The sequence below is a fragment of the Lissotriton vulgaris genome, chromosome 7 (genome assembly GCF_964263255.1).
Source record: "Lissotriton vulgaris chromosome 7, aLisVul1.2, whole genome shotgun sequence".
NCBI classification, from domain to species: Eukaryota; Metazoa; Chordata; class Amphibia; order Caudata; family Salamandridae; genus Lissotriton; species Lissotriton vulgaris.
Window position 1 is genome coordinate 902,956,468 of NC_141695.1, and position 144,179 is coordinate 903,100,646.

General features: G+C 44.5%; 1 protein-coding gene across 1 annotated transcript; it reads right to left on the reverse strand.

Annotated features, from left to right (window-relative positions):
• Window positions 1–29,294: 29,294 nt before the first annotated feature.
• On the reverse strand, window positions 29,295–89,601 carry LTC4S (leukotriene C4 synthase). The gene is made up of 6 exons (XM_086931340.1): window positions 89,312–89,601; window positions 88,262–88,477; window positions 52,897–52,996; window positions 32,889–32,959; window positions 30,902–30,983; window positions 29,295–30,193 (listed from the first exon to the last, which is right to left on the reverse strand). Exons 2-6 carry the CDS (start codon window positions 88,317–88,319, stop codon window positions 30,073–30,075), a joined length of 432 nt encoding a protein of 143 aa, XP_086787466.1. The 5' UTR covers window positions 88,320–88,477; window positions 89,312–89,601; the 3' UTR covers window positions 29,295–30,072.
• Between the last annotated feature and the right edge of the window lie 54,578 nt (window positions 89,602–144,179).

A 144,179-nucleotide genomic window follows, 5' to 3' on the forward strand; every position in this document is an offset into this window, starting at 1 on the left:
AGATATTTACCAAGCCACGCAAGGCCGCCTTGTGTGTCCCAGTGTGGCTTGGTAAATCTGTAGTAACACAAGGTAGCGCAAGTTGCTGCCTTGTGTTACTCTATGTGGTGGGGGCGTTACATGGGTGGAGCGCGGGTGTTCCCACACATCCACTCATATTCTGAAGCATTCCCAGATTTGCCAGCATTGGCAGGCCTAGGAATGCTTCAGAATTGTACATCTTCCCAACAGAGGTGCAACGATGAAAAATATATTTTTTTCTCCTTGTTTCCTTTCGAACTGCCCTCTGAGCTTTGCAGGTGCCAATAACATATACCCTGAAGGATTCCAGTACAATTGTTGTATTGTCCACCAACTCAAGGGTACGTTTAAAAACTCAACAACTGCAATCACAGATGATATTTTCTAACACTATAGGGGCTCTTCAAAGAATAGATAAGTATATGCAGATACCACGCTTGCAGCACTGTGGTATAATCCCAAAACTAGGATTGAGACACCTAACTTTTCCCCCGGCATCATAGGCATCCACGGGCATTTTACAAATCAAAGATCTTTTGTATGATAACAATTGTCCCTTACCTTTCGAAAGTTTAGCTCATACTTACAATCTTTCGGCACTAGACTTCTACAGCTTTTCAAAGTTAAAAGTCAAACCCTCCAAATTTAGCAAACCAAACCTTACTAGGCCGCCTATTAAGTTAACTTAGGTCTGGTCACATTGCTTCTAAAATATGTAGGATACTATCTAGTCCTCCCCTGTCCCAACAGTCTTCCCTTACTAGTAAATGGGCCAATAATTTTGACGAAGAAACAATTGGACATATCTCGGATGAAGGATGGCAGAACATTAACAAAATGGCCTTGAGGGACAAAATTGCTCCATCTATTTTCCAGACGAAATTCTTTGCTATGTACCTTCTACACTGGACACCTTCTAGGCTACATAAACTGAAGCTTCGTGAGGATGGAAAATGTTGGCACTGTGTTGACGGGACTGGTTCCCACCAACATATGATTTTTTACTGCCAACTTCTCAAATCCTACTCGGACCAACTCCAGTCCCAATTGTCGACAATTGTTCATTTCTCGATAGTTTTAGATTACGGTTACCCTACAGTAATATTAGGACCCGGGGCATCCAAATCTTAACTTCCCTTAAGCGGTAATGATATGGCTCTTCTAGACCTACTCCTCTCGGTTGCTGTGATGGTTAATTTATCGGAATGGAAATCTTTCATCCACATTTCGTTTTATACTTGGTGGGCGTGGGTCTTAGTTTTAAGAATCGCCCATAATTCACACTCAAAAAAGTCCTTTACTCCGATATTCTGCACTATCTTGCGATCCTTAGACGAATTTGCTTCATTATATGGATAATGTAAACATTATAGTCTATTCATTTGTCGTTCTCCTTAATCTATTTATTGGACTTAGTTGTGCACTCCGCCCCCCCCCCCCCTCCCTTTCTCTCCTTCCCCTTTTGCCCTTTCTACATACATTGTTTGCGTGACAACGTCGGGTGCTACACCTTGCTACATTCCTTGCCATCTTTAGATCTGCTCTCAGATTCTCCCTTGTCTTACTTCAATTTGCTCTAGTATAAGAAATTATTAAAGACACACAACCCTATACCTTATTGTTTTACAAGATGTCTTTATTTATCCATTTTGTCATTTTTTCTGCGATTACGACTTCCATTCTCACCTAAGGCTGTATCTGGAAATATGTTTTTTTCAGAACTTATGCTGCCCCCCTTAACCCCACTCCTCCTCAGGGGAACTGAAGAAATATGCTTTGCCTTTGAGCACCGTATGTAGCTTTTAATTGAGTTTATTCGATCTTCTTTCTGTTCTCTGAGCACCCCATTGACACCAAGTCATTAAATGGGCATTTCGCACTTCAGAACTGCAGTGTGGTATGCCCCGATCTTTGCACCTGATAAGTGGAGTACTCTGGTACTTTCGCCACCTGAAGCACTGAGGCATCGCTGGCATATTTAAGCAGTTAAGATGTGTTTTAGCCGTTGACCTGGCTGCCACTTGCTTGCAGAATGTTTGGTCCCCAATAAAATGCTTGTGAGATTGTTCATTATGGCTCCAATGCCTCCCATACAGCTTTCATTTAATAAACATCGATTTATTTCAGCATTCGAATTATTAACTCTCTATTTTGATGCTCGACCCTATCCAGACAATTATCACAAGACACCGATTTAAAGGAATTTACGATAATCGAGGCAACCCACGTTGTTGTGTTTTCCATTCTGATGGCACTAGCTCGTTCAGCAGCTAAGAAGAATTCAGGGCACCACACCAACTGATATGTGTGTTTGAAGCCAACTATGTAAAGGCACACATAACTGGGGAGTCCATATTTGATTAGTTCTGCCAAATATGCCACTAGTTTTTCAAATCCAAAGTGGTCAGAGATCTTCCATACAGCAACTCACGCGTGCATTCAATATTTCCCAGCAGATGGCGCTGTGATTACAGCTTTGCGGAGCACAAACATGAGAAATTGAAACCACAAACCTGCCCATGAGGCTGTCAGCACATTGGTTTAAATGATGACCAAAGATGTTCTTCCCAGAGGACTACCATCGCCACCATCTGCATCCGATTTCACCTCATCACATGGCACTAAAAAAACATTCTCAGATGTGGGTCCATACGGGACAGTTTTGCAGCATGGGAATTCAGGCAGACTATTAAGCAAAGGAAGCCCTGGACCCTACACAGGGGACTCAGCCTATTGATTTATTTATGCATTTTTAGATAGCCCTAGCATTACCCAAAGGTGTTAAAGCGCTGTATAATAAAACAGGTTTCCTTACAAGAGATACATTTTAACAAACACTTGCTAGTTCAGTCGTTACAAAAGGCACAAAGTGGCAGGTAGACACATAGAAATGGTTGCTTGTTTCGATCTTTAAAAAGGAACAGACTTACAATTGTTAGAGGATGTAGATGATATAAGTAGTAGCAGCAAGGTTAGGTCGAATGGGACAGGAGTAGTGCGGTTAGTTTCACTACAAACAGGCCAGCTGGCCAGGCTAACATAAAAGTGGTACGTAGGGCACCGACAACATGGCGCGGCAGGGAACAGTCAAAAACTAAGAAAGTGTGGACCACCCCACATGAACCGTATGACATAAACTGCCCTTCACCCAAACCCGAAGTAAGGGTGGTAAGTGTGGAAAAACACTCCACAGCAGCCAAGAAAGAACTACACAGCTCTACAACCAATCACCTAGTACATTTGAACAGCAATCACTGGTGATAAAAACACTCACACAACAAATACCTGGCTCACTCTCTGCCCTTCACCTTAACCCCATAGGCTTGGTGGAAAAACACTAAAATCCCATGTACTGTGGCTTCATACTGCCACACAACACTAAGAAAATTTGGCATCTACACTGCCCTTCACCCTTACCCGTAGTAAGGGTGGTAAGTGTGGAAAAACACTCCACACCAATCATGAAACCACAACACAGCAAAAGTCTGGCTTAACAACTGCATCAAACCCAAATAAGCAAGAAACGAACACACTGGACAGGCCATATCGCTCATTGAAGGTCATAAAACAGACAAGAGAAAAGAGATAGAAGCCTTAGAACAGGAGGTGTTCCCCAAGCTCTTCCAAGGTCTCGGAAAGATAAAAAACTGCCAAATTAGACTGCACATCAACGAGAAAATCACACCAGTGGCACAACACCATAGAAAAATCCCATTTCATCTGAAGCTCTGGAGAAAGAGCTCCAAGACTTACTCGAGGCTGACATCATAGAGAGGACTGATGTGCCAACACCATGGGTCTCTCCGGTTGTAGTGGTTCCAAAGAAAGGAGAGACAAACCGAGTCCGTCTATGTGTGGACATGAGAGCACCTAACACAGCGATAGAGAGGGAGAGGCACCCAGGCCCTCACACCAGTGACATGATCACGTCACTCAACAGAGCCAAAATATTTTCAAAATTGGACCTTAACAAAGGCTATCACCAATTAGAGTTGCATGAGCGGTCCCGATATATCACGACATTCTCAACACATCTAGGGCTATTCAGGTACAAAAGACTAAGTTTTGGGGTGTCCTCAGCAGCAGAAATCTTTCAAGAAGCAATCAGGAGAACAATTCATCATGTTTCCCATGTACTGAACTATAGCGATGACATCCTGGTCTATGGAGCAACCACTCAAGATCATGACAGTGTGAGTGGTAAATGCAATCCCTTTCCTTCTCTCCACAGCGGTCGCAGCTTCCTTTGGGGGCTGGGGCAATATACCGTGTGACACGCTGGGTACACCTAAAAAGTGGGGTTCTGTATAGCCCATGAGGTCCTAATCACCAAGATCCCACCACATAACACAAGTATTTTAAAATCCTCCCCAGAACCAGGAAAGGCGCCCCATCTTCTCTGAGAGATGTTAAGCGTAAGAGGTACAAAGGATAAATATCCTCATCCTGTTCACTGACCCCTGAACATTTTAATGCAGCAGCTCATGACATAGAAATTCCTGAAAATGTGCAGCCCACTCTTACTGCACGTTTAGCTGTGAATAGATTCCCATTCATGGGTGGAGACATTACATGCATTACTGGGGTAGACCCTGTTTTTAAGAGTGAGGTCTGATTTCTGGATCCACCTAGAAGTCCGTTCAGTAACTCTTTACCAAATGTACTCAATGGAATTTCCAGCTTAGTGTGATCCTTATAGACATATTGTCAAGCCCTTAACAGAAAATGGGCACACAACTTTTTTCTAAGATAGGCTACCGTTGCTCCACAATGCATGTTACAGTTTTCTTCGAGACATTTTCCACTTGTTAAATTTTAACTGAAATTTCACAGGCGGTGCATACTTTATATACATCACACACCACTTACAATTGTGATCCGTGCACAGCCGTTTACTCAGGGATTGCAATTTAATGGACCACATGTAACCAGGCTCATGTCTGTCTTTCTGTTCGGATGGCACCTAATCCTCCGCAACGCCAGCCCTGGAGAGACAATATGGAACCGTATTTGTAGCCAAACACAGTATTTCTTCATTAGCGAAGTTCTTAAGCAGAATTAAACAATATAGTACCCCTCTGACAATAGGTTGAGCATGGAATTCATTTACACTAATGAGACTGTAGTAAAAAAAATTCTTTTTAATGTAAGACGCCACACAACTGTTTGCCCATATGCCAAAGATAGGCATCTACGCTGCAAGATCAGGAAGAAGTGGAATTATAATTTTCCAAATATATGCTTTGATAGATATATATAATCTGGGAACAAGGACGCAGAAACCCAAGTTAAAATTTAAACAAGAAAAAAAGTAATGTGAAATAAGAACAAGCATTGGCATAGCCAATAGGTTTCGCTTCTAGGACCTTATACGTTTTCTGGGTTGCTACTTTCTAACTTTTGCAAGTCTGCACCCGCTGACTGCAATGAAAAACTACTTACTTTCGATTTTTAATCAAACAATTGGAAATACACTTTAACATGTAGATCTCAATGCGTTTTGAGCCTTGTAAGGTTGCAGGGATTCTGAACACAATATGGGTTGCGGAAATAACCCGGTACAACAGTAAAGTGTAGCGTTTACGCTCAGGTGAGAGCAGCAGCCAGTGCATGGGTAGTTTACATTTTACATTCACCGTTTTCCTTCTAAACATGGTTTGCTTCAGAGCCAGAATACACCACCACGAGGGAAGGAAACCACCAATAAACGAGAGCAGACCTTTGGCCTGTGCACTGGCAGACAAAGTCGTCCTTCAGCACGATGCAAGTCCTACCATAGAGCCAATGGTTGGACGCAGGCCGGCTGACAATTACGTCACAGTGCGTGCTCATGAACAATGACGTTCACTTGCAGAAATAACCTGAAACGGGAAAGACACTGATTCTTTTTTTTTTTACATGTTCAAGCAGTTTGATACTTCGCAACAAAAAAAACCTTAAGGGCCATATGTATCAAGCCAATTTTCATTCGCAAACGCTGCGAATCGCAAAAAACAGAGTTTGCTAATGAAAATTCTCTATTTCGAATGTATGAAGCAAAAGTGCCTCGCAAAATAAGAAATCGCAAAAAATGCGATTCCCTATTTTGCGAGCATCAAAAGTCTGCGAAATTCCTAGCGATTTCTCATTTTGCGATTTCTTCGTGTGCAAAATTCATAAACGTGAAATCGCAAATTAAGAAATCGCAATGGAATGTATGAAAAAATCGCAAATTGCGATTTCTGGAAATTCGCAATTTACAGAATCGCAATTACAACCAAGTAGGAGCAGGTGGTAACCAGGTGCAAACTATTTAAGGAGTACCAGAATGCAACAGACTTTTTTCCACAATGGCTGGGCTGTACGTGATAGCCAGGAGGATGCGACTCAGAGCTGCTGCACAAAGGAGGCGACGTCAGGAGAGGATATTCGGTGCACGCATTACCCTCTTCCAGCGCACTGAGGAGGACATCTACACACACTACAGACTGGATGAAGAGAGTATCCTTGGTTTAATTGAGGAACTCAAACCCTTCCTTGGTCACCCCACACGCAGGACACATTCCATCCCCACTCACATCCAGGTCCTGTGTTCACTACACCTCTTGGCATCAGGTAGTTTCCAGGGGGTGATAGACTCAGCAGGAGGGGTGTCACAAAGTGCACTTTCACGCTTTTTCCACGCGTTCCTTGATGCCATGGTACAGAGGATGCAACACCACATTTACTTCCCAAGCACCCCACAGGCACTAGACCAGACCAAGCAGAACTTCTACCAAATAGCCCAATTCCCCCACGTCATAGGATGCATAGATGGGACACATATTGCAATATCCCCTCCCTCCCAGAATGAGTACGTGTTCAGGAACCGCAAATGCTACCATTCACTGAACATACAGGTGGTGTGTGATGCTAAACACATCATCACAGACATTGTCGCAAAATACCAAGGCAGCACTCATGACGCTTTCTTCTTCCGTCGTAGTGGGATATACCGTAGACTCACAAGTGGGGAGTTTGGCGAGGGGTATCTACTAGGTAAATGCATTTCAACAGAGGCCATATTTGTTCAGACTAGCATGTGCAGTACAGTGACTAACCATATCCATCCCACCCCACAGGTGACAGTGCTGTCCGGAATTTCATACTGACGCCCTACCTGAATCCTGCCAACGCTGGGGAGCGGCGATACAACAGAGCACACATAGCAACCAGAAGCACCATTGAGCACACATTTGGGATACTGAGAGCAGATTCAGATGCCTCCACAAGAGCGGAGGTGCACTACAATACAGCCCCCAGACATGTTGCAAGATAGTGGTAGCACATGCCTTGCTGCACAACATCGCCTCCAGGAACGGCACACCAGTGGAGGTCAGTGAATCAGATACCTCAGACATGGTGGGGCCTGGCCCAGGATGTATGCCAGCTGGTGTAGCTGGTGCAGCAGCTGGGCGCCAGAGGCGAGATGAGATTACACGCAACTATTTCTAGGTAAGAAAGTATGACACAATGCCAGATCTCATGTGTGCGACTGTGTTTAATTCCTTAACTGCAGGATCAATTTTGTCACGCAGCCTGAATGTCACCCAATCACACTCCATATTTCCTGCACATGTTAAAGTCACAGTGCAAGTCTGTAAACAGGAGGTAGTGTACAAGTCAAGTGGCTAGCTGCCCCCTTCCAGTGGTCACAAACTTTGCACCTCACATGCGGCGCTGGCGAGATGAAGCCCCTGTTGGTGGTTGTACAGTGTACTCCTCATTAGGCAAGGTAGGCCACTACGGCGCCTCTCCATGATGGGTGGGGAGTGGTGCTACTCCGCCCTGACAGTGCGTCCTCTTCAGTGTGAGTTAGGACTCCTGGCCCAGTAATACGCACTGCTCGCAGCTCGTCTACAGCAGCTGTAACCTGCGCCAATGCCCTAGCTACATCCTGGATACCGTGTGCCAACTCGCGCTGCATGTGTATGCTGCGCCTGGAGAGGACATTGGTGGCAGAAGCCAGGCGGTTCATGGCCCGTGTGTAGAGGTCCATGCACTGCAATTCTCAGTGCCTTGCAGCATGGTCTGCTCTTAGTTCTTCACAGAGTGCCTGCAGGGCACCCGTCAGTTCACCTGTCATGCCCCTGATGCCTGTCCTCGCTTCTTCTATAAAGATTTTATGTTTTTTGCTTGCAGGCGCTGCACCTGCAACATATGCAGCTCCAGGCCGGCAAAGACTGTTCCCTTCCCCGGATTTTCAGCACTGCTGGGTGTGCTAGGCCTGCGCCTGGTTGTGCCTTGTGGGAGTTGGTCAGCACGTGCACAGACTTGTTGCTGTGGCTGTGTTGGCTCTGGGTGCACATTGACATCGCTGTCCTCGGCCTCGCCCTCGAATGGGGGTAGTGGACTGACTATATGTTTCCTGCGTTGCTTCGGAGGGATAACGGGGCTGTCCTCCCCATCTGTGTTCTCTTCATGCCCTGCGTCTCCTAAGTTTGGACTTTCGGCCAGTGTCCCACTGCCTGTAGGCTGTGTTCCAGATGGTGCTGTGGACATAAATGCACACATTTATTAACAATTCTCACTTGCACTTGGCAATTATTACATTTCACTGTTTGGGGTTACATGTGTCATGTACTTTCCTTTCCTGACGTGCACATGCAATTGGGGACTGGCTGGGTGACATGGCACCACTTCACTGTTCATGTTACTACATCTCCCATAATGCTTTGTTGTGTGTGCCTGTATACCTACTCTGGACTACAAATTTACTCCTGCCCCTAAGTTGCTGATTGGGCTGATTGGGGGTGTTTGGGGGGTGTCAGGGGTGGGATGGCATGCTTCTTACCTGGTCCTGGTACTTGTTGCTCGGAGCTGTCGAGATCAGCCACGCCCATGACACTTTCTGGTTGCAGGGTCCCCACTACCAGTTCCTCCAGAGGTGTAGAGTCAGAGACTGTTGAGGTCCCTCCACCGGTGTTCCTGGACTGCTCCAGCCTGACAGCCAACTTCTCCTTTGAGCGCTGGCACAGATCATACCATCGCTTTCTCAGTTCATCGACACTCCTGTGTGTCACCCCCACTGCATTGACTTTCTGCTGGATTTCAGCCCAAATGCGCATCTTGCGAGTCTCCGGCACCCTCAATGATTTTTTTCCAAATAGTAGCTCATGGCTGAGCACCATTTCCTGAATTAATACCTCCAACTCTGCTTCTGAAAATTTCTGCTTTCTCTTGCTTGCACCTTTACTCTGCTGCTGCTGCTGCTGAGTTTCCTGGCTGGCCATGTCTCCAGTTTCAGCCATACTGTAGAAAATTGCAGAGTTCCCTCTTCACCACTCCTTCTCCCTGACTGTGACTTAGCAACTCAGGTGCAGCATGGGTAGTCACACTTCCTGGTTGTGATGTCATCAAGCTGCACCTGAGTTTCCGATTAGCAGATTTGCGAAATTCGCAAAATTGTGATTTTTTCAGTTAAGAAATCGCAATATTGCGATTTCTTGTGGTTAAGGAATCGCTATTGGGAATCTCGCAATTAAATAGCGATTTTTACCGAATCGCTATTTAATTGTGATTTATTACATACATACCAATTTGTGATTCTGAGTTTGCGATTCACTAAAAATCACTAATTCAGAATTGCAAATGGGTACCTTCATACATATGGCCCTTTAAGATTAAACGAGGATCTTGTAAATCGCACATCAGAAAGAGAAGGTAACTAGCATACTACAACATTGACATAATTAAATAACACAATTACTAAGAACTGAGTGGACCTCAGTGAGTGTCAATGTCCATCAAGATTACAGGAAGAGAGCTACAGTGCGTTGTTAAAGGCAAAGTCACATACGAGACCGCAGAGGAAAACAATATGGGAGGAAACGAGTGAGCACGGCAGCGCGGCGAATGCGAATGTGCTATTTAAACACAGATGGTGACATGAACCCGAACAGATGGCGCCACTGCGCATAACCGCAAGCCATAGGCCATGGGCGGATACAATTCCTGGGAAAGGTGGGACATGCACCCGCCTTTGCCCAATTGCGTGCTGTCTTTTTAGAAAGCTGCACGCAAAACCCAATCGAAAAAATGTTAAATAAAAAAACACACACGCACGAGCCTGTGAAAAGTCCATAGTGATTCGAACAGGGCGTTTTCCTAGAGCAGTGCATGCTAGGCTTGGCTCGACCTAAAAAGCAGCACCAACAGAGGTCTCTGCAGGATCGTGTATGTAAAAGGAAAATGGTCCTAGACACAGATTTCAAAACACGGCTAGTGATGTGAGTATTACTTTTTCACAATACACAGCTAGTCAGACTGAATCTGAACATACAAACACATGGAGATGTATTGTTAGCTTAATTCAGCTCAAAGAAGGCAACAAAAGCAGAGAACCCAACACAGCAGTCATTATAGCAAATTCTTACTGCAATTTATTTACAAATTCATAAAAAAAATTTGAGCAAAAGAAGAGAAGAAAGGAAAGTATGGTGCTCGAGTAGAGAAAAGTGTAAGTATAGATTTGCAGTGATTCAGTGCAAAAGGGGATTATTTGTACATTGCACATATGGAGCCTACCCATTTACAATTTATATACAATATTATACATGGGGGACAAAGGGGGGCAAGTGTAGGCTTAAAAAAACAACGGGGGGATCGTCGACGTTTCGACCCTGGCGCAAAACGGGAAAGTCACGACCTCTGCTGCGGGTCTTCTTCAGGACGGAGGTGGGGACAAGGGGCGGGGAAGCACCAATTGAGAGTGATAAGGTGTCGCAAATCCAGATCAGTTGGGCGATGCACCTCTCGTTGAGAAATTTGGCACTAAATAAAGGTTCAGTCAAGTGCCAATATATACACGAAAGTCATTCAGTTCGATCAGGCCTAGTCCGGTGGCATGGAGGACTTATTACCGGCAATGAGGGAACTGGGTTAAGTTCAATTAATTCCTTACTTGCAATGAGATATCCACAATGATCACAAGACGTGGGGCGGCCAGACCGTAATTCACAAGTTCAATCGAGGTGTAGCCTTCGTCTAACGCAACCAGCTAGTACCAGCTAGCTGGTCGCGTTAGACGGAGGCTACACCTCGATTGAACTTGTGAATTACGGTCTGGCCGCCCCACGTCTTGTGATCATTGTGGATATCTCATTGCAAGTAAGGAATTAATTGAACTTAACCCAGTTCCCTCATTGCCGGTAATAAGTCCTCCATGCCACCGGACTAGGCCTGATCGAACTGAATGACTTTCGTGTATATATTGGCACTTGACTGAACCTTTATTTAGTGCCAAATTTCTCAACGAGAGGTGCATCGCCCAACTGATCTGGATTTGCGACACCTTATCACTCTCAATTGGTGCTTCCCCGCCCCTTGTCCCCACCTCCGTCCTGAAGAAGACCCGCAGCAGAGGTCGTGACTTTCCCGTTTTGCGCCAGGGTCGAAACGTCGACGATCCCCCCGTTGTTTTTTTAAGCCTACACTTGCCCCCCTTTGTCCCCCATGTATAATATTGTATATAAATTGTAAATGGGTAGGCTCCATATGTGCAATGTACAAATAATCCCCTTTTGCACTGAATCACTGTAAATCTATACTTACACTTTTCTCTACTCGAGCACCATACTTTCCTTTCTTCTCTTCTTTTGCTCAAATTTTTTTTATGAATTTGTAAATAAATTGCAGTAAGAATTTGCTATAATGACTGCTGTGTTGGGTTCTCTGCTTTTGTTGCCTTCTTTGAGCTGAATTAAGCTAACAATACATCTCCATGTGTTTGTATGTTCAGATTCAGTCTGACTAGCTGTGTATTGTGAAAAAGTAATACTCACATCACTAGCCGTGTTTTGAAATCTGTGTCTAGGACCATTTTCCTTTTACATATACAGTTACCCAGGTCCTATTGATTTCTTGGGTTCACCCCATTGTTTTCAATGATCTGCAGGATCGTGGGCATAGGAGGTCCAGTTAATTCAAAAGTGCCCAACTATACCAGGATGCGACCGTGGATGGAAAATAATCAGGACAAAAGCAGCACTTCACAAATAAAACTGTTGCCACTCATAAGGTAGGATGGGTTCTCCTACTGACTTTGATATGATCAGCTGTCATTCTAGACCAGTGATACTCAAAGTACGTCCTGGGGGCCGCCTGCACCCTCCTGACCTTCACATGCCCCCGAGTTTATAACAGCAAAGGGCTGCTGTTTACCTCATTTGGCACTAACATTCAGCGAGATGTTAAATAAATGGGGGAGCTTTTATTTACAATCTAATTGAACTTAAGTAAAATATTCTAATGAAGTATCCTGCATCCTTTAACCACCAACAAAGCCCCACTCCCATCCTGCTACCATCAATACGGTCCTCAGACTCACCACAGACCACACTTTTCTGCCATCGGAAAACGTTTGGGGATATCTATGTCCCAGACAATGCGGCGGAAATCACAATAGTGAACCTAATTCGGAGGCTCACTTGAAAATAAAGGAGATTAAGGACTGCATTCAAGCTGACACTCCAGATGGGCATTCAAGTGAGCCTAACTTAATTTTAATAAAATATGTTTTAAATTGAAAGGGACATTAAGCAGACAATTTTGATGATACTTTAGGCTAAAGTAACAGACTCTTATGAAATACTAGCTGTGAAACTGCCCTGCCCCCACACCTTGTAAATGATGCGCCTATCAGGGAAGAAGTTAGAGTGGGTGCCTTCTCCTCCCTAGTGCCTTAGTCTTAAAAGGACCACTACACCAAACAAACATTGGAAGCACCAATATGTTTCGTCTACGCAAGAGCTATTGGCTTTGCCAATGTCTTTTAGCCATATTGTGCAGCGTTGCGGAGCAGATTAGTGTGGAGTGGAATAGCATGGCATGGCACAGAGTGTTATGAAGTGGCGTTGAATTGGATGGAGTAGAGTGGCTTGTAGTGTCATAGATTGGCATAGAGAGAAGTGGTGTGAAGTAGACTAGTGTAGAGTGGCATAGATTAGAGTGGTGTAGAACAAAGTGGTGTAGAGTGGATTGGCATAGAGTAGAGTTGAGTGAGGTTGTGTAGACTAGAATGGCATAGAGTGCTGCGGCATGGCTTAGATTGGTGTGGAATGGGGTGGAGTAAAGTGATGTGGAGTAGAGTGGTTTGGAGTGGCATTGAGTAGAGGGGTATAGTGGCGTAGAGTAGAGTTGCATGGAGTGGGGTAGAGTAGCTTAGAGTGGCACTGTGTAGAGTGGCGTGGTATAGAGTAGTGTGCCATGGAGTCGCTTAGAGTAGAGAAGAGTATAATGGACTAGCATAGAGAGCAGTGGCATAGACTGCAGTGATAGAGTGGTTCAGAGTAGAGTGCAGTTCCATACAGTGGTGCAGAACAGAGTGTCTTAGAGTGGCGCAGACAGTAGTTGTGTGCAGTGATACAGGGTAGTGTGAGGCGGGGCAGAGTAGAGTGCAGTGATCAAGAGTGTGGTGGCCTAGAGTAAAGTGGTGCAGAATAGAGTGCAGTGGCATAGAATAGAGTGATGCCGAGTAGAGGGTCATAGAGTGCAGTGACAAGGTGCAATGACGTGGTGTGGTGCAGAGTAGAGTGGCGTAGAGTGCAGTGACCTACAGTAGAGTGATGCAGAGTAGAGTGCAGTGGTGTAGAGTGGTGCAGATGCAGAGTAGAGCATCATAGAATGCAGTAATAAGATGGCAGCAGTGTAAAGTGCAGTGGTGTTGGGTTCAGTGGTAGAGTGCAGTGGCCTAGAGTAGAGTGGTGCAGCATAGAGTTTAGTGGCGCAAAGTGGTGCATAGTAGAGTGTTTTAGAGTGCAGTGGCATAAAGCGCAGTGGCATAGAGTGGTGTAGTGGCGTATAGTGTAGTGGCATAGAGTAGCATAGCATTGACTGCAGTGACATAGAATGGTGTAGAGTAGAGTGGTGTAGAGTGGTATTTAGCGCAGTAGCAGACAGTGCAGTGGCGGAGAGTTGTGCAGAATAGAGTACAGTGCCATAGAGTATAGTGCAGTTGCGTAGAATACAGGGTAGAGGAGGGAAAAAGAGCAACATGGAAGGGACACTGGTGGGAGGAGATAGTAGCTACATTGACGGAGACATGGGAGTTGGACTGAAAACACAAGCACTCATATGGAGTGCTTGACCACAAAGAAAGTAGTAACTCAAAAAACGGGAGCAGTGGATGGAGCCAAATACTTGGTCCATGCTCCAGGAGAGGGCCAAAGAGAAGAAAATAACACGATGCATGCATGTCATGACAAATGGGGAGGAAGGAAATGAGACCGATGCTGAAGCCAACAAATGGCAAGCTGGGGGTGGGCTGTAAACCCACAATATGTAAACATACGCTGTCTGGGCAAATTCTAAAAAATAGGAATTAGTTGGATGTAGCTCTTTTCAGAAATCAGGGAAGCAAATCTTCTCATAATTCCTTTATGTAATGAACCACAAATCCAACAACAGTACCTTATAAAGCCAGAGGCCAAGAGGTTTGAAAAACGTTCTTTATGAGCTCCAACATCAGGGAATAGTTGCCCTAAGCACCCTTCGGGTCCTGGAGATTAGTTTTGGACTATTGGACCCTGACCCAACACTTTGGGTTGTATGCAGTTGAACATTCATACATCATAGTTTCAAAAAGTAAAAAAGTATAATTGACATTGTTAATGGCTTCTTCACTCAAAGTATACGAACTAAGTCACAGTACTGGACAGCATTCATATTTGGAGGGAGACAATATGGGTTAACTCTTTTACCTCAAGGATATAAGATCTAGGATTGTCTCAGATTGTTTCATTGATTTGCTGCAATAAAAGATGATTGTAGTGGTGTATGTGGATACTACCCTCATGAGTGGACAACTGATTATCATTTTGATAAGCACCAACACCATGTAAACAGAATAAACACAATACTTTCAGGTGCAGGGCGCAAAATATATTTCAGAAAATACAATATATTTGTTTAAATTTGATTTTCCTGGACTATGAATTGTCCAGCGAGGTCAAGATATAGCCCCAGAGCTACTAGTGAAGTGTACTACACTTGAACCTCCAAACACTCTTTGCTTTTAAATATAATTTACACCATGCCGAAGGAGTTATGCCATTATACCCAATAAACAATTCAGCACTGGTTGGAACTTGGTGAGTTGGGCTTGTCCAACCTCCAATCGATGATGTATGGGTCACCTGTCCCGTCTCGTTTGCCCGAAATGACTCTCTCAGCGTTCCTGGCATGGCGGGCTGCGCTCTGCCACACCAAATGGACCCTCACTCTGACCCAATGCACACTCTTGTGGCAGGGGAACTGGTTCAGGGAAGTCAACGTGCTACAGGGCTTCCGGTCATGGGACCTGATAGGTATCTCACAGCTACGCGCTCCTTTCAAGACCTCCAGGCAAGATATTCCCTAAATCCCTCACAGTTGTACAGATATTTACAGCTGCGTCACGCCCTTCCGATGCACCTCACGACTGGCACTCGTCTCCCGGACCACAGCCCGCCTGAGGCACAAATCATGCTGGGGGACCTGGGAAGGGGGGGGGCATCTCCCGCATCTATCGGACACTCATTAACAACACCCCCACCTCACTTGAGCGGCTGCAGACCCAATGGGAGGAATAGGTCGGCTCCCTGGAAGAGGAAGACTGGCGCGACGCCCTTAAGGCGCCCAGGACAGTCACAACCTCAGCCAGACTGCGAATGATACAGCTCTACTTCTTGCATGCTGCCTATTTGACACCAGCACGTCTGCACCGCGCGGGGTTCCAGCTGTCCCCCGCCTGCACGAGGTCGGCCACGAGCCAGCTGACTTTCTCTAAATGGTGTGGTCGTGTCCGCGCTTGCTGCAATTCTGGGAAGACATTGAGGGGGAGCTCACCGAGGTGCTGGGGCGGGAGATTTCTCACGATCCGAAGCATGCGATCCTGGGCATCACAGATGGGTTGGACGGGTCAAGACATGAAAAATTGTTTTACACTACAGCAATGGCGTGGCGAAGAGGGATATAGCCTCTGTTTGGAAAAGTCCTGACCCTCCCACTGTGGGGAAGTGGCAGACCGGGGTCGACTGGTGCGCTGCACAAGAGAAAACAATGTATGCAGCGTGTGGTTGCCCCAATAAGTATTGCAGCGTTTGGAGGAAGTGGTTGGGGGCTTTGTTTAGCTTTCTAGGGTATTCTCCAGATGCGATCCTTTTGATTTGTATGTACTTGACCTTTGGATCGTCCAGACCATTGTATACATTCTTTTGTTAACATGGAATCTTGATGATTGGCTGGTATTTTTTGTTAAAATCAATAAAAAATGTGCTTATCAAAAAAAACAATTCAGCACTGACCAGGAAGTACTGGAACACACTAACAATCTAAACACAAAGTTACAAAAGAATGATTTCCCTTGCTTATTTGCAGATATGCGAGAAGTGTAATGTAGCGCTCATAGTAGTGGCAAGCCAGTCCGGCTTCACAGACATAGTAAACAATAAAGACAGAATAGTTGTCAATAAAAGTTAGAAGACACCTGTAGATAACAAATCACATTTTTGCTCAGCAGCCAACGAGAATGTTGCACTACAATGTAAACTGCTATAATTAAGGAGACTTACAGCACAGGGTAAACAATCATATAATAGTATCACCCATACCAACAGTGGAAGCAGCTACAGAGGTTAGTATACCAAACTCTATGGTTTTGCATGATGGTTGTTTGCAATGAATTGCAACTCAGGGAAGTTCAGACATACAGTTTGCATATGAAACCATTCTAAAAACAAAAGTGTTGCCTCAACATCAGGTGATTCCACACACCACATGTCACACCTCCACATGAGTATCACACAGGTTTCAAAACAGGCAGCTTGGTGTGTGCAACACCATGCAGATGTTGAAAGTGATTGTTTTATAGGTTTTGCACCTGAAATAAACATATTTATTCATAAGAAAAGTCCTGGGATTTTCTCAGCATGCATCACTGAATTGCTCTACTGAGACATGAGCTTAATGCTTCCATTATTTACTGATAATGGCATTACTCCTAGTCCTTCTCCCTCGCCTTCCTTCTTAACGTACGAGTCTTCCTTACCTCCAATTAGACCCCTCCCTTTTCCGAATAAAAGTGCCTCCTACCCCCTCCACTTCCTGTTCTTGTTTGTCTCCATTGAGACTTACCTTTTTCTTTCCCTCATGTCAGAGCACAAGGGAACATATGTAGACATATACCGTCCGCCAGCTGATCTTCCCCTCAGGCACCTCCTATTAAGAAACTGAGATTGACTGATAATGATACTGGTGGGCACACTGATGATGATGACAGCAGTGACCAAGTAGACGTTCAAACCATAACTAGGAGTTATATCTTTGTGCCAGTGAAGTTGCATGAAGACTGGTTCAATAGGACATTGACATTTGTGTGCTGCCACCTCCTTAGATTGCATAGCCACTCTAGTTCCCCTTAGGAGAAAACTAAAGACCTTTTTGATTACACAGGCTTTTGGACAAGCTAAGCTCTGACCGAATAGGCACTAGGATGGGTAACACATGGTTTTGTTCTATATTCCCTCACAAGCGCTCAGAGACTGTTGGTGATTTTGGGCTATACAAATGACAGTTAACATAACATAGAATTTTAAAAAATGGTCTCAAGAACTACAGAAAGGACATATATCATGAGAAAAGCTAACGCTAAAATAGTCCTGTTGAGCTATAATCAACAACCTTGACATTCTTGGACAATTTCAATCAATATGCCTTCCATCTACAAATGAGACACATCACCATTAGGTCTTCAGTGATCTGTGCCCTATAACTCCAGCGGACCCAGCTATTGAGGCTGTTCTTCTTAGTTTCTCACAAAACAACTTCTGGAAGAAGTCAAGAGGCTTCTCTTCTTGGTTACTGAGATTTGGCTAGGAGAAACATTTGCAGTAATTCTGTTTCCAGATTCCCATTCAATAACCAGGACGAATATGTGATCAGAATTTGGTGGAGGGATTGTGGTATTTTTTAGTATACAATAAAATATCTTTAGATGCAGTAGGCCTTCCATGCTGGCTTCTGAACATCTCACATTAAAGATCTTCCCATTCACCATGGAACCATAATAATGGTTCTAATTTACTCTTATCCCAGGAACTACGCCACTTTGGAGAGCAACATGCTTGACGTGTCCCTGCAGCTAATGTAGACGAATATTAAAAGTGCACTCTTGGAAGTTTCAACTTATGGTTCCCAGATTGACATTGTTCCCACAGAGAGAAGCTTAGAGGGAAATAAAGGAGATAAGGGGTGCCCTCCACTCATGGAACCACCAACAACAACTAACGACCCTCGTAACACAGTAGGTGGATGCTACTGCACTGCACGGGACCACTGGCACAGCAAGTGGTCATTAAATTGTAACTTCCATCAGCAAATCAAAACAGTTGTCCATCGGTAGGCAACCACCCTGTGAATATTTGGCGCCATGAACCAATGGATGAATTTGGGGTCCTCTTGCACTGATGCCACACATTTTTCCTTGGCATTGAAACATGTTGGCCATCTTTAACATAGTGGTTTAAGCATGAAACTTTAGTTTTAATCATTACATCGAAGGTCTGCATAATTAAAACATGAAGGCCGTGCCTTGGATACATTTTTAGTTTGGTTGTCATCTGACCTGTGAGTGGAAAGTAACACTCCGATAAAGAGGACCTTATACAACATGTTGTAGGAATAGATGTAGATGCATATTGGTTTTCCTGTCACATGACTGTTGGACGTGGTAAGTGTGCCTGCACTCATAGGAGTACGCTAATGTTGAAAAGCCCTGCCTATAGGAACTGAGAGTCAATGGGCATTGAATGGTTGCTTACGTGAGGTGTCTCCTACTTTGATAGTCTCCATTGCTGGATTATATAGTAGGATTTACACCCCAGAAGAACCTTCATGTACACAGGTTGACTTCCCCTACACTGGAATAAGTTAAGGGCTAAAGTGGTGGGGAATGCTGGCCGGTGTGGGAGTTAGGGGCTTATTGTTGTTGTTGGTTTTAAGATTTGAAAAACAAGGTAGCACTGGGCCTACCGGCTACATTGGTGGAGGTTTGGTTCAAACAGTTAGTCTGATCCTACAATTCATAAAGGAAATCTTTAGGCAGTTCTTGAGCTTGCTGGTTGGCATCAGTAAATGTAGACTGGCCTGTTCATCATCTGCTAATGATTCATCTTCATGTCATTCATCAAAAAGAGAAATGCTGAAAACCTACATTTATACTTAACAAAATCTGAAAACTCTTAATGTCATGTAGGTCAGTACCACACTGGCAAAGGAATGGACTAGCTGGCTGTTGAAAAGTGAAACCCAGCATAGGATAATGTAGCACTGCTCTACCATTAAGACATTTGTGGAGGGAAATGCTCCTCCAAAACTACCTCCAGAAACAAGATAAAGAAATCTCATTGCTGGTTCACTCAGGATCTCAAATCTGTTACAGGGTAAACTGAAGTGAACTGAAAGGCTCCTAAATAAGCTAATCTAGCAACTTTGAGGGGAAGTTAGGCAGACGTTTAAACAGTAAATTGTTGAAGCCAAGAGAGGTGGCATCTCAGTTTCAGTCCAAAAGAGAAATAACTACTCAAGAATCCTTTTTCTATTTTAAAGTAAATTGTACAATCTAAGATTCAAGTTACTGTTGTCGAATTGCACCAGATTAGTACATCTATTCCTAATGAAACTGGTGATGTGATTGGTTCAGAAATACCAGCTAACAAGTTGCCTCCTATTGCAGTTTCTTTTTTAGAGAAATTACACTGGAGGAGCCCATAGGCTTCGTCTAGACCATTAGTTCCACTTAGGCTTTGATTAAAATCACTCTTTTCTGTGGGATCAAAAATATCAATTGACTGGACTTTATTGCATCAGGCAAATACTGGGCATGATTTCACCAGTTACATGTTGGCAATATGCAATGGTAAAATGTCCAAAGAATGCTTGGAGATGTGGGTTTTGTTCATGAAAGTACCAAAACTTGAATGTTAGGCCTCGTTTTGAAAGATTTAACTTGGTGACCAGGCGTTCAGCTTTTCCTTTATCTTTTTTAGGGTGATTGTCTCATTGTGGTCTAGGGTATCCCTGAGATCCTTTCCTAAATGGAGTCCAAGTTATTTAAGGAGCTTTTTTTGCCAGACCAGCCCCGAATCGCCCAGGACTGCACTTGTAGTATGGACGTTCATAGGTTTGCATTCCGACTTCTCTCTGTTGAGTCGGTATCCCGAGACTTTTGCGTATGTCTCAATGGTGTCCACCAGTGCATTTATCGATTCGGTGGGGTTCTTGGTTATAATCAAAATATCATCGGCATATGCTGCTAGCTTCACCGCCTTGCCGTGTATATCTACTCGAGCAATCTCAGTGTTGTTCCTGATCATGGAGAGTAGTGGTTCGATTGCTAGTAGGAATAGGGCCGGTGAGAGCGGGCATCCCTGCCTCGTCCCCCTCTCTAATGTCAGCTGCTCTGATGTTCCACCATTGACTACTACTCTAGTTTTAGGCTCATTGTATAGGGCCATAACCATTCCTCTGTAGTTTGCTCCCAACCCAAACTTCTGCATGCAAAGTTCCAAGTATGGTCAGGACACCCTATCAAAGGCCTTTTCGGCGTCTAATGCTATCATGACCGCTGGATCTGCACTCACCCCTAATCAACTACATCCTAGGAATGCTACCACTACCGCTCACAACAGACTTCTACAGACAGCTAAACACCATTATCAATAAATGTATATGGAAAGATAAAAAACCCAGGATAAGCCTGCACAAACTTAGGTTGAGCAAAAACTTAGGTGGACTGAACATCACCAACTTTAAAACATTCCAAACTGCGTGCTTAGCCAGACAGGGGGGCCACTGGCTAGCCCCTGATAAGGAGTACACACCGGTGTGGCTGGAGCTGGAGAGAGCTATGCTGGGAGGCCTAGACCCCATAGCCATGCTTACAGCAAACAAACACCCAGAGACCGACAACATAATCATCAAAAACACTAAAGTAGCGATCCTGAAGGTGGACACAAAGATGGAACGGAGCATCAGGAACACCAAATGGGAGTCCATATGGTTCAACCCCAAAGTCCAAAATAAAGAGAAGATGCTAGCCAACACCACCTGGTACGGGAAGGATATATCCACTCCACAACAACTAGAAAAGAACAACACACCACTAACTTTTGACGCCCTGAAAGACCTTCATGCCGTAACCACAGTCGATTTCTATGGGTTCCTCAAAATAAAAGCAGCCATCACGAAAGCCAACCTGAACACAAAAACACCCTCCATCATACAATACATGGGCAACCTGAACAAGGTAGGCCACCACACCTCCCATTTATACAAACTACTAAGTTCAACAAAGTTAAAACTCAACACTAAAACACTGGGGTTCTGGGAAGAGCTTCTAGGCAGACAACTGAGTGAGAAAGAAAAAAGCCACCTGTGGATATCTGCCTCCCAGAACAAAATTTCCCCTTTAGTGGCACAGACAATATACTGGCTGCTGCACAGAGCTTGCTGGACCCCCGCCCGGCTTGCTGGGGTAGGGGTCAGGGAAAACGACACCTGCTGGAACTGCAAAAAAGAGAGAGGAGACCTTGCACAGCTAATCTTTCACTGCACTCGAGTCAAGACCTTTTGGGCCAAAATCAAGGACTTCATCTCAAAGATAGTGGGGAGAGACATACAGCCAGGCTTTGTAGGACTAGTAACGGCCTTCAAGGCCCCAGAGCTAAAATCCAAAGAGGACGGGGACCTCACAGACCTCCTCCTCACGGCAGCAGTCAAGACAATACTGGCAAACTGGAAAAATACAGGGAAAGCAACTTTCAAGGGCTGGGTCAACTGGATTACTTTTCTAAGAGGGGCGGACAACATAGCGGCAACTCACGCTCCCAACCACACAGCGAGAGGTGAAATGTGGGCATCGCTAGACAAACACCTGGGCACGTATGAACCCCCTTGAACAAGGCTCAATACGGGTCACCAACGCACCACTGGCCACTAGTGCTCGACACTGCACAACCACATGCTAACTACTCTCTATCTCCCTCTCTTTTCCTTTCACCCTCTTCTCTTTATCTCTCACTCACCTTTTTCTTGAACGAGGGTGCAACAAGTTTCAACAAAGAGCCTTTACTATCGGATATGTGTTATTTTTCTTCGCCATGAAGCTCGCCAAGCCTGTTGTAACCCTAAGGGCGTCCGCGAGGCACTATCAACGCTATCACTGTACTATGTATGCCTTAAAATTTTGCTAATAAAACATGTTGAAATCAAAAAAAAAAGAAAGGTTTACCTTGGAATGTGCATTCATTATCATACCAGATAAAATCTTAACCCCAGGGTATCCGATTTTAAGGGTGGGATATATATTGCATTCCCCCACCGGGTACTTGTAATCAGAGCCATACTGTCAGGGGATCAGTGCAGACTGAAATTAATTAAGGTGAGTAGTACAGATATAACTCCTTTCATTAAGGGTATCGTTAACTACTCTTTCAGGGAGTATCAGCATTCCGGAAAGACACCGATGTGTCTTTCCGGGATGCCTCTTTTAAAGAAACCCTCCCTACATCCACTAAATCATAAGGTTATCATTCACTTTCTAATATTTCTCTTCCTCTCAAATTGATTGAGAAGGCAACCACCTTCATCTTCAAGATTAAATTCAAATCTGGGTGATGATCATGGCATGAAGTTTTCATTGGTCGACATTTAAACCACCATCTTTATCATCTTAGATTCTGGTGATCCTGCACTACTGATGTCAGTTGACCGGTTGAATGCATTTGCCACCTTTGGTCACCCTTTACTCTCGGACTGAGTAAAGAAGGTAGGAGTGAGGTGGCAAATCCAGCACAGCATTGACTCCGCTCCTTCCATGGTAACAAGAACGCAGATGTGGTGATCGAACAGAATTGTTGGGACACCACTGCTATATAATATAGGATATCACCCGCTTTCCGTCTGTCCTGCCTCTTCTTCAATATCTGTATTCAACCACTTTATCAGTTGTTGCTTGAACTGGGAGTGGCTTGTGAAAATTACACCAAAGGCAGTGTCTCTTGGATAACCCTATGACCAAGTGTCGGAGAACTATGCATAGGGTCGAAGGGCTTGCACATCAAGAACGTAAGACCAGGTTAAGATCCCATTAACTGGTAATAAAAGGCACTGGAGGGAATGTGTATGTAATCCTCCTTTAAACATCGCATCATAACCGGTTACTTGAATAACGAAGACTGTCAGGCAAACTTAGAAAGGCTGAAATGGACAAAACTAACTGTTAACATTGCCCACTGCAAATTTCCATGTTCCAGAGATAAAATAAAACAAACATTAAAACATCAGACAGTTTTGCCTGGAGAGAGTCAATGTAATGGTCTCCACCCCAAGCCATGAACATCAGTCAACGACTGGAACAAATAGATTTGGTAGATGGGCACCCTGTAGCAGAATAACAACCACTACTTTTGCAGACATATAAAACCTGTTCAGTGCCCTTGCATGGAGGTGTAGGTTTGGAAGATTTGGGTTGAGGCACCCTGCCCTGTAGCTGAGACAGGAGAATCAGAGGGCTGATGCTCAGGAGATCGAATCACCACACTCTTCTGGCTCAATTCTGGGCAATCAGAATGATCGTCCCTGTCTATCCTGATGTTTTTTAGAACTCGGACTAGGAAAGCGTGCAGGAGACCAGAATCTGACTTCAGGTAGTGTGCCTCTTGGCAGAAGTTCCAATGCACAGTGTGAGAAGATCTAATTAAGGTGTGCCCCCTCAGGCGAAGACACCATGAACCATCCGTTTAGAAACTTTGAATTTAGATTGGAAGTCACATACCAAGAAAGAAAGATTGGTAGATATTCTAAGTGCAATAACATTTCAACAAATCACAACTTACTGTAGAGTCCCACAAACCTTTATTTAGGAGTTTGGTTGAATGGGTTGTATTTCAATCATAACATTGATTTAGTTAATAACATTTATCTATGTAATAAGATAAATGTTTTATGGGCTTCTTTTACTACCTGTCTACCCGGATTGAAAATCAATTAAACACCCTTTTATCTGAAATGGGACGGGGGTGCTATACCTCCTCCTAATTATGTTTATGATTTCTATTATATATTATAATTTTTTAACCGTTTTATTTTCTCCAGACACTCTCTCCATATTTTTTAAACAAATATTCATATTGTCTTTATGTCAGAATGATAGTGCCATTTTACCATTTAGTCCCCTTCTCTGTATTTTTTTCTTTCTAAGACAAAAATTATTAAAATATGGTTGATTTAAAAAATATTTCTTGTTTTTCATAATTTCTGTCTGTATCTTGTTCTTGTTTCACTTGTATCTTATGCTTATAACTTGAAAATCTATTCTGTTTGATTATAGTTTATACATTGAATATTTTATCTTGTATGAATTTATTTTTTGTTATTGAACAACGTGGACTGTTTGCCATTAATCATTTTAATAATGTTACTAACGAAAAGGAAATGGCACATCCAACAGAGGAGGTTGATAGGCAGTAAATGGGACATGTAATTTAGATAAAGTACATTTCAATTAAGATCTTCGAAAGTTCCTTCTTTCTATTTTGTTTTTTAATTTTGTTGTGCCAACAAATCAAGCGCATACCATGGCTCAAAAAAAGTGTTATTATCTATAGAATTACAGATATCTCAAAGTGTATTCCTAAGAAGATTTTCTTTAAATGCATTGAATTGCAATGAACTAATCTCCTCACAGTACATTCAAAATGTTGAAATAATGTCTATTTTTTGGAACTGAAAAAGAATATAAAACCATTCTTTTGAATTTGAAAATAATATATATCTCACCAAAGTATTGGAAAAGATCATTTACATAGTGTAAACATTAATTGAAATCAGTTGAGGTGCATTAATTGCACTCTACTTGCTTTACCGAGGGTGCATTCTTTCCTTCGGGTAGATGAAGAGCAGGGAATTTGGCAGAGGCCATTTTGGGATGGGATGGTGGACAGGATAACCCTAAACAATTGTCTGCACTCTCCCATTTCAATGGGGTGCCTTCTTGTTTCACCAAAAATGTTTCAACATGTTTTGTGTATTAATCCTTTGAAAGTAATCCCACACACTTGTTATTTTTTTTCTGTAAATGAGTGGAATACTTGAGCCCTGTCTCTGTCCAGGTTGCTGTATCATGGCGAGACCTACTGCATTTAGATGGAAGGCTTGGCTGTTTAACCAAAGCTGGTCGTTTTGCAATTTTATGATAATTTTAAAATTACATTTGCACACTGCCCTTTTAAGTAACCTACGTCCATTTTGCACATTCATGCCATACTAATGTGTTTTATTTCTGTCATCTCCGATGGGGCTGGCCTCAATCATTTAGGGTAGCTGAGTTTCTGAGACCTGTTGTTTCTTTCATCAAAGACATTATTCGGTTTTCTAATTTTCTTCCTTCTGTTGTACACAAGGGTTGCCATTCCTCTGTTACCTGCTAAATTCATAACATCTGGAAAGGGATCTAGAATACCCTGACTCTTCACTCACCTCCCTGGGGGCACTTTGCCATTTGAAAATGGACTTTATTAAGCAGTTTTGCTCGATTTTTTATTTTCTCCAAATTGTATGCATGTTTTCTGGGTGTGTTGAAGTTCTCCGGTGTGCACATGCTGATGCCATTACTGTAAAAGTACTTCATTCCCTGGCCTGGGGTGCCAGTCTGCTTTTCCAGTGATCATGGCATCCACTTTGTCTTCTCTGTAGTTCAAGGAGTGTACAATGCCCGAGGAGTTAAACAGCCTTCCACTGTGGACATCTCCCAGAATCCACTGGTAGGGTAGAAAGGTGCAATCTGAAATAGCTTGATGCTCTACACTTCGCACTTTGGCCAATCCAAGCTCATTGTAACAAATTAAATTCCTTTAGATATTGTCCTGTCTGCCAAGAGTGGTGTATGTGCCAAAGAGGTCTCTGAATATTTTACATTTACCTCCAATATATTGATCAGAATCCATTAACAGACAGGTAATTTTATGGAACTAAATATTGTCCACCATAGGTTTGGCCTTGATGTAAGTAACATTTAGTCCTAGTTTAAAGTTATTTTGGGGGCATGAGAAATTAAGATTTTTTTAAATAATTCTTGCAGTATTTATTCTATTGGAAATCATTTATATTTTCAAACAGTTATGGGTTTGCACTATTTGTTGTCTCACAATCATTAAAAGCACTGCCTGGTCATTTCCATTCAACATTGCTGAAGATGGTGAAAGCAGTCATGATGGACTTGTAAGCGAAAAGTTCAATGAAACTGACATTGAAAAATGAATAAATAGATTAATGGCAATAGACCTGCTATAGGTGTTTACCTAAAAGGTGCAAAAGTGAGGAGATTGTGAAATTGTTTTGTCATTTTATAGTAGTAGAATACTTTATTTTGGTTACCATGGACCATAAAAGTGTACATACAATAATACAGTAAAATGCATCTAAAATAATAATAATAATAATAATAATAATAATAATAATAATAATAACAATAATAATAAGTTGGTAATAAGATAGCTCATACTCTAGTCAGTGTAAGGTTTTCCCACTATCTGTGTAACTTTACAAACTCAAAAAATATGCATTAAATTCCTCCAAATAATCAACTGATACAATGTTAACTGAACGATTGGGTACAAGTAATTAATTGTCAGGGGATTAAAACCTCAATCAGATCTAAAAACATTGTAAATATACAAATATATGTAATCAGAAAGAAAGTGGAATTATAAAGAATTAATGTACAGCTTAATTCAACATACTTTCTCCTTAAAAATTTTACTCCACCTATGCCAAACAGCTTGCAATAATGTGCTAACAGCAAAAACAATAGCTGGGGTCCGGTCATTTTTTAAAATTCTAAGATATCTCAACAAGCCAACCAGCTTATTGGACGAATCCATTTACGACGAGACCCTTGATGTGCTGGACAAAAAAAACAATATATGTTGCCCAGTCTCTGCATCCAAAGCACAAGCAGGACAGAGGCTTGTGAACAGGTCATTGTTCCATTTATCACTGAAGGATCTCAATGGAAGAATGCTAAGGCGGAAATGAACATACAATCTTTTTGCTAGTGGAGGAGATATAAAATCTAAATATAGTTCAAAACAAGAGTCCAATTTACAATAAAGATGCATGTTGGTCAGTGATCCATTTGAACCATTTCTTATATAACCTTCATGTACATGTGCCCAGTAGCATATTTTCAGATTGGCAATATCAGCTTGAGATATGACATTTGGCGCATCACAAAGATTGTTAAGACCCAGGCTCTGAAACCATTATGAAATAAATGTATAATTTAATTACGTATTTGCAATCAGCCATGTTGAGTAACCAACATCTATTTTGCATGCCCATGTTTTACGAATGTGCTTGAGTTCTCTCATATTTGCAGTACTGCAGCCTTGCTTTTATGTCTGGCAGTGCAAAGCAAGGATTCTCAATTATGCTAGCTTAGTGTCCGAGATCTCCACTGTTGTATCCTTCCTGAAGGTTCTTTTAGTTTTTCTCATGAGCAGTGCCGGACTCGAAGCCAAAAGCAGCCCTGGCAAAAATGTTCAAAGCAGACCCCCCTCAGTCCTTCTCCACTCTCTCTCTTTCCAGCCACCCATTTTCTTTCTCTCTTTCCCTGCTCTATTCTCCCTCTCTCTATGAACTCTCCCAGTTCCCAATCCTCTCTGTTTATCCCCCTCTCTCTGCATATGCCTCCCACTGTGCCTGCTGCAGTATAGTGAATGAGGGAGGAATGACTGATGAGATAAAAGGCCAGTCCGGCCCTGCTCATGAGAAACCCAGGCACTTGTTGATACTGTCATCTAAAGATTGTTTGTCATGTTTATGCTGCTTCAACTGTCTATGTGAAGAAAATGCATAAATGCTGGGGACATTTTGGGGAGGACCTAACATTTGATGCTCAGATGTTGGTTGAGGGGAATCTCTGTCTCACCGAGCAGTGATATTGCTATATTTTAACTTGTTTTCATCCACTAAACATGTTTCAGACAAGTGCGCTCGTAGCAATATTTTTCTTTCACACACCCACATTTCATAAAGTGAAGCCTTCAAGGAGACTTTTAAGGGCACCTCCTTCTGAAATACCATGCTAGTCGGGCTCCAATTAAGAGATATTGAACATCCTAAATAAAGATGTACAAATCTTTCTGCTCAATTGATTTTTGGAAATATTATTGGTTCTCTTTAGTTTTTTTCTCTGGGATTTTTTTCAATGCAGATTGGTATATATTGTTTATATAAGTATTACTTTTGCTTTGAAAAAAAACATTATAAGGGGGTCATTACGATCGCGGACGGACTTGAGTCCGTCCGCGACCCCAGAGCATGAGGGAACGTCCGCATGGGCTGCAGCGTTCCCTCTGTGCAGATTAGGATGTGACCGCCTGGGTGGCGGTCACATCCTCTATTTTAACATTGCGGCGGGTGGAGCTTCAAGCTGCACCCGCAGCAATGTTAAAAAAGCATGCACAGCATTTGCGTGCACAAAGCGGCAGGCACCGCGCGGTGCCTGCTGCATTGTGCACGCAAATGCAGAGGGGTACCATAGGTACCCCCCATGTGCACCCCCCACGCCCCACTACACCTAGGGGGCCCGCAACGGGCCCCCGCAGTGCAGTTACACATGCTTTTCCACGGCGGGAAAGCCGCCGCGGAAAAGCATGTTCAAAAGCCCATCCTAATCTGGCTGACGGTGTCTGAGAGACACCGTCACCATTTTAGTGCTTTTCCGCCGCGGTTGTAAGCCAGCCGCTGCGGAAAAGCTGCGGACCTAAACCATGACCCACCAGCCATCCTGATGTGGCGGTGGGTCCTGGTGGGTCCGCAGAGGATTTTCCGCATCCTCCGGGCCGGCGGTGGCTTCCGCCGGCCCGGAGGATGCGGAAAATCCTCCATCGTAATGACCCCAAAATGTTGTTTGTTCATACCTGAACTGCTTTTTAGACATATCTATGTACAGTATTAAGCTTTCAAAATAATGAGTGCAATTAAAATGTCTCTAGCAACTTTAAACTAGTGATATACAAAGCTTACATTTTAGCAAAGGGTAAGTCTGCTCGAACAACAATGTACGCTGATGGTTCTTTAGGCTGAAGCGGGTTTTGATGTTTTATGGAGGATAATGTTTATCTCGTATCTCATTCTCTCCTATCGATTTCGTTCTAATCAGGCAGTTATTTCACAGTTCATTTTCCCTGAGTTTGTTTTCGAAGTTTAAATATTTTCCTTCATTTTTTCCACCAGTACTTTATTATAGCTTGAAGGATCCAGTGTTTTAATTGGTTATGGTTGTTGGTCACTTACAGTGAATCCTGGAGAATAGCGCATTTAGGACGTCTTGCCGCACTCATGCAGTCAGAGCGGAAGTTGTTTCAACAATTAAAGGTAAGTTTTGTTTATGTCATATGAAAACCGCTTCACCAGGTACTACACCTTGTGCTCTCTCTAAGCTCTACACATTGTATCTTAGCTTCAGGTCCGACGTCCTCTGTGGTCAGACCATGGTCCTGTATGTTCTCTCGGCTGAACATTAGGATGTACTTCCTACATGGAGATCTTCCCTGCAGTCTCTCCGGCCTGACCATTTTACAGTTCCACTTGTATTTGTCAGAAAGAAGAACTAAGTAGAGAGGAGGTGACAATGAGACAGGAATGGTAGAATTATGCATCACTGCCCACACTTTATGCTTTGAAGCTTCTCTTATAAGCTTTCGCTGTGCTATGTGTCTAAAGGCAGACAACTCAAGCTTGTGACTGACGACGACTTAAGTTAACATGAGCTACTACAGCAAGTAACTTCATATGTTTTCCCTATTGACAACAAAAAGCAAATGTGGGTGCTGCTATTTAGCGTGACCAGTTATTTTAAATTAACACTTCTTCACAACTTTACTCTCTCTCATTGTTAACTTGCAAAGTCCTTCTCATGCACACAGAGCACATGATGTATTATGTATCGTGTAAGTCCTCATGACTGGGAACTACATTCCGTTGTTCTAATCACCAGTCAGAACGCTGCGTCACGACACCCACCGCACCAGCCCAGTAGGCCAAGATGCCCACCACCGACAGCGCAATCAGAATCCAGAGGACTGTAGCACTGAAGTACATGGGAGCCAACCTGCAAGGAAGGAAACAGATAGTAATTTAAGATTTTTGCACAACAACTTTTTGATTTAGAGTCCAGATATGTAGGGTCCCCTTAAATAAAGAGTGGTAGATGTCTGCCCCATTCCTGGTGATAACAAACGATGACCAACGCAAACAATGAAATGTCCTTCTCATTTTAATTTGACTGAATCCTTGTTTTTGGCACCCCTCTTAACTTGATGCCTTCTTAGGCGACTACCTGGATCCCCTATATTTGCCTGGCACTCCTCTGTGTTTTTCTTTCCAAATTTCAAATGCAATGTTCTTTCATGCTGATGAACTACTTTCTCTAACTCGAGAGTTGCTCGTGTTGTTTTAGTGTATTTCATGAAACCCTTGCTTAGTCCGGTAAAGTACTAATTCAGATAACAAAGTTAGAGGGAAGGACACACTCAGATGCTGGATGTTCCATCTCCATTGAAATGTAGGTCGACTCTTTCAGCGAACAGAATGCTCTTTGCTATCCTCAATCAAAATTCAGATTTTTCATTATCTGGATTTTGTCTAGCATTAATGTTTTTATTCACCATTTCAAATCGTCATAAATATTGACCCAAGCCAGCTTTACCACAGGGATGACTATATAATGCCCAAATCCTGTATACCGCAGAGATGTTCTCCAGGGATATACATTCGGTTCCAGCAGATAAAATGACTATGTTGGGTTAAGTACACTTACCGTCCTTGAGCTGAGACTGAATAACGGTGGAAATACAGGTAGCGTCCGTAGAGATACAGCAAGCCGCAGGAGGCAGCCACACCTGCGGAACAAAATACAGCAATCCTTAAAATGAGTCCCATGCTCGATTGGCACAAGATGCATGTTATTTTTATGTATTTATCGGTAACTATATGATGTGCAATATATATAAAGTTAAATTTTATATTGCTGTTGTAGCTTCGCTCTTTCAAACATTTGCGCTTTGTACTTGGGCACTAGTGCCCCCCTACCTTTAACAACGACAAAGCATCTCAATCCGGTGTTTAACAATAGAGCAGTGATGGAAAAAAGACACCTAGGTCCACTCCACAGGTTGTGGCTAGTTATATAGTTTAAGTTAGTCTTTCTGGCCTCAATAACCAGGAAGATGTCTCATCCAACCTTCTGTAAAATGAGTACCTGCCTCGATAGGAGGCCCTCCTATTACCCGTTCACTGTGTCACTTTGTTATTTTTTACTTACCGGTTTATCAATGGCTTGGACATTATCCCAGACAATGTTGTAGCACTTTAAAGAGTTTTAGATAGAATCGAACACATTCTACATTTCTTTTTTACATTTAAAGAAACCATAGTTTCTTACATACCAAACTTTCTTGCACTACAGTAATAAATATATAAAAACAAAGTATGTTTAAAATGATTCATATTTATAGCTTTTGGCGGTGAAATATTCAGAAAGGGAAAGATTGATGATAATGTGTAGTATAATGTTGAGGTCTTTACGGAGTGGACTGTCTTAGGCGGCTCTTGATAGATGTGAAAGATGAGTCCTTTCTCATCTTATCTCAAAGGATAGATTGTTCTATATTTTGGAGCAAACACCGAGAGCGTGATATTGCATGCAGATTGTTTGTACTGAGGTGTTGTTTCATCCTGGTTGATGTGAGTCTTGGGTGGTGGGGTGTGTTACATTTTAGAGCTTTGAAGATGACAGACTGATCTTAAAATGGTTCAGGTTTGTAACGGAAGCACATTTGAACTCGCTTGTTAGATGTGTAATGTGCTCAAATTTGTTTGTGTCAGTGGTCATTCTCACCTCTGCATGAAGGGTCGGCTTCTACAGAAGCTGTCACAACAGCAGTGAGTATTGTGCCTAGAAATATCCCACATTCGACCCAAGTTGAGGCCATGGTTTGAGCAATTTGTTTGAAGATCCTCGGTTTGTAATGCTCCTTATTGGTTTTAGATGATTTAGCTGTAGATGTGCAGCTTTTGCTATTCCGATGATGTGGAAGTCAAGGTTTAATTTGACATATAGCAGGAAACCTGGCGTTTTGCCAGGGTTGACAGTTTTAGAGCAGAGCCTTGGTTCTTGTAAATGTGTCTCCCATGACTTTGTGGTGGTGCTCTTTGGGTCATGATTTATAATAATGAATTATGTTTTGTTTTGCTTCAGCAATTAATGGCTTTTTCATCCATTGCTACATATAAGATGGTATTCAACCCACAAGGAAGGATATAGAGCAGGTCTGTCATCATTGGCTTCCTTAATAATTGGTTGCTGGTGGCTAGACAATTTTTGGAAGAGGCTGGCTAATACATTTTTAATTGATGAAATGGATTACCATTGGAATTGTGACACAAATCTTAGATGCCCGAGTCACCACTTGTTACTGCCTTTTTTTTTGTTGCTGTAAATTATAATATAAACCGCAAATAACTGCAATAGGATGTCTGGTAAATTATTGGAATATCATTGGCTAGCTGTAGTTTTTTTCTTAATCTGGCAAAGGATGACCATATAGTTGGAATGAGTGATCACTAAGCTGTCAAGCATCAAAAGCCACTGGAGTGGGCAGTGCACTATGTCAAAAAGTGTAACATGGAAAGTGTATGTAGGAGAGGTAAATGGACCAGTTATATGTGTTTCCTAACAAGGGCACATCATGTCCCAAGTACTCGATGGTGCCCTGAAACTAAGAGTAAGATAGCATGAGCCTTACCTTGATGACAAAATATTCCAGACACCCAGAGAACTGCGAGGAAGATAGGGAAATATTCAGAGCAGTTTGCCCTAAAAAAGAGAAAGAGCTCCATGAAATGCGATAAACTCAACACCCACCAGCGATGACAATATAACGTGCACAGCCAGATATTATATGAAAGACCATAGACCCTTATTTTATTTGTCCCACTAAATAATGACACAGGTAACTAGTATACTGACTGGACTGTTCTCATTTGATAAGGTTATCCTTTTAGTTACTCAATAGTTTTTCAGAGAAATCCTGTTCTGGAACACTGTGGCAAAACATGTTCCAGAAACAAAGTCAGAAACCATTATGAAAAGAATTGAAATTCTTGAAAAAATGCAGTTAGTCTCCTGTTTGTGTTGCGTCTTGCTGTGTTTTAGTGGTTAGTCCCTTGTTGCCACTTCCAACTCTTTATCCGGCTTCCTGACGATGTACCAGTTCTCCTCTGCCCCTGTCATAGCGGTTGATCTCCTGTCTGCCCTCTAGCCATGTCTGATGTGCAGGTTTGTAGTGTCCCTTCCCTTTTATGGTGCTCTTCCTCTTTTACCTCCAATAAATCCGTTGTCCCTGTCTTCTCTCCCTCAGCCCTGTCAAGTGGTAGTTGCAATGTTGTCTCAATATGTATCCACTTACATCCCCTCCAAGATGTTTAGTACCCTATAACATACTTACCACATGCCTGTATCCAGTTTTTTCTCTACCACAATCATAATAACTGGTCCGCCACCCCCTTTTCACCCTGTGCTTGTATGTATACCACATACCTCGCTTCCAACATCGTAACCGTCACTAATGCACCTGGTGAGATGGAAATGTCCCAGGCATGGTAAACTGGCGTGTACCTCTGCCCTGAGTACCCGACTACATGTTAAACTGGTATCCTTACTTTTATTTTGACCCTGAAATCACACTAATCTATTGTGCAAGCAGAGGCCTAGGAATGTCCCTGGTAACGTGAGGGCCAAAACGTATTCGAACTTGGACCAAGTTTGCCCCTATAGAGTGCAATGGACTACTGTCCATGCCCTGAGTGCATCAAATAAGGCAGAAGGTCTACATGTTATGTAAACCCATTTGCTGTGTGCATGTAAATTGAGAGTATGTGTAGATAGTGTATAGCACATGTATGGTAGTAAGACCCTGTGATGAGTAAGTCTGCGTACTTAGGCCAGTGAGACCCACTTTGGCTGGTTTAGCATGACAGAAGACTGTTGCCTGTATTCTTGTGACTGGCAAGGGAGATCGAGACACTGAAGGGAGGGAGTATAGAGGCAGGGCTACCTCTAGAAACTAAAGCCCCCATTAGGATGGCGGGCGGACTTTGCTCGCCCGCCATCCCCGTGCAAAACGGGACCGCCCGCCATAGGAGCCGCGATCCCGCCTTGGCAATTCGATGCGCCCGCCACACTGGCGGGCGCATCCTGTATTTTTACCATTGCGGCGGGCGGTGCTGAAAGCGGCGCCCGCCACAATGGTAAAAATGCACGTTGTGCATTTCAAAGCAGAACATGACAGGCACCTCGCGGTGCCTGCAATGTTGCACTTTGAAATGCTGGGGGGTACCATAGGTACCCCCCATGTGCACCCCCCACCCCCGGAGTCCCAGGGGGCCTGCAACGGCCCCCGCAGGGAGTCTCCGCATGCCTTTCCGTGGCGGCATTGCTGCCACGGAAAGGCATGTCTGAAAGTTCATCATAATATGGTGGTGGTGTCTAATAGACACCGCCACCATATTAAACATTTTCCGCCCTGGCCGCAACTAGGATTAACTAGGATGGGCAAAAGTAAAAGCAGACAAAATAAGCAACTATCAGATGTTTTAAAGTACTTTGTTGCAATTGCAGGAAGTAAACGGGAAGGAATTTAGACAGTCTGTTTCTGTTACAGTTTAATTAAATTGTTCTTTAATAATGTCTTAATGAGGTTACAGTTCCTACTTTTAACATTAAAAGCTACAAAAAGCGCTCTGTACACATTTTACTGACATTGCATCGAGATAGTGTATACAACAACAAGAGAAACAAATAACCGTATGCCTGGAATGGCATTTCTAATGATAAAATATAATTGAAAACAGCATGTAGAAGTTGTGGGTAAACGGCCAGAGTGGCCCTCATTGGAACCGGGGAACCATGTTTGAGTTCCGGCCTCGGTCAACAACCTGTGATCTTTGACGGATCACTTAATCTCACTGTGCTAAAATAATACTGTGTTTTGTAATTTGGTGGTCGTGTCAATGAGTCTGGAGCTCGTGTAATGCGCTCCAATGCCCTTGGGCCAAATTCACACTATATAAAGAACTGCAAAAGTTGGAGCTCCTTTTATTCAATTGTCCTATCCTGAGTGCTCCCAGTCTGAGCGGACCCTCTGTCGGTTTGTCAGTGTCCTTGCCAGTTTCACACGGAGCTCTTCGCCAGAGGCCCCGCCTGCAAGCCTTAAACGTCATTGCACTATCAACTCGATTGTGCAACGTCAAAAAGTTTCATCGAATGTTTATTTGCATGCTTCCTGGACTAGCAGTACCCGTCTCTTATGCATAAATCTGATTAATTCTTTCCCTGTCTATGTATTTATTAGGAGAGTAAGCATATGCAAATCACGATAAATGCAAGTTTCTGAATTAAATGTCTTGTGAAAAATCCATGTTAGTGATTGCATGGACAAACAAAAAGCAGAACTGCAGGTTTAAAATAAACATTAATTGTACTCCTTAATGGTGTCTAATCGAGAGGCTGCTATAAAAGCATGGCATACGTTATTAAGTGACAATGGCCACACTACCACCCCCCTCCCCCCGGCCCAGCGTCTTCAGTACATTGCACTGTGCCACCTGAAATAGGAATGGCAGCAGTGACACAAAATGATGAACCCAGGAGTAACTAGAAGTACACAGTAAGCACCTTTCAGCTTTCTGGCAGTGTCTCGCATTTCATTGTCGCGGCGACATGAAATGCGAGACACTGACCCACAAGACAAGGAGATTGTTTGGGAAGATGTGCCCATGTGAGCAAAAAAAAATAGCTTACACTGAAGGCAGACAGAGTCTGTAGTAGACAGAACCATTGATTCATGGTGTGTACATTGGTGGGCTGAAGCAAAGTGTGACTTACACTACAACAAGGCAGTAGGTGAGGAGGGCTCACTGAATTATATATACATATTTAAAATTTTTATAAGAACATCCGTTTAGAAAAACAAAAGGCCTTGTCTTACGCCGCACAGACTAAAAAACACACAAAATTGTCTCCTGTTTTCTGTTAGACATAACATTGTTCAGGAACGACATTTTGACGCCTACATATATGCAGCGAAACTGAATTAACGTGATATTTGTATTTCTTGAACAGAGTGTCCTAATTTAGGACAAAAATGATTGAACACATAGAATTGTCCTTTGGCGGTCAAGGGACATAGGAGATATTCTTTCAGTGGCTGAAGAGCACAAATCCCAGATCCCCTTTCTTGTCCAAATCGAGTCACCTCATTTTATGGCCACATCAAATCTGAGGCCACCGTGAAGAAATTCATTCAGAATATACTCTATATGAAAACCTAATGTATGTTTTAATGGATAGTAAAGTTGCTGAACATACAGCAACTATCTTGGCCTTATATGCAGAACATGATAAACTCACATCTCCTGGTTCCCCCATGGCGCTGTTGTCAGGGCATTGGAGTTTGGGAAAAGTTCATTTTTAAAAACACTTACTTTTAATGCATGTAAAAAAAAGTGATATTATCCAATATACTGACATGAATCAGTCCTTCAAGAAAAAAAACCTAGGCTCAATCTTAAAGAGTCTTGATCGTATTTTATATGATGTTTGCTTTATCTCTCATCTCTTTTGATGGCTCGCCTCAAGCTTGACATCCTGAAGCCAAGCCAGGCCCCTGGCAAGGCTATACCTGTTCATTTCCTAACTTGTCACAACTTTACTATTCTTGTTGTGTGTGCCAGAGAAGCATCCATTGCTTCTGCCCATAATGTACCTACGATATGCCTTAGTCAGGCTTGAGAAAACCTCGCTGCACGAATGCCATAACCTCCAGCTTTGTCAGTATTCCAGAAAGAGCCGCTCTGGCCCGTGCTTTCAAGGACAAGCTTACGTTTTATGTTCCAAAAATAGTGTAGAACTTTACTCTGCTTTTCCTATGGTCTCTACTAAACCATATTTCTACTAGCATAGAGAACAAGTCTAGGGTTCAAACATCACTCCCGACAAGGAGAGCAAGAAGTAGTAGTAATAAAATGGCTTTACTTTAATCCAGAGTAAAGGTTTGATTAATATTTCCCCTGTATATAACCACAGATCTACATTAGGTACCAGCCGTAGGAATTGCTAGACTTTGGAGTTTTCTACTAGAGGCCCCCCTGTGTGTCTAAGAGTGGATCCACAGGCATGGCAAATGCAACGTCGAGAGCATAGGCCCTAGAGGGTCTCTTGAGTGTCTATCTTTGTCTCAACCTCATGGACACTTGCCTTCTTGGATGATATTGCAATGCTTCAAACGGCCGGGTTCAAATGAAGAAAACACAAGTAGATGATGGACGGAGCGCTGAAACTTTTCAGACACTCACCCCCAGTCACTATTAGATCTGGGTTGAATCCATCACCATTCTTTAGGTCACTTCGCCACCCCAGTTCAGACCCAGCCATATGCAAATCAGTCTTGATCCTCTTCCTCATGGGAACAGTCCAGCCCGAACTTCCAATCCAGGTCTTCCCTGGACCGGAAAGAAGCATCTTAGGAACCAATCTCAGCGTAACAGACCTCATTAGCCGGGCTAGCTTGTATCAGTGGCAAAGTGAGCAAGGGACCCACGTCTGGGCATACCCTGCCAACTTATGGCAAACAAAGCAAACACAAGGAGATGATGGACAGAGTGCTGAAACTTTTCAGACACTCACCCCCAGTCACAGATATGGGTTGAATCCATCATTGTTCTCTAGCTCAGCTTAATGGAGGCCGAGATGGAGCTCCAGCCCTGAACGGTCTTCCATGGGCCACCCTAGCAGAAGATACCCAATTCTGATCAGCAGTATTGGCCACGCTATACAAGGAGGTTCAGCCGACTGCACTATACCTGAGAGTTGCCTTGATTCAATTATAAACGCTGTATTCAATGGAGGTGATGAGACCAACCGGCCAAGTATAGGCTGATAGCCCTACTGGATACAGAAGCCAAGTATTCACGTTTCAAGCATTCCTTTGCCCTTGTTCACAGGTTCTCGCAAAGGGAAAGTGCAGCAGAATAGTGAAAAACCTGCACCTATTTTAATGTCCCGCCCCAAAATAGGTGCAGGTAAATGTATTTTAAAAATAAAAGGTCTGGACTTAAGTGTATGTGCTGGTTTGCCGCAAACAGGCAAAGGCCATGCGTGGCTGGGTGCATATGGAGGAGTTGGCTGCCCGCATGGGGTTGGATGCAGAGGGCTGGCCACAGCCCAGGCCATACGGCCAAAGGCTATGCAAGGGTGGGCTTTGGCTCTTTGTTGGGATTTGAGCACACGGCCAGGCCGAAGGCCATGTGCAGTGGCTGGTTGGCCTATAGGTATGGTAATAAAATATTATTTCACGTTACAAAAACCCTAGAAATTCACAGAAAAAAACATAGAATAAAGTGACATTACAGTTGGGTAAGGTAATATTATCTAAATACGGATGCTTTTAAACTAAGAAATTCCACAGAATGTGTTCAAGCCCCAAACATGGATTGGGATGAAGGCCTTTGGTTTGAGTGTAAGCAACTAAGTAAGTTTAACTAACTTCCCCATATGTACCCATATGTATGTATTTAACATATGCATGCATGTATGTATGTGTGTGGTTCTAGTAGAGCACAAACCTAATCAAAAGGCAGCACTAGGTTATCCTTGCAGTGTTGCTACTACTTAATTGTGAATGATGCACTTAAAATAATATATAGCTTTCATTGTTGGGGGGGAAACAAGACACAGAGAGGCTGTTGCAATTCATGTGGGTCGCAACAGGTCTGCATGTCCTCCTCCGAATGTGAAGCACAATTCCCTGATTTATCATATAAACTGCAAAACATATATCCAACAATTAAGGACTATGGTCCTCTAGTACCATCTCTGAACTCTGGTTACATTTTTAAACGTATTGCCCTTCAGTCTCATGGTTTCCCATATTACCAGAAACCCATATTGGCATAGTAGAACCATAATACTTGGTACCCATACTTTTATATCAGGTGTTAATATAGTTCCTGCTCAAGAGAGATTTTAAATAAAATATAAATACATATCATATTTACAGTTGAATAAAGAGGATGTGTGGAGTGATATAACAACGTCTGAGACTAATGATACTTAAAATGCAGTGTAAATAAGTGAATTGCGAGGCTTCCTCTCATCACAAATGCAAATTGTTTTTTTTTTTTAGGTATTCGATGCAAAATCATTAGGACAGAAAGGAACAGCTCAAGGGATTCAGAGAGATGATGAGAACGTGAGATTGGAAACTGAAAAGAAGAATATGTGGTGAACAATGTGAGAAGTTGGCCTGGTATATGCTGTCCACTAATTAAAGAGGGCACCTTGCACCAGTCCAAACGACCCTAATGATGTATGAGGTCAAAGATAACCTTTAGAAATCTATCCTACTGGTAGCTGTGGAGAGCACCCTTCAGGCTTAATCTTGAAGGAATATAAAGCAGCTTGTTTTACCAGAATATCACCTCCTGAGTTAACTAAATGAAGGAGAACCAAACAGTAATTATATTAAAATTTGTATTTATTAACATAACACTCTCTACTGGGGCGAGGAATTGGGCTAACAGCTAGGGCGGTCGACCTCGAATCTGGGGAACCGGGTTCGAGTCTCAGCAATGACACTGAACATCCTGTGATTCTGGGCAAATCACGTGATCCCCCCGTGCCTAACAAAAATGAATGTGTCCTCATATAACGCAACTGGTGATATGTAAAGCACTGTGATTCCCAATACCTTCGGGTCAAGTTCACGCTATATAAAAATCAGTTAAAAAAAAACTTTTTATTAAAAAAAAATCTGACAGGCAGGAGTCGAACAAACAGAGATATCAAACTTTGAGAAAAGAATTGTGTTCTTGTGGCTACAACAAACGAGAACCTCCGAGGGGCTGAGCCACATGGACTTGACCAAGATGGCCCTTTACTAGAGCTCAGGGTCACCTCCACTACTTGCATCTTCCTACCCCTGGCTGGGGGTGTGGGGCCACCAAGAAACAATGATCAAGGGAGAACCAGCGGAGACCTCCATGGTATCACACCTAAAATCTTGACTTCAATTAAATGTTTGACTTACATCCCCCCTCACCCCCCTCTCACCTGCTGAGAAATGTGGAGCAAAGATGACTACAGGAATGTGTGTTAGCTTGGATATATGTGCTTGGACTTGTGATGCTGACTGGCTATGTTCGTAGGGAGAGTTTGTTGATTTTCACAATTAGGAGCCATGATTTGTCAGAGACCATTAGTTTTGGTGCCAGGTTAAAGAGCTATGGCACAAGCAGGCTAGGGTGGGGATTGGTGGCCAATGGCTTAGGAGATAACCTCCAGCGATGGCATTGGAGCAGCACAGGACACAAAGAATAAAAGTCTGTGATCATCTGGGTAGTGAAAATAAAAGAACCCACAAGTGTCCTCTCTCAAGCTCCAGTAGAAATATTGCGGCAGAAGCACTTGACTGCAAAGGGAACCAACTGAGACCATGTACAATATCACTTGTCCTGAACACTCCCTGGTGTTACCAATGAAAATAACCATTGTACAACACTTTGCAGGCCCGCTTGGAAAATTGAAATCGGTTCTCGGGGCAATATCAGAAGAGAATTGGTCACTGCAAAGGGAAGCTAGCTTAACTTCGTGATAGAGTGAATTCTGGAATTCCTAGCAAGCAGAGTAGTTAAGGCAAACACGCAGACGGAAAAAATGCTGAATTTCAACATTACAGTTTAAAAGTTCCTCCTGTTATTGATTGTGCAAAATTCATTCACTACAACACCCATATTCATGCTAACTCATTTTTCTCAAATCCACCACCGCACCAAAGGACAACTCACGGGCAATGTGTTGCTCTCAACTGAACACGCTCCACCCCCTGATGATGGCGGACGGCTGCTGCGGGTTTGCCAGCGTATAGAGAGGCCTGCTTCTGCTTCGCTAGTAGAGAGGAAGAAAATCAGTTCGACGTTTCTTTTTCGAGTGTGGAGATGCTTAGACACTGGTACCGATTTCGAAGCTGAATCCGCATTTGGGGCTTGTCTTTTGAATCGGAATTGCCGGGACCTTAGCAGGTGAGAGCAGACGCTGAGGCTGAGTGGGAGTCCGCATCTGTGGCTCCCTGGGTAATCTTGATTGGCAGTGCTGGTTACTGGGGGGCATTGCAGGCAAAACTTGGATTGCCTGCTTGTTAACTATTTCGCTGCTGGCTTCTGGTTATTACTGCTGGTTACTGGTTGAGGGCTGGAGGCTTCACTCTTTGTTTCCCCGGGCTCCGTTTGGAAAGCTATCTGAAAACGATGGACTGCCATACCTGTAATTAATCTTGGATGCTGGGAGCAGGAACAAACCTTGACTCGGGACGCCACCAGGCAAAGCCGTGAGGGGAACGGCAGTGTATCCGGGCACAAAGGGAGCGGCGGGAGACTCCCTCTCTCTCCTACAGCACCCAGCAGCCTCGGGGGCGGCGTGCCGGTGACGCGTGCTGAGCGCTCGGAGGCGCTATTAAACAGACTGCGGCCTCTCGCCCCGCGAGTCACGCGTGGGAGCGCCCGGGGCTAAGCCCGGGTAAAGGGCGGGCCCTCTGTGGCCCTCAGAGGCCTGAAGAGGCTGGACTGGGCCAGATATCCTGGTCCTATTGAACTGACCCCGACTTGTTTAATTATCAAGTGAGACTTTCTATCTTTGTAATTATTGTGTTCACATTGCCATATATCTTGACTTACGTTTTGCCCTATTCATGACACAGGATGTCTAAATCCAACAAGCATTTACAATGCAATGGTTTTGCCTTTGTTAAAGTTAGAGCTATTGTCATTGCTCTTGACATTATTATTTATTTATTTTTTTAACATAAATAAATGGCATTGTCATTTACAATGCCACTAGCTTTATCTCTCGCAAATGACACCCACAAACACCCACAGAGAGCCCCCCCTAAACACACACAGAGCCCTTCCACACACACACCCACACAGAGCGCCCCACACACACAGCCACACAGAGCCCCCCCACACACACAGCCACACAGAGCCCCCCACACACACAGCCACACAAAGCCCCCACACACACAGCCACACAAAGCCCCCCACACACACAGCCACACAAAGCACCCCACACACACCCACACAGAGCACTCTACACACATTTACACAGCACAAGCAGGCAACAGGGGCACACGGAGGCATAAGCAGGCAACAGGGGCACACAGAGTCACAAGCAGGCAACATTCCAGACGTCACAACTTAAATAGGCGGCTCAGTGAACTGTCTCCCGGGATACATTTCACGACCATTCAGCGCAATGAGTTGTGCAACACCCCGTTGTTTCTAATTCACGATCACAACACTTGTATGAAGTAATAAAAATGCGTGAATGATTTTTCAAGAGTGTTTAGTAGTCCTGTCCAAAAAGAAAAGACTCTACGAACGGTATCAAACGTGTGTTTATGCAAACATGGAAATGTATGCAAAGAGCATCTTAGGATCGTCTATCTGGACAACATCCGAAATGTGAAAACATGTTTAGCATTTTGTGTGGAAATAAAATATAAGAGTATTGTGTTTTAACCAAGAAGGGATGCGAGGCATGCTAAGGTGCCCATGCTCATAACATGGGGGCTCAAATGAAAGGATAGCAAAAATCGCAGCATTCGTAATAATTCCACAAGGTGGCAATACCAGCACGCTTAAACTGTAAACCTCACCTCTGCTGACGGGAAAACAATGACAGCGCTGGCGTTTCATAACGAGGGAGGCTCCAGCACTCCCAAAATGAGTGTTCTAGTTAAAAATCACACAGGAAAGGGTTCCCAAGCTGCAAAGCCACAGAGCAAAAACCGTACCTTGCTTCACCCGTTACCAGGGTTGGATTGGGATTAAATCGGCCCGGGCACGCAAAAAAAAAGTGGCCCACAATTGCATATTGCCTTTCCACAAAACAAAAAAAGGGTAGTAAAAAAAATGCATGGATTAGTTTACACTGGTGAAACACACCTGAAAACAAGTGAGGCCACTTCTGCTCAGGCCCCCTGCCCCCGCTCAATATGCATATATAAATGGGCCGGCCGAGCGAGAGAGGGAGTGACACCTCTGCCCGTTGATAAAAGGGAGGTAATGGACGCCCATCTACCTCCAAAAAGGCCACTCAGGCACTCACTGGGCCGCTGGTGGCATCCAATCAACACAGACAGCGCCCAAATCACCCCCAGGGTGCCAAAAAAAGCAGCCCCCAGCTGGAACTTTGATACCGGCCCCTCAACCATTTCCCAAGTGCCCGCTTTACCAATCCGGCCCTGCCCGTTACGTCTTGTTCCTCCAGGTGTGTCAACTGGCAAATACACTGCGGGCCCCTCCTTCAGCACGCCCTCTGCAACAAAAGCATACCAACATATGGGTTGGGGAGGCGCTCACATGTTTGCGGACACCTAATCAGCCCTGCCTTCTTTGTCTCTGGCGTTGCGTGGTTCCCGTCCAAGGTCGCAGGCATTAACGCCCAGAATCAAGCAAATACAATAGCACTGAAAAATGCGGCGCCCACCACCCTGACGACACAACACTGCTTTGTGCCTCCAGGGCAAGTATTCTCTCACCCGGCAGCCAGCACATGCGCAGCTGTGTTCATTTATCCAGCTGGTAAAAAAAAAAAATAATTCAGGCTCCGAGTCTGTACTGCCTGAAACAAAGCACTATATGAAGCCTTTCATTAGGAACTCTTCAACTCTGTGTTTTTTTATTTGTTAGGGGGGCAACACCCACTTCGCCCCTTAAGACCAGCTGCCCCTGGAGTGTGTGGGTGTTTTTGTCTGTGTGTAAACATTCCAGGTGAAATCTCACAGACACCGTGCCACACCCGACTGAAAGCATCTGTACAGGGTCGGACTGGCCTTAGCGGGCATCAGGTGTTTTCCTGGGTGAATGGAAGGGTGGGTGCCGGTTTGGCAACAGTGGGGGTCAATTTATTTTTTGTTACTGTGTCCGGGTTTGTAGCGGTGCTGCAATATTGACCCACAATACCAAAAGCAGCAGTGCTTCACACTTGCACCGCCCAACCCTGGTCCTACAAGATTGCCAGGGCTGCTTTGGGTTCCCAGTCCAGCCCTGCACCTGTACCCAACTATTTATCACAAAATATACTTATTAGGGGGGGTGTAACACCCCAAACACCACCACCCCCATAGCTGCCCCTCTGTAGGTTAGTACCAGGGGCATCCATAGAAGGGTGATACGTGTTTTACAGCAAGTTTTGCCACTGGTTGCAATCCCCAGCAGAGAGGCCACGGATAGAATGTGCACTCGGAGAGCTTTGTGTACTCTATCCTGGGTAACTTTGTTGTTCGTTTTATATGCCAGTGCTCTCGGCAGCTATACCATACTTTTAACGTGACAGGACTGGTCATGTCAACAGAACGTTTATAACTCTGAAAGTGTATCAGTTCCACTTATTGACACTCTCAGTTGAGAAGCGATTGATTGAATGGGCATGACATTTGAACTCTCCGCTTTCTCCGCTTACCCTCCTGAGCAAGCTCCATGCACGCTAGTACATTGGGAGCAATCTGATGAGCTCTCCAGCAGTCCTACCCTGGCCTCTCCGAGAGGCCCTCTATGTTACAGCTTAAGGCTGTTTTTTTGCTTATTCCCACTATTAATATGCAAGCCTCCTACTGTGATGCATAGGCAATTCTGGGCAGATTTTAGTATCACACACTTGTGCACCTAAAACACAGAAGTGTTGATCTGGGCCTTTCACCTTCTTACTTTTCCACTAGAGAGCCTGTCCTCCCTTCACTTAGCTATAGATCGCACTGTTTCCCTCGAAATGCAATATTTAACAATTTATTACTGAAATGTAGACAAAGTTCTGTTGTATGATTGAATTCATTCTTTTTATTTGTTTATTTTAAATTCATCACATGATTGTTCTCATGGTATTTAAGCAAGTGGCCCATTAGCCCAATGCATTTCGGGCTTTGCCCTTCCTCAGGGGCCGTGTAATACTCCGATGGTAGTTATCTCAGGGTGTTCCGCCTTGGGTCTCCCTTCACTTAGCACACTTCTGTTTCAGCAAAGATCCTGCTTCACAGCTGATGACATTTGGAGGAAGCATTTGCCCATACACAGGTAACACCATGGCGGATATTATTTATATGAAAAACAGCAGTGCTGTGTTTGGTAGACACCCCACTAAAGTCGTACTCTGTCTGCTCTGTTGCATTAAGTCTAGCATCAGAGTGCTAAAGCTTTGTTTAGCCAGACTTAAAACAAAGAATAGATTTCCACATACGCGGTGAATAATCATGGAAGACAGAGACGTGAAACCTGTCCTAACAACCTATCTTTTCGCCTTGATTTTTTAACGCGCCCTATGACCTTTTCATTCAAATAACTGATTTCATAAGGTAGCATTGTACGCGGTCGCCATTATGTGCCCTCCCCCTGTGGTCCATAGGACTCTTGTCTTCCTTCTCTATCATCTCTGTTATTTTGTCCGCCATCTACTATTTACTCTGTTCATTTCACCTTTTCTCTTACTGAACCTTATTGTGACCTTCAACCTCTCCTTAGTTTTATTTTTCTACTTGCTCACTCACTCCTTCGCCATCTTGCCTCACGCTTTCACTCACTTTCCAGTTTGTTATTTGTTCTCTTTGCTTCACTCTCTCACCGGACTGAGCATGCTGTTCCAGGGCAGTGACCAAGGACGTCATTTAGAGGTGCCCAGGCTTACCCCTCGGTACTCCAGGCCCTGTCCTTGCTGATCTGAGGGGTCCTGAAAGTAGCAGCAAGGTCAGAAAGTAGGCAGTGACAGGTAGAATCTGTTCCTTCCTTTAGTTTCCTGTCGTTGCACTGCACTTAATCTCTCAGCAGCACATAGAACGGACTCTGACGTCAGGGGCGAGAGGGTCAAAGGGTGGGTAATGCCCAGGGCTGGACTTGGGAACCAAACCAGCCCTGGAAAAAATGCTCAACTTGGCCCCACACTTTTTTTGTAGTTTTATTTAGCGCCAACTTGACCTGAAGCTTTTGGAGCGCTTTACACACGCATCACTTACATTGCCTGACAGGCCCTTTATTCCACTGTGCATTTACCCCGTGGGTCGGTGCCCTTGGGGGTGGTTTTGAAAGCCCCGGGCCGCTCCGGTGTCCCTGTCACTTTCCGCAGGCCGCAGCTCCCCCATTTTAACTGCAGCAAAGAGAGGCTTCGAGAGAGATATATAGATGGGAGGGTGGGCATAGGTAGAGAGAAAGCGATTAGCGATGGAGAAGAGAGAGAGAGAGGCGAGAGTGGATGGGCTCAGGGAGGTATTGCGCAAAGAGTCGAAGGGGGGGGGGGGGTAGAAAATGTGGTGTTAGGGGCCAGAGCTGTATCTTTGAAATTGGGACACCCAGGTACAAGTTTTGGCGTCTTCTCAAAATCCTGCACTTCTGGACAAATTACTGAATCTCCCCGTGCCTAAAAATACCACAAAAAAATTAATGAGACATTGTGTAGTTGGTGCTGTAGCATGTTGGTGAAACTGCGCCCATGAAAGTGACGTGGTTTCTATGGCTGTACGTCAGACGATCACATATAGAAATATTCTCTGACATGCACATTGTCTGGTTGGGTGTAGATTTTTAAAATTATTAACCACATGGGGCCCTATTTTTCAGAAGGGTATTTGGACGCTATATTTTGTCAGCGTTTGAGTGGTGCGCTATACTTTACAGATGACTCTGCAGCTGAAACTGTTTGCAGCTGTACTGCAGTCGGGCCGTGGCAGCCCTCGGAGACCAGCCTCTTCACACGTCCCCCCTGTGCTGTGATCGTGTGAACGAGCAGTCCAGAGACGTGTCCGGCTGACGACCTGGCGGTGGCGCTCCCAGAGGTGTCTGCGCCTCGAAGAGGTTCGGTCAGCCGTGAAACAACACCCCCCCCCTTAACTCTGTCACACCGCGTTTGTAAAGATGTGAGGGCCTGGACTCCATCACTAGCGCTGCTGGCCTGGCATGGCTGCTCCTGTTTCGCAGCGCTAGCTGCGTCACACGTTCCCTGCCCGCTGCCCATGTGGCGGTGCACTTTGTTCAGGGTGGAGAGCGGGCAAAGGTTGCACGTGGCTCGGAAGATATCAGGCGCAGGCAAGGCAGAAAAGGCGCCTTCTGCCTCAGCGGTGAGAAGCGAGAGATGTACGTGAACCCCAGCAGGGATACCTCCTCTGATGATTGTGTCAGATCACTCACGCAAGCAGGAAGGCGGGTGCCGGCTCAATGCCGGACCAGATTCGGGGGCGTTCCCGAGGGCTTTTGGCTGACATAGCGTGACGTAGCCAAAAGCCAAAAAATCTCGGGAACGCCCCCGAATCTGGTCCGGCATTGACGGACAGGCCCGTCTTCCAATGGCTAGCCTCCATTTATGGAGCTAGCCAATGAAAGACGGGGGCGTTCCTGTCTCCCGTACCATTCTCATCAGGTTTTCGCCTGCGCGAAAAAGATGCGCAGAGCGCATCTTTTCGCCAGGCAAAACCTAAAAATGACAAACCTGCCACTGGCCTTAGTACCATCGATAATTATATGGTCAGAAAGGTTTCCCAGATCAATAGTGAACGACGGGCATCGCTGGGGAAGGGGAGTACTGCAATTTGTTTGGTTGAGCCGCCGCAGGTAGTGGGGGACGTTGTGATGGAAGCTAACTGCGATGGTTTAGTTGGTGAAGAGCCCCCAACACCCATTGTGGTTAGGGTGGAGGTATATTCAGATCATCATGATGTATCTAGTGAAGAGCGGGAGGAAGTTCCATCTAGCACAAGGCCGGTAAGGACCTGCAGGAAAGCATTGACAAAAAGGGGGGGGAAGCAGAACAAGAAAGGAGGTGTCGTAGAACCCAAAACTAATATTGGCCCAGGGATTAATCCCTTTGAATTCACGGGGAATAAGGAAGGTAGCTCTAATTTAAACATAAATATTGAACAGTTTACCACTCTTATTAAAAACTTGGAGTCCAAACTGGAGGCAAAATTAGAGGAGGCACTCAGACCATTGGTTTCCAAGATAGACACCCTGGTCACGGAGGTGGCTAGGCTTGGTGGCCTGGTCTCCCCCCAACAATGGGCAACGACATGTATAAGGGCCAAACCGGGGGAAGGAAGGCAGGTAGCGGTAGCGCAAGGTAAAAACCAGCAGAATACCAGCAATGCTGTGGTAGTGGCCAGCACCGCGAGTAGTAGGCCTTTAATAACACCAATTCCCCCAGTTCAACCGGAAACTTCAAACCTGCAGTTGCAACCCAATCCAACTGTATGTAAGAGAGCGGATCCTAGACTCCAAAGAAGTAACCGCTATCTTAATCTACCACCGAACTGTGCGCCATTTGTGGTGGTTTTGACCAATGTTCCACCTGTTGGTACCCATCCTGCTTCACCTCATGGCGAGTCGCACACCTCACTCAAAAACAAAACAGTGTCCTGGTTAAATAAAAACTGTGGTTTTCCGATTGGGTATTTAGACCAGGTAATGGCAGTAAGTAGGGTGAACTGGGTGGGACTGTCTAAAAAAGTAGGCAGTGGAAATGGTATTGTGGTGAACTTCAAACATCCCCAACATGTGGCCACGGTACTTCTAAGAGCATCTTCTTTAATATATAATGAGGGTAGTATATGTGTACGCCCGCTAGGGTATTTCTACGCACATTTGTGCAATAACCCCCCCCCCCCAACAAAGGCTTGCGACACCCTTGTGCGATATTCAGACCCCGGTCAATGACACTCGTTTTATGTATAACATTGTTAATTCGTGTGGACCTGGAAATGTTGTTAATACACACAATAGATCTAACTTCACTGATCATTATCAGCAGGGATTTAATGTCAACACACAGAACAGGTATGAGCTTCTATCAGGCCTGGAGATGTGTGATTGACATGAGATACCTGTGGGTCAGGGTACGATAATCTTAGATGGTCTAGTACCCACTATGAACTCACAGAATAAAAGTGGACCTAGGAATGTTGTTTCATGGAATGTTGCGGGGTTGGCTGCAAAAATGGCAGATGTAAACTGGCTCACCTATATCAAACAATTCAAGGTTATTTGTCTCCAAGAAACATGGTTGGTAGAGTGTGATTTGTTCTTAGAAGGGTACAAGGCTTTCTATGTACCTGCTACACCATCAATTAGAGGCAGGCCAAAGGGTGGCTTGGTGACTTTTGTTTCTATTCTGGTCACCTCGAAAATTCACAGAATTGATGTATATCAACCAGGCATGCAGGGTGTAGTCCTAAATGGTAAAAATAGTAGGGTTGGTCTGGTGAATTTTTATAATGCTATTAATGATACTACAGCATCTAATCAACTACTTGTACTTCATGCTTTTATTACTACTTCTATGAAGGACTTTAGTCATAACCTAATGAATATGGGAGATTTTAATGTGCATTTGTGTGGCGATCCGACTTAATGGTTTACATTTGGAACACACAGTGGATGGGGAACTGTGTAATGCTCTATTAGACAATTTGGATCTCTCATTGGCTATGACACTCAGGGATCCCCTAAGAAGTTTTGAAACTCCTACATTTAATGGTCACGGCAGGGGCACATTCATTGACCATATGTTACTATCACAGACTATGTTGCCCTTCTTGGAATCTTTCAATATTGAGAAAAGCGAATTTAGTGATCACAACCCTTTTGTAATTTATTGGAAGGGATTGGGGATCACCAATGAAAAGCAGATACGTAGTGCAGGGAGGTTGAATACTACAGATGGGAGGCGGCGACTTAAATGGTCAATGGTTACCCCGGATCTTCTGTATAAAAACATTGAGGAAAATTTTACAGAGGATATTGTTAACTGTACTCGGAAGGGGGCAGAGCCACGGGAGGTTTTAATTGCCTACCAAGACCTGTCGGGGAAGGTGTCAGACCTGCTCATGGTCCCAGCTAAAAAGAGTATGGAGAAAGGTGGGCCAAGGTGGTTTAACCATGATTGCTCCAAAGCTGCCCGCAATCTTAGGTTAGCCTTGTCAGTTTCCCCGAGAATCCAGGAGAATATTAGAGCATGTCGTAAAGAATATAAGTCTGTTCTTAAAACCCATAAGGAGTTTTTGAGAGAAGAGGCATGGTGTGAGATACTGGACACATCCACTCTAAATTGCAGTTCCAGATTCTGGGCACTAGTTAAAAAACCGTTCCTGGTTGAAGAGCCAGGTGACGGCCTGGACTGCTGCATAACTAAGGAGGAGTGGGAGCAGCACTTTAAAAAACTGTACTGTTCAGAGGACACTGTAAGAGTGGAGTCAGTCACTGGCGGTAGAGGAGGAACTATTGAGTTTGACAGTAGGGAGGTGTTGGAGGCCATAGAAGGATTGACAGCAAGAAAGGCCCCAGGACCTGATGGGATTCCCCCAGACTTGTTTAAGTCTAAACCGAATTTTTGGGCACCTATTTTGGTGGCAGTTTTTAATGCTGCTGCCAAAGCAGGTTGTCCGCTGGCTTGGGGACTATCGGCTATTGTGCCAGTATTTAAAAAAGGAGATAAGGGCAGTCCCCACTGTTACCGGCCAATTTCATTAATTGACTCGATGGTCAAAATCATGGGGAGAATTCTGTTACAGAGATTAACATGCTGGGCGACCGACAATAACATCATGTCGACCTCCCAGTATGGTTTCTGTGGGGGGCGTTCCACCACAACCCAGTGTCTTAATCTGTTTCTCGTACTGAGTAAATATACGGTGGCACAGAAGGGAACTGTCCATCTCGCCTTCATGGACCTGTCATCAGCCTTCGACTGTGTCAACAGGGGAAGGCTGTGGCAGTACATGAGGGAGAGGGGAGTAGATACAGGGATTGTCGACTTCCTGGTGGACATGCACAGTTATACCAGTGCTAATGTTAGATACTCTGCAAATGGTGACACTACTGGCAAGTTTGATATTAAGAAGGGAGTGCGCCAGGGATGTATTCTTGCGCCATTTCTTTTTAATTTTTATATAAATGAATTAGATGCTGTTTTACAGAAGGTACAGGCAGACTGTCCTAGAGTGGGCAGGCGGGGTATTCCAGTTCTTTTATACGCAGATGATGCGGTTTTAATTTCAAGAACGGAGAAGGGACTCCAGATGCTTTTAAATGCTTTTAATGCTTTTATGACCGACAGGGACTTACTGGTCAATAACTCCAAATCATACATTATGCATGTTGGCCGGCAACCAAAAAAGAATTTTGTGTTTAAACTTGATGATGATGTGCCAATCCCGGTCACAGAAACGTTTTCTTATCTTGGCGTTTTATTTGATACCAAACTTAGCTGGGGCCCTCACTTGGCCAAGAAAAAGGGGGAATTGGCGAGGGTCAACGCATCCATTTTCAATTTTGCCACGAAACTGGGGAAGAAACCAGTTAGTGCAATGGTCAAATTATATAACGCCAAATCAGTTGCTACAGCAGTGTATGGCAGCAAACTATGGGGCTATGTAACAGGAGAACAGTTACAGGTCACTGAAAATAATTTCCTAAAACGTCTTCTATGTGTGCCCGCCAGTACTCCTAATCTGGCAGTCCATGAAGAATTGGGGACACAGTACCTATGTGATAACTTTGCTCTAAGGCCGTTGACCTGTTGGGTTAACCTGTGGTTAAATCAGGATATACCTCTCACTCACCAGATTGTAAGAGATCTCGTATCTCAGGATAATTCTATGTGCATCCCCTGGCTAAAATATTTGAAATCCTGCTTTGAAAGGCTGGGGCGTCCAGATTTGTTTGACCACCCTAGCGGGATTGTAAAGGGTGATGTAGCAGCAATTAAACATGCATTCTGTAATGACATGCTCGCCCAAAGAGAAAGTGAGGAACTGTTGAAGCCAAGTGTTAGGAAATATGTTATGTTAAAGACCTGTGACAGCATGGAACCTTATTTAACAGGATCGTTTACTTCACATGAAAAATTTCTCTTGTCAAGGTTCAGATTTAATATTTTCCATTATCTTTTAATCAGACCCAAGTCGGACATTTTTAGCAAGTCTGCAGCTCCCTGTGGCTGCGACGGGAAGTCCCCACAGGATGTGCTGCATTTTATGTTTTAATGTAGGTTTTATGAATATCCCCGCCGACGTAATCTTGTTGCCCTCCTAAGAATACTTAATTTTAACCAAATCAGACCAGCTCTTATTTATCTACAGCTCTTGCACAGTGACAGTGTTCTCCAAATTATAGCGTTTTTAAAACTAGCTGTTAGACTGAGACTCTGTCTGGACCAATGACCGTTTTATTTTGTTTGACTAATTGGCCAGTTTCTGGATTATATAACAGTCTTCTGCACTTTACTTTGCACTGTTTGCACTTTTTAGCCATCTCGTCTACTTATCGTTACTGAGATATGTGTAATATGACTTTGTACTGTGGCTATAATCTGTGGCAATAATGTGAATAATGTGTTTTTTAATTGTATTGTTTATATGTGTACTTTTATGGTTTGAAATATAACCGAAATAAAGTCTCTTTTGATTTGATTTGAACACTCATCTTACCACCTCCCCCGCTATCAACTCTGCATGAAGGGTTCGTGGGAAGTATAAAGTACATAAAGATATGTAAAAGTAAAAATATAAATGCAACGGGAAGTAAATAGGATGATTTTCGACTAAATATGTTCCTTGACCTGAGTTTTATTATAAATAACCTAGATGGCACTGTATCCTCCTTTGATTGATTTGCAAGACCAAAAAAAGTGATTAACAAAGAATGAGTACTGTCTTTGGAATCACTTACTGAGCTCTGTAGATCCTTTCAAAGTCTTCGCACCCTGATGTGTTGGGAGGCGTCACCTTGTACTTGCGCCGAGCATAGATCACCTGCATGCTGAAGTAAGCTGTAATAGAAGGCAAGTGGAAGAAAGAGACCGGCGTAAGTGAGAGTTAGTTGACAGTGCCTAGATTCCATGTCCACAGCAGCACTATGCAGCTCTCCCCATTATGCTTGTGAGTGACCATCGAAGGAGCATGAGGTGAGCGCAACATCTGCATGGCGAAAGAGCCCTGTTATTGTTGTACTCAGTTTTCAACTTTATCGGCAATTGTGACTCAGTTACACCGCATGCTGAGGCATGTAAAAGGAGTACCATTGAGCTGGGTCCCAATGACAAGTACTATTTCAGCATTGAACAGACTATATTTTGGAGTATATGCCATACAAATAACCTTTATCAGCAAATCACAAATGCCTTTTAAGATGAGGAAGATCCAGTAGGGATTTTAAGTTACGCCCCATATTTACCACTGCACCCCACTCAAAAATTCCTGCTAAAATCTTTGCAAATTTGGAATATTTCTTTCTGAAAGTGAATGTGTTTGCATTAGCACATCTGTAACCTGATGGAGCCTGGCATGTAACACATTGGTAAGGTTTTCTGACAGCGCTCGTAACCTCTGAAAGGGAAGTGAGGCTAAGGGAATAGTCCTCATTAGGGCAGCCCTGACGATCTACAAGTGGAACAATTTTATTGTTTGTTTTCATGTACCATTTTATCACTAAGAACGTTCTTCATACAAAGGGTGGTAAAGGCATTGAGCCCTGTTGCCAATCAGGTAATGGGGAAGGATAAGGAATCGAATTCAAAAAGGTTTGAAGCGGGCATAGGAAGCAATCAAAGGGAAAGTGCAAAGGTGGGTCGGCGGTCTTACACTAGGCTTGGAAGCATATGACAAAAGGAGTCCTGTAGTGTGGCTCTGACATCAATAATGTTGCATGTGCTTAGTGTATGGAATTATAAGGAACACACTCAGACAACCTAACTCTTCCCGAACCCCTGGCTTCTATGATTTCTGTGTCCTAATGTAGACAGAGAAAAGGAATTTAATATTGTCATCTCTAATGTTTGTGATATTGATATGTATGACTCTTCGACGGTACAAATATTGAGAACAGAAATCAGATTGCATTCTTCGTTTACTTAGTGACACATAAATGATGCAAAATGAAAGAAGAGTCCTGGTTAATCTCATTTGTTAGATTGCGTGTATTTTCAGTCAACCTGGCAACGTTTTCAGCAATTAGAGTTTGAGCATTTTGGTTTCCTGTTTTGGCTGCGCTGCTTCTCTTTGGGCTGAACTTCACTCTTTTCATCATCTCTGATAAGAAGAATTCACATCGTGTCAGGATGGTATTTCCTGGTGGGCATGGATCCAAATACAACTGTACTTTACCTGCATTGGTAAATAAATGCCGATGTCATTTCCGGCTTGACTTAGATAGTATTTCAGTAATGATGTGCTTTGGCGGAATACAGGCATGTGAGCTGGCAAGACTCAGTGCCGCTCGTAGATCCATGCTTTTCTCACAAACAGCCTCTCTCGTTCTGTTTTGCAAGTGTGTGTTTCTTTTTGTCTAGTGCCAACCTCTATTTGTACATGATTCAGGAATACATATGTTCAATTATGTGCAACACTCCTCGCAACACATTCTCGGAATTTGATTTCCCACCCTTAGGCTGTCTGACGAACCATGTAAAGATGACGTTTGCAACATCATTCACTTCCTGTTTGTAAAGCTTCCTCTGCAGTATCTCAGGCCCCGCCTACTCTACACTAACTATCTGCTCTTCCCCGCAGGTAATTAAGAGCCAGAAATCAGGAATGAAAAACTATATCAGTTTGTGCGTTCATGTGCTAAATTGATTTTATTTAAGGGATAAGGATATGTGTAATGTCATGTATAGCGAACAAAAAGGGTCAGTCAACCATCTGAAGGACAATTTGAAGATCCGCTTTCAACTGTTTTCTAGGCTAGGGTCAGTTGTTTGTCCTAAAATGTCCTACTGAAATCCAGACCAAAGTTAGACAAATCCTCGTCGTCTGAAGACCTATTTGGTGGCCTCAGCAGACACTTACTAGGACGTTGATGCTCATACAACCTTTCCAGTTTGTCCCGGTCAACAGAGCAATGAGGATCAGGACCAGATCTGCTGTTGGTGCACTCGGAGAAGTGGCTTGTCAGCAAAGTTAAAAGGGTTGACTTGCCTGCAGGATCCTTGAGGTAAAAAATGTAGGGGGGGGGAAGGGGATTTTTGATGGCAAAACCGCCTTTGAGAAGATCACATCACACCACATTTCTGGGACTTCCCAATACACAAACATGATCATTTCAAACTCCTGACACACACATTCAAAATACAATACAACCTAGGCTTCCCCTACTTGAATAGTCACCTCTCCTTCCACCAACCACCCAGACACCTCCTATTCGCATACATCACACGCATGCACAGAACCAGATCAGGAGGATGGGCATTTTCTTACATCACTCCTAAAGCATGGAACTGCCTACCACTCCACATCAGAGACTCCTCCACTCTTCTTGAATTATGCAAGAAGCTGAAGACCCAGCTTTTCGATTAACCACCTGCCATAGGCAGAGCTAGGCACACACACGTGCTCAGCACTAGGATACCCTCGCTGGTCATAATATGCTTAACAAGTACACGTTATAACAATCCGTTTTGAGAAGATTGGTCTTTTAAGAATATCTGGTGTCATGGCTGGCCCAATGTACATAGGAACAATTGTCTTTTTGTTTTGGAGCTTGTGCTGGCTTTACCTGCATGCATCTGAAAATACGAGCACTTGAGCTGGTCACTTATGTCTTGGCAGAGATGGAAGAAATAATCCTACTTAAGACGGCATGACCTGTAGTAACTGTCAATATAACTTCTGGCACTAATGCATCTGTATGTCAGGCCTTTATATTTAAAATCAGCACAAACAGAAACTGCTTGTTTATAGAGGTACACTGTTCACATGCCCTTTGCGGTGCATATAACTTTCAAAAAATTATTTAAACAATAATATTTTTTGCCAATTGTTCCAAAGCTGCGCTCACATACATGTGACAACAATTCTTATTGCATACATTTTCCCCACAAATTGTTACCAAACATAACAACAACAAAACAAAAACAAAACACAGGAACAATATTAATCACAAATAATATATTCTTATTTAATTTCTTCTCATTTTTCAACGTTCTTTGACATTCAAACGAAGTATCCACTTATTCCCAAAAATGTTTTCATTTCCCAATGCATTTCGGTAGAAAACCCTTCATCATTGGAATACTGTAAAATAACAATGTAATCTCCTTTAACATGAGGTATATTTTTGACATATTCACTCTCAAAAAATTATAAACATGGGAGTGTCAGAAAAAACTTAAGATCCCAACACAAGATGTGTTCCAATTCTTGTATTCCTGTAGTCCTGCTGTTGGTTTGGCTGGAGATCACTCAAACGATGCAGAGCTATGTAGCACTGACTTCTTCAATAATGTCTAGACCAGTAAACAACGTTTACCCCAGAATTTTCCCCGCAGGGATTCACAACGTGGTTGTTACAACGACTACGTTGTGATTTCGCATACCATTACTTCGCGAATCAGAACAACGACTTGCGGAGGGAGGGGAGGTGTTAGATTTAAAATCCAACACCTTCCCTAGCGTCTGCACAGACTGGAGTTGGAATAGTAAATTATACTATTTCAACATTCAGCACCCCCCTTTCTGCAAGTCGTTGTTCCGACTTGCGGAGTAATGGTATGCAGAATCACATTGCGGTCGTTGTAACGACCACATTGTGATTCCCTGCTGGGAAAAAGGCTGCGGAATTTCAACACATATTCGTCTAGACCCTCTGAATTATGAAGTATGCTGGGCTGCACCTCAGAGAGCTACCTTCAGGGTACTGTTGGGCTACCAGTAGCTCCTGAGCTTCCCATTGGAGACCCCTGTAATCTAGAGGTTACATAACAATAAGAGGGTGGGACCAAATTGCCTTACATCCCAGCACTCAGTTCCCTTACAGTGCATCTTGGTAGATGCAGTGCACAATAACACCTACTGCAGTGATAGTCTTTAGTTTTTCACCCTTGTTGGTGCAGACAGTGCTGTGTATTTCCGGACACATGTTTCAGGATAGTTGCCCTTCTTCAGAAGAGAGCAATACATTGTTTCGGGGGTTCTTGAAATGCTGCTCAAAGTCTTCTCATGTCTCTGTACCACTCACTGGGCGCAGGTGCATCAGCCAGACCTTGTCAGCTGGTTATCTCAAGGAAGCCTTTTCAAGCAAAAATAGAGTGGGAGCACACTGCCTCGCATCCCAGCACTCAGCTTGCCGCAGTGCATCATGGTAAATGCCAGCACCCCCAAATTTCAAGTGTTACTCTCTACTAAAGAAGTACTATTCTGAAACACGTGTCTAGAGATAAACGGCATTGGCTGTGGCAAAAATGGGGAATACTAAACACTTTCAACTGAAGTGAATGTTATCATGCACTGCATTTACCACAATGCATCTGGACTAGTCAGTGTGCTCCCTTCTCCTTCTGTTATTGGCTCTCTGCTGGGTTATTGGGCTGATGAGCACTGCAATGCACCTGTGTTCTGGAAGTGGTACTAAACCTGAGAAGACTGTGAGGAGCATTGCCAGACCCCAAAATTTCACTTGATACTCTCTACTAAAGAAGGATAAAAAGCACATGCCTAGAGAAGCACAATACTGGCTGAACCAACTATGCTGAAAACTAAAGACTTTCAACTATAGTAAGTGTTATGTGCACTGCGTTTACCACAGTGCATCTTGGCTAATTGCGTGCTGGTAGGTTCCCTCCTCCTTTTCTGGTTCTGTAGTAATATTTGATAACAACTGGTAATTTGTTAATCATCTCTAACTATATGTGCAATGTAACAACGCATTTCTACTTTAAAGCGCTCTGGCACTTCCAGGTAATGTTTATGCTGTATAAAAGAGCAAATTAAAAGAAAACCAGCATGGCTGCCAGATATCCTTTAAGTAGGACAAGATCACTACTGAGTAAAACTGTCAACCACTTCTATACTTCGCAGCAAGGATGTAATACTGGCATACATTTAGGGCCTCATTTATGAGGAAGTGATGCAGCGCAGCAGGCCACTTTGATGCATTGCATGACAGGAAAAGGGCAGGAATGCACAGTGTAAGGCAATATGGTGCATTCCTGTCCTTTCTCTTTCGCTGGCACCCTTTTTGCAGCCTAGCGCCAATGCAGGCACCCTAGCACCATGGCGCAAGGGTTCCTGTGTGGCATGCAGGAAGGGGAATCTTCCTGCATAACAACAATCCTTGGAGGCATATTTCTCTTTCTATGTGTGCTGCCGAATGCAGCACACATAGAAATGGAAGTAACAAGGAGAAATAGAGATATTTATCCTCATTAGTCCTCCCCTGGGAAGTTGCACATTTTTGGGGAATGCAGCACACATAGAAAGAGGAAGAAATGAGGAGAAATAGAGATATTTCTCCTTGTTACGCCTCCCCTGGGAAAGTTATCAGCTTTGGGCCTATCCCCAGGTTTACAAGTTCTTGTAAATCTGGGGATGCATCAAAATCCATGGTAGTTGTTTGGGAACACTCATGCAATGCCCTTGGAGTGCCTACCTAGACAGTTGAAATGTTTCGGCACAGGTGTAAAGCAAGAAGTGTCAAATTGGGAAAGAGGGCATTTGGCCGGTGCAGAGGCTCATTGGCTGTGATCAGATTTGGGCAGTTTTTTATACATACTTTTAAAGATGTTAGAGACTGTTAGCTGGCCCATTGTCACATAAAGAATGACAATGGACCAGTCGGAGCAGTCACAACATGTGGGGTGCCTCTTACCACCTCGCCTGAGGGCACAACAAGGAGGTCTTGCCAAAGGATTTCTTGCCTATGACCAGCAGAGATACCACTGCCCTCGGAGGGGGGCAAAATGGAGGGGATGCCAGGCTTCAGAAAAGTGATTTCAGTTCAGGGCGACAGAACAAGGGTATTTCTCTCCACACCATAGTTGCAGTCACCATTTTCTTTAAAATGACAAAGATCCTCTTATACTTATCTTTTTGTTTATTACATGCACTCTTTCATATTCATCAGAGATGTGCAATACCTAAGCCATATTGCCACTTGGGCTGATTCTGTCAACGTGCTAACTTTGTCTTCCTTTTATTTTAGCCCAGCTGTTGGAATGCTTTACTAATAAATATGAACAGGGAAATGAGGATGTTTCTCTTATATGAGGCAGAATGGTTGCTGCAAATACAGCATCTTTTGGGGTTTACTTGTGGGGAGGAAGTGACTTTATAAATGCAAATGCTATTGTTGTCTTTGCGGATGTTGTGATGAGCTGGTACAACGGGGAATCACCTTGCTGCTTCTGTCTTTGTTGGATTGCCAACAGACATGCTTCTCATGCAGGGGCGTAGGTACAGATAGTACAGCAGGTGCAGTAGCACCGGGTGCTGGAGGGTAAGGAGTCAATTGCACCTAGGTATGTCCCCTTATGCTCAAGGTAAACATACTGCTGACTTAAAAGAGGTCCTTTTTGCAGTTTTTGTGCAGTGCCCTGGGATTACAGGTAACTCCAATAAGAACTTTTGAGGCAAACAGGAAGTTGGGGGAAAGGGGTAATACAACTGGGTGACACATGGCCACATCCATCACCAATAAATAGTTTAATGTATGCACACATTCTTCCCTTCCTCGCTTTATTACAGGCACAGTGGCCAGGAGGAACACCCCCAATAGCCAACCAACCTTTCTTTCTGCTTAAAACAACGGAAAAGACATACTCAAAACCTGCTGTGTAATGTGTTTCATTCAATTTTAAATGTATCTAGCCAATATCCACCACAATTGTAACAGTCTTTAGAGGATCAAAGTCTGAGTTGCCCTTGCCAGAGTCCACACTGTGCCCCGAACTGTGCACAGAAGCTTCTGCAGCAGGCCTTTAAATAATTCAGTGATTTTAAAGGCTTGTAAAATACTGTAATCCATTTGTTCTGTTCACCTGGCTTACTCACAGGCAAGAATATTGCAGTCTAATATGTCTGATCGTGTGTAGTGGGTTTTGTGCAACTTTCTAAGTGCACTAAGATACTTGCTTCTCGTCTTCATATGGAAGGATGACCACTCTCAACAGATCCATTGACCTGAATAGGAGTCTTGGGAGGTTTCCTACTGCACAGTGGTGGCTGCTGTGACATTAAAGTGGCGGGGCAGTGTGTAGGAGACAGCGTAGGGGCAGCGCATGTGAGAGAATTCATTTAAAATTAGAGTTTCATTGATCTACCCTGCTTGTATCTTACTTATTTGATGCTTGTTTTTATTAAAACCCAAGCCCACTGTCTGACTTTGTAAGATTTATTACATGAGCATTCTTTTACAAACCAAATGAAATCATATTTTTTGAACTCCTCAAAGTTTACAGTGACACTCTTTCGAGATGATGAAACCGTTAAAACTAGGCATTGTTCCATTTCATGGCTGAAATCAGAAACATTTCCAGTGCTACTTGCTTGGGAGTATTTGATTTGATTTAGTGTGGGTGCTGCTGGCCTATTTTTTGCATGCTAAGTGGCTGTGCACTGCCTTCCTGTTATGTTTTATGCCATGCATGCAAAAAGAGCAATTGATGGACAGAATGCTGAGAAATGTCAAACATTCACCCCAGTACAAAAATCTAGGCTTAAATCCATTATTCTTTTGCCCACCATGCCATTCCAGACTAAACCCAGCCACATGCAAATCAGTCTTGACCCAGCTTCCCATGGAAACAGTCCAGCCCAAACTGCCAGGCCAGGGCTCCCTGGACCACAAACAAGCCTCCCAGGAACGGTTTTGGGGTGTCACCTGTCATAAGCCATGCTAGCTTGATTCCAGCGACATGGTGAGCACAGGCCCACGTGTGGGCATACCCATCCTACTCGGTGTGACAAATGCAAAATGAACAATTGATGGGCGGAATGCTGAACCATATCAAACATTCACCCCCCAGCACAGAGGTCTGGGCCTAAATCCATAATTGTTTTGCCCACCATGCCATTCCTGTTTAAACCCAGCCATATGCAGATCAGTCTTGACCATGTTCCCCATGGGAACAGTGTAGCCCGAACTGCCAGGGCAGGTCCTCCCTGGACCTGAAACAAGCATCCTGGGACCGTTTTCGGGGTATCACCCATCATCAGCCAGGCTTGCTTGAATTGAGTGGCATGGTGAGCACAGGAACCCCTTCTGGGCATACCTGTCCCACTCAGGGTGAAAAATGCAGAACAATGGATGGATGGAATGCTGAACAATGTGACACATTCACCCCCCAATACTGAGATCTGGGCCTAATGCCATAATTATTTTGCCCACCATGCCATTCCTCTCTCAGTGGCTCCATTAACTTGAATAAGAGTCTTGGGAAGCATTATCAACATAAAAACCCAAAGCATTAGTGTATGTTTTTAATGCTGCCGCAACCCAAGCAGTACTCTGCATCAACAGCACGTTGCTTCCTGCACCCGCTCATCTTCAGTGGTTTAATCTTTAAGGAGGTGGCAGGGGGAGAAGAAGGTGGAGATACATTTAAAAAAAAAAAAAGATTTGAACGCGACCTAGTACAAAAAGTACCTGCCTCACAGCACACGTAGCAGATGGCCAGCGTAGGGGCACTAATCAAAGGATCAAACCGTGTAGAGGAGCCCTTGAGAAGCAATGGGCAATTAAAGCAGCGTGGGCTCTCCATGGGCTACCGTAGGCGAGGCCATACTGCTCAGTAATTGCACCCCAGGTATGTTTTTTTTCTGCCCTCTACCCTCAGTAAAGATCACTTAATTATCTACCTCTGGCGATAAGCGCATTCATTTAAAGTGTAAAAACACTATGCGTTTCGAAGGCCAATCCTCCACAAGCTGCGCGCCTCCTAACCAAACATGAGCTGAGAGGAAAAACAGAAATAGTGTGCCGCAACCAGCTTAGAGAGGCAGGAGAGAAAGAGTCCATGTACAAGGGCCAGTCACCATGAGAGGGAACCAAGCACACAAAGGAGGGGTACATTTAACCAATGAAAAGCCAGCATTTCATAACGTCCCACAAAATAACGAATGGAAAGCATGTATGTGCCAAAAGCCCACAGAGGATTACAGCATACCTCGCACGGCTGCGCATGTGCGCTGCCTCTAAGCTCAACCTAAAAAACTAGTCTCCTGTCAGCTTCTGCAAACAGTCAATTAAAGCCACCTCATATGGCACAGAACAAGGAAAAAGAGTTCAAATGAGCATTAATCACCACCAAAAGCGCATCAATTCATTTCGAAGCTCTGTGCACATCCTACACAGAGGGGCGCATGTATTAGTCTGAGCTATTTGTGGCTAACCTCAGGCTGGAGAGCAGAGTCAGTACTTTGCACTATTTTTCCTGGAACTGAAAATGCAATAAAAGCAGTTTTTTGTGAATATTGGGACAATCAACTTCCTTGAGGATCCTGGCAATTTTTTGAAATCTATTTAAACAACAACCTTCTGGGGATCCTTCGGGAAATGGAGGGGGGGCAGTTGAGAGCAGTAATCGCCAGGTTGGGCAGCAAGCAGGGAGGGAGCTGAAGGGGTGGGAGATCAACAGAAGATTGAGAGAGAACATATGGTTTAAACAAAGATAAGACCTGGCAGGGAGGGGTGTGAAATGCAATGGTGCAATAAGTAATTTTTTGAAGAAACCGAACACCAGGCACATAAGCCTCAGTCTGTTCCCAAGTGCCTTGTGAGCCACTTTACAGTACGTTTGTGGAAACAATGTGTGCATGCTTTCATATCAAATGGAATTATTATAAAAGTATGCCATCTACAGCATGTTAAAAAACAAAAATAACTAAAGGCAAACATGGTTCCTCCTCGCAGATACCTACCGGGAGCAAACTTCAAAGGTAGATGTGAATCCAGTGACCAGGAGCGTAAGCCAGGCCCCTACGGCACAGGCCCTCCTCCCCCCAACAGCCGTTTGTCCCAATCAGACCAAGCCAAATGCATTTCTGTGATATATGGGAGATTCAGGAGCCCATCATCACACTATGCAGGTGTGCCCATCATTTTGTGATACACCACTGCCTGGGGCTGTCTTCATGCGTCTAGGGAGGGGCTGTGGGTTGTGCGGCGACTGCAGACCCAGGCAGGACACTCTGGATATGGTACTCGTCTTACCATAAAAGACCCTTCCCAGAGGTCGGCCAGTCCTTTTTAGGTCTCGCCTGTCGATGCGCATGCGCATCGAGCAAGCGAGACTATGGGGGCTTATCCACTCTTTATCCACTGCAAGGAATCGTGGCGATTCCTTGCAGTGCCCGTGACTTTTAAGCTCAATGCGCATGCGCATTGAGCTTAAAAGCGCGTGCACGTCCGTCTTGTTTTACCCGCTCCGCCCCCTCCCCTTCCCGCCGTGTCGCATTTCTCCTCCCCCCTCCCCTCTCTTCCCTCCGTCTTGTTTGTTATTTTACCCGCTCCGCCCCCTCCCCTTCCCGCCGTGTCGCATTTCTCCTCCCCCTCCCCTATCTTCTCCCCGTCTTATTTGTTTATTTTACCCGCTCCGCCCCCTCCCCTGCCCGCCGTGTCGCATTTTTTTTTAAAACCCCCACTATTTGTTTTTGTCCATGTTGTTGTTAATCTCTCATCAAAGACACAATTTTGAATGTGTATCTGTGCCAAAGAGGATAAAATGCAAGGCGAACAAAACAGGCAGTTCTGGAATCAATTCAACTCTAAGGGGTTTTCGTAATATTTATCATTGTGTGATGTTAAAATTGCACGAGCCATTTAATGTACAGTTTTGGAGCCACGCTGCCGAAAAAGCTTTTATCTTCCCACACGGAGCGGCTCACTCGGTGAGGGTTTCCCGGTCGGCTCGAGCACCAGCAGCCTCGCAGCAAGTCTGAAGCCCTAACGTTACTGGGACTCAGTTGATCTGGGCTCCGACAGCCGTGAAAACCAAGTGGATAGCAGCCGAGAAGCAGAGAGCCTGACAGCAAAAATTCCACAAATCAGCGTCCGCGTCCTTCGATCACGTGACACATGTTTTGCTTCCGTCCCAGGCGATTACAAAAGAAAACTTACTTCCTCATCCTCACGTACAGCATTTGGAACAACCAGATTTGGCTGTTCTTGTTCCAGCTTCAAAGAGCTTTACAATTTAGCGACTAAAATGGCCAATACATTATCGACTTCATTCCTATTGGATTAGAGTGTCGTATGTATATTATACCGAAAGATTTGATTTGGAGTTGGTAAACACGCACGCCACACTTCCTGGCTGTTTGCAAATCGACTGCAAGTTTTCCTTGCTCTTTCTCTGGGTTATCTAAAGGCAGGCATTGCTAATCGAGGAAGGGAAAGGAACCAACCTCCGCTCACTCTCACTCATCCTCACTCACCCTCAACCCCTCACCCTCACTCACCCTCACTCACCCTCAACCCCTCACCCTCACTCACCCTCACCCTCACTCACCCTCAACCCCTCACCCTCAACCCCTCACTCATCCGCACTCTCACTCATCCTCACTCACCCTCAACCCCTCACCCTCACTCACCCTCACCCTCACTCACCCTCAACCCCTCACCCTCACTCACTCACCCTCAACCCCTCACCCTCAACCCCTCACTCACCCTCACTCTCACTCATCCTCACTCAACCACCCTCAACCTCACTCACCCTCAACCCCTCACCCTCACTCACCCTCAACCCCTCACCCTCACTCACTCACCCTCAACCCCTCACCCTCACTCACCCACCCTCAACCCCTCACCCTCACTCACCCTCAACCCCTCACCCTCACTCACTCACCCTCAACCCCTCCCCCTCGACCCCTCCCCCTCAACCCCTCACCCTAACCCTCACTCACCCTCCCTCACCCTCAACCCCTCACCCTCAAACCCTCACTCACCCTCAACCCCTCACCCTCAACCCCTCACTCACCCTCAACCCCTCACCCTCACTCACCCTCACCCTCAACCCCTCACCCTCAACCCCTCACCCTCAACCCCTCACCCTCAACCCCTCACTCACCCTCACTCTCACTCACCCTCACTCAGCCTCAACTACTCCCCCTCACCCTCACTCACCCAAAACACCTCACTCTCACTCACCCTCACCCTCACTCACCCTCAACACCTCACTCACCCTCACCCTCACCCTCACTCACCCTCAACACCTCACCCTCAACCTCAACCCCTCACCCTCACTCACCCTCACTCACCCTCACTCACCCTCACTCACCCTCACTCACCCTCAACCCCTCACCCTCACTCACCCTCACTCACCCTCACCCTCACTCACCCTCACCCTCACTCACCCTCACTCACCCTCACCCTCACTCACCATCACCCTCACACAGTGCAATAGTTCTCAGACCATTTCAGTTAGAGCTTTTAGAAATGTTTATGGCTTTTTTAATTTGTAATACTTTAGCATTGGCTACAGGAAACAAAAATGCTAAACATTTACAAAATAAACCCATAAACAATTCTAAAAGCACTAACTCTAATGGTGCGAGACCTATTGCATTTCCAATGCTTGTTTTAATTTATTCTCACACGTTACATGGACACACCAATACCAGTAGCAGTTAACACGCGGAGCAGGTGAAATAATGGGCTACCTCTTGTTTCCACACTGGCGCAATGCCACAGGTACTCAAGTATGCCAGGTCACAACTTATCCTTCCTGCAGTGTGTGTATGCGTTTGTGTGTATAAATGCGCACACACACAATTGGCACAACCTAGTGGCTGAAGGAATATGCAGACTTAATAGCTCTGCACAAGTAAACAAGCAGACAATGACTGAAGGGATGATTTGCAGGGTCAGTGCAAGTAATGAAAAAAACATGGATGCACATTTTATTGAGTAATTTATCCTTGTAAATATGTCTACAATCTGTGTGTTTACTCGTGCATGTAGACATACAGAGCTTGAAGCTAGCGCTGGATTCATATATAAGCTTTGTGCTTATGCCTAGGTACGTGATTGCTAGTCACAGTCACTCAATAGCAGTGAATGTTTAAGGCATTAGATGAACCTTTCTTTGAAGAACAATAACGACCACGTGTACACGAGTCATGAGCAATAAAACACCAATTAAGGAACGAAGAGATGACTCCGGAAGGTAGACACACTTTTCTTTCAAACACACTAACTTGAAGTGATCATGGATAAAAACATGGGTGACTTGATATGCAACATCTGTTCGGGTTATGCTTTTATTAGCCCTCTAAGCTGCCTCTTGCCTCAAAGTTGAATCGAACCAATCAGTAAAATATATAGAGATAATTTTCACCTATTGCACATTTAGAGGCAGATTGCGATGTCGGACGGAAAGCCTCTTCCTGACACTGACTTGGAATAGGAACCAACCGACTTGCAATCAGCGGTTCCTACCGCCGGATTACGTTATGACTGAACACTGTTCAGTCGGATTCCCATTGTTTCCTATGGGAGCTCGCATGACTCCCGACAATCAGCCGTAACACAGGCTCCTATAGGGAAATGGGGTGTGTTTAAAAAACCCTGCACCCTGTCACAGGCACCCCATGGGGCCTGCCACACAGTGCTGGATTTTGCAGGGGGGGTCCCTTAGGTACCCCTCTGCCAACACCCGAAGGCCGCAGAGGCTAGGGGGCCCAGCCAGAGGCCCCCAAAGTCAATTTCCAACAGCCTTTCCGTGTTGGACAGGCAAACGCGAAAAAGGCTGTTGGAAATCGACATTGTAATCCCGACCGCGGAAACGTTGTCCATAGGGGTGTACGATCCGGTTCCGACCGACACAAATACTCTGCGAGCCGGTCGGAACCGAATCAGAATGTCCGTGCGGTTAACATTTCGACCACAAACATCGTAATCGGGCAGTCAGAATCGGTCGGAAGGGCTCCGACGCGGTTGAGGAGATTCCGACTGTTGGTAGGAGGTTTTCTGTCTGACACCATGATCGGCCCCTAAATGTATCTTGCGTGGAATATTGGGCTTAGAAATTACTTAAAGTGAAAATTATTTGAAAGAAATGGGAAGCTACCTTGTTTAGCACATTTAAAATGTTCATTTTCATCATCTGCATAAACATGGCCATTTCATTCATTTATAAAGAGGTAATGTTAATGCTTAAGTAAGAATGAGGATGACCGGGCCACATCCATAGGTGCTCCTCAATAGCAGCCTGTGTCCAAGCTGGTTACCCCATTTATCTCCTTCACATTTTATTGCAGGATGAACCCCCTGACTTTAGTTCCTGCAGTATGCACTGAAAGGGTTGCTGGGGACAATGAGTTTTGCTAACCCCTATCCCCACTAATCCTGCTAAATACCTAAGCCTGCTATGCTGAAGGGTCACTTCTACCCTGCATACTCTTGGCAGTGCCCTGTAAAGCGCATCTACGTAGGTTAGAGTGTCATGTGGGAGGGAATTTTGGGCAATTCCTCAGCATTTTCACAGGCGCCATCTGGGGGAAGTGGGTTGGCATTCCAGCTGCTCGCCACTTCCGGGGGATCCATTCAAAGCCAGTGCACGGCCGGACACGCAGCGGTCAAGAGCTGAGTAAGGCGCTGGTCCGTATTTAGGATTGCACACGATACGGCAAACATATTTTCATGCTGATAATACTGCTACTTTGTACAGACCTGTTTTAATCAGATTTTAACATCTTTTAAAAGGAGCTATAATTTTTCTACGCTGCTATCACTGCTAATTGCCTACCTGTCACTCTCTGGTCCGCCGTGGGGGCTCCCATTCGTGTGGAGGGAGTGTTGGGCAATTTCTCTACATTATCACAGGCGCCATCTTGGGGGAATAGGGTTGGCGCTCCAGCTGCTCACCACTTCTGGGGGAGCCTTTCAAAGCCAATGCACTTCCAGACACGCAGTGTGCGCACATCTGGCACCAGTGGCAAGCCAGTCTGCGCACGTCCGTGCCCAACCGGGACCAGGGGCCAGAAACTCTGCACAATGTTCCCAAATTGCAAACACTAGAGAGGAACTGCATTGTTTCAACATACACAGTGGAAATAACTGTGAGAAGGGATAGGATTTCATGAGCGTCAACTCAAGAGAGAAGGACTGCCGGCATTGCAAACTACGTTGGAATCCACCTTAAAAGACAGAGATAAAAAATAAAATAACAAATGGACCAAAGAATTCACAAGAATGGAAATTAGGGAAGAGTAATAGTAGATCACTACCCAAACATACAACGGATACTGGTAGAGGACTCTATATCAGATGTCCTGTTCATAACAGAAAGTTGGCTCAAAGAGTATTCCTCCCCGGACATAGTTATGGCACTACCACCAGACTATGAGATACACAGGCTGGACAGGATAGGGCGGACAGGGAGGGGGACTAGCCATTATCATAAAGAAGGAGTACAAATGCATAACTGAGTCACTGGCCCTGAAAGGGTGTGCATGACTTTTATAGTCAATTCTGCTAACTCCCATCTTCACTCTATCAGGACTCTTAATCTATCGACCCCCAGCCCCCTATGGAAAATTCCTAGAAGAGCTGCCTGAAGTACTAGCTAGTCTCTTACTAAAGAAATCTATCATCACAATATTGGGAGATCTAAATCTGCACATGGAAGACAAGAGTCACCCGAGTGTTAAAATACTACTATTAGATTTAGAAAGCCTTCAATTGGCCCAACTGGTACCATTGGCCACACATGTAAGGGACATACTCTGGATGTGGTAATTTCCAAAGATCTCTATATTAAGGTGCCCGCACCAGTACAGGTAGAGTGGTCAGATCATCACTTCATCCCTTTAAATGTATGGAAGATTAGAAGAGAGTAAAAGGAAGTCAACACAAAGGCTATGATAGGTTAAAGATGCTGGGCCAAGATTAACTCTGGAGCAGGGAGGACTTTCTAACTGACACAGCAATATCGATTACTGAGAATCCAGGGTCAGTAGAAGGATACTCAAGATAGGAATCCTGGATTACTCAATCCTTGTATCTAGTAGCCCCTCAGGTCTCCCACAAACCTATACCCAGAACTAGAGCAGAAGGATGGTTTCATTCGCAGTCGCTGGTACTAAAAAAGAATTGTTAAAAAATCAGAAGGGAGTGAAGAAAAAATTACTATCCTCAACTCAAAATGGTGTATAAAGTAGGCTTTAGAAACTACCATAATAATATCAAAATGATCCAAGCTAAGTTATTTGAGGAAAAAATTAACAGAGCACAGATTTCCTCAAGGGAAATGTTCACAGTAATCAAGACCCTGACTAATCCACCCACTGACACCAGTTCATCAGAAACGTCAGAAGAGAGGTGCAATGACTTGGCTGCCTACTTCCTCTCAATGAGACCTAACCCCAGGGTGTGAAGAAGAACAGGAAATACTTTCCCCACAACAGGCTATCTCCAATTTCCCAGTCTTGGAACAGAAGGTTGTAGAAGCCCTGATGGAGAATGTGAAGTCTGGCTCGCCGCTGGACGTAGCCCCCGCAAATTCTCTGAATAGTAACACATGTGATTCTACCGACTCTAATGACGGTCATGAATCAGACCCTAGAAACAGGCATAGTCCCAGTTGCCTGGAAGCACGCCGTCATAAAGCCTCTGCTGAGGAAAGCTAATATAGATAGATTGCAACTGTGTAACTTTCGCCTATTTCCTTGCTACCGTTTGTGGGCAAGCTGCTAGAAGGAGTGTGGCTTAATGGTTAGAGCGGCAGACCCTGATGCAGAGTTCTGGCCCGGGACCAGGGTTCAATTCCCGCCTCGGCGCGTCTTGGGCTCAATTTCCTCGGACCTGACAATTCTCGCCTCGGTGCCTATTCTAATCATGGGCTCCACGCTGCAACTCTGGGCAATAGCTTGCTTAACCTCCACACCGGCCCCAACAGCGCTAGGATGCCTGGCTTCACCCTGGGGGTGCCCAGGAGTTGACAAATCACAGGGAAAGCCAGGAAGGGTTCCACAGCGGTATGAGTAATAGCGCCAGGAAACCGCTTGGTGGCAGTGCGCTCTACAAATACCTTGACATTTGACATTTAGAAAACCATGTCAATAGAACACTTTCAGAATACCTAGAGATTAACCAGCGCCTACACTCCTCTCAGATGGGCTTCAGGGCATAACACAGCACAGAATCAGCTCTGTTGGTAGCAGTGGAGGATCTAAGACAATCTTTAGACCAGAGAAAACCAGCCGCCTTACTCCTATTGGATTTGAGCGCTGCCTTCGATACGGTAGACCATCATATATTACGAAGAAGGCTCTCAGATATTGGGATACAGGGCATGGTGCTTAAATGGCTATCATCGTTCTTGAAAGATATAACATTTCAAGTACAGGAGAATACTACTCGCTCTAAAACCATGTCACTGATGTGTGGAATACCACAGGGTTCCTCATTGAGTCCAACACTTTTTAATGTGTACCTGAAACCACTGGCTAAGATTGTGCTGGAATTCGATATATCCATGACTTCCTATGCCAACGAAAGTCAGTTGGTTATCTATTTGGACCCAAAAACCAGCTGGGATGGTGAGAGACTTTCCTCCTGCGTGCTAAAAGTCAAAGAGTAGATGACAACAAGTTGTCTTAAATTAAATGGAGACAAAACCGAGTTACTACTTCTCGGAAGTAAAGCAATACCCAGGCCCATCATAGACTTGCCTGCTTGTCTAGGCAACCCACTTACCCCCAAAGAGACAATAAAAACCTAGGATTCTGGTTAGAAACGGATCTCTCCATGATGACACATGCTAAGAAGGTCGCAGTGACCTGCTTTGGACTTCTTAGAAGACTTTGGAATATTCTAGACAGTATTCCTTTACAGCTTAGAAAACAGTGGTCCATTATCTAGACACCTAACGTTTAGATTATGGGAACTTATTGTTCCTGGGGGCACCTAAGTCTGTTACCCATAGATTGCAGGTAGTTCAGAATACAGCTGCAAGACAGCTGTGCAATGTTCCTGCACTGGAGTCAGTGAAAAAGTACCTATTTGAACTCCACTGACTACCAGTAGAAGCAAGAATAAAATTCAAAATACTGGTCATCACCCACAGAGCCTAACAGAGGCCCCAAAAAAATCAGGAGGTTAGTATCTCCCTACAAAAAATCGGGAGGTTAGTATCTCCCTATATCCCAAATAGGCGGCTACGTTCAAGCACGGAGGAACGCCTAAAACCAACAAATGTCAGGGGGGAGAGATGGGGTGGGAAGATCTTTCTCTCACCTCGCTCCCAATCTTTGGAACTCGTTGCCACTGGAATACAGGTCGATGGACAAAGAATTACAGTTCCGCAAAGCGATTAAAACCTGGCTGTTTAGGTAATACCTCTAAGGCTCGGTTAGCCCCTATTCATTATTGACCGATTAGCGTTGGGAAGCCATAGGGCAGCCACGCGCTTTATAAATAATAATGTCTGCGGTGACAAACAGGTGGAAAAAAGAGAGACGTGTTTTTTTTGTGAGAAGGGTGCCCTAATCTGAAACCAGGAGCATGGGAAGGAGTTTGGCCTCAGCTTTGATAGCAGCACTTTGAAAATAGGCAGTTATGATTCCTTTCAGCTAGGTTTGGGCTACACAAATACCCCTTATATGTCTAAAGTACCCAAACTGTGCCTAATCAGATATTGCAAGGCACCAAGAAACTCCACAACCAACCAAGGTACAAGGCGGGAGGCCGAGGGCACAGAGGCCATGTGTCTGCATGCCATATGTCTATGACATAAGGCCATGGATCTCCGACGCTACTTACAAAATCCTCATTATGTACAGCTGAGGGTATTTTAATTCATGTAATAAACGATCTCTAAAATTCTGTAGGAAATGCAAAAGGAAAATATCAAAAATACAATATCCAACTCTCTACATGGATGCAGTACCATGTGCATTTAAAAATAAATGCACCCCTTTCCCTGAAAATGATACAGAGCAGCTACCGAGGTTTATTGGTAAGAATTTCTGCAGAGCTATTTTGAGATTTAAAAGCAGGAAGTCTTTTTGCTGGTGGTAAAATGCAGTTCTTCTTTGTCCATCCTGAAAACATTTGGCACAAGAGGGACATTTTCAGGCTGAGCCAGCTTTGCAACTGCAGTGAAATATGGAAATAAATTGCTTTAGGGAACTAACGGGTGGCAGCTCGGTCATGCTTCCGTTCGATTTTATAGCAGAGGTGCTGCATAATACTGTCAGTTATGGTTCAGGCATATTTTACAATGTTTTTGCAAATGTAATTCAGCGGAAGCAATGGTGAGAGCGTAAGGAAAATAAAGTAGAGGAGTGGTCGACAGATGGGCGCTGCCATCTTGTGTTAGAAGGAGCTGTGTGTCACCAGTATCATGGCATGGAGGGGCATTTTGAGGTCATTAGGCAAAGTAACAATTTAGTACTGGCGGATAGTGTTGTTTTTCTTGCTTCAAGCGAGTTCTGATGTCAGCACTTGTAATAAGAAAATGTGTGACAGGTCTTTTGTGGATATTACACCAATATCCACGCCCCTACGTCTAAAGAAATTCTTTCTTTGACTTAAATTAGAAAAGCATCTCTGTGTTGTTGACCCTGCTAAGATAAAAGAACTCATACTGATTATCTTGAAATGACTCAAAATTTGGGGATGTGTTTACAGTGTTTAATTCTTGTCAGTATCCTGATGATACATAAATACTAGACCAGCTTTGCTAAATTGTATGATCCTGAACAAACGATTCTATCACCCTGTCCCTCCGAACTACTAAGTGCCAAAATTGTGAATGCTCCTTTTTTTGTATTTTCGGCAATCATACCTTTTATGCAAATACAAAAACTAAAGGTTTGAAGTTATAAAATATAAAATTAAATCCAATTGAAACTGAAATAATTTTAGCTCAGCTCCACTTCTGCTTGCAAACCCAGTCAGATACCCCAATCCTCCAGGCCACTGTGCGCCTCTGCTGTTCTCTGTTATTATTATTATTATGTTTCTTATATAGCGCCTGAATCGACCCCCAAAGGGGTATCTCTGCGCTTGCCTTGGGAACCCGTCCTGGCTTTTCCCTGTGAGATAGCCCATACAGGGCATCCCCAAGGTGAAATCCAGGCATCCCGCCGCGGGAGGGGGGGGGGCGTTGTGGAGATTAAGCAAGCTTAATGCCCAGAGTTGCAGAGTGTGAACCCATGATTAGGTCAGGCACCGAAGCGAGAATTATCGAGTCCATGGACATTTGAGCTCAAGACCCTGCCGCGTCGGGAATTGAACCCTGGTCCCGGGTCTGACCTCTGCTTCAGGGTCTGCCTGCTCTAACCAGTGAGCCACACTTCTCCACCTTCTCTGTTAGGTTCCTCCCTGTTTTTTGAAGCCTTTTGTTCGGCAGGGCTGATGATGTGGATGGGATGTAATCGCAAAACCTCTGATGGTGGGGGAGATGTGGCAAGCGATTAGGCGGTGGGTGCCACTACACTGCAGGAGTCTTTACAGGATGTTGGAGGACTTGCATCAGTTTCACGCCGAGCTGCACCTATGATTCTGAGTTTTTGTGATGCCCGTTTCTTTTGCTTTTAGGTTGCACTATATGATGGCTGGTGTGCACATGCCCATGATTTTCTTTCCTGGCGGTTAGGCCGTTTATTTATTCCAGTTCCTGCTTTCATGAAGACTCTTATGAACTTCAACAAGTCTTCTGTCGTTGTGACGTGTATATTATTTCCAGAATCTTGTTACATTTTTGGACAGTGCTCCGGTCAATGATGAACCATTTGCAATGGATGTTCAGGAGCTCCCAACTTCTTGATTTTTTGAACTATCTATTTCTGCTAATTTGTATCCTAGTTGCTCTCCGGGTATCAACAATGAGAAGTGAGCCTTGACCGCTGTCTCATTCTGCTGGAGCCAATATGGTTCTGTTGTTTTATGGTCATGATTCCCAGGTCAGCTTCCAGAAATATTGATTGGTATGAGTTGGGGAGGTGCAGAATTATTTTTCCACTGAGCATCTTTTGACTGACCTCGAGGTGATGGCCTCTGTAGGCTGGAATGTCTGTCACCTTAATTTGGAAAATATTAGTTATGTTTGAGTGCAAGTGATTTTTCAGCGTTTGGAGAAAGTGTTATTTCTCCTGCCCTGCCTGACTTCTGGGTGCATCTTAGGACCAGTTCTTAGTCAGAACTAATCCAAAACAAGACAATACATTAGCCCTTTTCACCTTCAGTTCATTGAGATGAACATCTTCATTTGTCCTTTGGGTGTTCTTTTGGCCCTATTGTATGATTTAGACCTTTTCGATGGTTAGCTTCTGCGTGTTCTCTATATGGTAATAACCAGTTATTTCTGCACTGCTTTAGCCATTTTCACACAGAGTGTGAAGCCTTTAGCATGTGTTCTACTCCATATGGACACTTGGATATCGTGACATGTCACCTGGTACAGATTTTACTGCAATACTATAATTCTCATTAGCATGTACTTTTAATGTATTTTTGTTGAGGGTGCAGCCACTTGATTTCATTAGTATTTTTCTGCGATTTCAACTTCAGACTGAAGAGGATTTGAATGGAGGATGTTGCATTGCTCATTAACTCGAATGGACGCACCAACTAGCAACTTTCTTTCACGGGAAAATTGGGACCATTCAAGAATCCTTCACCATGGCTCCCCCCACGATCTTGTTCATGAGGCTTTGCAAGATGCTAGTCCAGAACCTACACCTGGAGCTCCTGAAGTTTCCCCGGCTGCAACCTGAAGTTTCCCTGGCTATTATCAAGGATCTCAAGTCTGGCTCCACTACGGGCCTTGTCCCGCAAAACTGTTGGCAACTGTGGCCACAGCAGTAAATCTGATAGTTAATAACATTCCTAATTCTTCACTAGCCACTGGCCATATGCCTTCTATACAGAAGCAGGCCAAAGTCTTGCCACTGCTTAAGAAGCCTTTGGCTGACCCCAAAGTACCAGCGAATTACAGGCCCATCTGCCTGCTGCCTCCAAGGTCCTGGAAAAATATGTGAACAAGGTTATTAAGGACTATGCAGAAATGAATAACCTCCTACATATCATCCACTCCGGCTTCAGAGCCTGCATTATTAGAGTCTCCAAACACATCAAAGAGAGCCTTGATGGGGGAAGGAAAGCCATCCTGATTTTATTAGATCTGTCAGCGGCTTTTGATACCGTCCCCCATAATAGGCTCCTGGACAGGATGCAGGCACTCTGTATTGGCCGCTCGGCTTTAAAAATGGCTTGCTTCCTTCCTGAAAGATAGAGGTCAGGAGGTATGGACACCTCCCTATGCGGCTGCAATCCCCAGTCTTAATGTTGGGGTCCAACAGGGCTCCATTCTTTACCCCACACTATTTAATTTGTATATGCCCCTACTAGCATCACTAGCTAAAATGATCTCTTATGCCGCGACAAGCAGCTCCTGTTTACCTGTGCCAAGGGAAAGGACTATGAGGGTGAGAAGATCAGAAACTGCCTCTCTAATGTGTTTGCATGGTTAGGGACCAACCAATTGAAATGTAAACCGGAGAAGTCCAAAATGATTTGTTTTGGTACCTCTCCTCTGGATAAATGGAGACACTGGTGGCCAGAAGATATGCCCCCTCCGCTCTCCGCCCAACATAGGTAAAAAACCTGGGACTTATGATAGACGACTCTTTATCTATGAGAGCCCAAGTCCAATCTGTAGTGGGAACCTCCTTTGGCCTCTTGCAGATGCTGAGGAAATCTCTCCCACTTTTGCCTTTGGACTGTACAAAGACCCTGGTCCAGGCATTGGTTACGTCTAGATTACACTATGCCAATGTTCTGTATCTGGGCCTTCCTGAATACCTGCTTAGGCGCCTACAGGTGGCCCAAAATGCAGCCGCCAGAGCAGTTGTTATGCTGAAACCGAAGACACATATTTCCCCTCATCTCAAAGTTCTGCACTGGCTCCAAGTAAAAAAGAGGATCAGGTTTAAGGTTCTGGTGTAATTCTTCTAGGCTTTTCATGGGAGTGGCGCAGGCTACCACAGCAGGAGAGTAGCCCAATATGCGCCACCCAGAACCCTAAGATCCTCCTCCCTGAGCCTTGCTTCTGTGCCCGGAATATTCCTCGCTCGATCTGGAGGCATCTCCTTCAGGTTCTTGGAAGAACAGGCTTGGAACTCACTCCCGATGTCATTAGGATCTGTGACGGATTAAGCAACGTTCAGGAAATCGCTTAAAACCTGGTTATTCCGCCAATAAATGCCCTTCTTTTAGCAGATTTTTACAGCATTAGCTACAGGGTGTCTGTTGGGTTGTCAGGAAGGCTTGTTGGAGTGCCAGGACACTCTAGTTGAGTAGTTGTGCGCTGAAGAAGTGTCTTCCTTCATTCATTCATTCATTCATTCATTCATTCATTCATTCATTCATTCATTATTAGCGTTTCCAACAGGCATTTGTCTGTTACCATCTTTTCTAGTTTCTTCTAAAGCCCTGAGCTCTAGAAAGGCAACATATGTCAGTTGCTCCTGCCTCGTGCAGTGCTTGTCAATATTGTGGAGAAAGTCAAGGACTTGTTGACTCATTTGGAGTAAATTAAGCTTTACTCTGTTCCACCAAGTCAATGGAGGGCTATATTCCACTGCTGTCGTGGAGTATGTCCATAAATGTCATATTTAGAGATCTTCACCAAGCAAGTGAAGGTCTATTCTCTGTGCCAGCAGCAGAGAAGCTACATTGAAGGCTCTGAAATGTTGGTGAGTAGCCACCATGTTTAATGCAGCCACTCAGCAATGTTATTTGCTCTTCAAACACAAAGTACCAAAGCAGGAGTTTGTTCTTGAAACACAAGAAATAAATGTCTCAAAGTCTTCCTATAATGTATGGGAGTTATTTATTCGTCTTTTTGTGGGGTCTACCAAGCAAAAAAACAGGTATTCAGGTGGACGGTTCGAGGAAATTTGATTGGTGGCCTAAAATCTAACAGACCGTCGGTCAAAGGTTTCCTTTGAGCATGGGCTCTGTAATCGGAAACATTATTGTTCCCTATGATTCTAGATCAGGGGTCTCTAACCTTCCCACTAGTGAGAGCTACTTGTGCTAATTGAAAAGCGTTGTGAGCCTCTGCCTAATAAGGGATTTCATGAATGGGCACGGAGGCCACATAACTTGCCAAGCAGAGCACACAGCATTAATGAGACATGATCTCTATTACAAAAGGTTTACATTTGGGTTCTCTATGGATTCGCTTTATCCTTTTGCTCTTCAGAAAGTGAAAGGGGGAAAGAGCGAGAGATGGAGGGAAAGAAACACAGAGACTATGGGAGGAAAACAGGAGAGGAGGATAGAAGAGGAAGCAAAAACAATAGAGAAAGGAAAGAATGAGAGAGAAATGGCAAGAGAGACAGGAAAATAAGAAAGAAAGAAGAGAAAGAAAAAGAACAAAAGAAATAAGAGAATGAATGAAGAAAAAAGAGAAAGGATAAAGATGTAGGATGAAAGAAATTATGAAGAAAATGGAAGATTAAAAAGAAATGGTGAAACTAATGAATGAAAGGAGAGAAATAAAGAATGAGAAGACAGAAGCAAAATGAGGAGCAAAACAGAAAAAGAAAGCAAGCAACAGAAAACAACGAGAAAACGATAGATCGGAAGGAAGGAAAAGAAAATAAAGAGTAGAAGAAAAAAAGAAAATAAGAAACAGGAAGAAGGAGAGACATGGAGAAAAGTCTAGTAGTGGAGAAAGAAAGAAGAAAAAGTACAATAGGTAAGTGCAACTAGAAAGACAATGAAAAGAATAATGGATGAGGAAAGAGGAAGGCTGAACAAAGATATTGAAAAAAGCAGGGATAGTAGAAAAAAGCAGAGAAAGAAAACAGTAGCAATAGAAAGAGATGGGACAAATGAAAGGGGGAGGCAAAACAAAAAAGAGGTAAGAAAAGAAAAATAAATGGAGAGAGAAAAGAAAGGAGAGGAAAAAAGAATAAAAGAACAAAGGAAAGAACTGTTGAGAGAAAGGAGAAGTAGAATGAATGAGTGAAGAAAAAAGAAGCAGAGGAAAAAAGAGAATGAAAGGGGAGAAGTAAGCAAAAGGAGAGAACAAAGGGAAAATGGAAGAAAAGGAGAAACGTCGGGATAGAAATGAGAAAAACATAAAAATGTAGGGAAAAAGAGCAAGGGTAGATTAAAGACCCGAAGAAAAATGAAAGAGAAAGAAGCTGAAAAAGAATGTACAATGATGAAGGGGGAAAGAATGAATGTAAAAAGATAGGAAGAAAGAAAGAAAAAGAGGAAAAAGAAGAAAAATGTGAAAGAAATGAAAGCAAGGAAAAAAGAGAGAAGGAAGAAGAGGCAAGAAAAAGGAGGAAATGAAGTAAAAAAATATTTTTCAGAAACGGGTAGGCCGCATTCTTCTGCATTGTCACTTTCGAGCCCTCCCAGAAACTGGTCCAGTAACGGGTACAGCAATTTAAATAGCTGCCTTTTCAGGTGAGCAGCTGAAAGGCAGTTACCATGTGCAAGCTAGTCCGCAACAACCTGCGAGGTACTAGTGTTTCGTGATCGACCTTTTTGTAGACCCCTGCTCTATGTCAAGGTTAACAAGGCACTTTCAACCAGAACTCTGCACACATTCGACTAGAACTAGCTATGTTGTGTGGAAATTTTTTCAGGCACCTAAAGATATGATCTCTTGAAAGGCCCCAGGACTGGATGGGTTCTCAGTGTGCTTCTATAGACTATTCTTCATGCACACAGGAACAAAAATGATTAATTGGTTCAATACATTTAAGAAGGGCAACGGATTGACAAGTTTGATGCAGGAAGTGTTGCAGCCTTAGTCCACAAACAGGGCTTGGCCCCTTAGGACACTGCATCATATAGGTCCATCTCTCTATTGAATTCTGATGGTAAAATTTATAGGAAAATATATGCCAGTAGGATGGAGAACCTAATGCCCTTTTTGTTCAAATAGGAACAGTCAGATTAGGGATAACATTAGGTGTGTGACGCATCTTGCAGAGAAGACAACGAAAAAGGAATATCTTGTTATGTTCTTAATGGTGTTAGATACTGAGAAAACGTTTGACCTCGTGGGTTAGACCTTTCTCAATGCTGTGATCAAGGAAATAGGATTGGGATCGAAAACACTGAAGTGTATGCTGGCCAGCTGCAAAGCTCTAAATGACAAGTGAGAGTGAATGGGGTGCTGTTGTGCAGCTTAGCCTTCTATGGGGCACATAGCAGGATTATCCACTTTCCCCTGCTTTTTAGGTTTCGCCTGACGAAAGCAGCGCATGCGCTGCTCTCTCCAGAGAGGACCTTTTGGAATCAATTCTCCCCGTGAGCTCATGCATGCGTCTGCATGGACAAAGATGGCTGCTTTCGCCATCTGTCCAAAGCAGACAGCATGCACGTGTCCGTGGGACAGTGGACAGTCCCACGCCATTTTGTTGTCATAGCTCCCGCGTGCTTTAAAATAGCGTGACCGCCCTTGCTCTCCCGGAGGCCAGCAGTGAACCGGAAGTAAATGCCGTGATGCAGCGGGTGCATCCGTGACGCAGTTGCCGATCATCTTTACCTGCATTGTTGAAGAGCAGAAGCCTCTCCTGCCTCTGGGGCAGCTCTCGCATGGCTTCCCCGCACTTCGCATGCCCTCGTCGGTGCCCAGGTCGGCTGCCTCCCATCTCACCTCCAGCTCGAGGAGGAGGGCCCGCAGCTCCCCAGCTAGCCCAGCCAGGGCATCCTCTGAGCGGGCAAGCAGCAGGAGGCATGATCCAGGGCCCCGCACAGGGGGCGAGTGCCAGGGCCAGGCTGCAGCCCAGACCACGCGAGGCGCCCGTAAGCACACAGGCCACGGTGTCCAGGAAGCAGGCGTCGTCCGGGGGCGACGCCACAGCATTGATGCTCTCTTCCATCTCTGCCTCTCCCTGCCCTGTGCGAGATCTGTGTGCAGTGAGGGCTAGATGGGAGTGGAGAGAGGTGTAGACCCGCCCCGCCTCCTTCCAGCCAGAGGCAGCCGCCAATTATTATCGGTGGGGACAATGCTGAAACAGGATTTTGCAATATGTCTTTTTAGAGAAGCAAAGTTGATAGGTCAATAAACGGTGGTTGGTGTTCTTTGTACACTCACTTCTCTCATCAGTACTTCCCTTGTTTTTTTCCATGTACTGGAGGCTCGGGCCAAATCACGTTTCTGATAGTTGCTGTGCGTCTCCTGGGCTGCATGGTCTGACCTTTTCTCAGGTCATGGGCTCTGTTATTGCCAGTTAACTTCAAATTGAAGTCTGAATGACTCCTCGTTTTAGGGTGACTTTATCTTTAGAATCAAAAGCCAGGGTGGGCCCAAACATAGAAGTTGTATTAACTGTTGGTACCCATAGCTGCCAAGTTTTCAGTTCAGACTGCTTGTGCGTGACATGTCCATGGTTTCAGTTTACTTGTGAGTGACATTCGCAGACCAAAAGGTATGACACGTAGAGTGACCCTTTCTCGTGAGTGAAAGCAAGCAATGAAATGCATGCAAAGAAATATCAGAGGTGAAGGAGTTAAACTGATAGAAGTTCTGGCGTATTTTGAGGACTTGCCTCTTCTATTCTGTCTCTGGTTAAATAATCCGTTTCCACTATTTTTCTGTCTCCGGTATCTCCTGCATCAGCATTTAGCTATCGTCTTTCTCCCTTAATGGCTATACACCTAAGACCATTCTTGACACACATTAAGAGTGCCAGAGGCCAAACCACTCCTCTTTTGTACACTCAGCGCTGAAAGGTTTTACCATTGTTTTGCAACATGTAGCTTTTATGGATTGTTTGCATATTAAAGGTCACATGGTACACAGAAGTTGCCCGGCAAGGCTGGTTTAAATCCCCAACCCACTGAACTGAGTTCATTGTGAGTTTTTTATGTTGGCTCTGAAGAATAAAGGACCACAGTGTATTTCTACACAGCACATCACACTCACAGCCATAGCACTTGCTGCTAAAATGTAGCTCCTTGTTAGTGCAGCTTATGGGGTGGTTAGGGTGGCAGTATGTGACTAATGCATTTTAGTGTGGTGATGCACACACCGCATTTAACATGCGTTAGTCTAACCCTGGCTGCATGGTACTTGGCAGGGATAGGTACCAACCAAGAACACTGCATGATTTAAATCTAGCATCCACCAGTGTAGGACTACACTGCCACAGACAACAAACCTATAAAAAAAAAAAAAACAGCATGCCAGGGGCTGTGAACTTGTTTCCATTTCAAAAAGTTTTGACTTGCCAAAAAGAGAGAACTGAAACTTTAGGTTTTACATCATCATGCTTGAGCAACACATGCACTTCAATTTCCCTTTGCATTCTAGTACTTGTAGTCCCATATTTATAATGATAAAACAATACTACAATCTGCTAGAAAGGAAATGAACAACCATTTTTAATGCAATAGGTCTCGCATTTCTGAGTGTTTGACCTATTGGCATTGTAAATGCCAAGGCCTTTTATTTATGCATTTTAAAAGCCAGCAAGCGCTTGTAAATATGCACTTTGTACTTATAGTCCTTACTTGTGAAATGCACAGCTGACAGTAAAAGAGGCTCAGTTACTAACAGTCTTGCTTCTCCTAAGCAAATACTACTAAAAGTACAAAATGTGTGTTTATTCACTCATTGCAGGGTTTCAAAACACGTAAATAAAAAGCTTTGTCATTTACAATGCTAATAGCTCAAACTCTTGCAAATGCAAGACCTATTGCATTGCAAATGCTTGTTTTGTTCTTAATGTGGAACCTCTGGCGATAGCAGTCAGGGATCCTTGGTATTAGAGGCAGGGGCTGTTTCTCCATTTGGGTTCAGGGGCTGTGCCCCTCTGAAATTCCTACACATTTACATAAAAACATATCAAATAGATCGGTAGAATCGTATCTCTAAATAAATCGATATAATTAAGTCTGGGCTGTATGCTTCAGGCTGCCTGTCCCGCCTCGCTCTGAAGCAGGACACGGAAGCCAGGCAGAATCAACTTTCTTAACTGTGATGCATGACACAGTGCTTTATGTTTTAAAGCCCTTCATTGCCATTGTGGTCTAGGGTTGTATACACTCTGTAGGCCAGTGACGCAATAAGCGTCGCGACTACAGACGTCCATCATTCAGTGGCTTATATCCCATCCTTTCTTCATAAGTGGGAGTGGATGTAAGCACGTCTGATTTGGGGCCTTGTTGTCAGTAATGGTAAGTGTTTGCATGCTATTGTTGTGTTATATATATTGTGTTGAGACCCCTCATCACACAACCTCCCCCACTGTTACACTCCACGCCCTTGCTGCAGATCGCTCGCTCCTTTAGAGGTGGAGCTGCTACATTTGTTCCCCCATGAAATGGATCCAAATAAGGAGCAGGGAGGGTTCTTGTTCCCTTGTGAAGTTGATCCTAATATCCGAGTCAAGACCGAAGCGAGAGATAGGTGCTTACTGTGGAACATGTGCTTACAGTTGACAGTTCTATGATGTATGACATTAAAACTGGCCATCTTCATGCCCCTAAATTAACCCTGATGAAAAAAACATGGATTGACATGCAAACAGTAAGTGTTAAAAAACTTTAAGGGAATGCATTTCATTGATTTAGTTCCTCTTTTATTTCACATGCTTTACTTAATCATGCATTCCCCAAGAGTTAGCTATTATATAATGTTTTGTGTGCATACTTTGAGGCTTGAGCCATGCCAGGTGTTTATGAGGGGCAATGATTGCGCGTGCAGGGTGCGTGTTAGTGGGTTGACCTCTCTGCAGAGCACACAGAACAATGTTTATGTATTCCATTTGCAGCTGAAATTCTGTGGATATGTGTGTGAAGGGGGTACACAGATGTCAAAATATTTGAAAAGCAAAAGTAAGACAAATTAAAGTGCTTAAATTTGAGGGAGTGCAGTGCATGTTGGAGGCGGTGAAGTATCAAAAAATCAATGGGGGAAGTTATTTCCCATTGATTTTTTGATACTAAGACTAAGGAAGCTGAATGGATCACGGACTCTTCCTTCTCCCCTTTTTGATATAACGGAGGCGGTGAAGTGACAGAGATGTGAGGAAATGCAATTGGGGAAGAGTGAAAAGAGGATGCCGTAGAACAAAGAGAGGGGTTTGAAGATGTGCAGATGGACACGATTTGCAGTGAAAAAGAAGATACATATCTAACACAGAGAACACATTACTGAAAACCAAAACTCCTTCCACAAGCCTCAATGCTATTTAATTCACAGACTCACTATTTCAGAATTTAAACATTTCCAGCGTTAATTATTTATAAGAAATCATTGTTCTTACTCATTTATCTTAAACAGCTAACACCCAGTTAAAAAGCCAATCATACTAATAGGCTTTAGGTGTATGTCAGTTGTTGTGTCATTTATCTGGATAAAATTACATCTCAGAGAGAAACCTAAATACCAGTCAGGTGGCACACTATGGGAATCACAGAAATGTATTTGACTTGTTCCTTTATAGAGAGCCCCTGCTTTTTTCATCTTATTTAAATACCTGTCTGCACATATTTCGATATGACTGGTGAAAGCCAGCATCTGTGGGTGCGTCTCGAAGTCTGAGTTAGAGCATATTTTTCCAAAGTTAATGCTGCATGCAGTGCAAGCATACATTTTAAAGGGCTAAAGTTGTCATGCTGTACAATTTACACATTACAGTAACTGTAAAACATATTACTACAGGAAGATATGGGAGAGGTGTTAATGTGTTTAATATTTGAAGACTATATTTTCCCCTGCTTAATAATCCTTGCTTTATCGCTACATTCATTTGCTTTAAAATGCATCATTTGCCAATTTCTTTTTCATTTCTTTCTCGGGAGAGGGACTCACCCTGGACTCTAGGTTTGTCCATTGAAATTGTTCACATCGCTCGCTATATAAACGTCATGCCCAACGTTTATGCCTCACCACTTTCAAATGTCACCACCTGCCACTGATTAGAGGGATCGACTTCAAAATAAGCCTCTTTGCGGCTGACGTCCTGTTGACGCTAATAGAGCCAGATCAAACGATTCCTTCAGTAACGTAACTGCTGGACCTCTTTGAAATTGTATTTCAGAAATACTGAACATCTCTTTCCCGCCAGCTATACTTCACTGGCTTCAGCCGTGGTGTAAACTCACATGGGCCTCGACAAAAAGACGTTATTTAGGCTTAACTTCACAAATAAGCTAGAGTGGTGATATGCAGCAAAGTGGCTGGAAATACGCAATTAGATTCTAAAATACATTAGGTGCTGATAACCAATATATCTGTCATGTCTAGACCGCATACATGTCCTGAAAATGAACATCCAGCCACGTCTGCTGTATATCTTGCAGGCTCTTCTTGCAGCGTTGCCTCTGTCTGTGCTTGTAGACCTTCGGACTAAAATGACTGAGTTTATGTGGGTAGGTAAAAAGGCAAAGCTTAGCAAGATAATTATGATGGCCCACAAGGGAGCTAGATGACCTAGAATGCCTAGATATAGGTGATAGGTGAAGAATACCAAGCTGCACACCTTCAGATGGTGGTGTGGGCAGCGAAAGAATCAGACAAAAGATGGATTGTGAGGTAGTAGAGGACCTAACATGACGACAAGTGATACAGACAAGTGAAAACAGCCTTGGAGGTGTGGGATGGAGCAGCCATCATGGGGAGGTTGATCTTGTTTCCCTCACCAAACATACTGGTTCATGATGATCTGCAATTTGTTACAGCAGCATCAGTGAACTTTAAATATAGGGAAAAGAGGGAATACAAGATGTTCTCAGACCTCGTCTGCCAGGGAATCTTTAAATCGTCGAACGAATGCTGAAAGGAATTTGGGGTCATGGAATTGGATAGATTGCAATATGCTCAACTACGTTAGTGGGGGCTAGAACAGGTTAACAAAGATGCAGCCGTCCAACCATTGAGCAAATTTGAAATGCACATTAGGAAATATGATGGCGCACTGCGGCTAACGTTATAAATTTTACTTGCGGGTCAAGCCCCTTCCACATGGGCATACCGAGAAAAACGGGGTTATTCTTTTTATTTTTAAAAAAAATTAAGAATACAAAATCAATGGTACAATAGCTAACCACACACAGTAAAGTTGATAAATACATTCATTCACCATGCTTGTGGTTCAGCTTATAATACCCACCTCAGTTCTCAGCCCCCACCCCCTTCAGTCCCTTAGTGTAACATGGGCCATTGCCAACATAGTATATTTTCCCTTTCCAGGTGACTGGAACACATAATTTAAGTCATGAGATCGCTCCCAGAAGTTCTGTGTGTCACAATTCAGCCCATAGTAAGCCCTCCAGCTGCACGCCGCGTTTCTCAGGCAGCCTCTTTCCTCCTAAACCACTCCCTCTGCTTCCATACAAACATTCATTCATGCTGGCCACATTACTTTAGTTGGAGCTGCCTGGTTCCCTCAGTCTTGCAATATCTTGTTTCACCAGAACAAACGCTAATGTACTGAACATCAGTTTTGCTCTGGGTACATCAACATCGCTCAGGATACCTAGTATGACAAATAGGGGTATGTGCACCTCCAGTTCTTCTGTCAGTTGGACAATCATCTCTTTCCAGTATCTCTGTATTTGAGGGCATTCCTGTATCATGTGGTGGAAGGTCCCATCCGCTGCATCGCATTTTCTAAATGTGGGAGATTGCGCCTTGCCCATTTTGTATAGTCCACTTCTGTTATAATACACTCTGGTAGTTCAATTACCCTCTGTCTCACCTTTATAGCCACTTCTCATGGATTCTTCGGGGGACCTCCCAATCAGTATCCTCCAATTTACCTAGACCGGGTTCCCACTTAGCCCTATTTAATAGGTTATCCGGTTTATTGTTATGAGGTTATGATGTATCCAATAAACTGCTTTGCAGGTTAATTCTTCCAAGAACACTGTTTTCTCCTCCGGGTTATTGTCTGGCAGGTCGGTCCAGTTGACTAATTTTGCCTCTAAAGCGTGTCTGAGTTGTAAGTATTTATATTTTTGGATGGGAGCTAAGCTGTATTCCTCCTGGCGTTCTTCAAAAGACTTCGGTTCTCCTCCCTCAACTTCATCTCTCCATTTGGAGGTACCGATATGATTCCACTTTTTAAAACTCGCCAGTTTCCTCATCTCTTGTAGCATTTTCCCTTTCCATAGAGGGGTTTCTCTAGTGAATCCCATGTATTTTGTGGCCCTACCGATTAGCCTGGGTGGGTCCCAATAGTCCTCTCATAAGATGTTTTCCGTAGAAAATATATATATATGTATGTGTTTCCATTAGCATCTTTTACAGTCTCATCTCAGGTTCATCCTGTGAAGTGTATCTCTATTTCATAATAACCTGGAGCCGAGGGGACTATGCCCTTTTGTTCACAAGAGATATACCACCATGATGCACCGACCTCGGTGCTATGTGCAGTGCTATAGTGGGTGTACCCCTATCCCAAAGCAATATGCACAGTATTCTCTCTATTCTTCTCGGAGACTATCCAAGGGATAGTGTTTGCTGTATATAAAAATGTTGGCAGCGCGATCATTTAACGATTGACACCCTCCCCATTACTGAGAGCGGGAGTTTTCCCCCCCTTTCCATGTGTATTTGAAATTGCCAGAGCACCCCTCTAGGTTGCTCTCTAAGAAGAATGTCCTGCTTCGAGTAACCTTAATGGCCAGATATCAAAAGCCCTCTACAGACGCCTCAATATAATGGGCTCCCTCTCTCACCCTGGCCCAGGTCCCCATTCATTTAACACTGATTTGTCCCTATTCATCTTATATCTTGCACATCTCTCAAAGTTCTGGAATGCTGACAGAACTGTCAGTATGGATGACCTGGGTTTCTAGGAAGAGATTAAGAGATCCTCTGCATATAAGGATATTTTCTCTGGTTGGCCGGTGATCCCGGCAGTTCCACAATGTCAGCCCTCACTCCGATCCAGCACCCAACGGTTTCACCCACGGGGAAAATGTCGACATGGTGACAATGGACACCCTTGTTAGGTGCCAGGTTCCAGAAAGCACCCCGTTCACTTTCACCCCCGCGGACAGTGTCTCTTAGAGCATGGCCAACAACTTGCAAAAATGTGAAAATCTCTTCAAGGTATGTCTAACTTTGAGAATCAAAGACTTCTTTCAACTGCCTGTAAATCTGTGAATGCGTCAGAATCCATGGGTGATGGGTGGGAAGATCCACAGCAACACCCATGGAACGCCACTTTCACACAGAGTAATCCGTGAAAGGGGTCATATTTACAAGACCATGAAAAGGCACACACTGAGGCTTTGCACGGCCTTGTAAATATGGCTCAGCATTGTGCGTCAGAAAAAGGGACGCTCTGGTGGTGCAGGAGCCTTGTTAATATGGCCCAGTGTGGGCGGGTAACGGGTGGTCAGATTCAGGGAAAGAGGTGCAGCATGACAACGCTTAAATTGTATGGTAAATCGCTGTCCAGGCCACACACACACAACAGTTCAACACCATGAGTAGATAAGAGTTTTGACTGATCGTGCAGCCCTGCAGACGTAAGCTCTGTCCACACCACCGGTGCTATTACCCAAGTCTGACATTTCTCAAATAAGCCGCCGAAACATAACAGGAAGGGCAAGAATCAGACCTGCGGAATGCAGGCAAGACAAAGGTCTCTGCAACACGTGATTCGCCCACGGAGCTGCTCCTGGAGACAAATATTTGTCTTTAATATCCGTCTTCCTTCTGGCCCTGATTTTTAGAAATACATTTTCATTTTGTTAGTCTGTGAGTTGCTGAAACTAAATATGAGATCTGTGCAATCAAAATACTCCGGGGCTTATGTACAAACCCCTTGCGCCGCCGGTACGTCACTTATTCCCATATTAAAAGTGACGCACCGGAAGCAAATAAGCCCCTCCGGGTCAGTAAACCCTCCGCTAACAGATTACTTGCAGTTCTTCCTTCTCGGGGATGCTGCTGCTCCCAGAAAGAAACCTGTCCGAATACTAACGGCTATTTATCAAGCACGCCTTCCGTGCATGTCACGCGTGAGACCATGGAAACATAAGGATGATCGTTCGAGTGTTGACAAACCTTGCAACACTGTGTGATCTGTGGCAACTTGAACCTGCTCCCCGGTGGCTCACTTACCTGAAGTGGATATTGGGAAGTCTCCAAGGCGTGAGGCAACTCACAAATGTATCGCCAAAGCCAGTGGTTCTTGCGTCCATCAACTTGCAAAACTGTGTGATCTGTGGCAATTTACGGCTTCTCTCCAGTGACTCCGTGATCGTTGGAAAGGTTTTCCCAGACAAACACTAAGAAATCTGGGAATGCGTTTTTTCTGTTCTATTAAATACCCAACTCCTCCCACCCATGATAGAAAGCACCCCCCGCCCCCCCCCATACCTTGCTCCAAGACTCCGATCAGGGTGACGGTCGCCAGGTGGATAATCTGTGGCTGCATGCTGGCGTGGCTGTGGGGGCTTGGCGCGGTCCCTTGGTCTGCCGACGCCGTGTTGGCGCTACAGCTCTCCGTACTTTGGTGCAGTGCCCCTCAGCCTCGGGTGGGTGCTGTGGTCTTGCAGTCAGACTGGCAGCACTGGGGTGGATGCCAGGCGTTCACTAGGAGGTAAGTGGTTAGTTGAGTCTTAGTTTTCTATAGAAGTGGTAAGTTCTTGCTTTTCTGCGGCTGCAGGGAAGTCTTTCTTTTCTACACAAGGGGTAAGATTTAATTATGTTTATTTAGGGTCTTAGTTTTCTACAGAATTGGTGAGTTCTTCTACGTTTGTAAAAGTTGGGATGTCTTAACTACTACAGAAGCTTTAAGCTTTCCAGAAGCTTAAGGCTCAGTTGATAGGTGCTCTGATATACTCTTAAATTAACTGAGTGAGTTCCCTACCAGTCTCTTACCTGGGCGAGTTCCCTGCCAGTCTCTTAACTGGGTGAGTTCCTTACTAGTCACTTACCTAGGTGAGTTCCCTACCAGTCTCTTACCTGGGTGAGTTCCCTGCCAGTCTCTTACCTGGGTGATTTCCTTGCAAGTCTCTTAAATGGGTGAGTTCCTTACTAGTCACTTACCTAGGTGAGTTCCCTACCAGTCTCTTACCTGGGTGAGTTCCCTGCCAGTCTCTTAACTGGGTGAGTTCCTTACTAGTCACTTACCTAGGTGAGTTCCCTACCAGTCTCTTACCTGGGTGAGTTCCCTGCCAGACTCTTAACTGGGTGAGTTCCCTGCCAGTCTCTTACCTGGGTGAGTTCCCTGCCAGTCTCCAGGTCAGGGGAGAGAGAGCAGGGAGTGTTGGCCACTGGTTTCCGTAGGGGTTTTGATTAGTGGACAAGATGTAGGGAGAACGAGATTGAGTAGAAGCTGCTGTCTGTGGCACTAAGGAGAAAGTAGTTCTTTATGTGGGAGTGTGAAGGTGTGTGTTCTGATGCTGTTGCTAGATAGTAACTTACGTGGGTGGCTCGGAGGAGGTAAGTGACTGGCTGTCACTCTGCAGGTGTCCGGCTGACAGGAGGAGCTCCGTGGCAGGGTCCTGGTGTTCGCCTCGTGGCTGGAGGTGCCTCTGAGGGTGAGTGGACGGTGCTCTGTTGCTGGTTGGATACAGATGCAGGTCGGTAGGTGGGTGTAGGTAGTTTCAGCAGATGTTGCTCTTTCCTTCTCCGCCGATGGTTCTGCTGTAGGAACCCACTTCCTCTCTATTTATCCTCTTTCCTCCCGCCTCGTCGTCGCACCGGTAAGTTACTGCTGCCTGGAGCCCTGAGCAGTTCCGAGCAGCCAGCACCGCCCCTCACACGCGCTGCGCACACTGTCTTCTTCCTTGAGCTCCCTGCCAAGAGCGACTCTGCTCTCATCAGCAGCCTGACTTCCCCATGGGCCGGGCAGCCATTAACCAATACTCGAATCCCCAGGAAACCAGCCCCGGGCTGCGCGTTATCTGATGGTGATGCGGAGCGCGCCTCCGATAAGGACATGGCAGGAAACGGGGGCCGCCACAGGATGTTTGTAGATAGGGATGCGAGGGAAAGACCACGGCCAGAGCTGTTGCTGCTCGAGGCGAACACGCTGAAGTATCACACACGCCCTTTCCGGCGCACGCACAGATGCAATGCCATTCTCGCTTTTGTAAGTCACGGGTATCCATTCACTTTTAAAGCAGTACGTTTAGCTACCACGCAAGTAAAAACATTTTAAATAAAACAAGCACTGGCAAAGCCAATGGCTCGTGACAGTGATCGAAGTGGGCGGGATTGGTGGCAGTTGCCGCGGGTGACTTTTGAAAGTGGTGAGGCGTTTACGTTCTTCCCAACTTTCACGGCAAGAGCAAGGCACCCACAAGGTTCCCAAGGTGGACCCTCAAATACTGTAACAACAGCAACGAGGTGGTTGATGGGTGCACTGCTTGAATTAATATCAGCTGCTGGCAATCACTAGGGCCGCTTCCCAATCCACCGTTTTTTGCCCACTTTGCCACCTCAATTTGTTTGGGCCCAGCCCTACGCAATTCAGACTTTATTTGAACCCACTGTGTACCAAAAGGCACTAAAGACAAATTAAACAAAGCAAACTCCACTAACCCCATTCAGTTAGATCAATGCAAAGCAGAAAATGAAATGTATATTTAAGTCAAAATGCTTTTGGTGCACACAATTCAAATGGATGAAGTAATTTCAGTACACGATGCCGTTTAGCGAATTTGGACTGCATTCATATACGAACTGTTCACACTTAAAAGTGCCTCGGTGACCGTGAAAGACATGCAAGTCACTTTATCATAGCTGATTTCTGTTTTTACTAATTAAAGAAAGCAAGGTACACATTGAAACAAATATAGCAAAAGTTTAACAAAAATGTCAGGCTATAGAAAGGCAATTTGGTGGGTTTTTGTGTTCAGGTAAATTACGGCGCCTTTCTTTATACCAATTGCAGTTAGTTCCACAGATGGAATGCTTCTTCAGCAACAGAGGTGTGGTAAAAGGAATGCAAAGCAGGAATCAGATTGCAAATTGTTTGTTTTGCTCATAAATTTAGCTAATGCCAACCCTTGTTTTGGCTGTGAAGTCACACAGCTTAAAGCAAATAACTGGTGATGTAAACTCATTGGGTGACAAAGGAGGCACATATGCTAGGGAAAGCTAATACACTAGGTGCAATTACGCAAGATTAGGAAAAGGCTGGGCAATACTTTATGTAAAAAAAATGGCTAGTACGGTTCTGCAACTGCATATTTTTTCAGCTGACGGAGAAAACTAAAATTGTATGCCCTCCTGAATTCGTATAATCAAATCCCTTGTAGGTAATATCAGTCTAGCGGAGAATATTATTAAAAACCAGACCGGAATAGATTTGTGACAGTAAGTGAATATTTTGAAAGACGTCGCCCCCCTAAAATTCATCTTGCCAATGCCATGTTTTAAGATTTACAAACTACCTACCGGTCGATGGGGCTGTGGGCACAGAGCATTGGGTGTTGTATCACTCCAACCCAGGATGGGGACATCAATAGCATTTGGCACTTTTTGAAGCCTTTGTTTGTACCAGGAGCGGTGGTTCCCTGGTAAATGGTACCATGGGTACCCAGGGCACTGTGACCAGAGTAGGCCCCTAGGGGCTGCAGCACTTATTGTGCCACCCTTGAAGGCCCTGTGCCCTGACACACACACTGCCTTTGCGGACTGTGTGTCTTGGTGCAGAGCAAAACAGAGTCGACATGACACTGTGTGCCATGCCCACAGGGTACTGCCCTGGCATGCGTCGATCGCACCTCTAGCTGGGCACAGGTTCATGAGCCCTCCATCTTGTGATTTGCAGCCTTCCTGTGCCCCAGATTGCAGTGAGCAGAGTCCAGGAAGGGGTAAGGAGACAGACTAGTGCTGTCTCTTCCCCAAAACAAAAGTTGTAAAAAAAAACGATTTTCCCTTTCTGTGATTACTGTCTTTGCCTGTGGTAGTTATAGTTTAAAATTTTAGTTTTTAACCTGCCTGTGATTGCATATTTTATCATCTGTTTTATGTTTTAAACTTGTGCTTTTCCCTGCCCATGATTGCTTCCATTTAACGTGTTGAATTATGGGATTTGCAGTCCAAACTCTGTAGTTTATCCCTCTCATTCCTGTTGACAATTCAGTTTTCCCTCCAAATTTCACCTCAGCTCTGTGATAAGACCTGTATGTTAAAACAGTGCATCCCCAGCCACCATTTTGTGTTCACAAGCCAGTGAAACCAGCCCCCCTGATTCCTTCCCCCCAGCAACAGGGATATTCTACATCAGAAGGTGCTTCTGTGAGCTGTTTAAACTGTGTTTATTAGGGACTGTGCACTTTGTTTTTTGGCCAGGAGGGGGAGTAAAGCTTTATTCAAACAGTATTGTTAGATTTCAAGTTAGTGAGGCCTTTACCTGCAGAAGTCCAACGTGTGGATTGAGCCTGTCTGTCTCGTAGAAGATGCTGAACAGGAGAAGCAGCTTCCAACTCCCTGGCCAGCAAACCTTGTCTGAGGTCGCCAGGACCTTATGTGGTCTGCTAGTGGTTGGTACATGTGTACACTGATTGGTGGTTGTATCTGGTGTTTCTGTTGGATTAGGGTTAGTGTCCTCATTGGTTGGGTGTTTGAGGGTTCTGATTGGTTTCTGGGTCTGTGATTCAATCAATGTAGGGTTGGGACTTGGGTTAGGGTTAGGATTTCTATTGGAAGTAGGGACTAGGGCTTCCTATTTTATTGGTTGTTGGGAGTAGGGTGGGACTAGGGCTAGGGTTAGACCTTTAATTGGAAGTAGCGATTAGGACTTATGGTGTGATTGGGTGCTGGACTAGTTGTGGGACTAAGAGTAGGGTTAGGCTTTCTATTGGAAGTAGGGACCAGGGCTTCCTGTACCATTGGTTGCTTGGACTTGGGTTGGGACTACTGGTAGGGCTAGAGCCTCTATTGGACATAGAGATCAGTTTTTTTTAACTGATTGGGTGCTTGGACTAGGGCTAAGATTGACTGAAATGTCCTGGTCTGCTATTGGTTCTAGATTTTAGGGCTAGTGTTGTGATTGGATAGTGTTAGGGCTAGGGTTCCCATTGGCTGAAGGGGTCACCTGATTACTAGGACTATAAAAGACCAGGGTTAGGGCGTCTCAGCCCAGACGTCAAGGCAAAGAGTGGAGAGGACAAGGGCTGCTGCCTGTATGAGGATGACCAGGGCCAGGGACAGAAATGATGCCCATTTTCCCATTTAGCATTACCCAGCCCACACCATCCACATCCACAAATTTAAGGTATTTATGGATCTTTATATTTATCACTTTCTTCTAATTTAGCATTTCCAATGCACTACCCTATTTCTCAGCCTATACATCTATCAATATATCCTCTACATCCACTCTCATTCATCCCAAACCCCATGCCACTTTTATGATCCCCAAAATAACCCTTTCTTGACTCTCCTACTGTACCCCTCCTTGTATCATCTGACACATCTTTCTACTATACCTATCCCCCAAAACAAACCTTTCTAAACTCTTCCCTCTGTCTCCTCCCCTCCAAAACTCCTTTTTACTCATCCAAAAGCCTCCCCCTACTGCTAAGACCTAAAAAGAAAACAACAAAAAAATCTTTCACTCTTTTATCCCTCCACTATCCTTTTCAATCAAAATTAACAGACTAACATGTTCACTTCTCAAATCCCATATTCACCTATACTAATTCGCCACTTATCCTTTATGAGTTCCGGCGTGGCGTGCTTCAACACCCCATCAGGGGTAAAAAGTGCTATATTGTAGTATTCCTATTTGATGTCATTTGTAGAACTACTGATGTCACTTAGAATGCTCCTGTGTCTGGAGCTCATTCTGCTGTGAGCCGCTCCTGTGTTAACTGCTTGATTCTACCTGTGGATGTCAAATTGTCATTCCTGCAATAAAAGCTGTTACATCAAACCCACGCTTGGATTCAGTTACTACATAATTTCTGGCGACGACCGGGTACCTACAGCTTCTACTCCCAAGATAAGGACTCTTTGAATGACAACGTTCACCTTTTTCTACTGGAAATCTCGATTCCTGCCTCCAGTTTTACACTGCTGACATCGACTTTTGAATTTGCCACTTTCCGATGCTATTACGCTACCCGTGAGTTATTTAATTGTTTTTCTCACCATTTGGCAAATATTTTACATACCAAGTGTTGTGTTCCGTTACACGCATCTTTCAAATTGCGTGGAACCTCCGCACCCGCTCTGTCTGCACCCGCTGCATCTAGGCAACTCAGAGGAATCCCCACTGTGCCTAGCAACGCCGAGGAGCTTCCATCTTCGTGTTCCGATCTCCTCTTCCCGGAACTCCATTGCATTGTGGGTATCACCCTTTCAACCTCAAAACGTCTGACGTCACGACGTGCCGCCATTTTATCTATTTACATCACAAATCGGAAAACAATTCTCACGAAGACGCTCTTCTTTTCTTCATTTCTCCATCATTTTGCCTCGTTTTTCTAGCGGATTCATTGCCCATCAGTTTACTGACATTAAGGTACTGGAATATACTCTTTACATTTATTTATTTATTTTTTTTCTTTCTCATTTTTATTATTACCTTCCAGTCTATTCTAGTCACAAAATATACTAAAGCATGTCCAATATTGCTGCGCCACCTCATTTCTTACAAAGTGCTGGTGATCCCAATATTGAATGGGATTTATGGCACCCAATGTTCTTAGCCTATGTTGAGGTTTTAGAAAAAGATGGATGTTCCGCTAAACGCAAATTAGCTCTTCTCAGACACTGTCTTGGTGGAGCTGGCATTAAAGAATTTGACAATCTTCCATCACTTGATGATGCTGGAGACTTGGATGTCTTTGATAAAGCCTGTGCTCAAATGAAAATTCGTTTTGGAAGGAAGATAAATACTGTTATGGAACGTTTTAAATTTTATTCTCGAGTTCAGAAACAGGATGAATCTATTGAGGATTATGTCTCTGCTTTACGATCTCTAGCTTGTTCTTGTGCTTTTGAGACCATTTCTTATGAACAAGTTCTCAGAGATCAGATTATGATGCGCACCAAGAGTAAGAAAATCCAAGAAAGACTCTGGCTAGGCACAGAATCTTCTTTAAGCTCTGTCATCAATATTGCTAAAGGCATTGAGCAATCCGAATTGTTTGTTTCAGAAATCAGAGGTCAAACACCCAAGTCTCAAGTCACTGAAACTGAAGTTGCATTAGTAAAAAATCAAAATTTTTCATCCAGTTCCAACAGGTCACTTCCTAGAAAAGACAATGAGAAGAAAGTAATTGAAAATAAAAGTATTGCTGAAAATAAGTTCTCCTACAGGAAAAATGTCTATTGTTACAGATGCGGTAGCTCAAACCATATTGGAAATTATAGAGGATGCCCAGCTTGGGATAGAGTTTGTGTAAAATGTAAAAGGAAAGGACATTTTGCTAACGTTTGTCGTTCTTCCCAAAGGGTCAACTACATTTCCCAAGAAGAAGAAGAAGTTTTACAAAGTTTTAATTGTATTCTATCTGTTGATGACTCTGAACAGAAAGAATTTCCTTCTTTTACCATCTTAGTTGATAACCAGCCCATTCTTTTAATGATGGATTCATGTTCATGGTACTCCATTATTGGTTTGAATCTGTTTAAAAATCTCTGGGGGGATAGGAAATTATTGACTTCAGACATATCTCCAGGAGGTTACACTGGTAAGAAAATAAATATCGAAGGTTTCTTCTGGGCTGATTTTTAGGTTGCTGATCGATTTGCTAAAGGGAAAGTTTATGTTGCCACCAAAGGTGTTGCTATCTTTAGTTGGCCACATCAACGTTTACTCGGCATTAAACTTGACCCCAATGCTAACCCTCCAGTCTACTTGGGGGAACCATATGTTTTAAGTATTTGCGATGCTGAAGATAATTCTTTGTTTGTAGAGAACACAAAAAAATGTTTTCCTGATGTTTTTAAGGACACCTTGGGTAAATTTGTTGATTTTCAGCACAAAATTATTCTTAATGATAATGCCATTCCTGTCAGACACAGGGTCAGGAATGTTCCATTGGCCTATCGGGAGAAGTTAAAGGACATTTTGAGTGATCTTGTATCTAAACAAATTATTGAACCTATAGAATCCTCTCCTTGGGTTTCCCCCATTGTTTTATCGCTCAAAAGTTCTGGCGAGCTCCGTCTATGTGTGGATCTCCGCAGTTTGAATAAGGAGATCTGGGTAGACAAGCATCCTCTCCCTAACATCCATGAATTAATCTCTTCCCTCACAGGCGCTACTGTCTTTTCAACCATCGATTTAGCTAGTGCCTATCATCAGGTTGAGTTACACTAAGATTCTAAAAGACTTACAGCTTTTGTGACTCCGGAAGGCATGTTCCAGTATTTGCGAATGCCTTTTGGTCTCGCCAGTGCTGCTTCTGTGTTCCAACGCCTGATGAAAGAGGTTCTCCTTAACTGTAAAGGAGCTATTGCGTTCCAAGACGATATCTTAATTTTTGGTGTAAATGTCGAGGAACACGATCACAATTTGCATTGTGTACTGTCCAATGTGCAAAAGAAAGGTCTTACTCTAAAGTTTAACAAGTGCAAATTCAGACAATCCAAAGTTGAATACTTAGGGCATGAAATTTCCAGCGATGGTATAAAACCTAAACTAAATCATGTTAAAAGTATCACTGATGCTCCCACCCCTCTTTCAAAGGAACAGCTGTTATCCTTCTTAGGACTTACCGAATTTTATGGGAAATTTGTAAAAGACTACTCTACCATTGTACATCCTTTACGCTCTTTGCTAAAGAAACAAGCCAAATTTGTGTGGGGTACAGAACAACAAACCTCTTTTGATTCGTTGAAAAGCAAAATTGTAAATGCCCCTTTCCTTAAACCCTTCTCTGTCCACAAAGATTGCATTGTTTGCGTAGATGCCAGTAATGTAGGACTTGGTGCCGTTCTGATGCAAAAAGATCGTTTTGGTGAATATGTTGTTTCCTACGCTTCTAGGACTCTACGAGACGCCGAGTTTAATTACTCTACTATAGAAAAGGAGCTTCTTGCTTGTACTTGGGCCACTCAGCATTTTCGACAATTTATTTGGGGTACGAAATTTACTTTGAGGACTGACCACAAACCCCTTGTCAACATGTTGTCGGCTGGGGGTGGTAGAACTCTCACTGCTCGTCTGGCTCGCCTCGCTGCTAAACTGCAGGAGTACCAGTGTGAAGTTGTCTATGTCCCTGGACGACTTAATGTACATGCAGACTGTATGTCACGTCTCCCTGTCAAAGAAACTCCTAACACGGTCATTTCTGATGAATGTGATGTTGCTTTCTCCCTCTGTGATGTTAATTTAATTTGTGGTAAGGGTTTAGAAAATTCCATCACTGAAAGTGTTTGGTCTGATGCCATGCGTAACGATGAGGTTCTTACCAAGGTTAAAACTTTCTTGAGTGCTAGTTGGCCTGAAGAGCGGAAGTTGTGTGGTGATTTAGCTTCTTTCTTCAAAGTAAAGGATGAATTGTCAGTAATCGATGATATGGTTTACAGAGATGACAAAATTGTCCCGCCCCTAAACGTCCGTGAATCCATTTGCAGGTTGGCCCATGAAGGTCACATGGGGATGTCCACCACTAAAAGAAGAATCCGAGAGTATTATTGGTGGCCTAGTTTAGACGCCATGGTTGATAGGTGGGTAAGGAACTGCTCCCCATGTTCTTTAAGCGACAAATCTGTGAAACCCATTTCTTCTGGGTTTTCTCCCATCGAATTTGTTTGTGGACCTTGGAGGAAGTTAGGAATTGACATCATCGGTCCTTTTAATTACCAGTCAGGAAAAGATATGTTTGCCGTAGTACTTGTGGATTACTTCTCCAAGTGGCCCGAGCTCAAAATCGTTGATAAGGTTAATTCTGAAGTCGTTGTTGAATTTTTAAATGAAGTTTTCTGTAGAGAAGGTTTACCTGAAGAAATTGTCTCTGACAATGGACCGCAGTTTGTTAGCGAAGTTTTTTCTGCTTTTCTTGATACTTGTGGCATTCTTCACAAAAGGGTTTCTAATTATTCTCCACAATCCAATGGCGAGGTAGAACGCTTTAACAGGGTAATTAAGGAGTCCTGCCAGTTGGCCCTATGGAGTGGTTTAAAGTGGAAAAAAGCTCTACAGGCCACTTTGTTCACCTATCGTATGTCCCCCAACTCTGTTACTGGCTTGTCCCCTTTTGAAATGTTGCGTTGCCGGAAACCTGGTACCAAAATTTTTCCTTGGTGGTTGAAGACAAAGGATTCTGGGTATTTAGAATTGGATATGAATAGAATTAGAGACCGTGTTGGTAAATACCAAAACAAAATGGTTAGGAACTCTCCCCCCAAATTTGTTTCGCCCAAAATCTCAGTTGGTGATTTAGTCAGAGTGAAGTTTGGCGGTATCATCCCCAAAGGCATTTCCAGGTGGTCTTCGCCTGTCAAGGTTACAGAGGTTTTCAGCAAAGCTGTTAGAGTTGAGGGTGGTAAGATTTGGAATTTTAGGCGTGTTTCTGTTTGCAGGTCAAATGTCATAAATGAGAAGCTCGTTCGTTCAGACCCCAATCCCTCTGATTCTGGTTTTCATGGTTCCCATGAAGCCTTTGATAATCTGCATCCTTCCCAAGTACCTCTTCCTCGAATTTGTCCTAACAATGTTCCTTTTCAGATCGTTCCGTCCGACACTCATGATGTTGTGTCTCAAAATACTCATGATACTGTTTCTCAAAATACTTTTGATGTTGTTGCTCAAAATACTGCTTCTCAGGCGTGTTCCTCCCAGCCTGTCAGTTTACGCAGTAGCTCTCGTGTAAAGCATGTTCCTGCAAAGCTTAAGGATTATGTTTGCTCTTAATGTTTTCGTTTTTTTTTTCTCTTCGTTTTTTTTTTATTGTAGGGTTTATTGTTTTTTTTTTTTTTTTCGGTGGGAGGTGTGTAGTATTCCTATTTGATGTCATTTGTAGAACTACTGATGTCACTTAGAATGCTCCTGTGTCTGGAGCTCATTCTGCTGTGAGCCGCTCCTGTGTTAACTGCTTGATTCTACCTGTGGATGTCAAGTTGTCATTCCTGCAATAAAAGCTGTTACATCAAACCCACGCTTGGATTCAGTTACTACATATATGAATGCAAACCTTTCTTCCCCTTTTATCCCTCCGCTATCCTTCTCATTCCAAATAACTGACTAATATCTACCACTGAGATTACTTTCATATTTCACCATACTAATTCACCACTAATCCTCTATATAAATACAAACCTTTTTTCCTCCTCTATCCTTCTGCTATCATTTCAAATCCAAACAACTGACTAACCTATCCACCCCTTAAAATGTACACGCATGTTTCACTATACTAATTCAACACTAATCCTCTATGGGTCCCGGAGTAGCGTGCTACTTGCCAAAAAAGCGCTTTGACGCCTCGTCAGGGGTAGTAAGCACTATATAAATGCAATTACAATACAATAGTCATTAATCAATGGCGAAGTGGGATGACTGTACTTCTGCTTTCGTTACCTGTTCTGAAGGTTCGACGTTGGCATGGTTTCAAGGTCAGAAAAGACTCTTGGGTAAAGTAACTGAGCAGTAAATAACAATTTTTCTACAAAATCAGGAATAATTTCAATTATCCACGGTATGCGATGATTAGTGAAGCTGAGCTTCAAGGAGGAATGTCTTTCATTCTGTGGGCCAGACTTAGAGGGTAGCAGGTTTAAATGCCAAGCACATGAAAAGGAAGCGTGTTGTGAGATGGCCGATAATCCGGTGGACCATGCAGGCCCAACCACCCAAGCTGTAATTAAGCAATGGCTGGACACTTCAACGATTATAAAATTAAGTGAAGTGCCTGGGCCAGTACTTGGAAGGGTTCTACCGTAGTTGTCAATTAAGGTGACTTTGATGACTATAAATATTAAGACTCGTGTTACCATGAACACCGAGATGACTCAGATGGGGGAGAAGAGAGGGTGGTTGGGTGGTTTCACCCACGGAATGTGCTCCCACACAACCTATATGCTGAGAGAAGCACCAGGATTGGTATGATCAGGCTAACCCAGGCAGCGCTCCTTTTGAGTCTTGGTGCCTGTGCCTGCTGCAATCCTGATAGTTAACCCTGCATGGATATGTGTGGTCTGAAGTGCGCTTGTTGGGCTTGCCACCGAAAGACGAAAGACGGCTGGTCAATCTGACATGCGCGCTCGCAATGTTAGCTTCACAAATACATGTGACCCTGCTGATGCAATTCAATATTTATTAAAGATTTAGAACTCCAAGGAGGTCCACTTAAAAGGATACATACAAATTATTACATAAAATATAATAAAACATGCAGAAATGCATTATTGACATCAACTCCAAGTCCAACTTTTTCAACGCATAGTAGTCTCGGGAATTAAAGTTTGGGATTAACAGCAAGAGGATTGAGATAGCAGAGCATATCCTGAATTGCGCAAAGAGAATTTAGATAGCAGCCAGTTCCTATGCAAAATACAATGAAAAATTCCAGCTTCAGAAGAGAGTTAACTCAGAAAAAACAGTTGTGTTATGGCAGAATCATGTGCAGAAAACAATCCGAAATTCAACTTCAATAGAGAATCAAGTTTCAAAATTTGCATCAAGACAGTGGGCGAAAAACAAAACCTATCCCAGTTGTGCAAAGAGCAATTAAGTAGTAGTCAAAACATGTGCAAAATACATTCGGGAAAAGGAGAGAATATTAAAACTACATAAAAGGGCGACAGGCTCAGGGGTAGCAACCCATTTAAAGAAAATGTAAAAGATTATAATGTACATAAACTCCTTAAAAGAGTTGAATAGTTTTACACAGACTGCTTCATTTTTTGGGCAAAAGAGAAAGTTGCGGGCTGAAGCTACATCCTTAACACCATTTTGTGAAAACATCGGCCAAAGCCAGTGACGAGGACTTAAGACCAAAGCGGGACAGACAGACAAGACATGATCCAGGTTCTGAATGCTCAGTTCACAAAAATTACAATCTTTTCTATTTTTCATGTCTGGTACCAGTTTACTGTTAAATCATTTGGAGGTAAAAGATGTGTGCGACATAAAGAAAGCCTGCATCGAATTCCATGTTCTAGATTCCAGGATAAATATTTTTGGGAAGTTCTCGGGGAGCTTATCTTTAATCTCTCTTTAGTGTTACAGAACTTAATATCTCTATTAAAGCTGATCTTACCACTTACATTTTTTTAAAATGATTTAAATTCTAATGGTGGGAGGGTGATCACTGATTCTTCCTGTACTCAGAAGAGTTTTAGTGCCAGAGAGAAATCACAATATAGGGAATATTTCCCCCCAATGCCACCAAGATTTCTTGACACATGAAACCTCTTAATGAATGGGGTTAGCTATTTTTTAACTGGTATCTCCAATGTAAAACTCTGGAAACACCTTGGACATAGGTGCTTATCAGGCCAAATTCCAATCGACTAGCAACTGATGGAACTAACGTGTTAAAATTGCACAATTTACGTCAAATCTTGCCTTCAATCCTATCTAAAAAACTCCAGTCCTTTACAGGGATTGATTCAATAGCATAGAGCAGAGTTGGTGGAATGTTTGCTTTAAAAACCGTCAGCAGACGGAAAAAGTGCCTTCTGCCCATTGCACTATAAAAAATGTGCAAACCATTAGCGTGGGGCATAGCTTTACAAGAACTGTGTTTGATATGAAGTTTATTCTTCGTATTGCTTGCTATTATTTTCCCTAAATATAGGTATGAATCAACCACCTCCAACTTTTCAGGACATATTTGCCATTTGAAATTACTTGATTTTCTACTTCTGTTACATTTCATGATTAAAATTTTGATACAGAGATCTTCAAGAAATGAGCCATCGTGTAATTCTGTAATGAAATCAGCGTTCTATTCAGCCCAATAGGGGCTAGGCCCATCACAACTATATCGTCTGCATAAAGGAGACATGCAAAGGGACGGCTGCCTATCTTTGGTGCATCTCCCTCTTGCTGGGAAAAACAATCAGGTAAATCTGCTATATATAAAGAAAATAGTAGCTGTGCTAATAGGCAACCTTGTTTCAGACCATTTTCAATGGGAATTACAGATGTTAAACCTTGGTTTGCTCCCATTAATACCTGGTACCAAGTTTGAGAATGTAATGTGATTATTAAGGATAGCAGGGGAGCAGGCAATCCCATATTATGTAATTTCCCCCATAGTTACGCCTGTCTACCTTATCAAAGGCCGTTGAAAAATCTATGAAGGCCATGTAAACGTTTGACCTACGACAACTCGTGTATTTCTCCTCAATTAGTTTCAACATGGAGATGTTATCCAGGGTGGAATGATTTTTCCTAAAACCTGCTTGTTCTATAAGGAGGACATTCTTCTCCATCACCCATTCCTTGAGGTGAGCGAGAATACAGATTGCAAATATTTTCCCCACTGCATCTAATAAGAGTATTTGTCGGTAGTTACCCGGATGGGTTCTAGACCCCTACTTTTTATGGCACACCTACTGACAGACCCATGCATACACTCACGTACCCACTCACAGACCTACTCACGCACCGACTCACAGACCCGCTCAGAGACTCACACACCTACTGACAGATACACTGAGACACCCCCTCACAGATCCATTCAAGCACTCATTCATAAAACCACTGGAAAACTCATACACACAGATCTGCTCAGAGACCCACACACCAATGCACCCACTCACACACAGACCAACTCCGAGACACACACTCGAACTCAAAAACCCACTCAGAAACTCATACACCCACTCACAGATCCACTCAGACACTCACGTACCCTCTCACAGACCCACTCAGAGACTCTTGCATGCTCTCACAGACCTATTCAGACCACTGTTCCCTGGAAGGCGCACGTCTGGACGCGCACGTACCTATTACACTCCGAGCCCGCAGTGTCGTCTATGGAAATGTTAATTGCAGCGCCCTGTAGAAGCATGACGGGCGCTGCAATCAACATGAATACTTAAAAAAAAAAGCAGACAATCTGCCCAAGCCGATCTCTATGAAGAAAGGGCACACAGTAAGACTATAGGCACGACTTGTGCTTTTACAATAACTAACATACATTAGTGATTGTGAAAGCAAACGTCATGCTTTTAGGCTTGCTGCTTGCCTTTTGTTTATAGATCACAGATGCAGGCAGATTGTGTGCCTTTTTGAAAGTTTTCATCTTAAATGCAGCCCGTGTATTAGTATGTTGGGCGCTGCAATTAACATGAAAACTTTAAAAAAACACACAACCTGTCACGCTCTGTAAACAAAAGGCATTCAGCAAGCCTTTAAAGCACGACGTGCTTTCACAATCACCAATATATGTTAGTGATAGTGAAAGCGCACAACATGCTTCTGGACTTGCTGAATGCCCTTTCTTAATAGAGCGTGGCTGCAGGCAGATTGTGTGCATTTTTTTTAAAGTATGTATGTTAATTGCAGCGCCTGTCATGCCTATACACTGTGTTGCAATTAACACGTGTACTTTCAAAAATGCACACAATCTGCCAGCAGCCACACTATCTACAAAAGGCATGCAGCAAGCCCAGGGCTTTAATTGGTTTGGGTCCTGCTGGTGCTCAGCACCGGCAGTTCTTCAAAGCAGGTGCTGAGACGTGTCCCTATCTGGCTCTTCATTTTGAAAATAAATCCTAACTCTGCAGCAGAACCACTCTTCCCTGCTTTTGGTGCAACTTCAAAGAGCCTCGTTATAGTTCTTACACAGTCTCATCATTTCAGAACTGAAGCATCTTCAATATTAGAACAAAGCCGTAGTTGTTGCTTATTTATCTTATGCATCTAACAACCATTGACAAAGCCAATAGTCCTGTCTTGTTGTAGGTATAATGTTACTTGAATACATTGCGAAAACGATTGCTGAATCACAAAACAAAATGTATCTGAGTTCCAATAGCCTTGTATTGAACCTTCAGAAGGACAGTTTCACTAGAGCAAGGCCTCAAAACAGGTCTCTATCGGGCTCTGTTTAGTGCCCAAAAGTTTTTTTCAGACTGCAGTGGCAGCAGGCACATTGATGTGCACGTTCTCACACTGCTCACCTCTCACTAGTGGAGAAGTTACGGCATGCCGTCATGCCGTCATGCCAGGTGAGCATTGTAGGGGAAGGAAAATCCTTTAAACAGAGTCATTTTCTCTCTGGATTTCCCTTCTCTAACTTAGGAGCAGCAACATTGTAGTGGTATCACCAGGGCTTTAAATTAAAGCTTTTTCAATAATATACAAGCCATAGTTGCTACCTATTTATCTTATACAACTAACAACCATTGACAAAGTCAATAGTCCTGGCTTGTTGTAGGTGTAATGTTACTTGTATTATATATCTGGATGCAATGACAGAAACAGCAAAATACAAGTGGGGCAGCACACAATGCTAAGCACAGATTTTTAGCTTACATGTTTTTAAGCCATGCCCTTAATAACGTTGGTCACGCCCCTTTGAGAGAGCCCCCCCGTTAGTTTTTCACCCCACTTAAAGCCATGGGGAAGTCTGCAGTTTTTAATATACCCACAGATTCTTCTGATGACTGTCTCTGAATTGGACTATAATCTTTACATGTCCACCTGAGATTCCTGTTCTGTAGGCCTGCTGCTGCTGGTGAAAGGGGTGCCTCTGGGGATCTCGTGCCAACTGTTGCCAAAAGCACTGGAAGTCTCATCCGGAGTAGCATGCTTAGTTTACAGCTGTTGCACCAAGTGTTTCTTGGACAGTTATGGGGCTATTTCATGAAATAATTCTGCAGAAGAGTAAAGATATTGGAAGCAGTTGAAACCAACAAGAATCCTAAAAAAAAGGGACAGGAAATATCAGATTTTTTTTCAACTGAAGTAAAGGTAATTTTTTTTGTTTTTTAGGTCTCGCCTTTTCCATTCCGCAGGAATGGAAAATGGAGAGAATTCAAGTGCTCAAAATACTCGTCAAACTAAGGCTTTTTTCTGTGCGGTTTTCTTCGAGTTCATGTGAATCACGTGACCAAACAAGCACGCGCATCAGCCTCCCTCCCTCCCTCCTAATTGCATTTTTTCACGGCCGCCACCACATCAAAGGGCTTCTCCCAGCGTGTGCTCTGCGGCTTCTTGGTGACGATTTACACAGAACGCTTGTTGATGACCCTGGTCTGCTCAGCGAGTGCGCACTCCCGCAGATCGACTTTCTGTTTGGCGTGTTTCCCGCCAGGCTTCCTATTACATCACTTTTTTTTTTTTTGCCCGGGACCCCTGCCAGCACATTCTCAGATCCCACAATGCTGCTACGCAATGAGGCTTATCCGCCCTTTTTAGTCCCCTTGTATGGACAGGCGTGTCATTTATTTATTATGTCTGCATCTAAGAACAGGATGCTTGTCTCAGACTGCAACTTCTGAAAGTTGGGGTTATTCAGCTGAACGCGAGCCATGCCTTCTCCTTTGCGATACGTGCATTTAAAGCAAGCCATATATGGGTACTGTGTACTTTTCGTTTTGAGAAGCCGATAATCTGACGACATTTGATATAACGGTGCAGCCGCATGGGTCTGTTTGTTTTCTGGATACCGTTATGCAGTTGAAAGGGGAGGGTTTATGGAGAGTGCATACTTTCAGACATATTCTGGATGTTTTTATTTTTGCAGTCGCAAAGCAACCAAACTATTGTCTGTCACAAACGAAACATGACATGTCATTTCGTATCTTTTATTAATAACTATTTGATTCTAATAACTATCCATTTGTCCTCTGGAGGAAATGACACCACCTGCGTCCTTTAATATTCTTGTCGTTCAGCTGTGTTTTAAGTCAACGATCCTGACTGAGCATGCCCCCAACTCTTTCCTTCTTAGTAGGACTGACCTTTGCGCCACACCCGTGATTTCTGCGACCTCTATGTAAATGTCACTCGACACCGGGAGAATGTAAATAGAGCTCTTATCAACTGGCATACTTTTGTTTTGGTTATATTGTCCCTGTCGTGCGTGCTGCTTTCCTGGCTGAAGTGCCTTGGGCTCAGTTGTATATCGAGATTCTTGCAAGATACACTTGTTTTTGGGGCATTTTTCTTTCGTAATTCCACTTAAAGCTTTTAATGACCGTCAATGATTACAACATGGCTCGAGCCCCAAAACATAATGTTACATTCAACCAGGGTTATGATCATTTTACCCAATAGTATTTTGGATACTATGATTTGTAGTCTTGCTTTCATGTTGCATCTTTGAGCCGCTTAACTGTAATGATCTATTTCGTATTGGTTTTACTTGATCAATATAAATGTATCGTTGTTCACTACATGCAGCCAGTCCAGCGCCAAACGACCCGCACCGTAATCAGCAGTTGAACTAAGCCAGAACACAATTTGCAGTTTTTTAGAGGTTTCTATTTGGGCACGCTATAAAGACGATTTATTCTTGGTATGGAAGGGTACACGAGAAGCTGCTGAAGATTATATTGAAAAACTGAATGATAACACCTTAAATCTACAGTTCATAAGCCTTATCAGAGATACTTCAGTCCAATTTCTAGATTCATTTGTGTATGTACAGGATGGGAGGCTACAGACAGCATTGTATATAAAGCTAACATCTGGCAACTCAGTTTTGCATGCCAGGAGCCAGCATCAACATAATTTGATAAAAGCATACCATTTGGCGAATTTCTATTCATCAAAAAATTGCTCTTCACCTATTATCTTTACACAGGCTAAAAGGTATGCCTTATCTAAATTCAGAGCAAGGGGGTACCCCAACAAAGTACTACAACAAGCAGAACAAAGAGTACAACTGTTCAATAGACAAACTATGTTTATAGAAATACAGGGACAGAAAAGCTCAGGAGGGAAATATGATGAAATTAACGACAAGTTACTCCACCAATTCATCACATTTTTATAATTTCCCAAAGTATAATTGGAGAATTCTAAAAGTGGGATCCCATTATAGGTTCTATATTACCACCAAGACCACTAATTACATACAGAACAAGAATTGGAAATGGAATAGGGCTCGCATTAGGAAAGTTTGAGCTATTTTTTTTATTTATGTGTTATTTTTTAAAATGGCTAAATTAATAGCGTTGTCATTTACAATGGCAATAGTTATAACTTTCGCAAATGTGACACCTATAGCATTTGTAATGCAACATGTTTTGTATTTACGTGACTTAGATGTATTGCCATTACAAATAACAATGGCTTTTAATTTTTTTAAATAATTAATACTTAAATAATTTATTTAATTTGTAATGGCAATAGCTAAAACTTTTGTAAATAACTTTTGTGAAGATTATGTTCAGTGTTTTTTATTGTGACGAAAATCCAAGGACAGAAGTAAAATATTAACATCTTTTTGTGATTTGTAATAAAGCGTGAAAGCTTGAAAACAGCTTGAAACATTGAAAGAACATATTTGAACCAGTGATGCTGTGGTTGCGCTGAGTGATGCTGTGGTGGTTCTGAGGGGAGCGGGACGAGAGTAGAGAGGTAAGAGGGTAGAGACTAGATAGGAGAAGAGAGGTGAGAGAGAATAAGAGAGGGGAGAGAGGACAGTAAGGAGAGGGGAGAGTGAGGAGAGGATTGAGTGAGGAGAGGGTTGAGTGAGGAGAGAGTGAGGAGAGGGGAGATGGAGAGGAGAGATGGAGAGGAGAGAGGGGAGTGAGGAGAGAGGGGAGTGAAGAGAGAGGGTAGTGAGGAGAGAGGGGAGTGGGCAGAGAGGGGAAAGAGAGGGAGGGGAGAGAGGGATGGGAGAGTGAGGAGAGGGGAGAGTGAGGGGAGAGGGAGGGGAGTGAGGGGGAGAGTGGGGATAGTGAGGAGAGGGGAGATTGAGGTGAGAGGGAGGTGAGAGAGTGAGGGGAGAGTGGTGAGAGTAAGGAGAGCGGAGAGATAAGAGGGGCCGCAAATCCCTCATTTCAGTTCTTCTGTTGTGGGCAGTGGATTATCTTTACTCACTATTGTTTGGTGAGAATATTAGAAGCGTTTCTGTGCAGAAGATTTTACGCCTCTGGAGAAACTTCTACCCTTATACATGCGCTGATGTGGGGGTATTTCCTGCCCATTGCACCGGGAAAGGTGATTTAATTCAGCCTTGAACTTGCAGTACAACTCCATCCAAATGGAAATGAGTGGTGTTTGTGAATACCCGGAAACAAGTTACTTTGGGTATGTCTACAAACGTTTATGGTATTCCTGTCCCGAATCGCTCACTCCCCGTCCATGGCAGTGGACTTACTCACAAAAAATCCTCTTGTATCTAAGTACCCAGTTCATAAAGCCATTTGCGCTCGTATCACACGTTTACATGCATAAAGAGCAGGATTTACGACTGCTTAGCATTAACTAAAGGTCATCTAATGCTTGCAAATTCCGCTACCCTTACCTAGTATCAGCTCACATTAAAATCATTAAAATATGACGCTGAAGTTAATCACATGCACCGATGGGGACTGTGCGTTCAATTCCGCTCTGAAGAAATGCCAATACAAAACACAGAAAATCTGTAAAATGTGAATTAAGCGTGAAGGAGCAAATAGCTTTGAGAATCACCCCCTTCCGCCACCACAGGTCGTTAGTCAGACGGAATGTTTATGTACAAGATTGGCGTGCATTCCCCTGCAAAACAGTACCATGCGTGCCCCCACTTGAGAATCACAGGGGGGTTTGCTGCAATAAAAGTTGGAAATGTGTGTCACCTTCACTTGCAATGAATGAATGAATGAATGAATTGGCAATTTGTATGGACGCAACTTAACCCGAAGGCATCAAGGCGCATCAGATGGAAGAATACACAGCTGAATGGTCGTAGGCAGAAGGAGGAAGCAGATATTACATGTAGGATTCTGCAAATAGCCAGGTTTTTAGATTCTTCCGGAAGAGGGCAAGAGATGACTGGCCCTTAAGATCAGCGGGAAGGGTGTTCCACAGTTTGGGGGCGAGGAAGAAAAAGGCTCTCCCTCCCCATCTGGCCTTGTGGATCCGGGGGGTCGCCAAAAGGTTTTTGTGAGCCGATCTCAAAGCCCTACCCGGGGTGTAAAAGGACACGAGAGATCCAATGTCCTCAGCACCCAGGCCGTGTAAGGCACGGTAGGTCAGAACCAGAACCTTAAAGTTAATTCTGGCCTGGACAGGTAACCAGTGAAGAGTTTTTCTGATTTCTGTAACAGAGGCACGCCTAGGGGCATTCACCACGAACCTGGCTGCAGCGTTCTGAATGAACTGGAGGCGCTGAATAAGCTTTTTGCAAATGCCAAGATAAAGGGCATTGCAATAGTCCAGGCATGGTGAGATGAGGGCTACTACTACCTGTTTATGAGCTTCAGGGGAGAGGAAGTGAACTAATTTCCTGAGGATCCTTAGGACTCCACAGCAGGTCGAAACAGTTTTATTAACTTGTTTATCAAATGCCAGTGTGGTGTCAAAGGTGACCCCCAGATTTCTGGCGGCCAGGGACGGCTTGGGACAAATTCCAAGGGAGGGAGGCCACCAGTCATCTGACAATAGATCTTGTTTGCCACCAAAGATAAGAATCTCTGTCTTTTCCCCGTTGAGCTTGAGGAAGTTTGAGGACATCCAACCTGCCATGGCTTCCATGCATTTTTTTAAAATTAAGGGCCGTGGACTCCACAGAATGTGATAGGGAGACCATTATCTGGGTGTCATCGGCGTACAATAGGACTTCCAATCCAAAAGATCTAACAAGCCTTGCAAGTGGGGCCACATATATGTTGAACAAAGTGGGGCTCAAAGATGAGCCCTGCGGGAACCCACAATGCAAAGGCTTGGGAGAGGAAAGGAAGTCACCCAGTTTGACCTGTTGGGCACGTTGGTTAAGGAAGGATGTCAAGAAATCGAGAGCCGGTCCTCCCACTCCCATCTCACCGAGCCGCCTAGACAAGATGGAAGGGGACAGGGTGTCAAAAGCGGCTGTAAGATCGAGCAGGATCAGGATGGTAGTTTGCCCAATTTAGTGGTTTGGTATAGGCTAACTGGCGCCACTTAGACAGTCTCACAATTTATTTTGGTGCAGATGTTATTTCTCACGGTGCTATAAGGTAGAAGGAACCACCTAATCCTTCCAATAATGAGCATAAGCTTCAAACAGAAACAAACTCCTTAGCACATGCATATCAAAATATAGTTATATGTAGGCGTTGCCACCCGTTTGACACAATTGCAATACGTAGTCCTTGGTAATACAGGTATTCAATTTATTCTTGAATGTTGCAAGTCCTCCACACAGCCTTTAGGATCAGGATGGTAGAATGGCCTCTGTCGACCTTAGCGCGGATGTTGTTGACCACCACTGTGAGGGCAGACTCGGTGCTATGTGCCTTTCGGAAGCCATGCTGTGAAGAATCAAGCAGGCTAGCATTGTCAAGAACGGCGCTGAGGTGGGAGTTGAGATGGGCCTCAAGCATTTTGGCTGGGGCAGGGAGAAGGGATATAGGGCGAAAGTTTTTGAGAATACCAGGATCCAATGATGGTTTTTTTAATAAAGGTTTTACTATAGCCAGCTTCCATGATGCAGGGAAGACGCCGTTAGAAATTGCCAAATTCATTACTTCCAGGTAGGGGAGAAGGAGGACATCCCTGCAGTCTTTCAATATTTTGAGAGGGCAGGGGTCCAAAGGGGAGCCCGATTTAAGTTTATTAAGAAGAGCATCTAGGTCTTCATAGGAAAGGGGGGAAAAATTGGACAGACGTCCTGGGGAAACCGAGGTCGGAACAGGGCGGGCAGTGAGTCCGATGGCAGGGCAGAGTCATGAATAGAATTAAGGGCTTCTAAAGCAGAATGAATATCCACGATCTTGGTGTGAAAAAACGTGGATATTCGGTCACAGAGTTCTTGGGAAGGGACCGTGGGGTCAGTAGAAGGGGTGAGAGATAAGGAGTCCCCAATTTTAAAAAGATCTCTTGGTGAGCTAAGGCAAGTGGTCAGGTCAGTAAAATAAGATTGTTTAGTCACTAGAACAGCGGCCTTATAGCCTATTAAGAGGCTTCTATGTTTGATCATTTCATCAGGGTCAAGATAAGCTCTCCAGAGTCTTTCCTGTCTCCTGCATTCCTGCCTACATAATCTGAGGGAGTCAGAGAACCAGGGGGCTGACGGGCGTTTCCTGGCGGAGTAATGGGGTTTGACAGGGGCAAGAATATTAACTGCCTCTGAAATGGTGTTAATAAGCTCCTGCGCTGCAGTATCCGTATCAGCTTTGGAAGAGGAACTGAAGTTGGCAGTGAAAGGGCTAAGGGTTAAGTTGTTAAGGCCTCTATAGTTCCTTTTGAGTATCCAGGGGTTATGTTCCTTTAGGGACGGATCCCGTTGCCCGGGCTCGAACTCAAAGGGGACAGCCTTATGGTCAGACCAAGAAAGGGAAATGGGAATGCCTACTTCCAATCTGGTGTCATTTGTGAAGACCCCATCCAACGTATGGCCTGCTGAATGGGTGGGATGTCTCACTTTTTGTAAAAGCCCATAAGAGGCTAGGGAATCCACAAGCGATATGGTATCGGGCGAGTTGGAGCTTTCTAAATGAAAGTTGAAGTCCCCGAGGATAGTAACATTCGGCAGATCAATGTAGGGTTCAAGGACTTCCAGGAGATTGGCGGGAAAAGCCGACCTGGGACCAGGGTGTCTATAAATTAAAACACCCGTGAAGGACACAGTGGGAGAGGGGCTAGGGGTAAAATGAACGGCCTTGAAAGAGTTTTGAGGGGAGGGGAGGCATTCGATACGACAACTAGACAATGTTTTATGTTGAATGCCGATGCCCCCACCTTTCCTGCCGACTCTGTCCGGTCTCATGAGGGCGTAGCCATCGGGAATAGCATCAATCAGGTCAGGACCAGCTGAATCAGAGCCCCAGGTCTCTGTGACGAAGACCCACAAGGGCATTCTGTCCAAGACAAAGTCACTAAAAGCTATATTATTTTTCACCAAGGAGCGGGCATTTATGAGAAAGGCCGTGTCTCCAGATTGGAGAGAAGGGGTAGGCGTCGCAACGGAAGCCGTAACTACCGGGGGTATGAGGGAGGAAGTATGTTGTAATTTATTAAAACACTGACAGTTACATCCCTTATGCAGATCCTCCGGTCGATATTTATAATGACAGGATAACCTCGGAGGGCAGAGAGCTCTCAGGGTGTTGATTGAATAAGCAGTGTGTATGGATGGAGAGGGACAAAAATCAGCAGTAGGACTGGCCCCTAGCGCATCCTTGGCGCGGACGGGCGCAGACGGGCAGGACTCTGGCACGCGACCGGCACGTCCGCTGCTCGCGTCCGCTGCGCGGAATCATGGTCTTTTCCTTTTAAGGAAAAACTAGAGCGCGTCACGGCGCCAATTCTAGCCCAATATGGCCTCTGAGATTCAGAGCGCCCTGCCCAGACCGAACAGCCAATTAGTCGGCTGAAGCGTGGGTCGGGCAGCGAAGCGCAGGGGAAAGGTAGGACAAATTTAAAAGCTTTGCAGTCAAGCTATTAAGGCAATGAATGTGAATAAGTTTAAAAAAATGAGTAGCACAACACACCAGCTTCGCAATCAAGCCAGTGAGGAAAATAAATTAAATTTTAAAATTGCCGGCACAACAGACCTCCCGGCTTCCGCCTCAGGAGGGATTCGAGCATTCAGTAATGAACTTGCAATGGCAAAGGATACTTAAGAACAACGAGAAATAAATATATATGAAGATCTACTGCTTAAGTAGCACACTAAAGTACCATTTGGAGGGTGTGGGGTGGAGGGGCGGATTATTGCTGGAAAGCCTTCATCTGCCTTCTGCATATGCAGGGAACCGACGGCGTCTGCTTTCATAGGCTGTTCAGGGAGTGTCTAATCAAAGGTGCTTTATCTCGGATCAGAAGAATGCGTCTGAGGCCCCCTGTGACGCTAAATACACTCACTGATGCACACGGAAACAAAGACGATTGAAAAGTTAAATGCCGCACGGATGCGTCTTTCTTCGAGATTAAAATGTTAATTCTGAATGTTCTTCGCCATAAATGCACATTAAAATCATTAAAATATGACGCTGAAGTTAATCACATGCACCGATGGGGAATGTGCGTTCAATTCCGCTCTGAGGAAATGCCAATACACAGAAAAACTGTAAATGTGAATTCCCCAAGTTCATAGCATGACTAAATCACAACCATTGTAGGAAGAGAACAAGAGAATGCAGGGCGCTGTGCGAATACAGGATGCATATAGAATTAAACAAACTGTGGTAGAGACCAGACGAAAAATAAAAGTGATAAAACAGGTCTCACGATTATTTGTAAAGCATAAAAGAATCAGAAACATAGCCTTTTGAGCCAGAAAATGAAGGGAAAAAAAAAGATGCCATGTTCAAATAAACGGGAGATACGGCCTGGCGGCCGTGCAAAGTGAAAGTACGGCCGGCCTGGGCAGTGAAAGGGGAGGAGGGAGGAGAAATGTGAGTCACGGCAGCAGCAGCCTTTGATGTGCCGGCCAGCCGTGCAGTTAATAATTAGGGAAGGAGAAATGCCGGCTGGGGGAAGCTTGAGATGCCTGAGGAGGCTGGTGGCTTTGATGTGCACGCGCTTTTTGCCAATGCGCTTGCGCATTGAGCTTGTTTTTCTCGGGCACTGCAACATATCGCCGAGATGGCTAAGCTCCGTTTAAGCCACAATATAGCTTGCAGCTATGCGCAAGCGCATCAGCAGGCGAGCCCTAAAAAGCACTTCTTTAAATGATATGCTAGTACATAGTTACTTTGTGAAAAGAGAAGCTGAGCAACCAAAAATTGTAGGATTTTTCTCTTGCATGCAATGTAAGGCTTGTAAATATAGTGGCAAAGTTAAGGAATATGAGATTCCAGGAATGAAGAGTAAATCCATCCAAAAACATTTAAATTGCAACTCCAGTTTTTTGGTGTATTGTCTAGTCTGTCCATGTAAAAGCAAATACATAGGGAGTCAATGCCTATGGGCAAAAAAAGAGTGTCAGAACATATGCAAGCAATAACAAATGCAGACACTTCCTACCCAGTGACCAGACACTTTCAGTCAGTACGTCAGGGCAACAAATCTTTTGCAATATTTCTTTTTGGATCATGTCCCATATAATGAAAAGGGAGGTGACAAAGTTTGCAAATTGCGACAACTGGAGTCTAGGTACATAATAGAAATGAAGATGAAGACCCCAAATGGGCTGAACAGCGATGAAGAGATGTGGTTTTCATGTTGGTTAAAATACTGTTCTCTTGTCATCAGTAGTAGACATGATTGAGAAAAGATTACACCTCCTATTATATTCAAATTAGATTGTAGAATAAATTGGGTGAACCAGAAGATAGATAAGCCCTTCCAGGGCTAAATTGTGGGAGCACAAATGGAAGTTCCTCGAACACTCCTTTCTAACGTGGAAGCAACATTATGAAACTGATGCTCTAGATTGTTAACCATTAATAACATCTGCATTTCTATAAATTTAGAAAATTCCCAAAAAAGGAGATCAGAATGTAGTAAGCATTTTTGTAAATATATATTATTCAGAATGCAATGACATATCATGATTGATAAGAAACTGTGGATAAGAGAAAGAAAAATTATGTTTTTCTAATTTCATATAGAGAAATGAAATGTAACATAATATGAAATGTGTATTTTCCAACCTGTGTTAAGATGTCCGCCATGTAAAGGAATGGTCTGTCTTCTATTTTGCCGGCAAATGACGCAAACCAATCGAAATGGCAAATATAGGATAAATATCTTATGAAGGCCAGTTTACCCGACATTGACAAAGGCTTATAGCTGAAATGCGTTTGTCGGAGTGTTGTGGCTCATTAAAAGAATTTCACAATGATTTCTTTTGAGTGCGCAACTACTTTTCCAGTTAAATGAATATATATAAATATATATAAAGAAGCTTAGATACAGCGCCTAAATTAATTAATTCCATTAGCCAACATATCACAGTCCAAAAAGATTTGTTTTCTGGTACTAACAATCAATGCAGCCTAGGATAAAAATACTGTATGCAATCTGGTATTGCCTGACTCCAAGGTTTAAGCAGATCGGTCTTATCCACCTACTTTGTATCAGTTGGTATTTAACACAAAAGAAAAATACATGTCCTTCAATATCTTTTGTTCTAGAGCAGGCAGGGCATAGATCTGATGGTATCCCAGTATCCTCATTACTGGGAAACTTTAGGAGCAGGATGCCATATCTGAATCTATCATATAAACTTTTAGAAAGTGGAGGTGTGATTTGATTAAAATTGATCTATCAAAAATTATTTTGCCTCTATAAACGTTGAAAAGGTCCAGGTCCATAAACATTATATAACTATGATCTAATGGCAACCCGCGGGTATTTACCTATCATTCAGTACATTCATAACCAGGCATGTAGGTCTTCACTAGTGTTCAGACCTCCCGGAGTTTTGGTGTCCAGATCTAAAATGAAACGTGTTTCCAACCTCATGAGTTTCTCTTCCCTCTTTTGTGTATGGGGACAGCGTCTACTAAAAAGTATTTAAGGTGTTTAAGATCACTTTTGTGGGTTTCCTTAAAATGTCGTGCTACTGGGTAGGTGGGGTCTTGGTTGATTATGGCCCTTGTGTGCTTTAGTATTTGTTTATGCGCTTGTAATATGGTGCTTCCAACATATTGTCCACATGTGCATTCTAATATGTAAATGACATGGCCTGTTCTACATGTGAGATCTTTACTGATTACCTGCACTTTCTCACTAAATGGTGTCTTAAATGTTGTTTTTTGACACCATACTTACAAGCTTGACACAATGCACATTAATAGAAGCCCTTTCTTGCAGCTTCCAACATATTGAAGTCCACATGTACATTCTAATATGTAAATGACATGGTCTGTTATACATGTGAGATCTTTATTGATTATCTGCACTTTCTCACTAAATGCTGTCTTATATTATAGAACCCCTTTCCTGCCAAAAGCCAGGTCCCTGCTTCCCTGACTTCCAGACTACTTTTCACCAGGGCATTGCTCCTGGAGGCTGTTCTTCTGTAAGTAATTGCGGGTGTTTTTGGTAGGAAGTGTCCTGTGATGGGATCATCTAAAATGATTGGTCAATTCCTTTTTATAATGACCCTCTGCTGTTTCTCCTGTTTGGTGTAAGTTAGACTCAGTCTGGTTCATTCCATTCCCTGACTGGCCTCCATATCTCTATTCCCATCGTTTGTATTGCAAAGAAGTCAGACCTACTGCGTGCTCTCGATTTGGCTATGGCTGCATTAATAGTTTTTGTCAGGTAGCCCCTTGCTAGAAACATTTCTTTGCTTTCCTTTTGTTTCACCACTAGATCTGCCTCATTGCTGCAGATTCTCCTCAACCTCAACATTTTGCCATAAAGAATGCTTTCTATTAGATGTGCAGGATGGGAGCTGGTGGCATGCAACACAGAATTTCCTGCTGTTTCCTTTCGATATGAGGATGTTTCTAGTTTGCTGTTGACAATACGAACTTGGACATCTAGAAAATTAACTGTCTGTAAAGTTGAGGTTGATGTAATTCTCATTGATTTGTGAAACAAAATCCAGGGCACTTTGTTCAGTCCCCCGCCAGATTATAAATAAAACATTGAGAAACCTGAGCCAGGTTATCACATGCTCTTGCCAAACACAGATAAAACTCTTACTGAGGACCAGCTCCTCCTACCAGCCCATATGTAAAGAGGCATAGCTGGGAGAGAAGCTGGCCCCCATATCCAAACCCCAAGGTTGTTGATAAACCTGGTTCTGAAACATAAATAAATTATTCTCTAGACAAAACAGAGTTATGTTAATCAACATTTTGCTATACTGTGCATGTCTCATCGGTTTGTTACTGAGGAAGTATTCCAGTGCCCGGATGCCGCCATTGTGCCTGATACTCGTATATAACGATGTAACATCCAAAGTCATCAGGACATATTTGTTCTGCCACTCTATACATTGTACTTTGCGTACAAATTCACCCGTATCCTGAATATAGGATTGAAGGTTTTTAACATGGACCAAGCAATAAAGAAAACTTCAGCACAAATTTGTTGCCCGTCTCCATCTATGGTGCGAAAGCTGAGGAGTGACTGTATATATATATATAAAGTAACTTCTCCCTCGAAAAAGAAAAGGCAGGAACCCAGGGGGACAGGTTGGAGAGGCTTTAATGTTCAAGAATCTGCTCCAGTGGCGGCGAATGCATTTCGGTAATAACCTTCTTCAGCGCCCAACACCAGACCCATGTGACACCGTGTAAGTCTTTCCTGCCGCTATTTGAGTAATTCAAAACCGGTCCGCTCCTCCCCCGATGACGATGGCGTTCACCTGTTGCAGTTTGTTCACCTCTCTAAACTGCAACACCCATAATGCCTTGTAGCAGCAATGCAGGTAGGTGAAAATTTGCGGGGAGAGATGGTCAGTTGATTACTGCAGTACCCCAGTGCTGGCAGGCACGATGACACAAACCGCCAATTTCCAGAACACTCGGTCTCCCCTCGGGTCCCCCTTTATACTGCCCCAGCCCCAGATGTCAGGATTCAAATGTGCATTGGCTTGAATGCGGACAGCAATTAGCCCAAAAGAGGTGCAATACCTTAACTACTCGCCTACTCCTTCCAATAGGGCGGGTACCAGATTCATTCCGTAACCGAACAGGAGGATTGGCCGTGAGGCTTGCCAGTTATAGTCTGGTCCCAAAATCGTGGCAGGGGTGTCCTGTAATGCGCTGCTATATATATGTTTGTGTGTGTGTGTTTGTATATATATATATATATGATTGTGTATATATATGGTTGTGTATATATGTGTGTCTGTATATATTTATGATTGTGTGTATATACTGTGTATATACGTGTGTGTATATATATGTATGTCCATATGTGTATATATGTGTGTATATATATATATATGATTTTGTATATAAATGAATGTATATATGTGTATATATGGGTGTGTATACATGTGTGTGTGTGTGTGTGTGTGTGTGTGTGTATATCTATATATATCTATAACTGTGCTTATCTCTATATGTATATATATATATATATATATATATATATATATATATATATATATAAAAGCAGTCCTAGTCCCGTCCGATAATGGCGGAACCAAAAGGTCAAGACCTCAAAAGCCTCACGCCCAGCAGAAAGAAATAGCCTCAAAATTATCAGGAATCCAAGAATGGCTAGCAGGGAAGACGATTTATTAGATAAGGATGACGCGTTTCGCTCCACACGAGAGCTTGTTCACACAGCGCGTCAGGAACAAACAAAGCATATAAATAGTGACAATAAACATAGGACAATCAAAAGTTACCAATGGTGAACGCCTTCTCGATATAGTACAGGGAAGCCATTGTTGAACTGAAGACTCAGAAGGAAGCGGTCATTAGGCAAGCGGACAAGGGGGGAGCGGTGGTCCTTTGGTCTAAGGAATTATATCGAACAGAGGGACGCAGTCACGTATACAACCAGGAGTGGTACCGCAAGATCAGCCATGATCCAACTGCCCAAATCCAGGACCAAATAAGAGGACTCGTAAATGCAGCCAGAGACGAAGGAATTTTGGGACCAAAGGAATCACAGTACCTTATCAAACAACATCCACGGACTCCACATCTGTACTTTTTACCCAAGGTGCATAAAGACCCCAAAGTACCACAGGGGCGCCCAATAGTTTCTGGGTGTGACTCTGTTCTAGAGCCCATTTCGAAATTTGTGGATGTATTTTTGAAACCGCTGGTTGTACAAGTGCCATCCTACCTAAGGGACACAATGGACTTTATCAACAAAGTCGAAGGTGCACCATTTGATCCTTCTTGTCAGTTATTGGCTACCATGGATGTGTCCTCGCTATACACCCAAATACCCCAGCAAGACGGTTTGGATGTCATGGAACTCTATCTGGAGGGTCGACCGCGCCCACACAGGGGCCTACAGAACTGATAATTTCTCTGGCTTCGGTGGCCCTCAAGAAAAACTTCTTCACCTTTGAGGACGAAATGTTCTTACAAATTAAAGGCTCGGCGATGGGTTGTCCTTTCGCCCCCGAAATGGCCATCCTGTTTATGGGCCAGTTTGAGGAGAAATTCGTCCTGAATAACAACCCATACAGAGACTCCATCGGACAATGGCTCCGATTTATAGATGATGTTTGGTGTGTGTGGAATGGCACATCTATACAGTTGGAAGAATTCCACGTGTGGCTGAATAACAGGAGCCCGGACATTAAATTCAGTCTGAGTTATCATGAAAAAACCCTCCCGTTTCTGGATGTTGAAGTCTCAGTAAAAGAAAACGCATTGTCATGCACTTTGTACCAGAAGAAGACGGATAAGAACAACGCTCTTCATTACAAGAGCTATCATCCGCGCAGCCTAAGGGACAATCTCCCTTATGGCCAATATCTCCGCGTGCGCCGCAATTGTACCACCATCGAGCAATTCGAAATACATGGACAAGCCCTGACCTCCAAATTACAGGAAGGTGGCTACCCCCAGAAGCTCCTGAAACACTCTATGAAGAGAGCGAGATGGACACCCAGGGAACATCTCCTTGAAAAAAGATCTAAACCCGCGACGGACCGGATGGTATGTGTTTCCACTTTTGGCCCCCACACTAACCAGCTGCAAAAAATCATCAGACGCAGTTGGCACCTGGTCAAGGAAATCCTTCCGGACATAGGTGCCCCCCTTTTTGCTCTGAAAAAGAACAGGAGCATTGGGCAAATGATAACATCGACTAGACCGCAACCTAAAAGGGATCACCAGAGTACCATCTTTGGAGCAAATCCTGTTACGGGGCATCGCAAATGTGGGACCTGTTCCGTTTGCGAACTCACTATGGAGGGGTCACTATTCACAGACGGGAAGAAGTTCTGGCGCCACAATGAACATACAAATTGCAAAACCAAGTACACTGTGTATGCCATCCAATGCCCATGCAATATGCTGTACATCGGCAAAACCACTCAGAGGTCCGTCAGCGTATCATCCAGCACCACTCTAGAATCAACAATAAAATCCTGACAGCCCCACTTGTTTCACACTTTCTGCAAAAAAAACATTCCAGTCAAGACATCAGGTGGACAGTTCTGGCAGTCATCAGAGGTGGGAGTGGAGATCCTGATCTGCGCTTGTCCCAAAAAGAAGCGTACCTAATTCTGAAGTTCGACACGTCCAATACTGGCCTGAACGAAATGTCTGAAGTTTCCAGTCTGGGACCCAACCTTTAGTTCCTCGGCTGAGCTTGTTTGTGCTGCTGTTTTTAACTCGGTTGTATTCTTGTGCATAATAGTCTGTACATGTTGTACATACTATGATTGTTGTTGCACTGTCCTGGCACCCGGTCCACAAGTTGGTGGTCTCTGAGTATTCCAAACGCTCCATGTCAATCTGATTGTTAATATCCATGCCCCGGTATGATTACACGCTGTATTCAATAGGTCCTGTGGACACAATGCCCAACAAAATTCTGTTAATGTTTATTTCAAAAATGGCCCGAACTACATGGACCATGATCCTTCACTCACCCCACCCCTCAGCCACTCCCACAAGCCGACCGGCGAGGGAGTTTTCAAATGATTCAAACTAGCGATGAGACACACTAACAGACTGCATGTTACAGCCCGAGATACTCCAAGTGATTGAATCCGCCTGACAACGTAAGTGCTTTGCAGGTTCCCTGCCAAAAACGCGTTAAGCGCCACATTGCCATAACCCCCGCCTCACGGGTCAGCCTGGTTTAATTACTCTTGCCCCTTGTAATGCAGGTCCCGGCTCACGTATTTACCAGCCCTGCAGTTATTTGAGACGTTAGACGCTACACGTTGCCCAAGCTACTTATTCAGGTAGGAATTTTCACCTGGCTCCGTAATTCACAAACACTGTCTCACACTAAAACACTGTTTTATCTCGCGCGTCGATTTCTGTGTATTTTCAGCTTGCACATCAAAACGTAGCCATTATGTAAGCAGTTCCTTTCGCGTGTGTGTACCGCGTGGCGGACAACCAAACCTTTAAGAACCCAAACCGGCTAACCACAGGTATGAGTTGTTGCCCTTGATGGCACTAGGTGACATGTATCAGTATAGCCTGTAAGTTCCACCACGGACTTGGGTGCTTAGCTCTAATTACGTATGTTTTTACAGAATCAACCCCTTTCCCGGCGACTTACCGACACCAAGGCAGATTCTTTGCCACGTGCAGGTAATAGTCTTCTCATGGTGTGGAGTCATTGTAAAGAGTTTTTTTCACACAATTATGTTATTTAACGCTGACACCCACTCTGTATATTGTTACAGAACCAGTGTTCCCAGTCCCCGTCCTGAAGAGAACCGTCAATAATCCGGTTCGAAACGCGTCGACATACCCACCTTGTGGTCATTCAAAAGGGTGCACCTAGGAAAAGAAAGCAAATACCACCTGGGTCCCTAGTGGTGCAACCCAATATAAATCTTAACCACAGTGGTGTCAGGCAGGCAGGCGTACTACTCCATCTGTCCCCGCCTGTCCTTTGGTTTCACATCCCCATGGACTGGTTGTACCCTTGCTCCTTGTAGGAATGTTCTCACTGTATATAAATGCAATTAATGTTTGAATACTGATTTATGTTATTGCTTTTTTTTGGTGTGTCTTTTACAACCATCTTTATTCAATTGTGTTTCTTTCACCTTGTAAATAATGTACATTGGTATGTGTGTATAAATGTAAATATTGTATTCATGTATTCACTGTCGTGACAGTCTTTGGTTTGCCCATGTGCTTCTGAATAATTTAAAAAAACAGATAAAAATTAAATAAATTTGTTTTGGTATACAATACCTTGGTTACGTAGTACATTTCGACTGCGTGACTGATATTAATGATACAAACTTGTCCTATCCAGCCATTCTGTTCTGTTTATTCCTTTGTTGAGATCCGGGCTGGGTAGACGTAGGATCCAAAACCTTTGTTGCTCTACAGTTCTCGATATAGTAAACATGGTGAAAAGACTCAATAGCTGACCAGTGCTCAAAAGAATAATAGCGTGTAAATCATAAAAAACGTGTAAAGCAGTTCATAAATCCAGGTTCATTCATCAAACGATAATATGCTCAATGAAACTAACAGAAGTATATTCTAAATGGAAAAAATGAAAAATCAACACATGGACATAATGCATTGTATGTACAGCATGTGAAACCACTAGCTAGAATGTGAGTGGATATCTGCAATTCATTCAAACAAATAATGACATAGTGCCATAAAAACGCAGAAAGCATGACTATTTACAACGTGCAAAAACTGCCATGTACTGAAATGGATGGTAATAAAATAACCGATATGATGGAATTATATGACATGATGACCTTAAACATTGCTATTTACACTATATATAAAAAATCAATGATAATGGAAAAGAACAAGTGATAACAGGTTGAACGTAAAATTCAAATAATGAGAGAAAGCAAATAATGGAAAAAATGAAAAAGGGAATAGAATAAGAGAAAAGATAAGGGAGCCACCGCTAAAAAGCAAAATAGAAATGACAGGAGAATAATTGTACAATTCATATAAACCTGAAATCTGGTGTACCACAATTAACTAACCAAACATTTGATTGTAATGAAGTAGGGTATACACCAGAAAAGAATATATATACATACTAGAGACAACCAAGCGGCCAACTGAGAAGTGAAAACCTAGATCACATCAGGAGAATCAATGAAAAACAAAATCATAGTAATGCATCAACAGTTCATAAAAAATTACTAAGATCCTCAGTAAGGTTCAGCCCATTAGGGGCCTTAGTATCTAAGGCAAGAATCAAATGTGATTCTCTCTGCCGAAGAAGCTTCATTCGATCACCCCCCGGCCGGGTTGGGGTACCGAGCATAGAACTGTGTATTCAAGATCCTTCAGTTTTTTATCATGTACTGAGCGGAAGTGTCTAGCGACAGGATAACTGTTATCGCTATTAACAATAGCACGAATGTGCTGCAAAATCCGTTGGTACACCGGAAGTTTAGTACTCCCGATGTACTCAAGATTACAGGTACACTTCAATTTGTATACAACATATTCAGATCTGCACGTGAGATGTTCACGAATAGGAATGGGTGTGGAACTGAACGCAGTGACATAGTGTGTTCTGTTCTTGGCAAAGGTACAAGCTCAACAAGATGCACATCTGAAAAAGCCAGTTTTTGTTATGAGGCTTTTTTTGAGCGGTCCCTCTGGCATGGGTCTGTCAAGAGCATCACGCATCGTGGGCGCCCTTCTGAATGTGATGTTGGGGGTGCTGGGAAGCAGTGGCCCAAGAATTACATCAGTTAAAATGATAGGCCATTCAGAAGAGATGATGCGCCTAATTTTGCGCTCCTGAATACTGTAATTGGTTATCAGACGTACACTACACTCTGTGGTAGAAATGTTAGGAACCTTAGGTGCTAGTAGTGTTTTGCGCTCAAATGTGCAAGCTTTGTGAAGGGCTTTCTCCAAAATAGACTCAGAATAGCCCCTATTCATGAATCGCTGTTTAGACTCACTTAGGCACTTGTCGAGAGAATCTTTGTCACTGCAGATCCTGCAAATACGTATGAACTCCCCATAGGGGATGCTGCGGATTGTATGGGCAGGATGGGCACTACGGGCATGCAAAATTGCATTACCCGCGGTGGCCTTTCTGTGCAGACGGGTTTCAATTCTATTGTCCTTAATGAAAATATTTACATCCAAAAATTCTGCTGCATCAGTGGTGACAGTTGAAGTGAATTTAAGATTCGCATTCAGCTCAGTGACAAATGCGTTTGCTTCATCTGATGACCCTTTCCAGATTATACAGACATCATCTATAAAGCGCCAATAGTGCACAATATTAGATAGCCAGCTTCGGTGTGTGGTCCTGAGCTCGTGTTCCTCCCACCAGCCCACATGTAAACATGAGTAACTGGGTGAAAAACACGAGCCCATCGCCACTCCACGCAACTGTTGGTATATCTGGCCCTGAAATCTGAAAAAATTGGTGTTAAGGCAGATTTTTATCATTTCCATTAACATGGCATTGTGGTCCCGGAAACGAATGTCTCTTTTGTTCAAATAGTATTTGCATGCCTGCATGCCGTGCTGATGATGAATCGACGTATAAAGTGACTCAATGTCCATGACCAAGAAGAGTAAATTGTCACTCCATTCCACTTCCATGATTTTGTTTAGAAAGTCAGTTGTGTCCTTCAAGAAGGATGGGAGATTGTGCATATGGGGCTGCAAGAAGAAGTCCACATATTTGGAGAGGTTCTCATTCATGCTGCCGATTGCAGCTATGATGGGACGTCCCGGAGTAGTAGTCACCTGCTTATGTACTTTCGGGAGATAGTACAGGACAGGTGTGATGGGGTGGTCTTTGACCAGAAAGTTACACTCATCTTTGGTGAGCAGGCCAATTTGCTTCCATGAATGGATTGTTTTGCGTGTTGTTTCATAGCTTTTGTTCATAGCGAATTGAGTAGACAAGAGATAACATGAAGTGTCACTGAGATGCCTTTCTGCTTCGATAATCTAGTCCTTAGTACGCCAAAGCACCGTATTTCCTCCTTTATCCGCATTTTTAATTATGACATCCTTGTTCTTTTGGAGATTACTCACAAGTTGATGGTACTGGTTGTCATTGTAATTAGTCTGTTTTCTCTGATTCAAAGTTTCTCTATTCAGGGCTTTCAATTCTGTAATCACCCTATAGCTGAACACATCCACCGCATCACGGGGCATGATCGGTAGAAAGGTAGATTTTGGGCGAAAAGGAGTGACAGCTGAACGTCCAACATCCATGCTCTGACTCACTGTAGGAGTAGGTTGCGAATCATTGTCAAAAGCTAGATCTAACAGGTTCTGTAGCCCCGTAATATCATGTACTTGTAGAGTGGGTATCGCGATATCTTCATCTCCCGTAGTACTTGCTTGATTCCGTTTGGATTCGAGTTTAAAGTATTTAATCAATTTGATCTTCCGGATGAATTTGTAGATGTCAATACGTGTTTGATTGTACGAGAACCTGTTGGGAGGACAATAAGAGAGCCCAAGAGAGAGTAGTTGTTGTTCAGCTTGAGTCAGAGGAAGGTCAGTGAGATTAATGACAGTGTTTTCCAGCATACTTGTTACCTTCTCCAATTCCTTTTTGTTCTTTCGCGCGAGGTACTTGCGCTTGAAGATGCCCCTCCTTGCGTGCCTGCGCTGGCTGTTTGAGTGCCTGATTTGGTTTGAGGTTGCCGGGAGCGCAGGGAATAACGCCGGTCCTCGCTGACAAAATTCAGCTCGTCAACCAATGAGAAGTTTTCACGACTGGCAGGTCCTTCTGTGGGTCTCACTGGTATATTATCGTCTTCACTACCAGAAGTAAGCGAATTTAGGGAGAGATTGTCACTATTGTCAGTTAGCACAGTGCTGGCAGAAGTTGAGGGTTGGATGTTATGAGAAATACCATCATTTGCCACTGCTTTGCGTTTTAAGTTGTCATATTTCCTAGAAAAGGTAAAAATCCTGCCAGTGGCATAGTCGTTTTTATCACGGGCAAATTTTGTGATTTTACGCTCGATGATAGATTCTTCCAACTTTTTTATACATACATCAATTTCTGCTTTGGCTTTAGTGATAAAATCAATCTCTCCTGATGCCTCCAACAGGCCGTTTACACGATCGATTTCAAGTAGCAGTTTATTGCGATCTGATTCAGCATACTTGATAAGGATATGGAGCATGTTCATAGAACTCTTGAGATTATTTTCGGCCCATTCTTGGAGCATCTGGGGGTCTGGGTTCTCATAAGTGGGGACAATAAGGACCCTTAAGCCGCGTGGTATCCTGTCAGCATCCCTGTATTTCTCGAGGGATTTTTTCTCCCACCATTTAGAAATTTCGCCACGTAGAAGTTTCTCAAGTGTTTTAAGGAGGGTTTTCACATCACTGTCAGCAGCACCTGGTGCCTCATTAGTAGATTTACAAGTATTAACAGGGAGACTGTCAAATCGAGCCTCAGCTGTGGCTTCTCTGTTCCTGAGCGCGTCACTGGAAATCATAGTCTGGTGTATAAATACACATACGTCTGACTTGGATGAAATGCAAAACCAAGACCATGCACGAATATGAAAGGCTAATAATATAATATATATATATATATATATATATATATATATATAGTGATAGTCACCAATGTGTAGTTCTAGTTAGGATGAGGTCTGCTAATAACATTTAGTGCTGTTTGACAAATATTCACAAAACTTTCCCATAAAAAAGGCTCATCCACCTCAGCTTCTTCCTGGAAAGGTTCAGGGTGATCCTTCAGACGGGGGCTAGAAAAAGGAGGGGTTTATTATTCATTTTCCCATAGGAAAATGAGACACAGCCAGAGCCAAATTGGCTGAATGGAATGACATCAAATTTGGCAGTATGTTAAATCTTTATCTAGAAAGCGTGCATTTTGTTATTTGTTCACAAACCTTTCAGTAATTTTTAAGAATTTAAGGTTCAGTTTTTACAGATATCCATGAAGCTCAAACCATGCGGTCTGATTGTTTGGCCAATAAATGTAGGGAATGTTCTGGCCCCCACTTTGGCTTTGGGGGCTTGGTCCCCGTGCAGAGGTCAACAAATACAAAATAAGGAATAAGGGGGCAGGGTATGGGTACCCTGACCCCCTGTTTATATTCTGGGGGTGGGGTGGTGGGGTCCTAGAGGGACCCCCTCAGGGTCCAATTAGAAATAAACTGTTTATATTTGTGCTATTATGTAGGCTCCAGTACAGCCCCTGTGGTACCACAGCACGGACCCATGGACAGGGATAAAGTCATGTGCACATATGCACACACACACAACAGCAAAGAAACACACACATATAGGCACACACTTCATATCTATCAATATGAGGACCGGCTATTGACCATAATGAAGTGTGTAATTACTATTCTAACTCCACAAGCGCTTTGATACTGGGATAGGTTATATAGTGGAGCGAGGCAAAATAACCTCACTTTTAGTTTTTTGATGCCCTTGCTCAAAACGTACCTGAACACACTATGGGGACATATTACGCACCGGTCCTCACAAAGGTAGTGTGTGTCTGGGTCTGTCAGGGTTTACCCACATGATCTGGTCCTCCCAGCATGGGTTTTACATGCCCGCCCGCACACACACATACACCTACCAACACACACATATACACCCACATGTACACACCCCACATACACACATGGATGTCCACACACACACAACCCATACAGTCACTCACACACAGACACCTACACAAAGAAACACATACACAGACACCCAACACATACATGAACACACAAACACACACATCACCCACAGGTGAACATACAGGCAGACACCCACAAATACACACACAGACACCCACTCACTCACACAGACTCTAGCAGACCCAACAAGACACCCATACATTGTTCCTGTTTTGGGGGGCGTGGCCAGGGAGCCGATGAGGAAGGTCACGTGAGCTAGGAGCTTCACACCGACCCCATGAATTATCCTGCGTAAGAGAGCCGCAAAACATCACTGGAGGACCAGGGATGGCGCTGACTCGCCCGGAGAGCAGTGAGAGAATTTGCTGGCGGTGAACGGATCATTGTCAGCAGCTGGGGACCGAGAGGTGCGGCGGGCCTAGGCGGGGCGCTCCCAAGATGGCGCCGGAGACGGCAGCTCAGGCCTGTAAGGATTGATCAGGCCGAGGCAGAGGAGAGCACTGGAGGTCGAGGGAGCGCCATGAAACAGGAGCAGCTTTGTCCGCACCGCTGTCGGAGCTATTACTGCAGAGAGCTCCAAGAGGGGATCGGTGGATAGAAGTGACCACAAGGGCCCGTCTGGCTGCAGCGGTGCTTAATTGGGCAATGGACGGTGACAAGGAGTGAAGGAAGCAAACGAGCAGCCAGGGGTACCCCCCTGCTGAGTGAAGTCTCATGGGGGGAACTAGGGGGGCCTCTTCAATTGAAGATCCAGTGAGCTGGCACAGCTGGAGTGCTGAGTACGGGAGGGACCGTCATCTTGGAGGCTCTGGTGGGCAGTGTGACCAGGACCTGATAGAGATGTAACTCCACTGCTACCCGGTCTGGAGGTGCCCTGGCGGTTGTGCTTGACTGTGCCTGATTTCATTGCTGACAAGACCCCTGCGTGGTGAGGTGAGAGGGGATTGTTGAGGCACATCAGCACTGTGAGCCTGCCTGACTTTGGGGGGGGGCTGAGAGGGCTGAGCATCGCTGCTGTGTGCGAAGCTGGTGGAGTTGCGACTGGGCCGTTCTGGGAAGCAGGGACCAGCAGGAGGCTCAGCAGTGTCTCCCCTCATCAAGCCACACAAGACCATACTGATTGGGGGTTTGAGAGCTGGTCTGGCCACCATCTTGGGTGAGCGCGAGGTTGGACAATATCACACAAGGGGTCCAACGAAGGAGTGCACATGGTGATGGTAGTGGCGGACCTTCCCAGAACTAGCAAAAAAGGGAGAGTACATTGTTGTTGGTGTGCGTAGGCTGGGCGAGGAGCTGCGCACTCACTGCCATCCCTGGAATCATAAGGAGGAGTGCCACTAACGGACAGAACGCTGGCTGAAAAGGGCAGTCACCTGAGCGAGGTTTTGCTGGCTCTGCTTGATTGATGTGGAGAGCGTATCGCTTGCGAGGGAACTGCTGCCTGGGGGTGCAGTGTGGACCAGGCTAGCGCAAGAGGTTCTGCTGCGCAGTTGGGATTGGTGTGAATACAAGGAGCTAAGTGTCCGCTGGAGGAGGAAGAGAGAGCCTATGACTGCTGCGGGCCCATAGGGAGACCCGCCAGGAGAGTGGTTGGAGACGGATCTTGCACATGGTGGATTGTGTTTCGGGATCTGGAACAGGTGGAGAGTGCAGAATCATCTGGGTGGTTGAGCTGGCGATCGTAGCAGGGCATGGGGACGCCAGGCGGAAAGAAGGGGGTGCAAAACCGGACCCTGAAGACTCGGCGATGTAACCCGGGAAACAGGACACTGTGGAACAGTTACCTGGGACCCTGGTGCAGAAGCAAGTGGATCAAATACTGAAGGCTATCACTGACACAAGAGTGGCCCTGCAGCAGGACATTGTGCATGTAGCGATGGGCCTGGGTCTCCTCCGAGCTGACCACGCAAAATTGACCGATCGGGTGAAGCAGACGGAAACGACGTTGGAAGTCATGGAACCGGCTCAAAGGAACCTGGAGTCACAGATGGGGGATGCTATGAGTCGGTTACAGGCCCTGGAATGGAGAGCTGAGGATGCAGAAGGCTGAAATAGCAGGAACAATATAAGGCTGTCGGGGTTGCTGGAGTGAGTGGAAGGGGCCAGTATGGTGGACTATCTGGACACTGGCTGAGAACCGAGGTGGCACCGGAGGGCCTATCTCCATTTTACACCTTGGAGAGAGCACATAGGGTACTGGCGTACTCGGAATGACCCCTAGGCCAGTGGTGTCGCGACAACTCCATTACAAAGAAAGGGACCTGTTGCTGCACAGAGCCCGATCATCAGGTCCTCACAAGGTGGACATTGGCAATGTGACGCTGTTCCCGGATTACACCTTTGAAGTGCAGCGACGTTGTGCTTCATTCCTGGCAGTTAAGAAAACGCTGCAGGATGAGGGACTGCAGTACTCGTTGATGTTCCCCGCGCGCCTGAAAATAGTTTTGGACGGTAAAACACACTTCAGTGACAGCCTTGAGGAGGCGAGGGCTTGGCTGGAGTCTTATTTAGTGGGCACAGGAGAAGCGGGACGGAGCACAAGACCGCATGCTGAGGAACCGTGTCCTTGAAGATGGCAGCATAACAGGCAGCGACGCCATGGCGTAAGAGGACCCACAGTGACCCAAACGGAGACGGAGAGGTCAGCAGCTCTGATGGCTGTGACAGAAATTTCCCAGGAAAGGCTTTCTCAATTGGTGGTGGACACAGAGTCGGAGAAAGGCTCAAAAGGAACTGGAACAAGAAGTCCTGCTATGCCGCCTGTTACACCTGGGACAGCAGATGAGCTTGTTGATGCTTAATGTTACCAGAGTGTGCTTAGTAATTATCTAAGTGGGACTAAGGACTGTTGGGGCCTTACTTCACATTAGAATATTTTTACAATTATTGAGCAGAGGTAATGGAGGTTGGCAGGCCCTGGGGATATTCATCCTTTTGTAATGTGGCGGCTCTCACTGAGATGCGGGCTCCCTGAGAATTTGGGGCCGTGCAAGTAATGGGGGCATGGAGCCAGACAGTGACGGCATAGTAAGTCGGGTCTTCTTGGCCCTTGGCTGCCTCCCCTACTTTTTTGGGATTGCGAGTCCTCAGTAGCTACTGAAGGACGTAGGTTGGGTTTTGTAGTTTGGATGGGAACTAGTGTTTTAGTGCCTGTTCTGGGGGGGAGGATCAGGGGGGTTCAGGGTGGGGGTGTTGGGGGATGGGGGTTTTGGTTGGGGTTTTTTAGGCCACTGTTGTGTCCAAAAGGGGCAAGCAGTTATGTACAGGAACTCACATGCGATATGGGGAGGTTACCTGAAGTTAGATGCATAACATGGAATGTATGGGGTTACACACAATGCAGAGGCACCGCAGGGTGCACGCCTATTTGGTGCATAGAGGGGACCAAATTGCGTTCCTCCAAGAAACACATATTAACCCCGCTAAAGGCTTGAAGTTACTACGTAGATGGAGAGGGCAACTATACTACACAACATACTCAGCTTTTGCCAGGGGTACGTTGATATGGGTTAGGGTAGTGGTCCCATTCCAGCTGACAAGTCAATTGGTGGATCCGGAAGGGAGGTTTGTGGTGGTGGCGGGGCCCCTTAATGGGAAAGATGTGACTTTATGTAGCATATATGCTCCCAATGTGGACTAGGGGTGAGCGGGAAATCCGTTACGCCCGCCGATTTTGCAGATTTTTGGGAAATCCGCAATCCGCGAATTTTGCAGATTTCCCGCAAAATCCGCAAAAATAAATCCGTGGACGTAACGGGTTCAAAAGTTGAACCCACACTCATGTAAGTATTTTACAATGGCGCCAGCAAGCTGCCAGCGCCGTTGTAAAATAGTTACAAAGTTAGCTTGCACAGGAACCACTAGATAAAACGAAGCAGGTGCTGCTTTATTTTATCTAAGTGCTCCCTGTGCAAGCTAACTTTGTAACTATTTTACAACGGCGCTGGCAGCTTGCTGGCGCCATTGTAAAATAGTTACAGCTCACTCAAGGGACCCCTGCGCCCTTCGGGGCGATTGCATAGTAACACACACATGGTCGCTCGAACTAGTTGATGCTCAAATTCAGTGACTCATTCATAAGCCCAAAAACAATCGTGAGCGTCGTCGAGGCTGGACAGGTGTGCCTTCTTCCCAAATCTACAGTGGAAAATCAGCTGTGATGCTGGATAGACTTTGCATCCTTGACTTTCACGAGCGCAATACCCGTGCTGTTCCTGTGACCAGGAGCTTCTTTCTCTTCATCTGCTGAACTGATCTTTCGCTGACCTTTTATACACACAAGAGCCCATACATGAGCAGGCACATTGTGTTCGCACAGGTTTCTGCAAGTTCGCAATTTGCGAAATTGTACAAAACCCTCGCGAACTTGCAGAAACCCGTGCGAACAGAAAAAAAAAAATCCGCGAGGATTCGTGGATTTTGCGGATTTTGCGGATTTTCGCAATCCGCAAATCCGCGGATTGCCAATCTGCAAAATCCGCTCATGCCTAATGTGGACCAGGCAGCCTTCTTTACCCATTTGTCAGGAAGGCTGGTGCCGTAATTGACTAGCTCGGTAATCATGGGAGGCGATTTTAATTCTATAGCTGACATTGACATGGATAGGTCACACCCTCCTTTGCCCGACGCGCCTATACATAGACTCTCCAAAATCAGACGAGACTGGCAGGACAGATGGGGGCTCATTGACACATGGCGCGCGCACCACCCGGGGGAGCGGGATTATTCATTCTTTTCCACGCTGTACAAATTACATGTGTGGTTGAATGCAATATTATGCTCCGCAGATATATATGCTACAGTGGGCCACAGTGAGTACCTGCGATAACACTCTCTGATCATAACCCATTATTGTTGAGGATACAATGTGCCCAAGAGAGTCCCGCGATTCCGGGCTGGAGGCTACGACCAGAGGCACTGGAAGACCAGGTCTTCCACGAAGAGGTAGGGACCGGAATTACGCAATATATTCTTGAAAATGAGGGCACGGCGTCGACGATGGCACTGGAACGGGACGCATTTAAGGTGGTGGTAAGGGGATTATGTATCACTAAACTGGTGGGAGTGTGGAAGACACTAGTGCGGGACATAGATGAGGCAGAGCAATGCTTGCGGACAGCTGAGAGGGCCGCCCGAGAACCCAAATGCACAGGAGGAAGTTTTGGACGCTTGAGAGGCTGTGGCGGTACAACTAGAGAGGTCGCGGGACAAAGCGAGCACGCTGCTTGCCTGGTTGGCTAATCCGATCCCCCGAGGCACTCCCATACTAAACTTGGCCTCCCCGACAGGGACCCAGGTGTATACCCAACAGGGAATTAATGGGCTGTTTTTCGACTATTATGAGTCAAGTCAAGTCAAGTCAAAAATGTATATAGCGAACTACATACCCAGAGGGTCTCAAGGCGCTTAGGGAGGGGAGGAGGATTACTTGTCAAATATCCACGTTTTAAGTTGCTTTCTGAATGCTAGGTGGTTCTGGGTAAGGCGAAGGTAAGTGGGAAGTGAGTTCCATGTTTTAGCCGCCAGGTATGAGAAGGATCTACCTCCCATGGTGGTCTTGTTGATGCGAGGTACAGTGGCGAGGGCTTGGCTGGAGGATCGTAGTTGGCGGGGGGGGTGTAGAAGGACAGTCGTGAGTTGAGGCATTCTGGTCCGATTTCGTAGAGTGCCTTGTGTGCGTGGGTCAGAAGTCGGAAAGTGATCCTCTTATTGACGGGTAGCCAGTGGAGGTTTTTCAGGTGACCAGAGATGTGTTTGTTACGCGGGATGTCTAATATGATCCTGGCTGAGGCGTTTTGGATTCGTTGGAGTTTTTTCTGGAGTTTAGCGGTAGTACCTGCGTAGAGGGTGTTTCCGTAGTCCAGAGCGTGGGTGACTGTTTTTCTGGTTTCGGTGGGGATCCAGCGAAATGTTTTTTTGAGCATGCGAAGGATGTTGAAGCAGGATGATGAGACGGCGTTGACTTGTCTGGTCATTGAGAGTGAGGAGTCCAGGATGACGCCCAGGTTCCGTGCGTGGTCCGTCGGGATGGGTGCTTTTCCAAGGGCTTCCGGCCACCAAGAGTCGTCCCATGCAGAGGGGGATGTACCTAAGATGAGGACTTCTGTTTTATCTGAGTTCAGTTTCAGACGGCTGTGTTTCATCCATTCGGCAACTTCTTTCATTCCTTCGTGTAGGTTAGTTTTGGCGGTGCTAGGGTCATTGGTGAGTGAAAGGATCAGTTGAGTGTCATCCGCGTAGGAGATGATTTTGAGGTTGTGTTGGCGGGCGATGGCCGCGAGGGGGCTCATGTATACGTTGAAGAGGGTGGGACTGAGTGAGGATCCTTGTGGTACGCCACAGATGACTTCAGTGGCCTCGGACTTGAATGGTGGAAGGCGGACTCTCTGGGTTCTTCCGGTGAGGAACGAGGTGATCCATTCTAGTGCTTTTCCTTGGATTCCGATGTTTTTGAGGCGTTGTAAAAGGGTGCTGTGGCAGACTGTGTCGAAGGCTGCAGAGAGGTCGAGGAGGATGAGGGCGACTGTGTCTCCATTGTCCAGGAGAGTTCGAATGTCGTCTGTTGCTGCGATGAGGGCGGTCTCAGTGCTGTGTTTTGCTCGGAAGCCAGACTGTGAGGAGTCGAGGGATTTGTTGGCTTCGAGGAAAGCGGCGAGCTGGTTGTTGACAGCTTTCTCGATGACTTTGGCCGGGAAAGGAAGGAGTTCGATGGGGTCCGCTGTGGGTTTTTTCAGAAGGGCGGTGAGTTCAGCGTGTTTCCAGCTTTCCGGGAAGGTGGCGGAGTTGAAGGAGCAGTTGATGACGTCTCGGAGGTGTGGTGCTATGATGGAGTCTGCTTTGTTGAAGATGTGGTGAGGACATGGGTCTGTGGGGGATCCTGAGTGGATGGAGTTCATCAGGCGGATGGTGTCCTCAGTGGAGATTGGGTTCCAGTCATTAAGGAAGTTCAAGGGGGGTGAATGTTCAGCATATGGTTGGGTGGGGATATAGCGGACTTCCTGGCCGACATCGCGCTGCCCCAACTAGAAAAGACGCAGGCGGAACTGCTTGGACAAGAGATTAAGCTGGGGGAAATTAGGAGCGCGGTTAAGCAGATGGCACGTAACAAAACACCACGGACAGACGGGTTGTTATTGTTATTGTTATTGTTATAGTGGATTTATATAGCGCCGGGTCACCTACAGGTCTCAGGGCGCTTTGACCGCAGAACATAACATCCGGGATATTGCCTATAGAATTTTATTCGGCTTACATCGATATCCTTGCCCCTAAGCTGTTGGTGGTTTTTAAGGAGGTGAGGGAGATTGGAGTATTACTGGTTTCCATCCGAGAGGCGGTCATTATTCCTTTGCTGAAACCTGGAAAGGACTCCAATGATAAGACAGCTTATTGCCCCTTATCCATGCTCACATCTGATTATAAAATTCTGAGTTGGATCCTCGCGACTCGACTCCATCAATACATGGTGCAATTGGTCCACTGAGATCAAGCGGGATCTATACCTAGCTGGAATATGGCCACCAATGTGCGCCGCTTACTTTGTATATTGGGGGAGGACCGTTACGAGGCGACGTCTGTGGCCGTCCTATCGGTAGATATTGAAAAGGCGTTTGATAGCCTTGAATGGCCTTACCTGTTCCAAGTTATGCGGACGTTTGGCCTCAGGGAGGCTTTCGTGGGATGGACCGAAATTCTCTATAGATTCTCTACAGCTCGGGTTCGGACGGGGACTATGATTTCCCACTCCTATCCAGTAGGGCGAGGAAGGCAACAGGGGTGCCCGCTTTCTCTTTTATTCTTCTTATTGGCCTTTGAGCCATCAGCAGCACATGCTAGATTGGAGCGGACTTATCTCCGCCGGGCCTGCATAGGGCTATGTAATATATCTCACTTTATGCTGATGATTTGCTTATGTTTTTTGCTAACACAGAGGAAGCTCTGGATGGTGCGACGATGCTGCTTCGTGAATTTGGCAGGGTCTCAGTGCTTGGGCTGAATTGGGCGATAACTTGCCTGTTCCCAATGACTCCATCGGGTACTGTCCCTGCCCATGTCAAGGGCATTCGGTGGGGGTCGCTGTGTTTGCCTTATCTCAGAACTAACATTTATCATGCAGCTAATGACCTGCTAGAAGGGAACATAGGCAGAGCTGTGCGAGGGCTTAGGGGTAGCTTAACATTTTGGAGTACTTTGCAGCTTTCTGTGGCTGATCGGGTAGCCCTGTTAAAGATTGTGGCGCTCCCCCGGTTGTATTTTTTTAGGACGCTGCCGAACTAGGTACCGGGATCCACTTTTAGACAGTTCCGTTCAATAATCGGGGGTTTCTGTGGGGGAATGGTAGATGGCCGGTGGCACTGGACACCATGATGTGCCCGAGGGTTGAGGGGGGATTAGCATTGCCGGATCTTGAGCTCTATTATTTGGCAGTCCAACTACAGTGGCTTACCCAAGCGGTGGCGTTGGAGTTTAGGGGCCCTGATGGCCCAGAGGGACAATGGATACCGCGCCATGTGTTGTCCTTCATAGTGCTTCAGCAGCGATTGCAACTCGGGATGCTTTCCAATGAGGAGCGGACAATGAGACTATGTTAGAATCGGAGCCAACACAAGGCTGGAATTGTTCGACCCTATGCCCCGGAGATACCACTAGGTATGTGTACAGCTCTCCTGCACAGCTGGATTGGACTGCGTTGGCTGAGTGTGAAGCATTGGGAGGGCAGGTATTAGGGGATTTATATGAGGATGGTGCCTTGTTGCCCGACCAAGCCCTGCAGGATAGGTATAGACTCCCTCGCGGAAATTATCTATTGCATTCTGCTCTGGTTACTGCGGTGCAGCGACATTGGAGAACCGCGGAACCACGGACGGCCATGGCGTGTCAGTATGTAATGATGGCAGCGGGGACCTTCAAGGCAGTCAAAGGTCTATATAAGCGCATGGTGGGGGAGGGAATGGAGCCGCTGAGGGAACTGCAACGGAAATGGGAGGCGGACTTAGGCAAGGAGATCCCCGAGAAGACATGGGCTCAAACAGTCAGGCGAGCGTGGAAAAGTACTAGGAACGCTAGATTCCAGCTGGTTCACTTTTTTATACTGCGCAGGGCAGATCTTACTCCTGCTAAGATTAACAAGTATTTTAAAATAGATACTGCCCAGTGCTCGCGTTGTCATTTAGAGGGGCGGAGTTTTGTCACATGATGTGGGGCTGTCCACAACTGGGTACATACTGGGAGGAGGTAACAGACTTGCTCTGTGAAACCACGGAATGACTGATTGAGCCTGACATGGGTACCTGTTTATTGCACTGGTTTCCGCACACTCCCAAACTGAAGGTAATGAGTACGTTTTTAGACCTGGGATTACTGTTGGCTAAAAGGGAAAGAACAGCGCATTGGAATTCAAGGGAAGGGCCTAGCGTCACGAGGTGGAAGGCAGAACTAATTAAATGGGTGTCGAGTGAAAGTACAGTTAGACTTCAGCAAGCCAAGCGGACTAATAGCGATAAGGCACTGGAGTCCGCAAGGGCATGGGAGCCCTTAGTTATGGTGCTGCAAGAACCAGAGGTAGATTCAGATGTAGACTCGGTCCTGGATACACAGACGGGGCAATCTTGAAATATGAGGATGGTAGGGACTCCCCTGGGGCAGACATGCTGTGTAATCATTGAAATGGAGTGAATAGAACTGACGGCGTGTTGTGATAATGTTACAACGAAAAGTACTGCTGAGTGAAAGGTTGTTCTAGATTGTTCAGATAATTGGGGGTTGGACACACCGGTGGAGGAGGGTGGAGTGGGAGGGGGCCCGAGGGGGGTCAGCTTATTCTAAGTTATATTACCCAGTTCCCATGGAACGGGCACGCCTCGAAGAATAGCACGAGATGGGCCCCGGTCTGACTGCTACACATTGTAAGGGGAAAGTACTAGCGGGGGCTAGCTTAAAGATCGTTACCATATGAATCTGTGAACATGAAGATAGTGGGTGGTGAATCTCCTGCCTAGAGGGGTCGTTGCCGTGAGGGGTATTGTATATGAGTAATACAGAAAAGCTTGTTTTTTGTTGTGCAAAAAAAACAATAAACATTTTTTTTTTTAAAGACACCCATACATTCACACACAGACACAATTACATCCACATCTACTCAGACACACTATTATACACACTCATAGACAGAAACAAAGACACCCCCACACGCAGATGCACACAGACAGGCACCCACACACACTCATGCACACACTCAGATGGACCCACATACACACACATGCAGAAACACCCATACAAAGACACACACACACACACCTACACACATATAGACATCCACACATATACACTCACTGACCCACACCCCTCACAGAAATACACCCACCCACATAAACAAATGGACACACACACCCACCCAAACAAATGGACACACACACCCACACACATAGACACACAGACATTCACACAAATGCACACACCCACTCACTCTTTTCCACATTCATACATATTTCCGCAACTAGACACAAACCCAGACATATATGTACAACCACACAGACACACATACAAACACTAATAAATATATTCACACAAGTAGACATAGAAGATCCACTCATTTCATATACATACATATGTATACCTACCACCCGCTGTCCATTCAGCGTTGGGGTGGTGGGGCTGCTTAAGGGGGGTTTTCGAGGAACGATGCAGAGAGGAAAATAAATAAATAAATAATTTTCCCTCTGCATCGTCCCTTGATATACCCCCTTACCTGCCCCCACCACCCTACCGCTGTTACCTGCATGGACCGCGGCTGATACTTACAAACACTGAACATGGCTGTGGTGTGTGATGGATTTTTTGTTCCCATTGCTTCTCAACATTTAGCTTTTGGGGGGTCACTGGGGAGCAACATTTTTTGAAATTGTTCATGTGATACTATGTAACTCGCACAAAACCTGTTAAATACCTTTGAAATAACTTTGAAATGCTGTTATTTACCCTGTTTGGTATAACAAAAGTACAGTAGAACCACTAAAATATTTTTTTAAGTGTTTATTGGAAATAATTGCAGGGCTTGGGAGTGGCTCTAAAAAGTATGCTTCGCACACATGTATGTAGATCTGGATACATTCCTTGTTGTTAATGAATTTCTTGAACACTTCTGCTGTGAAATGGACACCATCCTTTTCGATACACTCAAGGTATGTAGAAGGGTATGTTATTGTGTTATATTGAGCCCATCCCATGGTCATGGCGAAATGCTGAAATTGCTTTTTTAACATGCTTCTGGGATTTCTCAATCTTTGGACAAAATTGACTTGATCACTGCCAATTCTGCCTTTGACATATACTTCAATACACAAAGGCAGTGTGAGAATAGAGAGCCATCAACTGTGACAATGTCTCCTTTATTTGAATTTCCAGGCCTCCCCCTGTGATTGTGGCCCAATCATGAGGTCTGGGTGCTTCCAATAAAAAAAATTGCCCAACAATAAACAGCAGTGGATGCCATTTCATACAGCTGTGGGCAATCCAAGTAATGTCCAGGTGGGGAAATCCAAGATCCTTGCCAATGCCACAATGGTTGGCATGCTCTCTAGCCCCGAAGACAGAGCTGTGGCCACACAATCCACTCTTGAGTCATGATACCGGTATACTTCAGTGCAAGCTTTGTGATGCGCAGCTGTTTTGATTTGTTTTGAAGTAGTATGTACAATTGGCAGCAACTGTCATCTCTTTTAATAATTCTGTTTTCAAAAAAGAAGAGTCTTGAATTTGCTGCTATTGGTTTACAGTCTATCACAGAGCATGCCAATGGAACATTTCCAACTCCTGTAGAGCAAACTATGGTCATTGAACTTTTGAACTTGTGGCATGCTTCTAAGGAGCTCCAACGTGGTTGCTTGAGAAACTGCTCTAGAGTTCTTAGAGTACATGTTGATGGGGAAAGGATGTAAGAGAGAGTACACAGTGCTAATAAAAATATAGTTTTCAAGAGTTTCATTGTCACAATACGCTCCGACAGTGGTAATTGTTTAGGGGGTTTTAATAGGCAATATACATTCAAACCCTCCCTTCCCACTTTCCCCCATTCCCTTTTTTTTGCTCGTGTCCCATGGTACCTCTGTGGCACCCAATGTGGAATGTGTAGTCCTCCGAATCCAACTGCCAAGCTTCAACTGTTGATGCTTGCAACTCGGTTCTGCTGGACTATCGCAGATCACACTGAGGGTCGCACTGGGTGTTGCAGAGGTACCGCAAGACATTCAACTCCTCCAAAAAAATAGAATGCCTTGAGGGGGTCCTCCTAGGCAGTCAAACATCCCCCTTTTCTATTAGAGAAAATTGTTAGGGAACTGATGCTCTACTATATGTACTATGTTTATCACTACTTCTAGGGTTTGGTATTACACTGTGATATGGCAATCATAAAAACTCAGTACTACAGAAGGCTTTTCTGTTGCTGGAAAACTGCATAGGGGTCACATTGAGTTTAACCAATGAGTGATGTTCCCACCTTTATTTTTGCAAAAAACTTTAATCTGATTAGGTGGAGGGTTGAAGCCTTGAGATAGATTTATCACTTGCATAATCTTTACCTGTTGAGTTTATCTCTGGGTAGGGAGCAGGTTCAGGATGCAACTATAGAATCAGCTGTGTAGTATATGGGTATTTGGAGCAGAGTGCTCACCTATATGATTCATTCTAGTGCAATTTATGATAAGGTATCTTTGAAGGGTTTCATACTTCTAAAATTAGAAAACATACTATAGGTTCAAATTTAAATATATAAAGCAAGTGCCATATAGAGCCATTTTTTTTATTGTAATATATTATGTGCTGTTTCCATTTTGTTTTAGCATGTAATTTATTCAGACAATCAAGGCAGCGTAGGTGCCAAATTGATGCCTACTGAGTTCCGTATTTCTGTGTACAGCTGCTCACTAAGACGTCACGCCTTCATACAGTTCCATGACAAGATCTAATGCCTACTATGTACAGTCTTTGCTCTGGACAGAGCTCTTCACAGAAAGGCCAGTATTTCAGTACACAGAAGTACCCTATTTAGGTAATCCTCACCTATGCATAGCTTTCGTTCTGTACACAGCGCTTTATATAGAGGCCAGTCTATTACCACATCTAAGCTCCTTTCCATGGGCAAAGTGCTAGTATGTACAGCTTTTATCCTGTACATACAATTTTACAGAGAGGCCAGTCCCTCACCAACCATGTTGTCTGGTTAAGCTCCGACAATGTGCAGCTTCTGACCATACTCACCACTATACAGATAGGTCAGTCCTTCACCACAGCGAAGTCCCATTATGTGGGGAAGCCCATACTGTGCACAGCCTTGGAATTGCACTGAGTTTTTCACGTAAATCCCAGTCCTTCACCATACTAAAGCCTGTCACATAGAGAAATAACTACTATGTACAGGCTTCGGCCAGTGGTGTAGAGAAACTTGAGGGGGCCCCCCTGCAGGATACATGGAACGGGCCCCTCCGGTTGATCTCTCCATGTAGGACTTTCACAGGGTACATATTTGGAGGGGGTAGGGGGTAGGCAAAAGGTCTGGCTACACCACTGTCCGCAGGTCTGCTTCCGAGGCTGTCTGAGCTTCTTCAAGGGTTGTGGTCTGTGGGTTCAGGTCAGAAGCAAGGGGTTGCAGCGGACTAGAAGGGGGGAGGGGGTGGGTTCCACTCTCAGTGACCCCTTCAAGAGAGCCCTCTGAGCGTTCACCCATCTAGGCTGTGAGGCAGGGTCGGATTGGGATCACAATTTGGCCCGGGCACTGACGAAAAAAGTGGCCCACATTTACGGGGCGTGGCCCACATTCGCGGGCGTGCCCATTCATGAAACACACAAGGAATGTAAGTGGGAGGATATTGTTCTTGGGAAGGACACATGGCCATGGTGACAATGGCCTACAAGCTGAGCACCTGAAAAACAGCCATGCCCCTTTCAATTACCAAATTATTTACAGCCCTCCAGCGCAGGAGCATCTGAAAAACAGAGAGACCCCTTTCTCTTAAAAAATGTTCCCCCAGCCCTCCAGTGCAGGAGCACCTGAAAACAGTGAGGCCCCTTTCTCTTAAAAAATGATTCCCCAGCCCTCCAGCGCAGGAGCACCTGAAAAACAGCGAGGCCCCTTTCTCTTACAAAATTATTCCACAGCCTTTCAGCGCAGGAGCACCTGAAAAACAGCGAGGCCCCTTTCTCTTAAAAAATGATTCCCCAGCCCTTCAGCGCAGGAGCACCTGAAAAACAGCGAGGCCCCTTTCTCTTACAAAAATTATTCCCCAGCCCTCCAGCTCAGGAGCACCCCAGCTATTTGTAAATTACTCAGCTCCCCAGCCCTTCACTGCCTCAGGGCAATGGCGTGGCAGGAGAGGGGCTAAAGCAAAAACACAGCTTCTGGGCCATCCATGGGGGTGGGAGGGACGGCTAAGGTGAAGATGGTACGAGTTCCCCATGTCGTGTCGTCATGCCTGTCCATGGTTTGCCCCAGGGTCAGGCATGACGGCAACAGGAAGAGGAGGAGCCGCGGGGATGTGCGTGGCAGTCGAGATGAGGCAGAAATAAAGAAGGACGTTCTTTGCAGAACCTCCATGTCCTGGTCATCATTTGGGGGGGAAAGAGAACATTAAACTGGCGACGAGGATGGGATATTGAGCCCCATCACCCCTACATCAAGACACCAGCTGTCGGCGCTGTTGAATGTGCGGACACAAAATGACTGGCAACGACGGAGTTGCGCGCGCCTCGCGCGTGTGAACACCGGTGCCTCAACACGTGTCCCACACAAGCGGAGAACCAGTGGCGCCAGGAGACAGTTGTAACCTGCTTGAGAGGAAGCTTGCTGCCAGGGAAAAGAGGTGAGCTCTCCATAAGCCTGCTGCAGAGTCCAGCAAGAGTAGTCCTTGGCGGCAGCCATTTTAAAGTCAGGCACCCCAGCACAGCTACCCTCTCTCCACTTAGCCAAACGGCAGCGGCCATCTTAAAGCCAGGCGCTGCCGGTAAAGAGCACCAGGGAGCCCGCCAAGCTAGGAAACAGTCAGGAGCTGCAGGTGGAAAGCACCAGGGAGCCTGCCAAGCCAGAAAACAGCTGTTTTAAGTAGCAAAGACGCCTCTCTAGGCAGCGATCAGTGCACACCATGTCTACAGTTGACTCTACAGCACCAGCAGTGCCAGGTCCAGCAGCCCCCGTTGCCATGCCCGGACATGTACCTCTGGGTGTGTCATATCTGCACCCCACTGAGCCGCTGCCGCTAACGTCTGGCAACAGCATGGAACCTGCGTGGAAAAGCTGGTTGGAAGATTTTGAAGATTTTATGAAAGGGTCACAAGTCCGAGATCCCGAACAGCAACTCATAGCACTCCGCAACCTGATAGGCAAAGATGTAGGACACATCATTAAGGACTTACCACCAATCGAGGCGGCGTCTTATGCAAGTGTCCGAGAAGCCCTGAATAAAAAGTTTCTACCAAAGAAAAACCTTGATTACGAACAATATATGTTCAATCTAGCATCCCAAGACCGTGAAGAAGCGATGTGTGACTTCATCTCCCGCCTCAAGAAACTAGCCGGCCACTGTAAGTAAGTAAGTAAAAAGTTTATTGTTTCTGATTAATGAAAACCATTACAAAAATACATTTGAGTGCACGTCATCATTTAAAAGTTTTAAGATTAAAAAAGAGAGGGATCATGATTATTAATAGTTATACTAATAAAAAACAATAGGGTTTGGGAAGTGACCATAGTTCATTAAATCTTGTCTGGGTCGACTTCTTGGGTTGTTAATTTCAGCTCCACTAATTTCAGGAATTTCACCAACTTCCCATTTAGTGACGGAAATCCTGGATCAAAACAAGCAAGAACTGCTTTTCTGCGTGTTCGTATTCTGTGTTCATTAAAAGACATTTTTAGCAGGACTGCTCTTTCCTCTTTCAGCCTCAAGCAGGTACATAACAAATGTTCAATATCTTCATTCCCTGCGCCACATAGCCTACATTTTGTCCCACAGTTCCTTCTCAACCACGGTTGTAAATGTGGTATCGCTGGTAGGATTCCTAGCCTATGTTTTAAAAAGGCTTCTTTTGTTTTCCTGCAGTACCCCAGTCTAAAATACGCTTGTAACCCAGGTGATTTGTATGTACACAGAGTCATCCAGGCGTGACGCCGGTTGGAAAAAGTAGCTTTGTCCTCTACATGCGAGAGTCTCTTCATACTCTTATTTACTACGCGTTTGAATTGTGCATGCGGTAGTGGGGTTTCCCATAGTTCTTCCAGTCCCGTAACAATCAAGGACTCCTCCAAGTATTTTCTCGCCGGCATATTGGAACAGCTGGACAGATCTTGCCAGAGCTGATGGTTCAGTGTGTTCTCTGGTGAGTTCTTTATTTTGTGCCAGCACTTAATATATGATCCTCTCCTTGCAAGCATTTGGCTGATTAGTCCAAATTCTAGCCCGCCACTGCGAATTCGACAATTTCACCACAGAAGATGCGCTGCGCCTCCGCATCATTGATGGGTGTCAGTCAGAATCGTTACGCCGACGGCTCTTAAAGAAACACCTCACGCTAGATGAAATAAAAGAACTTACTTGCATAAACAACCAAGCAGAAGAACATGCGAAGAAGATGGAAGCCAGCAAGATAGAAAAAAAAGAACAAACCCTACGAGTGCAATCGCGTTCAGAGCCAAGGCACCCGTCGGACCAGCCCACATCGGGAAGATTCTCTCGGTCACTTAACATCAGGCCACCTCGCCGGAAGGTGAAAGACAACCGGGACAAGAAACACCCGCCGAAATGTTACAGATGTGGACAAGATTACCCCCATACAGGACTGTGTCCGGCCATTGGACAACAATGCCACCGATGCAAAAGAAACAACCATTTTGTAGACGGACCAGATGAGTTGCAGAGCCACAACACCATGCTAGGGCGGTACAAGGAAGAAAAGATCACTCGACAAGCTCATCAGGATCCAGCACGCAGTCACGCAGCTCGTATCAATCACGCAACTCGCGTAGATCCCGGAGATCGACATCTAGAGAATCAGCTTCTCTCACGCCCATATCTCAAGACAGTGACAAATACGTTTGCATAGTATCTGATCCAGACAGACTAAAGAAATAT

Bases quoted from the DNA above. Each gene is read 5' to 3' on its own strand.
- LTC4S (XM_086931340.1), bottom strand. From the start codon at position 88,319: ATGCAGCCACAGATTATCCACCTGGCGACCGTCACCCTGATCGGAGTC. The intron at 52,997-88,261 runs GTATGGGGGGGG...CTTCTATTACAG, and splicing joins GATCGGAGTCTTGGAGCAAG to CTTACTTCAGCATGCAGGTG. The intron at 30,984-32,888 runs GTAAGGCTCATG...TTTGTTCCGCAG, and splicing joins TGGAATATTTTGTCATCAAG to GTGTGGCTGCCTCCTGCGGC.